The following is a 140,830-nucleotide window of genomic DNA, read 5'->3' on the forward strand; positions in this document are numbered from 1 at the left end:
ATCTACCAGTTCCTTCCCTGTTCATCGAGTGACGTCGAGTCGGCATGACGGATTCAGAACTCACAAAGTGGCACTTACCTCGGTGGTTATTTGCTTTCGATCAGGGTTGTCCAGTCTTCTCCAGAATGGGCCAGTGTGGTTGCAGGTTGTCATTCTAACCAAGCAGAAGCCACACTTTAGTCTATTGAAAGCCAAGATCAGCGGATCCAACAATTGGAATCAGGTGTGGCTCCTGCTAGATTGGAACGAAAAGCTGAAGATTGGACAACGCTGCTTGAGACCAATCAGCATATAGACATATTTGCTTATTAAATATAAAACATTGACTATATAGATGGCTGATTGCGGAAAATGTACACCTCTCATCACAGTTTGCATGCTAGCTTGTCGCTAACAAAAGACAGACACGGAGAGACGGCATTTTCTAACATTTTCGCCCCTGTTCACGGGTCAAACGTGCCCTGTTGGATAATGCTGTTTACAAACAGCAAAGAAGCACTAAGAATTCAAGTGGGAAGCAGAAAGAGTTGTGGGAGGCCTGCAGAGAAGCCTATGGCACATTCTGTTGACCCATTTACTTTCAGGTAGGTGTTTCCTTCCTTTTGTGCCAACTACCATAAAGTAGCTCCAGAAGCTGATAGTTACAATCCGTGCATTGGCCAGGAATCAAACGCAGGTCAACTACTTGGAAGGCAGCTATGCTCACCTCTAAACCACCAATGCCACGCTAGGCAATTCAACTCTGCTGAACAAAAGTTTAAGTATGTGCTCTTCTCATCAGCAGACCATAGGAGCCACAAGAGCCGAAGCGCAGCTCTGTCATGGTTTCTGTAGTGTGGTGGTTATCACGTTTGCCTAACACTCATCACCGTAAGAACAGGTCCTCCAGGAACAGCCGGAAAGCGACACCTTGGACAGAGCAGATTTCCTTCTTTTGTGCTTTTGTAGCAAAGCAGTTAACATTTGCTTACAAAATGAAAGGGAGTCTCTGGTTTTCCACAGAAAGTGGAAGCCTGGCTCTTTCGTTGCTCAATAAGACTCTGTGCGTGACTGGAAAATTTTCCCTAAAGTACTGGTCGCCAAGTTCACCTATCAGCAAGAGGTCTACGCCCGAAAAAGGCTGGGAGCGGTTTCCCTTCCATTGAGCTTTTGTAGCAAGGCAGATAACAGCTGCTTGCAAAATCACGGGCAGTCTCTGCTTTTCCACTGAATGTGGAAGCCTGGCTCTTTCCTTCATCAAGAAGACAAGAGTACTGATGCGCTTGACACGAGGTTGCGACTTGTAATTCCCCACCTCCAAGCGGGAAAACGCAAAGCAAACGCACCCTCAACTTGAAATCGCCATTCGTCAACAGTGGGAAGTCTTCTCATCTACCAGTTCCTTCCCTGTTCATCGAGTGACGTCGAGTCGGCATGACGGATTCAGAACTCACAAAGTGGCACTTACCTCGGTGGTTATTTGCTTTCGATCAGGGTTGTCCAGTCTTCTCCAGAATGGGCCAGTGTGGTTGCAGGTTGTCATTCTAACCAAGCAGAAGCCACACTTTAGTCTATTGAAAGCCAAGATCAGCGGATCCAACAATTGGAATCAGGTGTGGCTCCTGCTAGATTGGAACGAAAAGCTGAAGATTGGACAACGCTGCTTGAGACCAATCAGCATATAGACATATTTGCTTATTAAATATAAAACATTGACTATATAGATGGCTGACTGCGGAAAATGTACACCTCTCATCACAGTTTGCATGCTAGCTTGTCGCTAACAAAAGACAGTCACGGAGAGACGGCATTTTCTAACATTTTCGCCCCTGTTCACGGGTCAAACGTGCCCTGTTGGATAATGCTGTGTTTACAAACAGCAAAGAAGCACTAAGAATTCAAGTGGGAAGCAGAAAGAGTTGTGGGAGGCCTGCAGAGAAGCCTATGGCACATTCTGTTGACCCATTTACTTTCAGGTAGGTGTTTCCTTCCTTTTGTGCCAACTACCATAAAGTAGCTCCAGAAGCTCCTAGTTACAATCCGTGCATTGGCCAGGAATCAAACGCAGGTCAACTGCTTGGAAGGCAGCTATGCTCACCTCTATACCACCAATGCCACCCTAGGCAGTTCAACTCTGCTGAACAAAAGTTTAAGTATGTGCTCTTCTCATCAGCAGCCCATAGACAAGAGCCAAAGCGCAACTCTGTCATGGTTTCTGTAGTGTGGTGGTTATCACGTTTGCCTGACACTCATCACCGTAAGATCAGGTCCTCCAGGAAAAGCTGGAAAGCTACACCTTGGACAGAGCAGATTTCCATCTTTTGTGCTTTTTTAGCAAAGCAGTTAACATTTGCTTACAAAATGAAAGGGAGTCTCTGGTTTTCAACAGAAAGTGGAAGCCTGGCTCTTTCGTTGCTCAATAAGACTCTGTGCGTGACTGGAAAATTTTCCCTAAAGTACTGGTCGCCAAGTTCACCTATCAGCAAGAGGTCTACGCCCGAAAAAGGCTGGGAGCGGTTTCCCTTCCATTGAGCTTTTGTAGCAAGGCAGATAACAGCTGCTTGCAAAATCACGGGCAGTCTCTGCTTTTCCACTGAATGTGGAAGCCTGGCTCTTTCCTTCATCAAGAAGACAAGAGTACTGATGCGCTTGACACGAGGTTGCGACTTGTAATTCCCCACCTCCAAGCGGGAAAACGCAAAGCAAACGCACCCTCAACTTGAAATCGCCATTCGTCAACAGTGGGAAGTCTTCTCATCTACCAGTTCCTTCCCTGTTCATCGAGTGACGTCGAGTCGGCATGACGGATTCAGAACTCACAAAGTGGCACTTACCTCGGTGGTTATTTGCTTTCGATCAGGGTTGTCCAGTCTTCTCCAGAATGGGCCAGTGTGGTTGCAGGTTGTCATTCTAACCAAGCAGAAGCCACACTTTAGTCTATTGAAAGCCAAGATCAGCGGATCCAACAATTGGAATCAGGTGTGGCTCCTGCTAGATTGGAACGAAAAGCTGAAGATTGGACAACGCTGCTTGAGACCAATCAGCATATAGACATATTTGCTTATTAAATATAAAACATTGACTATATAGATGGCTGACTGCGGAAAATGTACACCTCTCATCACAGTTTGCATGCTAGCTTGTCGCTAACAAAAGACAGTCACGGAGAGACGGCATTTTCTAACATTTTCGCCCCTGTTCACGGGTCAAACGTGCCCTGTTGGATAATGCTGTGTTTACAAACAGCAAAGAAGCACTAAGAATTCAAGTGGGAAGCAGAAAGAGTTGTGGGAGGCCTGCAGAGAAGCCTATGGCACATTCTGTTGACCCATTTACTTTCAGGTAGGTGTTTCCTTCCTTTTGTGCCAACTACCATAAAGTAGCTCCAGAAGCTCCTAGTTACAATCCGTGCATTGGCCAGGAATCAAACGCAGGTCAACTGCTTGGAAGGCAGCTATGCTCACCTCTATACCACCAATGCCACGCTAGGCAATTCAACTCTGCTGAACAAAAGTTTAAGTATGTGCTCTTCTCATCAGCAGACCATAGGCAAGAGCCGAAGCGCAGCTCTGTCATGGTTTCTGTAGTGTGGTGGTTATCACGTTTGCCTAACACTCATCACCGTAAGATCAGGTCCTCCAGGAACAGCCGGAAAGCGACACCTTGGACAGAGCAGATTTCCTTCTTTTGCGCTTTTGTAGCAAAGCAGTTAACATTTGCTTACAAAAAGAAAGGGAGTCTCTGGTTTTCCACAGAAAGTGGAAGCCTGGCTCTTTCGTTGCTCAATAAGACTCTGTGCGTGACTGGAAAATTTTCCCTAAAGTACTGGTCGCCAAGTTCACCTATCAGCAAGAGGTCTACGCCCGAAAAAGGCTGGGAGCGGTTTCCCTTCCATTGAGCTTTTGTAGCAAGGCAGATAACAGCTGCTTGCAAAATCACGGGCAGTCTCTGCTTTTCCACTGAATGTGGAAGCCTGGCTCTTTCCTTCATCAAGAATACAAGAGTACTGATGCGCTTGACACGAGGTTGCGACATGTAATTCCCCACCTCCAAGCGGGAAAACGCAAAGCAAACGCACCCTCAACTTGAAATCGCCATTCGTCAACAGTGGGAAGTCTTCTCATCTACCAGTTCCTTCCCTGTTCATCGAGTGACGTCGAGTCGGCATGACGGATTCAGAACTCACAAAGTGGCACTTACCTCGGTGGTTATTTGCTTTCGATCAGGGTTGTCCAGTCTTCTCCAGAATGGGCCAGTGTGGTTGCAGGTTGTCATTCTAACCAAGCAGAAGCCACACTTTAGTCTATTGAAAGCCAAGATCAGCGGATCCAACAATTGGAATCAGGTGTGGCTCCTGCTAGATTGGAACGAAAAGCTGAAGATTGGACAACGCTGCTTGAGACCAATCAGCATATAGACATATTTGCTTATTAAATATAAAACATTGACTATATAGATGGCTGATTGCGGAAAATGTACACCTCTCATCACAGTTTGCATGCTAGCTTGTCGCTAACAAAAGACAGACACGGAGAGACGGCATTTTCTAACATTTTCGCCCCTGTTCACGGGTCAAACGTGCCCTGTTGGATAATGCTGTGTTTACAAACAGCAAAGAAGCACTAAGAATTCAAGTGGGAAGCAGAAAGAGTTGTGGGAGGCCTGCAGAGAAGCCTATGGCACATTCTGTTGACCCATTTACTTTCAGGTAGGTGTTTCCTTCCTTTTGTGCCAACTACCATAAAGTAGCTCCAGAAGCTGATAGTTACAATCCGTGCATTGGCCAGGAATCAAACGCAGGTCAACTACTTGGAAGGCAGCTATGCTCACCTCTAAACCACCAATGCCACGCTAGGCAATTCAACTCTGCTGAACAAAAGTTTAAGTATGTGCTCTTCTCATCAGCAGCCCATAGACAAGAGCCAAAGCGCAACTCTGTCATGGTTTCTGTAGTGTGGTGGTTATCACGTTTGCCTGACACTCATCACCGTAAGATCAGGTCCTCCAGGAAAAGCTGGAAAGCTACACCTTGGACAGAGCAGATTTCCATCTTTTGTGCTTTTTTAGCAAAGCAGTTAACATTTGCTTACAAAATGAAAGGGAGTCTCTGGTTTTCAACAGAAAGTGGAAGCCTGGCTCTTTCGTTGCTCAATAAGACTCTGTGCGTGACTGGAAAATTTTCCCTAAAGTACTGGTCGCCAAGTTCACCTATCAGCAAGAGGTCTACGCCCGAAAAAGGCTGGGAGCGGTTTCCCTTCCATTGAGCTTTTGTAGCAAGGCAGATAACAGCTGCTTGCAAAATCACGGGCAGTCTCTGCTTTTCCACTGAATGTGGAAGCCTGGCTCTTTCCTTCATCAAGAAGACAAGAGTACTGATGCGCTTGACACGAGGTTGCGACTTGTAATTCCCCACCTCCAAGCGGGAAAACGCAAAGCAAACGCACCCTCAACTTGAAATCGCCATTCGTCAACAGTGGGAAGTCTTCTCATCTACCAGTTCCTTCCCTGTTCATCGAGTGACGTCGAGTCGGCATGACGGATTCAGAACTCACAAAGTGGCACTTACCTCGGTGGTTATTTGCTTTCGATCAGGGTTGTCCAGTCTTCTCCAGAATGGGCCAGTGTGGTTGCAGGTTGTCATTCTAACCAAGCAGAAGCCACACTTTAGTCTATTGAAAGCCAAGATCAGCGGATCCAACAATTGGAATCAGGTGTGGCTCCTGCTAGATTGGAACGAAAAGCTGAAGATTGGACAACGCTGCTTGAGACCAATCAGCATATAGACATATTTGCTTATTAAATATAAAACATTGACTATATAGATGGCTGACTGCGGAAAATGTACACCTCTCATCACAGTTTGCATGCTAGCTTGTCGCTAACAAAAGACAGTCACGGAGAGACGGCATTTTCTAACATTTTCGCCCCTGTTCACGGGTCAAACGTGCCCTGTTGGATAATGCTGTGTTTACAAACAGCAAAGAAGCACTAAGAATTCAAGTGGGAAGCAGAAAGAGTTGTGGGAGGCCTGCAGAGAAGCCTATGGCACATTCTGTTGACCCATTTACTTTCAGGTAGGTGTTTCCTTCCTTTTGTGCCAACTACCATAAAGTAGCTCCAGAAGCTCCTAGTTACAATCCGTGCATTGGCCAGGAATCAAACGCAGGTCAACTGCTTGGAAGGCAGCTATGCTCACCTCTATACCACCAATGCCACGCTAGGCAATTCAACTCTGCTGAACAAAAGTTTAAGTATGTGCTCTTCTCATCAGCAGACCATAGGCAAGAGCCGAAGCGTAGCTCTGTCATGGTTTCTGTAGTGTGGTGGTTATCACGTTTGCCTAACACTCATCACCGTAAGATCAGGTCCTCCAGGAACAGCCGGAAAGCGACACCTTGGACAGAGCAGATTTCCTTCTTTTGTGCTTTTGTAGCAAAGCAGTTAACATTTGCTTACAAAAAGAAAGGGAGTCTCTGGTTTTCCACAGAAAGTGGAAGCCTGGCTCTTTCGTTGCTCAATAAGACTCTGTGCGTGACTTGAAAATTTTCCCTAAAGTACTGGTCGCCAAGTTCACCTATCAGCAAGAGGTCTACGCCCGAAAAAGGCTGGGAGCGGTTTCCCTTCCATTGAGCTTTTGTAGCAAGGCAGATAACAGCTGCTTGCAAAATCACGGGCAGTCTCTGCTTTTCCACTGAATGTGGAAGCCTGGCTCTTTCCTTCATCAAGAATACAAGAGTACTGATGCGCTTGACACGAGGTTGCGACATGTAATTCCCCACCTCCAAGCGGGAAAACGCAAAGCAAACGCACCCTCAACTTGAAATCGCCATTCGTCAACAGTGGGAAGTCTTCTCATCTACCAGTTCCTTCCCTGTTCATCGAGTGACGTCGAGTCGGCATGACGGATTCAGAACTCACAAAGTGGCACTTACCTCGGTGGTTATTTGCTTTCGATCAGGGTTGTCCAGTCTTCTCCAGAATGGGCCAGTGTGGTTGCAGGTTGTCATTCTAACCAAGCAGAAGCCACACTTTAGTCTATTGAAAGCCAAGATCAGCGGATCCAACAATTGGAATCAGGTGTGGCTCCTGCTAGATTGGAACGAAAAGCTGAAGATTGGACAACGCTGCTTGAGACCAATCAGCATATAGACATATTTGCTTATTAAATATAAAACATTGACTATATAGATGGCTGATTGCGGAAAATGTACACCTCTCATCACAGTTTGCATGCTAGCTTGTCGCTAACAAAAGACAGACACGGAGAGACGGCATTTTCTAACATTTTCGCCCCTGTTCACGGGTCAAACGTGCCCTGTTGGATAATGCTGTGTTTACAAACAGCAAAGAAGCACTAAGAATTCAAGTGGGAAGCAGAAAGAGTTGTGGGAGGCCTGCAGAGAAGCCTATGGCACATTCTGTTGACCCATTTACTTTCAGGTAGGTGATTCCTTCCTTTTGTGCCAACTACCATAAAGTAGCTCCAGAAGCTCCTAGTTACAATCCGTGCATTGGCCAGGAATCAAACGCAGGTCAACTACTTGGAAGGCAGCTATGCTCACCTCTATACCACCAATGCCATGCTAGGCAATTCAACTCTGCTGAACAAAAGTTTAAGTATGTGCTCTTCTCATCAGCAGACCATAGGAGCCACAAGAGCCGAAGCGCAGCTCTGTCATGGTTTCTGTAGTGTGGTGGTTATCACGTTTGCCTAACACTCATCACCGTAAGAACAGGTCCTCCAGGAACAGCCGGAAAGCGACACCTTGGACAGAGCAGATTTCCTTCTTTTGTGCTTTTGTAGCAAAGCAGTTAACATTTGCTTACAAAATGAAAGGGAGTCTCTGGTTTTCCACAGAAAGTGGAAGCCTGGCTCTTTCGTTGCTCAATAAGACTCTGTGCGTGACTGGAAAATTTTCCCTAAAGTACTGCTCGCCAAGTTCACCTATCAGCAAGAGGTCTACGCCCGAAAAAGGCTGGGAGCGGTTTCCCTTCCATTGAGCTTTTGTAGCAAGGCAGATAACAGCTGCTTGCAAAATCACGGGCAGTCTCTGCTTTTCCACTGAATGTGGAAGCCTGGCTCTTTCCTTCATCAAGAAGACAAGAGTACTGATGCGCTTGACACGAGGTTGCGACTTGTAATTCCCCACCTCCAAGCGGGAAAACGCAAAGCAAACGCACCCTCAACTTGAAATCGCCATTCGTCAACAGTGGGAAGTCTTCTCATCTACCAGTTCCTTCCCTGTTCATCGAGTGACGTCGAGTCGGCATGACGGATTCAGAACTCACAAAGTGGCACTTACCTCGGTGGTTATTTGCTTTCGATCAGGGTTGTCCAGTCTTCTCCAGAATGGGCCAGTGTGGTTGCAGGTTGTCATTCTAACCAAGCAGAAGCCACACTTTAGTCTATTGAAAGCCAAGATCAGCGGATCCAACAATTGGAATCAGGTGTGGCTCCTGCTAGATTGGAACGAAAAGCTGAAGATTGGACAACGCTGCTTGAGACCAATCAGCATATAGACATATTTGCTTATTAAATATAAAACATTGACTATATAGATGGCTGACTGCGGAAAATGTACACCTCTCATCACAGTTTGCATGCTAGCTTGTCGCTAACAAAAGACAGTCACGGAGAGACGGCATTTTCTAACATTTTCGCCCCTGTTCACGGGTCAAACGTGCCCTGTTGGATAATGCTGTGTTTACAAACAGCAAAGAAGCACTAAGAATTCAAGTGGGAAGCAGAAAGAGTTGTGGGAGGCCTGCAGAGAAGCCTATGGCACATTCTGTTGACCCATTTACTTTCAGGTAGGTGTTTCCTTCCTTTTGTGCCAACTACCATAAAGTACCTCCAGAAGCTCCTAGTTACAATCCGTGCATTGGCCAGGAATCAAACGCAGGTCAACTGCTTGGAAGGCAGCTATGCTCACCTCTATACCACCAATGCCACGCTAGGCAATTCAACTCTGCTGAACAAAAGTTTAAGTATGTGCTCTTCTCATCAGCAGACCATAGGCAAGAGCCGAAGCGTAGCTCTGTCATGGTTTCTGTAGTGTGGTGGTTATCACGTTTGCCTAACACTCATCACCGTAAGATCAGATCCTCCAGGAACAGCCGGAAAGCGACACCTTGGACAGAGCAGATTTCCTTCTTTTGTGCTTTTGTAGCAAAGCAGTTAACATTTGCTTACAAAAAGAAAGGGAGTCTCTGGTTTTCCACAGAAAGTGGAAGCCTGGCTCTTTCGTTGCTCAATAAGACTCTGTGCGTGACTGGAAAATTTTCCCTAAAGTACTGGTCGCCAAGTTCACCTATCAGCAAGAGGTCTACGCCCGAAAAAGGCTGGGAGCGGTTTCCCTTCCATTGAGCTTTTGTAGCAAGGCAGATAACAGCTGCTTGCAAAATCACGGGCAGTCTCTGCTTTTCCACTGAATGTGGAAGCCTGGCTCTTTCCTTCATCAAGAATACAAGAGTACTGATGCGCTTGACACGAGGTTGCGACATGTAATTCCCCACCTCCAAGCGGGAAAACGCAAAGCAAACGCACCCTCAACTTGAAATCGCCATTCGTCAACAGTGGGAAGTCTTCTCATCTACCAGTTCCTTCCCTGTTCATCGAGTGACGTCGAGTCGGCATGACGGATTCAGAACTCACAAAGTGGCACTTACCTCGGTGGTTATTTGCTTTCGATCAGGGTTGTCCAGTCTTCTCCAGAATGGGCCAGTGTGGTTGCAGGTTGTCATTCTAACCAAGCAGAAGCCACACTTTAGTCTATTGAAAGCCAAGATCAGCGGATCCAACAATTGGAATCAGGTGTGGCTCCTGCTAGATTGGAACGAAAAGCTGAAGATTGGACAACGCTGCTTGAGACCAATCAGCATATAGACATATTTGCTTATTAAATATAAAACATTGACTATATAGATGGCTGATTGCGGAAAATGTACACCTCTCATCACAGTTTGCATGCTAGCTTGTCGCTAACAAAAGACAGACACGGAGAGACGGCATTTTCTAACATTTTCGCCCCTGTTCACGGGTCAAACGTGCCCTGTTGGATAATGCTGTGTTTACAAACAGCAAAGAAGCACTAAGAATTCAAGTGGGAAGCAGAAAGAGTTGTGGGAGGCCTGCAGAGAAGCCTATGGCACATTCTGTTGACCCATTTACTTTCAGGTAGGTGTTTCCTTCCTTTTGTGCCAACTACCATAAAGTAGCTCCAGAAGCTCCTAGTTACAATCCGTGCATTGGCCAGGAATCAAACGCAGGTCAACTGCTTGGAAGGCAGCTATGCTCACCTCTATACCACCAATGCCACGCTAGGCAATTCAACTCTGCTGAACAAAAGTTTAAGTATGTGCTCTTCTCATCAGCAGACCATAGGCAAGAGCCGAAGCGCAGCTCTGTCATGGTTTCTGTAGTGTGGTGGTTATCACGTTTGCCTAACACTCATCACCGTAAGATCAGGTCCTCCAGGAACAGCCGGAAAGCGACACCTTGGACAGAGCAGATTTCCTTCTTTTGCGCTTTTGTAGCAAAGCAGTTAACATTTGCTTACAAAAAGAAAGGGAGTCTCTGGTTTTCCACAGAAAGTGGAAGCCTGGCTCTTTCGTTGCTCAATAAGACTCTGTGCGTGACTGGAAAATTTTCCCTAAAGTACTGGTCGCCAAGTTCACCTATCAGCAAGAGGTCTACGCCCGAAAAAGGCTGGGAGCGGTTTCCCTTCCATTGAGCTTTTGTAGCAAGGCAGATAACAGCTGCTTGCAAAATCACGGGCAGTCTCTGCTTTTCCACTGAATGTGGAAGCCTGGCTCTTTCCTTCATCAAGAATACAAGAGTACTGATGCGCTTGACACGAGGTTGCGACATGTAATTCCCCACCTCCAAGCGGGAAAACGCAAAGCAAAGCACCCTCAACTTGAAATCGCCATTCGTCAACAGTGGGAAGTCTTCTCATCTACCAGTTCCTTCCCTGTTCATCGAGTGACGTCGAGTCGGCATGACGGATTCAGAACTCACAAAGTGGCACTTACCTCGGTGGTTATTTGCTTTCGATCAGGGTTGTCCAGTCTTCTCCAGAATGGGCCAGTGTGGTTGCAGGTTGTCATTCTAACCAAGCAGAAGCCACACTTTAGTCTATTGAAAGCCAAGATCAGCGGATCCAACAATTGGAATCAGGTGTGGCTCCTGCTAGATTGGAACGAAAAGCTGAAGATTGGACAACGCTGCTTGAGACCAATCAGCATATAGACATATTTGCTTATTAAATATAAAACATTGACTATATAGATGGCTGATTGCGGAAAATGTACACCTCTCATCACAGTTTGCATGCTAGCTTGTCGCTAACAAAAGACAGACACGGAGAGACGGCATTTTCTAACATTTTCGCCCCTGTTCACGGGTCAAACGTGCCCTGTTGGATAATGCTGTGTTTACAAACAGCAAAGAAGCACTAAGAATTCAAGTGGGAAGCAGAAAGAGTTGTGGGAGGCCTGCAGAGAAGCCTATGGCACATTCTGTTGACCCATTTACTTTCAGGTAGGTGTTTCCTTCCTTTTGTGCCAACTACCATAAAGTAGCTCCAGAAGCTGATAGTTACAATCCGTGCATTGGCCAGGAATCAAACGCAGGTCAACTACTTGGAAGGCAGCTATGCTCACCTCTAAACCACCAATGCCACGCTAGGCAATTCAACTCTGCTGAACAAAAGTTTAAGTATGTGCTCTTCTCATCAGCAGACCATAGGCAAGAGCCGAAGCGCAGCTCTGTCATGCTTTCTGTAGTGTGGTGGTTATCACGTTTGCCTAACACTCATCACCGTAAGAACAGGTCCTCCAGGAACAGCCGGAAAGCGACACCTTGGACAGAGCAGATTTCCTTCTTTTGTGCTTTTGTAGCAAAGCAGTTAACATTTGCTTACAAAATGAAAGGGAGTCTCTGGTTTTCCACAGAAAGTGGAAGCCTGGCTCTTTCGTTGCTCAATAAGACTCTGTGCGTGACTGGAAAATTTTCCCTAAAGTACTGGTCGCCAAGTTCACCTATCAGCAAGAGGTCTACGCCCGAAAAAGGCTGGGAGCGGTTTCCCTTCCATTGAGCTTTTGTAGCAAGGCAGATAACAGCTGCTTGCAAAATCACGGGCAGTCTCTGCTTTTCCACTGAATGTGGAAGCCTGGCTCTTTCCTTCATCAAGAAGACAAGAGTACTGATGCGCTTGACACGAGGTTGCGACTTGTAATTCCCCACCTCCAAGCGGGAAAACGCAAAGCAAACGCACCCTCAACTTGAAATCGCCATTCGTCAACAGTGGGAAGTCTTCTCATCTACCAGTTCCTTCCCTGTTCATCGAGTGACGTCGAGTCGGCATGACGGATTCAGAACTCACAAAGTGGCACTTACCTCGGTGGTTATTTGCTTTCGATCAGGGTTGTCCAGTCTTCTCCAGAATGGGCCAGTGTGGTTGCAGGTTGTCATTCTAACCAAGCAGAAGCCACACTTTAGTCTATTGAAAGCCAAGATCAGCGGATCCAACAATTGGAATCAGGTGTGGCTCCTGCTAGATTGGAACGAAAAGCTGAAGATTGGACAACGCTGCTTGAGACCAATCAGCATATAGACATATTTGCTTATTAAATATAAAACATTGACTATATAGATGGCTGATTGCGGAAAATGTACACCTCTCATCACAGTTTGCATGCTAGCTTGTCGCTAACAAAAGACAGACACGGAGAGACGGCATTTTCTAACATTTTCGCCCCTGTTCACGGGTCAAACGTGCCCTGTTGGATAATGCTGTGTTTACAAACAGCAAAGAAGCACTAAGAATTCAAGTGGGAAGCAGAAAGAGTTGTGGGAGGCCTGCAGAGAAGCCTATGGCACATTCTGTTGACCCATTTACTTTCAGGTAGGTGTTTCCTTCCTTTTGTGCCAACTACCATAAAGTAGCTCCAGAAGCTGATAGTTACAATCCGTGCATTGGCCAGGAATCAAACGCAGGTCAACTACTTGGAAGGCAGCTATGCTCACCTCTAAACCACCAATGCCACGCTAGGCAATTCAACTCTGCTGAACAAAAGTTTAAGTATGTGCTCTTCTCATCAGCAGACCATAGGCAAGAGCCGAAGCGCAGCTCTGTCATGGTTTCTGTAGTGTGGTGGTTATCACGTTTGCCTAACACTCATCACCGTAAGAACAGGTCCTCCAGGAACAGCCGGAAAGCGACACCTTGGACAGAGCAGATTTCCTTCTTTTGTGCTTTTGTAGCAAAGCAGTTAACATTTGCTTACAAAATGAAAGGGAGTCTCTGGTTTTCCACAGAAAGTGGAAGCCTGGCTCTTTCGTTGCTCAATAAGACTCTGTGCATGACTGGAAAATTTTCCCTAAAGTACTGGTCGCCAAGTTCACCTATCAGCAAGAGGTCTACGCCTGAAAAAGGCTGGGAGCGGTTTCCCTTCCATTGAGCTTTTGTAGCAAGGCAGATAACAGCTGCTTGCAAAATCACGGGCAGTCTCTGCTTTTCCACTGAATGTGGAAGCCTGGCTCTTTCCTTCATCAAGAAGACAAGAGTACTGATGCGCTTGACACGAGGTTGCGACATGTAATTCCCCACCTCCAAGCGGGAAAACGCAAAGCAAACGCACCCTCAACTTGAAATCGCCATTCGTCAACAGTGGGAAGTCTTCTCATCTACCAGTTCCTTCCCTGTTCATCGAGTGACGTCGAGTCGGCATGACGGATTCAGAACTCACAAAGTGGCACTTACCTCGGTGGTTATTTGCTTTCGATCAGGGTTGTCCAGTCTTCTCCAGAATGGGCCAGTGTGGTTGCAGGTTGTCATTCTAACCAAGCAGAAGCCACACTTTAGTCTATTGAAAGCCAAGATCAGCGGATCCAACAATTGGAATCAGGTGTGGCTCCTGCTAGATTGGAACGAAAAGCTGAAGATTGGACAACGCTGCTTGAGACCAATCAGCATATAGACATATTTGCTTATTAAATATAAAACATTGACTATATAGATGGCTGATTGCGGAAAATGTACACCTCTCATCACAGTTTGCATGCTAGCTTGTCGCTAACAAAAGACAGACACGGAGAGACGGCATTTTCTAACATTTTCGCCCCTGTTCACGGGTCAAACGTGCCCTGTTGGATAATGCTGTTTACAAACAGCAAAGAAGCACTAAGAATTCAAGTGGGAAGCAGAAAGAGTTGTGGGAGGCCTGCAGAGAAGCCTATGGCACATTCTGTTGACCCATTTACTTTCAGGTAGGTGATTCCTTCCTTTTGTGCCAACTACCATAAAGCAGCTCCAGAGGCTCCGAGTTAGAATCCGTGCATTGGCCGGGAATCGAACCCAGGTCAACTGCTTGGAAGGCAGCTATGCTCACCTCTATACCACCAATGCCATGCTAGGCAATTCAACTCTGCTGAACAAAAGTTTAAGTATGTGCTCTTCTCATCAGCAGACCATAGGCAAGAGCCGAAGCGCAGCTCTGTCATGGTTTCTGTAGTGTGGTGGTTATCACGTTTGCCTAACACTCATCACCGTAAGAACAGGTCCTCCAGGAACAGCCGGAAAGCGACACCTTGGACAGAGCAGATTTCCTTCTTTTGTGCTTTTGTAGCAAAGCAGTTAACATTTGCTTACAAAATGAAAGGGAGTCTCTGGTTTTCCACAGAAAGTGGAAGCCTGGCTCTTTCGTTGCTCAATAAGACTCTGTGCGTGACTGGAAAATTTTCCCTAAAGTACTGGTCGCCAAGTTCACCTATCAGCAAGAGGTCTACGCCCGAAAAAGGCTGGGAGCGGTTTCCCTTCCATTGAGCTTTTGTAGCAAGGCAGATAACAGCTGCTTGCAAAATCACGGGCAGTCTCTGCTTTTCCACTGAATGTGGAAGCCTGGCTCTTTCCTTCATCAAGAAGACAAGAGTACTGATGCGCTTGACACGAGGTTGCGACATGTAATTCCCCACCTCCAAGCGGGAAAACGCAAAGCAAACGCACCCTCAACTTGAAATCGCCATTCGTCAACAGTGGGAAGTCTTCTCATCTACCAGTTCCTTCCCTGTTCATCGAGTGACGTCGAGTCGGCATGACGGATTCAGAACTCACAAAGTGGCACTTACCTCGGTGGTTATTTGCTTTCGATCAGGGTTGTCCAGTCTTCTCCAGAATGGGCCAGTGTGGTTGCAGGTTGTCATTCTAACCAAGCAGAAGCCACACTTTAGTCTATTGAAAGCCAAGATCAGCGGATCCAACAATTGGAATCAGGTGTGGCTCCTGCTAGATTGGAACGAAAAGCTGAAGATTGGACAACGCTGCTTGAGACCAATCAGCATATAGACATATTTGCTTATTAAATATAAAACATTGACTATATAGATGGCTGACTGCGGAAAATGTACACCTCTCGTCACAGTTTGCATGCTAGCTTGTCGCTAACAAAAGACAGTCACGGAGAGACGGCATTTTCTAACATTTTCGCCCCTGTTCACGGGTCAAACGTGCCCTGTTGGATAATGCTGTGTTTACAAACAGCAAAGAAGCACTAAGAATTCAAGTGGGAAGCAGAAAGAGTTGTGGGAGGCCTGCAGAGAAGCCTATGGCACATTCTGTTGACCCATTTACTTTCAGGTAGGTGTTTCCTTCCTTTTGTGCCAACTACCATAAAGTAGCTCCAGAAGCTCCTAGTTACAATCCGTGCATTGGCCAAGAATCAAACGCAGGTCAACTGCTTGGAAGGCAGCTATGCTCACCTCTATACCACCAATGCCACCCTAGGCAGTTCAACTCTGCTGAACAAAAGTTTAAGTATGTGCTCTTCTCATCAGCAGCCCATAGACAAGAGCCAAAGCACAACTCTGTCATGGTTTCTGTAGTGTGGTGGTTATCACGTTTGCCTGACACTCATCACCGTAAGATCAGGTCCTCCAGGAAAAGCTGGAAAGCTACACCTTGGACAGAGCAGATTTCCATCTTTTGTGCTTTTTTAGCAAAGCAGTTAACATTTGCTTACAAAATGAAAGGGAGTCTCTGGTTTTCAACAGAAAGTGGAAGCCTGGCTCTTTCGTTGCTCAATAAGACTCTGTGCGTGACTGGAAAATTTTCCCTAAAGTACTGGTCGCCAAGTTCACCTATCAGCAAGAGGTCTACGCCCGAAAAAGGCTGGGAGCGGTTTCCCTTCCATTGAGCTTTTGTAGCAAGGCAGATAACAGCTGCTTGCAAAATCACGGGCAGTCTCTGCTTTTCCACTGAATGTGGAAGCCTGGCTCTTTCCTTCATCAAGAAGACAAGAGTACTGATGCGCTTGACACGAGGTTGCGACTTGTAATTCCCCACCTCCAAGCGGGAAAACGCAAAGCAAACGCACCCTCAACTTGAAATCGCCATTCGTCAACAGTGGGAAGTCTTCTCATCTACCAGTTCCTTCCCTGTTCATCGAGTGACGTCGAGTCGGCATGACGGATTCAGAACTCACAAAGTGGCACTTACCTCGGTGGTTATTTGCTTTCGATCAGGGTTGTCCAGTCTTCTCCAGAATGGGCCAGTGTGGTTGCAGGTTGTCATTCTAACCAAGCAGAAGCCACACTTTAGTCTATTGAAAGCCAAGATCAGCGGATCCAACAATTGGAATCAGGTGTGGCTCCTGCTAGATTGGAACGAAAAGCTGAAGATTGGACAACGCTGCTTGAGACCAATCAGCATATAGACATATTTGCTTATTAAATATAAAACATTGACTATATAGATGGCTGACTGCGGAAAATGTACACCTCTCATCACAGTTTGCATGCTAGCTTGTCGCTAACAAAAGACAGTCACGGAGAGACGGCATTTTCTAACATTTTCGCCCTTGTTCACGGGTCAAACGTGCCCTGTTGGATAATGCTGTGTTTACAAACAGCAAAGAAGCACTAAGAATTCAAGTGGGAAGCAGAAAGAGTTGTGGGAGGCCTGCAGAGAAGCCTATGGCACATTCTGTTGACCCATTTACTTTCAGGTAGGTGTTTCCTTCCTTTTGTGCCAACTACCATAAAGTAGCTCCAGAAGCTCCTAGTTACAATCCGTGCATTGGCCAGGAATCAAACGCAGGTCAACTGCTTGGAAGGCAGCTATGCTCACCTCTATACCACCAATGCCACGCTAGGCAATTCAACTCTGCTGAACAAAAGTTTAAGTATGTGCTCTTCTCATCAGCAGACCATAGGCAAGAGCCGAAGCGTAGCTCTGTCATGGTTTCTGTAGTGTGGTGGTTATCACGTTTGCCTAACACTCATCACCGTAAGATCAGGTCCTCCAGGAACAGCCGGAAAGCGACACCTTGGACAGAGCAGATTTCCTTCTTTTGTGCTTTTGTAGCAAAGCAGTTAACATTTGCTTACAAAAAGAAAGGGAGTCTCTGGTTTTCCACAGAAAGTGGAAGCCTGGCTCTTTCGTTGCTCAATAAGACTCTGTGCGTGACTGGAAAATTTTCCCTAAAGTACTGGTCGCCAAGTTCACCTATCAGCAAGAGGTCTACGCCCGAAAAAGGCTGGGAGCGGTTTCCCTTCCATTGAGCTTTTGTAGCAAGGCAGATAACAGCTGCTTGCAAAATCACGGGCAGTCTCTGCTTTTCCACTGAATGTGGAAGCCTGGCTCTTTCCTTCATCAAGAAGACAAGAGTACTGATGCGCTTGACACGAGGTTGCGACTTGTAATTCCCCACCTCCAAGCGGGAAAACGCAAAGCAAACGCACCCTCAACTTGAAATCGCCATTCGTCAACAGTGGGAAGTCTTCTCATCTACCAGTTCCTTCCCTGTTCATCGAGTGACGTCGAGTCGGCATGACGGATTCAGAACTCACAAAGTGGCACTTACCTCGGTGGTTATTTGCTTTCGATCAGGGTTGTCCAGTCTTCTCCAGAATGGGCCAGTGTGGTTGCAGGTTGTCATTCTAACCAAGCAGAAGCCACACTTTAGTCTATTGAAAGCCAAGATCAGCGGATCCAACAATTGGAATCAGGTGTGGCTCCTGCTAGATTGGAACGAAAAGCTGAAGATTGGACAACGCTGCTTGAGACCAATCAGCATATAGACATATTTGCTTATTAAATATAAAACATTGACTATATAGATGGCTGATTGCGGAAAATGTACACCTCTCATCACAGTTTGCATGCTAGCTTGTCGCTAACAAAAGACAGACACGGAGAGACGGCATTTTCTAACATTTTCGCCCCTGTTCACGGGTCAAACGTGCCCTGTTGGATAATGCTGTGTTTACAAACAGCAAAGAAGCACTAAGAATTCAAGTGGGAAGCAGAAAGAGTTGTGGGAGGCCTGCAGAGAAGCCTATGGCACATTCTGTTGACCCATTTACTTTCAGGTAGGTGTTTCCTTCCTTTTGTGCCAACTACCATAAAGTAGCTCCAGAAGCTGATAGTTACAATCCGTGCATTGGCCAGGAATCAAACGCAGGTCAACTACTTGGAAGGCAGCTATGCTCACCTCTAAACCACCAATGCCACGCTAGGCAATTCAACTCTGCTGAACAAAAGTTTAAGTATGTGCTCTTCTCATCAGCAGACCATAGGCAAGAGCCGAAGCGCAGCTCTGTCATGGTTTCTGTAGTGTGGTGGTTATCACGTTTGCCTAACACTCATCACCGTAAGAACAGGTCCTCCAGGAACAGCCGGAAAGCGACACCTTGGACAGAGCAGATTTCCTTCTTTTGTGCTTTTGTAGCAAAGCAGTTAACATTTGCTTACAAAATGAAAGGGAGTCTCTGGTTTTCCACAGAAAGTGGAAGCCTGGCTCTTTCGTTGCTCAATAAGACTCTGTGCGTGACTGGAAAATTTTCCCTAAAGTACTGGTCGCCAAGTTCACCTATCAGCAAGAGGTCTACGCCCGAAAAAGGCTGGGAGCGGTTTCCCTTCCATTGAGCTTTTGTAGCAAGGCAGATAACAGCTGCTTGCAAAATCACGGGCAGTCTCTGCTTTTCCACTGAATGTGGAAGCCTGGCTCTTTCCTTCATCAAGAAGACAAGAGTACTGATGCGCTTGACACGAGGTTGCGACATGTAATTCCCCACCTCCAAGCGGGAAAACGCAAAGCAAACGCACCCTCAACTTGAAATCGCCATTCGTCAACAGTGGGAAGTCTTCTCATCTACCAGTTCCTTCCCTGTTCATCGAGTGACGTCGAGTCGGCATGACGGATTCAGAACTCACAAAGTGGCACTTACCTCGGTGGTTATTTGCTTTCGATCAGGGTTGTCCAGTCTTCTCCAGAATGGGCCAGTGTGGTTGCAGGTTGTCATTCTAACCAAGCAGAAGCCACACTTTAGTCTATTGAAAGCCAAGCTCAGCGGATCCAACAATTGGAATCAGGTGTGGCTCCTGCTAGATTGGAACGAAAAGCTGAAGATTGGACAACGCTGCTTGAGACCAATCAGCATATAGACATATTTGCTTATTAAATATAAAACATTGACTATATAGATGGCTGATTGCGGAAAATGTACACCTCTCATCACAGTTTGCATGCTAGCTTGTCGCTAACAAAAGACAGACACGGAGAGACGGCATTTTCTAACATTTTCGCCCCTGTTCACGGGTCAAACGTGCCCTGTTGGATAATGCTGTTTACAAACAGCAAAGAAGCACTAAGAATTCAAGTGGGAAGCAGAAAGAGTTGTGGGAGGCCTGCAGAGAAGCCTATGGCACATTCTGTTGACCCATTTACTTTCAGGTAGGTGATTCCTTCCTTTTGTGCCAACTACCATAAAGCAGCTCCAGAGGCTCCGAGTTAGAATCCGTGCATTGGCCGGGAATCGAACCCGGGTCAACTGCTTGGAAGGCAGCTATGCTCACCTCTATACCACCAATGCCATGCTAGGCAATTCAACTCTGCTGAACAAAAGTTTAAGTATGTGCTCTTCTCATCAGCAGCCCATAGACAAGAGCCAAAGCGCAACTCTGTCATGGTTTCTGTAGTGTGGTGGTTATCACGTTTGCCTAACACTCATCACCGTAAGATCAGGTCCTCCAGGAAAAGCCGGAAAGCTACACCTTGGACAGAGCAGATTTCCATCTTTTGTGCTTTTTTAGCAAAGCAGTTAACATTTGCTTACAAAATGAAAGGGAGTCTCTGGTTTTCCACAGAAAGTGGAAGCCTGGCTCTTTCGTTGCTCAATAAGACTCTGTGCGTGACTGGAAAATTTTCCCTAAAGTACTGGTCGCCAAGTTCACCTATCAGCAAGAGGTCTACGCCCGAAAAAGGCTGGGAGCGGTTTCCCTTCCATTGAGCTTTTGTAGCAAGGCAGATAACAGCTGCTTGCAAAATCACGGGCAGTCTCTGCTTTTCCACTGAATGTGGAAGCCTGGCTCTTTCCTTCATCAAGAAGACAAGAGTACTGATGCGCTTGACACGAGGTTGCGACTTGTAATTCCCCACCTCCAAGCGGGAAAACGCAAAGCAAACGCACCCTCAACTTGAAATCGCCATTCGTCAACAGTGGGAAGTCTTCTCATCTACCAGTTCCTTCCCTGTTCATCGAGTGACGTCGAGTCGGCATGACGGATTCAGAACTCACAAAGTGGCACTTACCTCGGTGGTTATTTGCTTTCGATCAGGGTTGTCCAGTCTTCTCCAGAATGGGCCAGTGTGGTTGCAGGTTGTCATTCTAACCAAGCAGAAGCCACACTTTAGTCTATTGAAAGCCAAGATCAGCGGATCCAACAATTGGAATCAGGTGTGGCTCCTGCTAGATTGGAACGAAAAGCTGAAGATTGGACAACGCTGCTTGAGACCAATCAGCATATAGACATATTTGCTTATTAAATATAAAACATTGACTATATAGATGGCTGATTGCGGAAAATGTACACCTCTCATCACAGTTTGCATGCTAGCTTGTCGCTAACAAAAGACAGACACGGAGAGACGGCATTTTCTAACATTTTCGCCCCTGTTCACGGGTCAAACGTGCCCTGTTGGATAATGCTGTTTACAAACAGCAAAGAAGCACTAAGAATTCAAGTGGGAAGCAGAAAGAGTTGTGGGAGGCCTGCAGAGAAGCCTATGGCACATTCTGTTGACCCATTTACTTTCAGGTAGGTGATTCCTTCCTTTTGTGCCAACTACCATAAAGCAGCTCCAGAGGCTCCGAGTTAGAATCCGTGCATTGGCCGGGAATCGAACCCGGGTCAACTGCTTGGAAGGCAGCTATGCTCACCTCTATACCACCAATGCCATGCTAGGCAATTCAACTCTGCTGAACAAAAGTTTAAGTATGTGCTCTTCTCATCAGCAGCCCATAGACAAGAGCCAAAGCGCAACTCTGTCATGGTTTCTGTAGTGTGGTGGTTATCACGTTTGCCTAACACTCATCACCGTAAGATCAGGTCCTCCAGGAAAAGCTGGAAAGCTACACCTTGGACAGAGCAGATTTCCATCTTTTGTGCTTTTTTAGCAAAGCAGTTAACATTTGCTTACAAAATGAAAGGGAGTCTCTGGTTTTCCACAGAAAGTGGAAGCCTGGCTCTTTCGTTGCTCAATAAGACTCTGTGCGTGACTGGAAAATTTTCCCTAAAGTACTGGTCGCCAAGTTCACCTATCAGCAAGAGGTCTACGCCCGAAAAAGGCTGGGAGCGGTTTCCCTTCCATTGAGCTTTTGTAGCAAGGCAGATAACAGCTGCTTGCAAAATCACGGGCAGTCTCTGCTTTTCCACTGAATGTGGAAGCCTGGCTCTTTCCTTCATCAAGAAGACAAGAGTACTGATGCGCTTGACACGAGGTTGCGACTTGTAATTCCCCACCTCCAAGCGGGAAAACGCAAAGCAAACGCACCCTCAACTTGAAATCGCCATTCGTCAACAGTGGGAAGTCTTCTCATCTACCAGTTCCTTCCCTGTTCATCGAGTGACGTCGAGTCGGCATGACGGATTCAGAACTCACAAAGTGGCACTTACCTCGGTGGTTATTTGCTTTCGATCAGGGTTGTCCAGTCTTCTCCAGAATGGGCCAGTGTGGTTGCAGGTTGTCATTCTAACCAAGCAGAAGCCACACTTTAGTCTATTGAAAGCCAAGATCAGCGGATCCAACAATTGGAATCAGGTGTGGCTCCTGCTAGATTGGAACGAAAAGCTGAAGATTGGACAACGCTGCTTGAGACCAATCAGCATATAGACATATTTGCTTATTAAATATAAAACATTGACTATATAGATGGCTGATTGCGGAAAATGTACACCTCTCATCACAGTTTGCATGCTAGCTTGTCGCTAACAAAAGACAGACACGGAGAGACGGCATTTTCTAACATTTTCGCCCCTGTTCACGGGTCAAAGGTGCCCTGTTGGATAATGCTGTGTTTACAAACAGCAAAGAAGCACTAAGAATTCAAGTGGGAAGCAGAAAGAGTTGTGGGAGGCCTGCAGAGAAGCCTATGGCACATTCTGTTGACCCATTTACTTTCAGGTAGGTGTTTCCTTCCTTTTGTGCCAACTACCATAAAGTAGCTCCAGAAGCTGATAGTTACAATCCGTGCATTGGCCAGGAATCAAACGCAGGTCAACTACTTGGAAGGCAGCTATGCTCACCTCTAAACCACCAATGCCACGCTAGGCAATTCAACTATGCTGAACAAAAGTTTAAGTATGTGCTCTTCTCATCAGCAGACCATAGGCAAGAGCCGAAGCGCAGCTCTGTCATGGTTTCTGTAGTGTGGTGGTTATCACGTTTGCCTAACACTCATCACCATAAGAACAGGTCCTCCAGGAACAGCCGGAAAGCGACACCTTGGACAGAGCAGATTTCCTTCTTTTGTGCTTTTGTAGCAAAGCAGTTAACATTTGCTTACAAAATGAAAGGGAGTCTCTGGTTTTCCACAGAAAGTGGAAGCCTGGCTCTTTCGTTGCTCAATAAGACTCTGTGCGTGACTGGAAAATTTTCCCTAAAGTACTGGTCGCCAAGTTCACCTATCAGCAAGAGGTCTACGCCCGAAAAAGGCTGGGAGCGGTTTCCCTTCCATTGAGCTTTTGTAGCAAGGCAGATAACAGCTGCTTGCAAAATCACGGGCAGTCTCTGCTTTTCCACTGAATGTGGAAGCCTGGCTCTTTCCTTCATCAAGAAGACAAGAGTACTGATGCGCTTGACACGAGGTTGCGACTTGTAATTCCCCACCTCCAAGCGGGAAAACGCAAAGCAAACGCACCCTCAACTTGAAATCGCCATTCGTCAACAGTGGGAAGTCTTCTCATCTACCAGTTCCTTCCCTGTTCATCGAGTGACGTCGAGTCGGCATGACGGATTCAGAACTCACAAAGTGGCACTTACCTCGGTGGTTATTTGCTTTCGATCAGGGTTGTCCAGTCTTCTCCAGAATGGGCCAGTGTGGTTGCAGGTTGTCATTCTAACCAAGCAGAAGCCACACTTTAGTCTATTGAAAGCCAAGATCAGCGGATCCAACAATTGGAATCAGGTGTGGCTCCTGCTAGATTGGAACGAAAAGCTGAAGATTGGACAACGCTGCTTGAGACCAATCAGCATATAGACATATTTGCTTATTAAATATAAAACATTGACTATATAGATGGCTGATTGCGGAAAATGTACACCTCTCATCACAGTTTGCATGCTAGCTTGTCGCTAACAAAAGACAGTCACGGAGAGACGGCATTTTCTAACATTTTCGCCCCTGTTCACGGGTCAAACGTGCCCTGTTGGATAAAGCTGTGTTTACAAACAGCAAAGAAGCACTAAGAATTCAAGTGGGAAGCAGAAAGAGTTGTGGGAGGCCTGCAGAGAAGCCCATGGCACATTCTGTTGACCCATTTACTTTCAGGTAGGTGTTTCCTTCCTTTTGTGCCAACTACCATAAAGTAGCTCCAGAAGCTCCTAGTTACAATCCGTGCATTGGCCAGGAATCAAACGCAGGTCAACTGCTTGGAAGGCAGCTATGCTCACCTCTATACCACCAATGCCACGCTAGGCAATTCAACTCTGCTGAACAAAAGTTTAAGTATGTGCTCTTCTCATCAGCAGACCATAGGCAAGAGCCGAAGCGTAGCTCTGTCATGGTTTCTGTAGTGTGGTGGTTATCACGTTTGCCTAACACTCATCACCGTAAGATCAGGTCCTCCAGGAACAGCCGGAAAGCGACACCTTGGACAGAGCAGATTTCCTTCTTTTGTGCTTTTGTAGCAAAGCAGTTAACATTTGCTTACAAAAAGAAAGGGAGTCTCTGGTTTTCCACAGAAAGTGGAAGCCTGGCTCTTTCGTTGCTCAATAAGACTCTGTGCGTGACTGGAAAATTTTCCCTAAAGTACTGGTCGCCAAGTTCACCTATCAGCAAGAGGTCTACGCCCGAAAAAGGCTGGGAGCGGTTTCCCTTCCATTGAGCTTTTGTAGCAAGGCAGATAACAGCTGCTTGCAAAATCACGGGCAGTCTCTGCTTTTCCACTGAATGTGGAAGCCTGGCTCTTTCCTTCATCAAGAATACAAGAGTACTGATGCGCTTGACACGAGGTTGCGACTTGTAATTCCCCACCTCCAAGCGGGAAAACGCAAAGCAAACGCACCCTCAACTTGAAATCGCCATTCGTCAACAGTGGGAAGTCTTCTCATCTACCAGTTCCTTCCCTGTTCATCGAGTGACGTCGAGTCGGCATGACGGATTCAGAACTCACAAAGTGGCACTTACCTCGGTGGTTATTTGCTTTCGATCAGGGTTGTCCAGTCTTCTCCAGAATGGGCCAGTGTGGTTGCAGGTTGTCATTCTAACCAAGCAGAAGCCACACTTTAGTCTATTGAAAGCCAAGATCAGCGGATCCAACAATTGGAATCAGGTGTGGCTCCTGCTAGATTGGAACGAAAAGCTGAAGATTGGACAACGCTGCTTGAGACCAATCAGCATATAGACATATTTGCTTATTAAATATAAAACATTGACTATATAGATGGCTGATTGCGGAAAATGTACACCTCTCATCACAGTTTGCATGCTAGCTTGTCGCTAACAAAAGACAGACACGGAGAGACGGCATTTTCTAACATTTTCGCCCCTGTTCACGGGTCAAACGTGCCCTGTTGGATAATGCTGTGTTTACAAACAGCAAAGAAGCACTAAGAATTCAAGTGGGAAGCAGAAAGAGTTGTGGGAGGCCTGCAGAGAAGCCTATGGCACATTCTGTTGACCCATTTACTTTCAGGTAGGTGATTCCTTCCTTTTGTGCCAACTACCATAAAGCAGCTCCAGAGGCTCCGAGTTAGAATCCGTGCATTGGCCAGGAATCGAACCCGGGTCAACTGCTTGGAAGGCAGCTATGCTCACCTCTATACCACCAATGCCATGCTAGGCAATTCAACTCTGCTGAACAAAAGTTTAAGTATGTGCTCTTCTCATCAGCAGCCCATAGACAAGAGCCAAAGCGCAACTCTGTCATGGTTTCTGTAGTGTGGTGGTTATCACGTTTGCCTAACACTCATCACCGTAAGATCAGGTCCTCCAGGAAAAGCTGGAAAGCTACACCTTGGACAGAGCAGATTTCCATCTTTTGTGCTTTTTTAGCAAAGCAGTTAACATTTGCTTACAAAATGAAAGGGAGTCTCTGGTTTTCCACAGAAAGTGGAAGCCTGGCTCTTTCGTTGCTCAATAAGACTCTGTGCGTGACTGGAAAATTTTCCCTAAAGTACTGGTCGCCAAGTTCACCTATCAGCAAGAGGTCTACGCCCGAAAAAGGCTGGGAGCGGTTTCCCTTCCATTGAGCTTTTGTAGCAAGGCAGATAACAGCTGCTTGCAAAATCACGGGCAGTCTCTGCTTTTCCACTGAATGTGGAAGCCTGGCTCTTTCCTTCATCAAGAAGACAAGAGTACTGATGCGCTTGACACGAGGTTGCGACTTGTAATTCCCCACCTCCAAGCGGGAAAACGCAAAGCAAACGCACCCTCAACTTGAAATCGCCATTCGTCAACAGTGGGAAGTCTTCTCATCTACCAGTTCCTTCCCTGTTCATCGAGTGACGTCGAGTCGGCATGACGGATTCAGAACTCACAAAGTGGCACTTACCTCGGTGGTTATTTGCTTTCGATCAGGGTTGTCCAGTCTTCTCCAGAATGGGCCAGTGTGGTTGCAGGTTGTCATTCTAACCAAGCAGAAGCCACACTTTAGTCTATTGAAAGCCAAGATCAGCGGATCCAACAATTGGAATCAGGTGTGGCTCCTGCTAGATTGGAACGAAAAGCTGAAGATTGGACAACGCTGCTTGAGACCAATCAGCATATAGACATATTTGCTTATTAAATATAAAACATTGACTATATAGATGGCTGATTGCGGAAAATGTACACCTCTCATCACAGTTTGCATGCTAGCTTGTCGCTAACAAAAGACAGACACGGAGAGACGGCATTTTCTAACATTTTCGCCCCTGTTCACGGGTCAAACGTGCCCTGTTGGATAATGCTGTTTACAAACAGCAAAGAAGCACTAAGAATTCAAGTGGGAAGCAGAAAGAGTTGTGGGAGGCCTGCAGAGAAGCCTATGGCACATTCTGTTGACCCATTTACTTTCAGGTAGGTGATTCCTTCCTTTTGTGCCAACTACCATAAAGCAGCTCCAGAGGCTCCGAGTTAGAATCCGTGCATTGGCCGGGAATCGAACCCGGGTCAACTGCTTGGAAGGCAGCTATGCTCACCTCTATACCACCAATGCCATGCTAGGCAATTCAACTCTGCTGAACAAAAGTTTAAGTATGTGCTCTTCTCATCAGCAGCCCATAGACAAGAGCCAAAGCGCAACTCTGTCATGGTTTCTGTAGTGTGGTGGTTATCACGTTTGCCTAACACTCATCACCGTAAGATCAGGTCCTCCAGGAAAAGCTGGAAAGCTACACCTTGGACAGAGCAGATTTCCATCTTTTGTGCTTTTTTAGCAAAGCAGTTAACATTTGCTTACAAAATGAAAGGGAGTCTCTGGTTTTCCACAGAAAGTGGAAGCCTGGCTCTTTCGTTGCTCAATAAGACTCTGTGCGTGACTGGAAAATTTTCCCTAAAGTACTGGTCGCCAAGTTCACCTATCAGCAAGAGGTCTACGCCCGAAAAAGGCTGGGAGCGGTTTCCCTTCCATTGAGCTTTTGTAGCAAGGCAGATAACAGCTGCTTGCAAAATCACGGGCAGTCTCTGCTTTTCCACTGAATGTGGAAGCCTGGCTCTTTCCTTCATCAAGAAGACAAGAGTACTGATGCGCTTGACACGAGGTTGCGACTTGTAATTCCCCACCTCCAAGCGGGAAAACGCAAAGCAAACGCACCCTCAACTTGAAATCGCCATTCGTCAACAGTGGGAAGTCTTCTCATCTACCAGTTCCTTCCCTGTTCATCGAGTGACGTCGAGTCGGCATGACGGATTCAGAACTCACAAAGTGGCACTTACCTCGGTGGTTATTTGCTTTCGATCAGGGTTGTCCAGTCTTCTCCAGAATGGGCCAGTGTGGTTGCAGGTTGTCATTCTAACCAAGCAGAAGCCACACTTTAGTCTATTGAAAGCCAAGATCAGCGGATCCAACAATTGGAATCAGGTGTGGCTCCTGCTAGATTGGAACGAAAAGCTGAAGATTGGACAACGCTGCTTGAGACCAATCAGCATATAGACATATTTGCTTATTAAATATAAAACATTGACTATATAGATGGCTGATTGCGGAAAATGTACACCTCTCATCACAGTTTGCATGCTAGCTTGTCGCTAACAAAAGACAGACACGGAGAGACGGCATTTTCTAACATTTTCGCCCCTGTTCACGGGTCAAAGGTGCCCTGTTGGATAATGCTGTGTTTACAAACAGCAAAGAAGCACTAAGAATTCAAGTGGGAAGCAGAAAGAGTTGTGGGAGGCCTGCAGAGAAGCCTATGGCACATTCTGTTGACCCATTTACTTTCAGGTAGGTGTTTCCTTCCTTTTGTGCCAACTACCATAAAGTAGCTCCAGAAGCTGATAGTTACAATCCGTGCATTGGCCAGGAATCAAACGCAGGTCAACTACTTGGAAGGCAGCTATGCTCACCTCTAAACCACCAATGCCACGCTAGGCAATTCAACTATGCTGAACAAAAGTTTAAGTATGTGCTCTTCTCATCAGCAGACCATAGGCAAGAGCCGAAGCGCAGCTCTGTCATGGTTTCTGTAGTGTGGTGGTTATCACGTTTGCCTAACACTCATCACCGTAAGAACAGGTCCTCCAGGAACAGCCGGAAAGCGACACCTTGGACAGAGCAGATTTCCTTCTTTTGTGCTTTTGTAGCAAAGCAGTTAACATTTGCTTACAAAATGAAAGGGAGTCTCTGGTTTTCCACAGAAAGTGGAAGCCTGGCTCTTTCGTTGCTCAATAAGACTCTGTGCGTGACTGGAAAATTTTCCCTAAAGTACTGGTCGCCAAGTTCACCTATCAGCAAGAGGTCTACGCCCGAAAAAGGCTGGGAGCGGTTTCCCTTCCATTGAGCTTTTGTAGCAAGGCAGATAACAGCTGCTTGCAAAATCACGGGCAGTCTCTGCTTTTCCACTGAATGTGGAAGCCTGGCTCTTTCCTTCATCAAGAAGACAAGAGTACTGATGCGCTTGACACGAGGTTGCGACTTGTAATTCCCCACCTCCAAGCGGGAAAACGCAAAGCAAACGCACCCTCAACTTGAAATCGCCATTCGTCAACAGTGGGAAGTCTTCTCATCTACCAGTTCCTTCCCTGTTCATCGAGTGACGTCGAGTCGGCATGACGGATTCAGAACTCACAAAGTGGCACTTACCTCGGTGGTTATTTGCTTTCGATCAGGGTTGTCCAGTCTTCTCCAGAATGGGCCAGTGTGGTTGCAGGTTGTCATTCTAACCAAGCAGAAGCCACACTTTAGTCTATTGAAAGCCAAGATCAGCGGATCCAACAATTGGAATCAGGTGTGGCTCCTGCTAGATTGGAACGAAAAGCTGAAGATTGGACAACGCTGCTTGAGACCAATCAGCATATAGACATATTTGCTTATTAAATATAAAACATTGACTATATAGATGGCTGATTGCGGAAAATGTACACCTCTCATCACAGTTTGCATGCTAGCTTGTCGCTAACAAAAGACAGTCACGGAGAGACGGCATTTTCTAACATTTTCGCCCCTGTTCACGGGTCAAACGTGCCCTGTTGGATAATGCTGTGTTTACAAACAGCAAAGAAGCACTAAGAATTCAAGTGGGAAGCAGAAAGAGTTGTGGGAGGCCTGCAGAGAAGCCCATGGCACATTCTGTTGACCCATTTACTTTCAGGTAGGTGTTTCCTTCCTTTTGTGCCAACTACCATAAAGTAGCTCCAGAAGCTCCTAGTTACAATCCGTGCATTGGCCAGGAATCAAACGCAGGTCAACTGCTTGGAAGGCAGCTATGCTCACCTCTATACCACCAATGCCACGCTAGGCAATTCAACTCTGCTGAACAAATGTTTAAGTATGTGCTCTTCTCATCAGCAGCCCATAGACAAGAGCCGAAGCGCAGCTCTGTCATGGTTTCTGTAGTGTGGTGGTTATCACGTTTGCCTAACACTCATCACCGTAAGATCAGGTCCTCCAGGAAAAGCTGGAAAGCTACACCTTGGACAGAGCAGATTTCCATCTTTTGTGCTTTTTTAGCAAAGCAGTTAACATTTGCTTACAAAATGAAAGGGAGTCTCTGGTTTTCCACAGAAAGTGGAAGCCTGGCTCTTTCGTTGCTCAATAAGACTCTGTGCGTGACTGGAAAATTTTCCCTAAAGTACTGGTCGCCAAGTTCACCTATCAGCAAGAGGTCTACGCCCGAAAAAGGCTGGGAGCGGTTTCCCTTCCATTGAGCTTTTGTAGCAAGGCAGATAACAGCTGCTTGCAAAATCACGGGCAGTCTCTGCTTTTCCACTGAATGTGGAAGCCTGGCTCTTTCCTTCATCAAGAAGACAAGAGTACTGATGCGCTTGACACGAGGTTGCGACTTGTAATTCCCCACCTCCAAGCGGGAAAACGCAAAGCAAACGCACCCTCAACTTGAAATCGCCATTCGTCAACAGTGGGAAGTCTTCTCATCTACGGGTTCCTTCCCTGTTCATCGAGTGACGTCGAGTCGGCATGACGGATTCAGAACTCACAAAGTGGCACTTACCTCGGTGGTTATTTGCTTTCGATCAGGGTTGTCCAGTCTTCTCCAGAATGGGCCAGTGTGGTTGCAGGTTGTCATTCTAACCAAGCAGAAGCCACACTTTAGTCTATTGAAAGCCAAGATCAGCGGATCCAACAATTGGAATCAGGTGTGGCTCCTGCTAGATTGGAACGAAAAGCTGAAGATTGGACAACGCTGCTTGAGACCAATCAGCATATAGACATATTTGCTTATTAAATATAAAACATTGACTATATAGATGGCTGATTGCGGAAAATGTACACCTCTCATCACAGTTTGCATGCTAGCTTGTCGCTAACAAAAGACAGTCACGGAGAGACGGCATTTTCTAACATTTTCGCCCCTGTTCACGGGTCAAACGTGCCCTGTTGGATAATGCTGTGTTTACAAACAGCAAAGAAGCACTAAGAATTCAAGTGGGAAGCAGAAAGAGTTGTGGGAGGCCTGCAGAGAAGCCCATGGCACATTCTGTTGACCCATTTACTTTCAGGTAGGTGTTTCCTTCCTTTTGTGCCAACTACCATAAAGTAGCTCCAGAAGCTCCTAGTTACAATCCGTGCATTGGCCAGGAATCAAACGCAGGTCAACTGCTTGGAAGGCAGCTATGCTCACCTCTATACCACCAATGCCACGCTAGGCAATTCAACTCTGCTGAACAAAAGTTTAAGTATGTGCTCTTCTCATCAGCAGACCATAGGCAAGAGCCGAAGCGTAGCTCTGTCATGGTTTCTGTAGTGTGGTGGTTATCACGTTTGCCTAACACTCATCACCGTAAGATCAGGTCCTCCAGGAACAGCCGGAAAGCGACACCTTGGACAGAGCAGATTTCCTTCTTTTGTGCTTTTGTAGCAAAGCAGTTAACATTTGCTTACAAAAAGAAAGGGAGTCTCTGGTTTTCCACAGAAAGTGGAAGCCTGGCTCTTTCGTTGCTCAATAAGACTCTGTGCGTGACTGGAAAATTTTCCCTAAAGTACTGGTCGCCAAGTTCACCTATCAGCAAGAGGTCTACGCCCGAAAAAGGCTGGGAGCGGTTTCCCTTCCATTGAGCTTTTGTAGCAAGGCAGATAACAGCTGCTTGCAAAATCACGGGCAGTCTCTGCTTTTCCACTGAATGTGGAAGCCTGGCTCTTTCCTTCATCAAGAAGACAAGAGTACTGATGCGCTTGACACGAGGTTGCGACTTGTAATTCCCCACCTCCAAGCGGGAAAACGCAAAGCAAACGCACCCTCAACTTGAAATCGCCATTCGTCAACAGTGGGAAGTCTTCTCATCTACCAGTTCCTTCCCTGTTCATCGAGTGACGTCGAGTCGGCATGACGGATTCAGAACTCACAAAGTGGCACTTACCTCGGTGGTTATTTGCTTTCGATCAGGGTTGTCCAGTCTTCTCCAGAATGGGCCAGTGTGGTTGCAGGTTGTCATTCTAACCAAGCAGAAGCCACACTTTAGTCTATTGAAAGCCAAGATCAGCGGATCCAACAATTGGAATCAGGTGTGGCTCCTGCTAGATTGGAACGAAAAGCTGAAGATTGGACAACGCTGCTTGAGACCAATCAGCATATAGACATATTTGCTTATTAAATATAAAACATTGACTATATAGATGGCTGATTGCGGAAAATGTACACCTCTCATCACAGTTTGCATGCTAGCTTGTCGCTAACAAAAGACAGACACGGAGAGACGGCATTTTCTAACATTTTCGCCCCTGTTCACGGGTCAAACGTGCCCTGTTGGATAATGCTGTTTACAAACAGCAAAGAAGCACTAAGAATTCAAGTGGGAAGCAGAAAGAGTTGTGGGAGGCCTGCAGAGAAGCCTATGGCACATTCTGTTGACCCATTTACTTTCAGGTAGGTGATTCCTTCCTTTTGTGCCAACTACCATAAAGCAGCTCCAGAGGCTCCGAGTTAGAATCCGTGCATTGGCCGGGAATCGAACCCGGGTCAACTGCTTGGAAGGCAGCTATGCTCACCTCTATACCACCAATGCCATGCTAGGCAATTCAACTCTGCTGAACAAAAGTTTAAGTATGTGCTCTTCTCATCAGCAGCCCATAGACAAGAGCCAAAGCGCAACTCTGTCATGGTTTCTGTAGTGTGGTGGTTATCACGTTTGCCTAACACTCATCACCGTAAGATCAGGTCCTCCAGGAAAAGCTGGAAAGCTACACCTTGGACAGAGCAGATTTCCATCTTTTGTGCTTTTGTAGCAAAGCAGTTAACATTTGCTTACAAAATGAAAGGGAGTCTCTGGTTTTCCACAGAAAGTGGAAGCCTGGCTCTTTCGTTGCTCAATAAGACTCTGTGCGTGACTGGAAAATTTTCCCTAAAGTACTGGTCGCCAAGTTCACCTATCAGCAAGAGGTCTACGCCCAAAAAAGGCTGGGAGCGGTTTCCCTTCCATTGAGCTTTTGTAGCAAGGCAGATAACAGCTGCTTGCAAAATCACAGGCAGTCTCTGCTTTTCCACTGAATGTGGAAGCCTGGCTCTTTCCTTCATCAAGAAGACAAGAGTAATGATGCGCTTGACTCGAGGTTGCGACTTGTAATTCCCCACCTCCAAGCGGGAAAACGCAAAGCAAACGTACCCTCAACCTGAAATTGCCATTCCTCAACCGTGGGAAGTCTTCTCATCTCCCGGTTCCTTCCCTGTTCATCGAGTGACGTCGAGCCGGCATGACGGATTCAGAACTCACAAAGTGGCACTTACCTCGGTGGTTATTTGCTTTAGATCAGGGTTGTCCAGTCTTCTCCAGAATGGGCCAGTGTGGTTGCAGGTTGTCATTCTAACCAAGCAGAAGCCACACTTTAGTCTATTGAAAGCCAAGATCAGCGGAGCCAACAATTGGAATCAGGTGTGGCTCCTGCTAGATTGGAACCAAAAGCTGAAGATTGGACAACGCTGCTTAAGACCAATCAGCATATAGACATATTTGCTTATTAAATATAAAACATTGACTATATAGATGGCTGATCGCGGAAAATGGACACCTCTCATCACAGTTTGCATGCTAGCTTGTCGCTAACAAGAGACAGACACGGAGAGACCGCATGTTCTCACCTTTTCGCCCCTGTTCACGGGTCAAACGTGCCCTGTTGCATAATGACGTGTTTACAAACAGCAAAGAGAGCACTAAGAACTCAAGTGGGAAGCAGAAAGAGTCGTAGGAGGCCTGCAGAGAAGCCTATGGCACATTCTGTTGACCAACTCATTCTCAGGTAGGTGATTCCTTCCTTTTGTGCCAACTACCATAAAGTACCTGGAGAAGCTCCAAGCCGTGGACGGGCCAAGAATTGGAGCCGGGTCAACTGCTTGGACTGGAGCTATGCTCACCACTATACCACCAATGCCACGCTGCACCATTCAGCTCTGGTGAACAAAGTGTACGTATGTGCACCACCAAAGTGCCACCGCACCGTGGTTTCTGTAGTGTAGTGGTTATCACGTTTGCCTCACATGCAAAAGGTCCCTGGTTCGAGACCGGGCAGAAACAAGCTAGAAATTCTGAACTTTGCTTTAATGACTGAGCGGTTGTCATCACTGTAGGATCAGGTCCTCTAGGAACAGCCAGAAAGGGAGACCTCCTTTACAGAGGAGATTTCCTTCTTTTGTAGCAAAGCAGTTAATATTTGCTTACCAAATGAAAGGGAGTCTCTGGTTTTCCCCAGAAAGTGGAAGCCTGGCTCTTTCGTTGCTCAACAAGACTCTGTGCGTGACTGGAAAATTTTCCGTAAAGTACTGCTCGCCGAGTTCACCTCGAGAGGTCTGCAAGAGGTCTGCGGCCGAAAAAGGCTGGGAGCGGTTTCCCTTCCATTGAGCTTTTGTAGCAAGGCAGATAACAGTTGCTTGCAAAATCACGGGCAGTCTCTGCTTTTCCACTGAATGTGGAAGCCTGGCTCTTTCCTTCATCAAGAAGACAAGAGTAATGATGCGCTTGACTCGAGGTTGCGACTTGTAATTCCCCACCCCCAAGCGGGAAAACGCAAAGCAAACGTACCCTCAACCTGAAATTGCCATTCCTCAACCGTGGGAAGTCTTCTCATCTCCGGGTTCCTTCCCTGTTCATCGAGTGACGTCGAGCCGGCATGACGGATTCAGAACTCACAAAGTGGCACTTACCTCGGTGGTTATTTGCTTTAGATCAGGGTTGTCCAGTCTTCTCCAGAATGGGCCAGTGTGGTTGCAGGTTGTCATTCTAACCAAGCAGAAGCCACACTTTACTCTATTGAAAGCCAAGATCAGCGGAGCCAACAATTGGAATCAGGTGTGGCTCCTGCTAGATTGGAACCAAAAGCTGAAGATTGGACAACGCTGCTTAAGACCAATCAGCATATAGACATATTTGCTTATTAAATATAAAACATTGACTATATAGATGGCTGATCGCGGAAAATGTACACCTCTCATCACAGTTTGCATGCTAGCTTGTCGCTAACAAGAGACAGACACGGAGAGACCGCATGTTCTCACCTTTTCGCCCCTGTTCACGGGTCAAACGTGCCCTGTTGCATAATGACGTGTTTACAAACAGCAAAGAGAGCACTAAGAACTCAAGTGGGAAGCAGAAAGAGTCGTAGGAGGCCTGCAGAGAAGCCCATGGCACATTCTGTTGACCAACTCATTCTCAGGTAGGTGATTCCTTCCTTTTGTGCCAACTACCATAAAGTACCTGGAGAAACTCCAAGCCGTGGACGGGCCAAGAATTGAAGCCGGGTCAACTGCTTGGACTGGAGCTATGCTCACCACTATACCACCAATGCCACGCTGCACCATTCAGCTCTGGTGAACAAAGTGTACGTATGTGCACCACCAAAGTGCCACCGCACCGTGGTTTCTGTAGTGTAGTGGTTATCACGTTTGCCTCACACGCAAAAGGTCCCTGGTTCGAGACTGGGCAGAAACAAGCTAGAAATTCTGAACTTTGCTTTAATGACTGAGCGGTTGTCATCACTGTAGGATCAGGTCCTCTAGGAACAGCCAGAAAGCGAGACCTCCTTTACAGAGGAGATTTCCTTCTTTTGTAGCAAAGCAGTTAATATTTGCTTACCAAATGAAAGGGAGTCTCTGGTTTTCCCCAGAAAGTGGAAGCCTGGCTCTTTCGTTGCTCAACAAGACTCTGTGCGTGACTGGAAAATTTTCCGTAAAGTACTGCTCGCCGAGTTCACCTCGAGAGGTCTGCAAGAGGTCTGCGGCCGAAAAAGGCTGGGAGCGGTTTCCCTTCCATTGAGCTTTTGTAGCAAGGCAGATAACAGTTGCTTGCAAAATCACGGGCAGTCTCTGCTTTTCCACTGAATGTGGAAGCCTGGCTCTTTCCTTCATCAAGAAGACAAGAGTAATGATGCGCTTGACTCGAGGTTGCGACTTGTAATTCCCCACCCCCAAGCGGGAAAACGCAAAGCAAACGTACCCTCAACGTGAAATTGCCATTCCTCAACCGTGGGAAGTCTTCTCATCTCCGGGTTCCTTCCCTGTTCATCGAGTGACGTCGAGCCGGCATGACGGATTCAGAACTCACAAAGTGGCACTTACCTCAGTGGTTATTTGCTTTAGATCAGGGTTGTCCAGTCTTCTCCAGAATGGGCCAGTGTGGTTGCAGGTTGTCATTCTAACCAAGCAGAAGCCACACTTTAGTCTATTGAAAGCCAAGATCAGCAGAGCCAACAATTGGAATCAGGTGTGGCTCCTGCTAGATTGGAACCAAAAGCTGAAGATTGGACAACGCTGCTTAAGACCAATCAGCATATAGACATATTTGCTTATAAAATATAAAACATTGACTATATAGATGGCTGATCGCGGAAAATGGACACCTCTCATCACAGTTTGCATGCTAGCTTGTCGCTAACAAGAGACAGACACGGAGAGACCGCATGTTCTCACCTTTTCGCCCCTGTTCACGGGTCAAACGTGCCCTGTTGCATAATGACGTGTTTACAGACAGCAAAGAGAGCACTAAGAACTCAAGTGGGAAGCAGAAAGAGTCGTAGGAGGCCTGCAGAGAAGCCTATGGCACATTCTGTTGACCAACTCATTCTCAGGTAGGTGATTCCTTCCTTTTGTGCCAACTACCATAAAGTACCTGGAGAAGCTCCAAGCTACAACCCGTGGACGGGCCAAGAATTGGAGCCGGGTCAACTGCTTGGACTGGAGCTATGCTCACCACTATACCACCAATGCCACGCTGCACCATTCAGCTCTGGTGAACAAAGTGTACGTATGTGCACCACCAAAGTGCCACCGTACCGTGGTTTCTGTAGTGTAGTGGTTATCACGTTTGCCTCACACGCAAAAGGTCCCTGGTTTGAGACCGGGCAGAAACAAGCTAGAAATTCTGAACTTTGCTTTAATGACTGAGCGGTTGTCATCACTGTAGGATCAGGTCCTCTAGGAACAGCCAGAAAGCGAGACCTCCTTTATAGAGGAGATTTCCTTCTTTTGTAGCAAAGCAGTTAATATTTGCTTACCAAATGAAAGGGAGTCTCTGGTTTTCCCCAGAAAGTGGAAGCCTGGCTCTTTCGTTGCTCAACAAGACTCTGTGCGTGACTGGAAAATTTTCCGTAAAGTACTGCTCGCCGAGTTCACCTCGAGAGGTCTGCAAGAGGTCTGCGGCCGAAACAGGCTGGGAGCGGTTTCCCTTCCATTGAGCTTTTGTAGCAAGGCAGATAACAGTTGCTTGCAAAATCACGGGCAGTCTCTGCTTTTCCACTGAATGTGGAAGCCTGGCTCTTTCCTTCATCAAGAAGACAAGAGTAATGATGCGCTTGACTCGAGGTTGCGACTTGTAATTCCCCACCCCCAAGCGGGAAAACGCAAAGCAAACGTACCCTCAACCTGAAATTGCCATTCCTCAACCGTGGGAAGTCTTCTCATCTCCGGGTTCCTTCCCTGTTCATCGAGTGACGTCGAGCCCGCATGACGGATTCAGAACTCACAAAGTGGCACTTACCTCGGTGGTTATTTGCTTTAGATCAGGGTTGTCCAGTCTTCTCCAGAATGGGCCAGTGTGGTTGCAGGTTGTCATTCTAACCAAGCAGAAGCCACACTTTAGTCTATTGAAAGCCAAGATCAGCGGAGCCAACAATTGGAATCAGGTGTGGCTCCTGCTAGATTGGAACCAAAAGCTGAAGATTGGACAACGCTGCTTAAGACCAATCAGCATATAGACATATTTGCTTATAAAATATAAAACATTGACTATATAGATGGCTGATCGCGGAAAATGTACACCTCTCATCACAGTTTGCATGCTAGCTTGTCGCTAACAAGAGACAGACACGGAGAGACCGCATGTTCTCACCTTTTCGCCCCTGTTCACGGGTCAAACGTGCCCTGTTGCATAATGACGTGTTTACAAACAGCAAAGAGAGCACTAAGAACTCAAGTGGGAAGCAGAAAGAGTCGTAGGAGGCCTGCAGAGAAGCCCATGGCACGTTCTGTTGACCAACTCATTCTCAGGCAGGTGATTCCTTCCTTATCCGCCAACTACCATGAAATACCACGAGACGCTCCAAGTTACAATCGGTGCATTGGCCGGGAATCGAACCCAGGTCAACTGGGAGCGGTTTCCCTTCCATTGAGCTTTTGTAGCAAGGCAGATAACAGCTGCTTGCAAAATCACAGGCAGTCTCTGCTTTTCCACTGAATGTGGAAGCCTGGCTCTTTCCTTCATCAAGAAGACAAGAGTAATGATGCGCTTGACTCGAGGTTGCAACTTGTAATTCCCCACCCCCAAGCGGGAAAACGCAAAGCAAACGTACCCTCAACCTGAAATTGCCATTCCTCAACCGTGGGAAGTCTTCTCATCTCCCGGTTCCTTCCCTGTTCATCGAGTGACGTCGAGCCGGCATGACGGATTCAGAACTCACAAAGTGGCACTTACCTCGGTGGTTATTTGCTTTAGATCAGGGTTGTCCAGTCTTCTCCAGAATGGGCCAGTGTGGTTGCAGGTTGTCATTCTAACCAAGCAGAAGCCACACTTTAGTCTACTGAAAGCCAAGATCAGCGGAGCCAACAATTGGAATCAGGTGTGGCTCCTGCTAGATTGGAACCAAAAGCTGAAGATTGGACAACGCTGCTTAAGACCAATCAGCATATAGACATATTTGCTTATTAAATATAAAACATTGACTATATAGATGGCTGATCGCGGAAAATGGACACCTCTCATCACAGTTTGCATGCTAGCTTGTCGCTAACAAGAGACAGACACGGAGAGACCGCATGTTCTCACCTTTTCGCCCCTGTTCACGGGTCAAACGTGCCCTGTTGCATAATGACGTGTTTACAAACAGCAAAGAGAGCACTAAGAACTCAAGTGGGAAGCAGAAAGAGTCGTAGGAGGCCTGCAGAGAAGCCCATGGCACATTCTGTTGACCAACTCATTCTCAGGCAGGTGATTCCTTCCTTATCCGCCAACTACCATGAAATACCACGAGACGCTCCAAGTTACAATCGGTGCATTGGCCGGGAATCGAACCCAGGTCAACTGGGAGCGGTTTCCCTTCCATTGAGCTTTTGTAGCAAGGCAGATAACAGTTGCTTGCAAAATCACGGGCAGTCTCTGCTTTTCCACTGAATGTGGAAGCCTGGCTCTTTCCTTCATCAAGAAGACAAGAGTAATGATGCGCTTGACTCTAGGTTGCAACTTGTAATTCCCCACCTCCAAGCGGGAAAACGCAAAGCAAACGTACCCTCAACCTGAAATTGCCATTCCTCAACCGTGGGAAGTCTTCTCATCTCCCGGTTCCTTCCCTGTTCATCGAGTGACGTCGAGCCGGCATGACGGATTCAGAACTCACAAAGTGGCACTTACCTCGGTGGTTATTTGCTTTAGATCAGGGTTGTCCAGTCTTCTCCAGAATGGGCCAGTGTGGTTGCAGGTTGTCATTCTAACCAAGCAGAAGCCACACTTTAGTCTATTGAAAGCCAAGATCAGCGGAGCCAACAATTGGAATCAGGTGTGGCTCCTGCTAGATTGGAACCAAAAGCTGAAGATTGGACAACGCTGCTTAAGACCAATCAGCATATAGACATATTTGCTTATTAAATATAAAACATTGACTATATAGATGGCTGATCGCGGAAAATGGACACCTCTCATCACAGTTTGCATGCTAGCTTGTCGCTAACAAGAGACAGACACGGAGAGACCGCATGTTCTCACCTTTTCGCCCCTGTTCACGGGTCAAACGTGCCCTGTTGCATAATGACGTGTTTACAAACAGCAAAGAGAGCACTAAGAACTCAAGTGGGAAGCAGAAAGAGTCGTAGGAGGCCTGCAGAGAAGCCTATGGCACATTCTGTTGACCAACTCATTCTCAGGTAGGTGATTCCTTCCTTTTGTGCCAACTACCATAAAGTACCTGGAGAAGCTCCAAGCTGTGGACGGGCCAAGAATTGAAGCCGGGTCAACTGCTTGGACTGGAGCTATGCTCACCACTATACCACCAATGCCACGCTGCACCATTCAGCGCTGGTGAACAAAGTGTACGTATGTGCACCACCAAAGTGCCACCGCACCGTGGTTTCTGTAGTGTAGTGGTTATCACGTTTGCCTCACACGCAAAAGGTCCCTGGTTCGAGACCGGGCAGAAACAAGCTAGAAATTCTGAACTTTGCTTTAATGACTGAGCGGTTGTCATCACTGTAGGATCAGGTCCTCTAGGAACAGCCAGAAAGCGAGACCTCCTTTACAGAGGAGATTTCCTTCTTTTGTAGCAAAGCAGTTAATATTTGCTTACCAAATGAAAGGGAGTCTCTGGTTTTCCCCAGAAAGTGGAAGCCTGGCTCTTTCGTTGCTCAACAAGACTCTGTGCGTGACTGGAAAATTTTCCGTAAAGTACTGCTCGCCGAGTTCACCTCGAGAGGTCTGCAAGAGGTCTGCGGCCGAAAAAGGCTGGGAGCGGTTTCCCTTCCATTGAGCTTTTGTAGCAAGGCAGATAACAGTTGCTTGCAAAATCACGGGCAGTCTCTGCTTTTCCACTGAATGTGGAAGCCTGGCTCTTTCCTTCATCAAGAAGACAAGAGTAATGATGCGCTTGACTCGAGGTTGCGACTTGTAATTCCCCACCCCCAAGCGGGAAAACGCAAAGCAAACGTACCCTCAACCTGAAATTGCCATTCCTCAACCGTGGGAAGTCTTCTCATCTCCGGGTTCCTTCCCTGTTCATCGAGTGACGTCGAGCCGGCATGACGGATTCAGAACTCACAAAGTGGCACTTACCTCGGTGGTTATTTGCTTTAGATCAGGGTTGTCCAGTCTTCTCCAGAATGGGCCAGTGTGGTTGCAGGTTGTCATTCTAACCAAGCAGAAGCCACACTTTAGTCTATTGAAAGCCAAGATCAGCGGAGCCAACAATTGGAATCAGGTGTGGCTCCTGCTAGATTGGAACCAAAAGCTGAAGATTGGACAACGCTGCTTAAGACCAATCAGCATATAGACATATTTGCTTATAAAATATAAAACATTGACTATATAGATGGCTGATCGCGGAAAATGTACACCTCTCATCACAGTTTGCATGCTAGCTTGTCGCTAACAAGAGACAGACACGGAGAGACCGCATGTTCTCACCTTTTCGCCCCTGTTCACGGGTCAAACGTGCCCTGTTGCATAATGACGTGTTTACAAACAGCAAAGAGAGCACTAAGAACTCAAGTGGGAAGCAGAAAGAGTCGTAGGAGGCCTGCAGAGAAGCCCATGGCACATTCTGTTGACCAACTCATTCTCAGGCAGGTGATTCCTTCCTTATCCGCCAACTACCATGAAATACCACGAGACGCTCCAAGTTACAATCGGTGCATTGGCCGGGAATCGAACCCAGGTCAACTGGGAGCGGTTTCCCTTCCATTGAGCTTTTGTAGCAAGGCAGATAACAGTTGCTTGCAAAATCACGGGCAGTCTCTGCTTTTCCACTGAATGTGGAAGCCTGGCTCTTTCCTTCATCAAGAAGACAAGAGTAATGATGCGCTTGACTCGAGGTTGCGACTTGTAATTCCCCACCTCCAAGCGGGAAAACGCAAAGCAAACGTACCCTCAACCTGAAATTGCCATTCCTCAACCGTGGGAAGTCTTCTCATCTCCCGGTTCCTTCCCTGTTCATCGAGTGACGTCGAGCCGGCATGACGGATTCAGAACTCACAAAGTGGCACTTACCTCGGTGGTTATTTGCTTTAGATCAGGGTTGTCCAGTCTTCTCCAGAATGGGCCAGTGTGGTTGCAGGTTGTCATTCTAACCAAGCAGAAGCCACACTTTAGTCTATTGAAAGCCAAGATCAGCGGAGCCAACAATTGGAATCAGGTGTGGCTCCTGCTAGATTGGAACCAAAAGCTGAAGATTGGACAACGCTGCTTAAGACCAATCAGCATATAGACATATTTGCTTATTAAATATAAAACATTGACTATATAGATGGCTGATCGCGGAAAATGGACACCTCTCATCACAGTTTGCATGCTAGCTTGTCGCTAACAAGAGACAGACACGGAGAGACCGCATGTTCTCACCTTTTCGCCCCTGTTCACGGGTCAAACGTGCCCTGTTGCATAATGACGTGTTTACAAACAGCAAAGAGAGCACTAAGAACTCAAGTGGGAAGCAGAAAGAGTCGTAGGAGGCCTGCAGAGAAGCCCATGGCACATTCTGTTGACCAACTCATTCTCAGGCAGGTGATTCCTTCCTTATCCGCCAACTACCATGAAATACCACGAGACGCTCCAAGTTACAATCGGTGCATTGGCCGGGAATCGAACCCAGGTCAACTGGGAGCGGTTTCCCTTCCATTGAGCTTTTGTAGCAAGGCAGATAACAGTTGCTTGCAAAATCACGGGCAGTCTCTGCTTTTCCACTGAATGTGGAAGCCTGGCTCTTTCCTTCATCAAGAAGACAAGAGTAATGATGCGCTTGACTCGAGGTTGCGACTTGTAATTCCCCACCCCCAAGCGGGAAAACGCAAAGCAAACGTACCCTCAACCTGAAATTGCCATTCCTCAACCGTGGGAAGTCTTCTCATCTCCGGGTTCCTTCCCTGTTCATCGAGTGACGTCGAGCCCGCATGACGGATTCAGAACTCACAAAGTGGCACTTACCTCGGTGGTTATTTGCTTTAGATCAGGGTTGTCCAGTCTTCTCCAGAATGGGCCAGTGTGGTTGCAGGTTGTCATTCTAACCAAGCAGAAGCCACACTTTAGTCTATTGAAAGCCAAGATCAGCGGAGCCAACAATTGGAATCAGGTGTGGCTCCTGCTAGATTGGAACCAAAAGCTGAAGATTGGACAACGCTGCTTAAGACCAATCAGCATATAGACATATTTGCTTATAAAATATAAAACATTGACTATATAGATGGCTGATCGCGGAAAATGTACACCTCTCATCACAGTTTGCATGCTAGCTTGTCGCTAACAAGAGACAGACACGGAGAGACCGCATGTTCTCACCTTTTCGCCCCTGTTCACGGGTCAAACGTGCCCTGTTGCATAATGACGTGTTTACAAACAGCAAAGAGAGCACTAAGAACTCAAGTGGGAAGCAGAAAGAGTCGTAGGAGGCCTGCAGAGAAGCCCATGGCACATTCTGTTGACCAACTCATTCTCAGGCAGGTGATTCCTTCCTTATCCGCCAACTACCATGAAATACCACGAGACGCTCCAAGTTACAATCGGTGCATTGGCCGGGAATCGAACCCAGGTCAACTGGGAGCGGTTTCCCATCCATTGAGCTTTTGTAGCAAGGCAGATAACAGTTGCTTGCAAAATCACGGGCAGTCTCTGCTTTTCCACTGAATGTGGAAGCCTGGCTCTTTCCTTCATCAAGAAGACAAGAGTAATGATGCGCTTGACTCGAGGTTGCGACTTGTAATTCCCCACCCCCAAGCGGGAAAACGCAAAGCAAACGTACCCTCAACCTGAAATTGCCATTCCTCAACCGTGGGAAGTCTTCTCATCTCCGGGTTCCTTCCCTGTTCATCGAGTGACGTCGAGCCGGCATGACGGATTCAGAACTCACAAAGTGGCACTTACCTCGGTGGTTATTTGCTTTAGATCAGGGTTGTCCAGTCTTCTCCAGAATGGGCCAGTGTGGTTGCAGGTTGTCATTCTAACCAAGCAGAAGCCACACTTTAGTCTATTGAAAGCCAAGATCAGCGGAGCCAACAATTGGAATCAGGTGTGGCTCCTGCTAGATTGGAACCAAAAGCTGAAGATTGGACAACGCTGCTTAAGACCAATCAGCATATAGACATATTTGCTTATAAAATATAAAACATTGACTATATAGATGGCTGATCGCGGAAAATGTACACCTCTCATCACAGTTTGCATGCTAGCTTGTCGCTAACAAGAGACAGACACGGAGAGACCGCATGTTCTCACCTTTTCGCCCCTGTTCACGGGTCAAACGTGCCCTGTTGCATAATGACGTGTTTACAAACAGCAAAGAGAGCACTAAGAACTCAAGTGGGAAGCAGAAAGAGTCGTAGGAGGCCTGCAGAGAAGCCCATGGCACATTCTGTTGACCAACTCATTCTCAGGCAGGTGATTCCTTCCTTATCCGCCAACTACCATGAAATACCACGAGACGCTCCAAGTTACAATCGGTGCATTGGCCGGGAATCGAACCCAGGTCAACTGGGAGCGGTTTCCCATCCATTGAGCTTTTGTAGCAAGGCAGATAACAGTTGCTTGCAAAATCACGGGCAGTCTCTGCTTTTCCACTGAATGTGGAAGCCTGGCTCTTTCCTTCATCAAGAAGACAAGAGTAATGATGCGCTTGACTCGAGGTTGCGACTTGTAATTCCCCACCCCCAAGCGGGAAAACGCAAAGCAAACGTACCCTCAACCTGAAATTGCCATTCCTCAACCGTGGGAAGTCTTCTCATCTCCGGGTTCCTTCCCTGTTCATCGAGTGACGTCGAGCCGGCATGACGGATTCAGAACTCACAAAGTGGCACTTACCTCGGTGGTTATTTGCTTTAGATCAGGGTTGTCCAGTCTTCTCCAGAATGGGCCAGTGTGGTTGCAGGTTGTCATTCTAACCAAGCAGAAGCCACACTTTAGTCTATTGAAAGCCAAGATCAGTGGAGCCAACAATTGGAATCAGGTGTGGCTCCTGCTAGATTGGAACCAAAAGCTGAAGATTGGACAACGCTGCTTAAGACCAATCAGCATATAGACATATTTGCTTATAAAATATAAAACATTGACTATATAGATGGCTGATCGCGGAAAATGTACACCTCTCATCACAGTTTGCATGCTAGCTTGTCGCTAACAAGAGACAGACACGGAGAGACCGCATGTTCTCACCTTTTCGCCCCTGTTCACGGGTCAAACGTTCCCTGTTGCATAATGACGTGTTTACAAACAGCAAAGAGAGCACTAAGAACTCAAGTGGGAAGCAGAAAGAGTCGTAGGAGGCCTGCAGAGAAGCCCATGGCACATTCTGTTGACCAACTCATTCTCAGGCAGGTGATTCCTTCCTTATCCGCCAACTACCATGAAATACCACGAGACGCTCCAAGTTACAATCGGTGCATTGGCCGGGAATCGAACCCAGGTCAACTGGGAGCGGTTTCCCTTCCATTGAGCTTTTGTAGCAAGGCAGATAACAGTTGCTTGCAAAATCACGGGCAGTCTCTGCTTTTCCACTGAATGTGGAAGCCTGGCTCTTTCCTTCATCAAGAAGACAAGAGTAATGATGCGCTTGACTCGAGGTTGCGACTTGTAATTCCCCACCTCCAAGCGGGAAAACGCAAAGCAAACGTACCCTCAACCTGAAATTGCCATTCCTCAACCGTGGGAAGTCTTCTCATCTCCCGGTTCCTTCCCTGTTCATCGAGTGACGTCGAGCCGGCATGACGGATTCAGAACTCACAAAGTGGCACTTACCTCGGTGGTTATTTGCTTTAGATCAGGGTTGTCCAGTCTTCTCCAGAATGGGCCAGTGTGGTTGCAGGTTGTCATTCTAACCAAGCAGAAGCCACACTTTAGTCTATTGAAAGCCAAGATCAGCGGAGCCAACAATTGGAATCAGGTGTGGCTCCTGCTAGATTGGAACCAAAAGCTGAAGATTGGACAACGCTGCTTAAGACCAATCAGCATATAGACATATTTGCTTATTAAATATAAAACATTGACTATATAGATGGCTGATCGCGGAAAATGGACACCTCTCATCACAGTTTGCATGCTAGCTTGTCGCTAACAAGAGACAGACACGGAGAGACCGCATGTTCTCACCTTTTCGCCCCTGTTCACGGGTCAAACGTGCCCTGTTGCATAATGACGTGTTTACAAACAGCAAAGAGAGCACTAAGAACTCAAGTGGGAAGCAGAAAGAGTCGTAGGAGGCCTGCAGAGAAGCCCATGGCACATTCTGTTGACCAACTCATTCTCAGGCAGGTGATTCCTTCCTTATCCGCCAACTACCATGAAATACCACGAGACGCTCCAAGTTACAATCGGTGCATTGGCCGGGAATCGAACCCAGGTCAACTGGGAGCGGTTTCCCTTCCATTGAGCTTTTGTAGCAAGGCAGATAACAGTTGCTTGCAAAATCACGGGCAGTCTCTGCTTTTCCACTGAATGTGGAAGCCTGGCTCTTTCCTTCATCAAGAAGACAAGAGTAATGATGCGCTTGACTCGAGGTTGCGACTTGTAATTCCCCACCCCCAAGCGGGAAAACGCAAAGCAAACGTACCCTCAACCTGAAATTGCCATTCCTCAACCGTGGGAAGTCTTCTCATCTCCGGGTTCCTTCCCTGTTCATCGAGTGACGTCGAGCCCGCATGACGGATTCAGAACTCACAAAGTGGCACTTACCTCGGTGGTTATTTGCTTTAGATCAGGGTTGTCCAGTCTTCTCCAGAATGGGCCAGTGTGGTTGCAGGTTGTCATTCTAACCAAGCAGAAGCCACACTTTAGTCTATTGAAAGCCAAGATCAGCGGAGCCAACAATTGGAATCAGGTGTGGCTCCTGCTAGATTGGAACCAAAAGCTGAAGATTGGACAACGCTGCTTAAGACCAATCAGCATATAGACATATTTGCTTATAAAATATAAAACATTGACTATATAGATGGCTGATCGCGGAAAATGTACACCTCTCATCACAGTTTGCATGCTAGCTTGTCGCTAACAAGAGACAGACACGGAGAGACCGCATGTTCTCACCTTTTCGCCCCTGTTCACGGGTCAAACGTGCCCTGTTGCATAATGACGTGTTTACAAACAGCAAAGAGAGCACTAAGAACTCAAGTGGGAAGCAGAAAGAGTCGTAGGAGGCCTGCAGAGAAGCCCATGGCACATTCTGTTGACCAACTCATTCTCAGGCAGGTGATTCCTTCCTTATCCGCCAACTACCATGAAATACCACGAGACGCTCCAAGTTACAATCGGTGCATTGGCCGGGAATCGAACCCAGGTCAACTGGGAGCGGTTTCCCATCCATTGAGCTTTTGTAGCAAGGCAGATAACAGTTGCTTGCAAAATCACGGGCAGTCTCTGCTTTTCCACTGAATGTGGAAGCCTGGCTCTTTCCTTCATCAAGAAGACAAGAGTAATGATGCGCTTGACTCGAGGTTGCGACTTGTAATTCCCCACCCCCAAGCGGGAAAACGCAAAGCAAACGTACCCTCAACCTGAAATTGCCATTCCTCAACCGTGGGAAGTCTTCTCATCTCCGGGTTCCTTCCCTGTTCATCGAGTGACGTCGAGCCGGCATGACGGATTCAGAACTCACAAAGTGGCACTTACCTCGGTGGTTATTTGCTTTAGATCAGGGTTGTCCAGTCTTCTCCAGAATGGGCCAGTGTGGTTGCAGGTTGTCATTCTAACCAAGCAGAAGCCACACTTTAGTCTATTGAAAGCCAAGATCAGCGGAGCCAACAATTGGAATCAGGTGTGGCTCCTGCTAGATTGGAACCAAAAGCTGAAGATTGGACAACGCTGCTTAAGACCAATCAGCATATAGACATATTTGCTTATTAAATATAAAACATTGACTATATAGATGGCTGATCGCGGAAAATGGACACCTCTCATCACAGTTTGCATGCTAGCTTGTCGCTAACAAGAGACAGACACGGAGAGACCGCATGTTCTCACCTTTTCGCCCCTGTTCACGGGTCAAACGTGCCCTGTTGCATAATGACGTGTTTACAAACAGCAAAGAGAGCACTAAGAACTCAAGTGGGAAGCAGAAAGAGTCGTAGGAGGCCTGCAGAGAAGCCTATGGCACATTCTGTTGACCAACTCATTCTCAGGTAGGTGATTCCTTCCTTTTGTGCCAACTACCATAAAGTACCTGGAGAAGCTCCAAGCCGTGGACGGGCCAAGAATTGAAGCCGGGTCAACTGCTTGGACTGGAGCTATGCTCACCACTATACCACCAATGCCACGCTGCACCATTCAGCGCTGGTGAACAAAGTGTACGTATGTGCACCACCAAAGTGCCACCGCACCGTGGTTTCTGTAGTGTAGTGGTTATCACGTTTGCCTCACACGCAAAAGGTCCCTGGTTCGAGACCGGGCAGAAACAAGCTAGAAATTCTGAACTTTGCTTTAATGACTGAGCGGTTGTCATCACTGTAGGATCAGGTCCTCTAAGAACAGCCAGAAAGCGAGACCTCCTTTACAGAGGAGATTTCCTTCTTTTGTAGCAAAGCAGTTAATATTTGCTTACCAAATGAAAGGGAGTCTCTGGTTTTCCCCAGAAAGTGGAAGCCTGGCTCTTTCGTTGCTCAACAAGACTCTGTGCGTGACTGGAAAATTTTCCGTAAAGTACTGCTCGCCGAGTTCACCTCGAGAGGTCTGCAAGAGGTCTGCGGCCGAAAAAGGCTGGGAGCGGTTTCCCTTCCATTGAGCTTTTGTAGCAAGGCAGATAACAGTTGCTTGCAAAATCACGGGCAGTCTCTGCTTTTCCACTGAATGTGGAAGCCTGGCTCTTTCCTTCATCAAGAAGACAAGAGTAATGATGCGCTTGACTCGAGGTTGCGACTTGTAATTCCCCACCCCCAAGCGGGAAAACGCAAAGCAAACGTACCCTCAACCTGAAATTGCCATTCCTCAACCGTGGGAAGTCTTCTCATCTCCGGGTTCCTTCCCTGTTCATCGAGTGACGTCGAGCCGGCATGACGGATTCAGAACTCACAAAGTGGCACTTACCTCGGTGGTTATTTGCTTTAGATCAGGGTTGTCCAGTCTTCTCCAGAATGGGCCAGTGTGGTTGCAGGTTGTCATTCTAACCAAGCAGAAGCCACACTTTAGTCTATTGAAAGCCAAGATCAGCGGAGCCAACAATTGGAATCAGGTGTGGCTCCTGCTAGATTGGAACCAAAAGCTGAAGATTGGACAACGCTGCTTAAGACCAATCAGCATATAGACATATTTGCTTATAAAATATAAAACATTGACTATATAGATGGCTGATCGCGGAAAATGTACACCTCTCATCACAGTTTGCATGCTAGCTTGTCGCTAACAAGAGACAGACACGGAGAGACCGCATGTTCTCACCTTTTCGCCCCTGTTCACGGGTCAAACGTGCCCTGTTGCATAATGACGTGTTTACAAACAGCAAAGAGAGCACTAAGAACTCAAGTGGGAAGCAGAAAGAGTCGTAGGAGGCCTGCAGAGAAGCCCATGGCACATTCTGTTGACCAACTCATTCTCAGGCAGGTGATTCCTTCCTTATCTGCCAACTACCATGAAATACCACGAGACGCTCCAAGTTACAATCGGTGCATTGGCCGGGAATCGAACCCAGGTCAACTGGGAGCGGTTTCCCTTCCATTGAGCTTTTGTAGCAAGGCAGATAACAGTTGCTTGCAAAATCACGGGCAGTCTCTGCTTTTCCACTGAATGTGGAAGCCTGGCTCTTTCCTTCATCAAGAAGACAAGAGTAATGATGCGCTTGACTCGAGGTTGCAACTTGTAATTCCCCACCTCCAAGCGGGAAAACGCAAAGCAAACGTACCCTCAACCTGAAATTGCCATTCCTCAACCGTGGGAAGTCTTCTCATCTCCCGGTTCCTTCCCTGTTCATCGAGTGACGTCGAGCCGGCATGACGGATTCAGAACTCACAAAGTGGCACTTACCTCGGTGGTTATTTGCTTTAGATCAGGGTTGTCCAGTCTTCTCCAGAATGGGCCAGTGTGGTTGCAGGTTGTCATTCTAACCAAGCAGAAGCCACACTTTAGTCTATTGAAAGCCAAGATCAGCGGAGCCAACAATTGGAATCAGGTGTGGCTCCTGCTAGATTGGAACCAAAAGCTGAAGATTGGACAACGCTGCTTAAGACCAATCAGCATATAGACATATTTGCTTATAAAATATAAAACATTGACTATATAGATGGCTGATCGCGGAAAATGTACACCTCTCATCACAGTTTGCATGCTAGCTTGTCGCTAACAAGAGACAGACACGGAGAGACCGCATGTTCTCACCTTTTCGCCCCTGTTCACGGGTCAAACGTGCCCTGTTGCATAATGACGTGTTTACAAACAGCAAAGAGAGCACTAAGAACTCAAGTGGGAAGCAGAAAGAGTCGTAGGAGGCCTGCAGAGAAGCCTATGGCACATTCTGTTGACCAACTCATTCTCAGGTAGGTGATTCCTTCCTTTTGTGCCAACTACCATAAAGTACCTGGAGAAGCTCCAAGCCGTGGACGGGCCAAGAATTGAAGCCGGGTCAACTGCTTGGACTGGAGCTATGCTCACCACTATACCACCAATGCCACGCTGCACCATTCAGCGCTGGTGAACAAAGTGTACGTATGTGCACCACCAAAGTGCCACCGCACCGTGGTTTCTGTAGTGTAGTGGTTATCACGTTTGCCTCACACGCAAAAGGTCCCTGGTTCGAGACCGGGCAGAAACAAGCTAGAAATTCTGAACTTTGCTTTAATGACTGAGCGGTTGTCATCACTGTAGGATCAGGTCCTCTAGGAACAGCCAGAAAGCGAGACCTCCTTTACAGAGGAGATTTCCTTCTTTTGTAGCAAAGCAGTTAATATTTGCTTACCAAATGAAAGGGAGTCTCTGGTTTTCCCCAGAAAGTGGAAGCCTGGCTCTTTCGTTGCTCAACAAGACTCTGTGCGTGACTGGAAAATTTTCCGTAAAGTACTGCTCGCCGAGTTCACCTCGAGAGGTCTGCAAGAGGTCTGCGGCCGAAAAAGGCTGGGAGCGGTTTCCCTTCCATTGAGCTTTTGTAGCAAGGCAGATAACAGTTGCTTGCAAAATCACGGGCAGTCTCTGCTTTTCCACTGAATGTGGAAGCCTGGCTCTTTCCTTCATCAAGAAGACAAGAGTAATGATGCGCTTGACTCGAGGTTGCGACTTGTAATTCCCCACCCCCAAGCGGGAAAACGCAAAGCAAACGTACCCTCAACCTGAAATTGCCATTCCTCAACCGTGGGAAGTCTTCTCATCTCCCGGTTCCTTCCCTGTTCATCGAGTGACGTCGAGCCGGCATGACGGATTCAGAACTCACAAAGTGGCACTTACCTCGGTGGTTATTTGCTTTAGATCAGGGTTGTCCAGTCTTCTCCAGAATGGGCCAGTGTGGTTGCAGGTTGTCATTCTAACCAAGCAGAAGCCACACTTTAGTCTATTGAAAGCCAAGATCAGCGGAGCCAACAATTGGAATCAGGTGTGGCTCCTGCTAGATTGGAACCAAAAGCTGAAGATTGGACAACGCTGCTTAAGACCAATCAGCATATAGACATATTTGCTTATAAAATATAAAACATTGACTATATAGATGGCTGATCGCGGAAAATGTACACCTCTCATCACAGTTTGCATGCGAGCTTGTCGCTAACAAGAGACAGACACGGAGAGACCGCATGTTCTCACCTTTTCGCCCCTGTTCACGGGTCAAACGTGCCCTGTTGCATAATGACGTGTTAACAAACAGCAAAGAGAGCACTAAGAACTCAAGTGGGAAGCAGAAAGAGTCGTAGGAGGCCTGCAGAGAAGCCTATGGCACATTCTGTTGACCAACTCATTCTCAGGCAGGTGATTCCTTCCTTATCCGCCAACTACCATGAAATACCACGAGACGCTCCAAGTTACAATCGGTGCATTGGCCGGGAATCGAACCCAGGTCAACTGGGAGCGGTTTCCCTTCCATTGAGCTTTTGTAGCAAGGCAGATAACAGTTGCTTGCAAAATCACGGGCAGTCTCTGCTTTTCCACTGAATGTGGAAGCCTGGCTCTTTCCTTCATCAAGAAGACAAGAGTAATGATGCGCTTGACTCGAGGTTGCGACTTGTAATTCCCCACCTCCAAGCGGGAAAACGCAAAGCAAACGTACCCTCAACCTGAAATTGCCATTCCTCAACCGTGGGAAGTCTTCTCATCTCCGGGTTCCTTCCCTGTTCATCGAGTGACGTCGAGCCGGCATGACGGATTCAGAACTCACAAAGTGGCACTTACCTCGGTGGTTATTTGCTTTAGATCAGGGTTGTCCAGTCTTCTCCAGAATGGGCCAGTGTGGTTGCAGGTTGTCATTCTAACCAAGCAGAAGCCACACTTTAGTCTATTGAAAGCCAAGATCAGCGGAGCCAACAATTGGAATCAGGTGTGGCTCCTGCTAGATTGGAACCAAAAGCTGAAGATTGGACAACGCTGCTTAAGACCAATCAGCATATAGACATATTTGCTTATAAAATATAAAACATTGACTATATAGATGGCTGATCGCGGAAAATGTACACCTCTCATCACAGTTTGCATGCTAGCTTGTCGCTAACAAGAGACAGACACGGAGAGACCGCATGTTCTCACCTTTTCGCCCCTGTTCACGGGTCAAACGTGCCCTGTTGCATAATGACGTGTTTACAAACAGCAAAGAGAGCACTAAGAACTCAAGTGGGAAGCAGAAAGAGTCGTAGGAGGCCTGCAGAGAAGCCCATGGCACATTCTGTTGACCAACTCATTCTCAGGCAGGTGATTCCTTCCTTATCCGCCAACTACCATGAAATACCACGAGACGCTCCAAGTTACAATCGGTGCATTGGCCGGGAATCGAACCCAGGTCAACTGGGAGCGGTTTCCCTTCCATTGAGCTTTTGTAGCAAGGCAGATAACAGCTGCTTGCAAAATCACAGGCAGTCTCTGCTTTTCCACTGAATGTGGAAGCCTGGCTCTTTCCTTCATCAAGAAGACAAGAGTAATGATGCGCTTGACTCGAGGTTGCGACTTGTAATTCCCCACCTCCAAGCGGGAAAACGCAAAGCAAACGTACCCTCAACCTGAAATTGCCATTCCTCAACCGTGGGAAGTCTTCTCATCTCCCGGTTCCTTCCCTGTTCATCGAGTGACGTCGAGCCGGCATGACGGATTCAGAACTCACAAAGTGGCACTTACCTCTGTGGTTATTTGCTTTAGATCAGGGTTGTCCAGTCTTCTCCAGAATGGGCCAGTGTGGTTGCAGGTTGTCATTGTAACCAAGCAGAAGCCACACTTTAGTCTATTGAAAGCCAAGATCAGCGGAGCCAACAATTGGAATCAGGTGTGGCTCCTGCTAGATTGGAACCAAAAGCTGAAGATTGGACAACGCTGCTTAAGACCAATCAGCATATAGACATATTTGCTTATTAAATATAAAACATTGACTATATAGATGGCTGATCGCGGAAAATGTACACCTCTCATCACAGTTTGCATGCTAGCTTGTCGCTAACAAGAGACAGACACGGAGAGACCGCATGTTCTCACCTTTTCGCCCCTGTTCACGGGTCAAACGTGCCCTGTTGCATAATGACGTGTTTACAAACAGCAAAGAGAGCACTAAGAACTCAAGTGGGAAGCAGAAAGAGTCGTAGGAGGCCTGCAGAGAAGCCTATGGCACATTCTGTTGACCAACTCATTCTCAGGTAGGTGATTCCTTCCTTTTGTGCCAACTACCATAAAGTACCTGGAGAAGCTCCAAGCCGTGGACGGGCCAAGAATTGGAGCCGGGTCAACTGCTTGGACTGGAGCTATGCTCACCACTATACCACCAATGCCATGCTGCACCATTCAGCTCTGGTGAACAAAGTGTACGTATGTGCACCACCAAAGTGCCACCGCACCGTGGTTTCTGTAGTGTAGTGGTTATCACGTTTGCCTCACACGCAAAAGGTCCCTGGTTCGAGACCGGGCAGAAACAAGCTAGAAATTCTGAACTTTGCTTTAATGACTGAGCGGTTGTCATCACTGTAGGATCAGGTCCTCTAGGAACAGCCAGAAAGCGAGACCTCCTTTACAGAGGAGATTTCCTTCTTTTGTAGCAAAGCAGTTAATATTTGCTTACCAAATGAAAGGGAGTCTCTGGTTTTCCCCAGAAAGTGGAAGCCTGGCTCTTTCGTTGCTCAACAAGACTCTGTGCGTGACTGGAAAATTTTCCGTAAAGTACTGCTCGCCGAGTTCACCTCGAGAGGTCTGCAAGAGGTCTGCGGCCGAAAAAGGCTGGGAGCGGTTTCCCTTCCATTGAGCTTTTGTAGCAAGGCAGATAACAGTTGCTTGCAAAATCACGGGCAGTCTCTGCTTTTCCACTGAATGTGGAAGCCTGGCTCTTTCCTTCATCAAGAAGACAAGAGTAATGATGCGCTTGACTCGAGGTTGCGACTTGTAATTCCCCACCCCCAAGCGGGAAAACGCAAAGCAAACGTACCCTCAACCTGAAATTGCCATTCCTCAACCGTGGGAAGTCTTCTCATCTCCGGGTTCCTTCCCTGTTCATCGAGTGACGTCGAGCCGGCATGACGGATTCAGAACTCACAAAGTGGCACTTACCTCGGTGGTTATTTGCTTTAGATCAGGGTTGTCCAGTCTTCTCCAGAATGGGCCAGTGTGGTTGCAGGTTGTCATTCTAACCAAGCAGAAGCCACACTTTAGTCTATTGAAAGCCAAGATCAGCGGAGCCAACAATTGGAATCAGGTGTGGCTCCTGCTAGATTGGAACCAAAAGCTGAAGATTGGACAACGCTGCTTAAGACCAATCAGCATATAGACATATTTGCTTATAAAATATAAAACATTGACTATATAGATGGCTGATCGCGGAAAATGTACACCTCTCATCACAGTTTGCATGCTAGCTTGTCGCTAACAAGAGACAGACACGGAGAGACCGCATGTTCTCACCTTTTCGCCCCTGTTCACGGGTCAAACGTGCCCTGTTGCATAATGACGTGTTTACAAACAGCAAAGAGAGCACTAAGAACTCAAGTGGGAAGTAGAAAGAGTCGTAGGAGGCCTGCAGAGAAGCCTATGGCACATTCTGTTGACCAACTCATTCTCAGGTAGGTGATTCCTTCCTTTTGTGCCAACTACCATAAAGTACCTGGAGAAGCTCCAAGCCGTGGACGGGCCAAGAATTGGAGCCGGGTCAACTGCTTGGACTGGAGCTATGCTCACCACTATACCACCAATGCCACGCTGCACCATTCAGCTCTGGTGAACAAAGTGTACGTATGTGCACCACCAAAGTGCCACCGCACCGTGGTTTCTGTAGTGTAGTGGTTATCACGTTTGCCTCACACGCAAAAGGTCCCTGGTTTGAGACCGGGCAGAAACAAGCTAGAAATTCTGAACTTTGCTTTAATGACTGAGCGGTTGTCATCACTGTAGGATCAGGTCCTCTAGGAACAGCCAGAAAGCGAGACCTCCTTTACAGAGGAGATTTCCTTCTTTTGTAGCAAAGCAGTTAATATTTGCTTACCAAATGAAAGGGAGTCTCTGGTTTTCCCCAGAAAGTGGAAGCCTGGCTCTTTCGTTGCTCAACAAGACTCTGTGCGTGACTGGAAAATTTTCCGTAAAGTACTGCTCGCCGAGTTCACCTCGAGAGGTCTGCAAGAGGTCTGCGGCCGAAAAAGGCTGGGAGCGGTTTCCCTTCCATTGAGCTTTTGTAGCAAGGCAGATAACAGTTGCTTGCAAAATCACGGGCAGTCTCTGCTTTTCCACTGAATGTGGAAGCCTGGCTCTTTCCTTCATCAAGAAGACAAGAGTAATGATGCGCTTGACTCGAGGTTGCGACTTGTAATTCCCCACCCCCAAGCGGGAAAACGCAAAGCAAACGTACCCTCAACCTGAAATTGCCATTCCTCAACCGTGGGAAGTCTTCTCATCTCCGGGTTCCTTCCCAGTTCATCGAGTGACGTCGAGCCGGCATGACGGATTCAGAACTCACAAAGTGGCACTTACCTCGGTGGTTATTTGCTTTAGATCAGGGTTGTCCAGTCTTCTCCAGAATGGGCCAGTGTGGTTGCAGGTTGTCATTCTAACCAAGCAGAAGCCACACTTTAGTCTATTGAAAGCCAAGATCAGCGGAGCCAACAATTGGAATCAGGTGTGGCTCCTGCTAGATTGGAACCAAAAGCTGAAGATTGGACAACGCTGCTTAAGACCAATCAGCATATAGACATATTTGCTTATAAAATATAAAACATTGACTATATAGATGGCTGATCGCGGAAAATGTACACCTCTCATCACAGTTTGCATGCTAGCTTGTCGCTAACAAGAGACAGACACGGAGAGACTGCATGTTCTCACCTTTTCGCCCCTGTTCACGGGTCAAACGTGCCCTGTTGCATAATGACGTGTTTACAAACAGCAAAGAGAGCACTAAGAACTCAAGTGGGATGCAGAAAGAGTCGTAGGAGGCCTGCAGAGAAGCCCATGGCACATTCTGTTGACCAACTCATTCTCAGGCAGGTGATTCCTTCCTTATCCGCCAACTACCATGAAATACCACGAGACGCTCCAAGTTACAATCGGTGCATTGGCCGGGAATCGAACCCAGGTCAACTGGGAGCGGTTTCCCTTCCATTGAGCTTTTGTAGCAAGGCAGATAACAGCTGCTTGCAAAATCACAGGCAGTCTCTGCTTTTCCACTGAATGTGGAAGCCTGGCTCTTTCCTTCATCAAGAAGACAAGAGTAATGATGCGCTTGACTCGAGGTTGCGACTTGTAATTCCCCACCTCCAAGCGGGAAAACGCAAAGCAAACGTACCCTCAACCTGAAATTGCCATTCCTCAACCGTGGGAAGTCTTCTCATCTCCCGGTTCCTTCCCTGTTCATCGAGTGACGTCGAGCCGGCATGACGGATTCAGAACTCACAAAGTGGCACTTACCTCTGTGGTTATTTGCTTTAGATCAGGGTTGTCCAGTCTTCTCCAGAATGGGCCAGTGTGGTTGCAGGTTGTCATTGTAACCAAGCAGAAGCCACACTTTAGTCTATTGAAAGCCAAGATCAGCGGAGCCAACAATTGGAATCAGGTGTGGCTCCTGCTAGATTGGAACCAAAAGCTGAAGATTGGACAACGCTGCTTAAGACCAATCAGCATATAGACATATTTGCTTATTAAATATAAAACATTGACTATATAGATGGCTGATCGCGGAAAATGTACACCTCTCATCACAGTTTGCATGCTAGCTTGTCGCTAACAAGAGACAGACACGGAGAGACCGCATGTTCTCACCTTTTCGCCCCTGTTCACGGGTCAAACGTGCCCTGTTGCATAATGACGTGTTTACAAACAGCAAAGAGAGCACTAAGAACTCAAGTGGGAAGTAGAAAGAGTCGTAGGAGGCCTGCAGAGAAGCCTATGGCACATTCTGTTGACCAACTCATTCTCAGGTAGGTGATTCCTTCCTTTTGTGCCAACTACCATAAAGAACCTGGAGAAGCTCCAAGCCGTGGACGGGCCAAGAATTGGAGCCGGGTCAACTGCTTGGACTGGAGCTATGCTCACCACTATACCACCAATGCCACGCTGCACCATTCAGCTCTGGTGAACAAAGTGTACGTATGTGCACCACCAAAGTGCCACCGCACCGTGGTTTCTGTAGTGTAGTGGTTATCACGTTTGCCTCACACGCAAAAGGTCCCTGGTTCGAGACCGGGCAGAAACAAGCTAGAAATTCTGAACTTTGCTTTAATGACTGAGCGGTTGTCATCACTGTAGGATCAGGTCCTCTAGGAACAGCCAGAAAGCGAGACCTCCTTTACAGAGGAGATTTCCTTCTTTTGTAGCAAAGCAGTTAATATTTGCTTACCAAATGAAAGGGAGTCTCTGGTTTTCCCCAGAAAGTGGAAGCCTGGCTCTTTCGTTGCTCAACAAGACTCTGTGCGTGACTGGAAAATTTTCCGTAAAGTACTGCTCGCCGAGTTCACCTCGAGAGGTCTGCAAGAGGTCTGCGGCCGAAAAAGGCTGGGAGCGGTTTCCCTTCCATTGAGCTTTTGTAGCAAGGCAGATAACAGTTGCTTGCAAAATCACGGGCAGTCTCTGCTTTTCCACTGAATGTGGAAGCCTGGCTCTTTCCTTCATCAAGAAGACAAGAGTAATGATGCGCTTGACTCGAGGTTGCGACTTGTAATTCCCCACCCCCAAGCGGGAAAACGCAAAGCAAACGTACCCTCAACCTGAAATTGCCATTCCTCAACCGTGGGAAGTCTTCTCATCTCCGGGTTCCTTCCCTGTTCATCGAGTGACGTCGAGCCGGCATGACGGATTCAGAACTCACAAAGTGGCACTTACCTCGGTGGTTATTTGCTTTAGATCAGGGTTGTCCAGTCTTCTCCAGAATGGGCCAGTGTGGTTGCAGGTTGTCATTCTAACCAAGCAGAAGCCACACTTTAGTCTATTGAAAGCCAAGATCAGCGGAGCCAACAATTGGAATCAGGTGTGGCTCCTGCTAGATTGGAACCAAAAGCTGAAGATTGGACAACGCTGCTTAAGACCAATCAGCATATAGACATATTTGCTTATAAAATATAAAACATTGACTATATAGATGGCTGATCGCGGAAAATGTACACCTCTCATCACAGTTTGCATGCTAGCTTGTCGCTAACAAGAGACAGACACGGAGAGACTGCATGTTCTCACCTTTTCGCCCCTGTTCACGGGTCAAACGTGCCCTGTTGCATAATGACGTGTTTACAAACAGCAAAGAGAGCACTAAGAACTCAAGTGGGATGCAGAAAGAGTCGTAGGAGGCCTGCAGAGAAGCCCATGGCACATTCTGTTGACCAACTCATTCTCAGGCAGGTGATTCCTTCCTTATCCGCCAACTACCATGAAATACCACGAGACGCTCCAAGTTACAATCGGTGCATTGGCCGGGAATCGAACCCAGGTCAACTGGGAGCGGTTTCCCTTCCATTGAGCTTTTGTAGCAAGGCAGATAACAGCTGCTTGCAAAATCACAGGCAGTCTCTGCTTTTCCACTGAATGTGGAAGCCTGGCTCTTTCCTTCATCAAGAAGACAAGAGTAATGATGCGCTTGACTCGAGGTTGCGACTTGTAATTCCCCACCTCCAAGCGGGAAAACGCAAAGCAAACGTACCCTCAACCTGAAATTGCCATTCCTCAACCGTGGGAAGTCTTCTCATCTCCCGGTTCCTTCCCTGTTCATCGAGTGACGTCGAGCCGGCATGACGGATTCAGAACTCACAAAGTGGCACTTACCTCTGTGGTTATTTGCTTTAGATCAGGGTTGTCCAGTCTTCTCCAGAATGGGCCAGTGTGGTTGCAGGTTGTCATTGTAACCAAGCAGAAGCCACACTTTAGTCTATTGAAAGCCAAGATCAGCGGAGCCAACAATTGGAATCAGGTGTGGCTCCTGCTAGATTGGAACCAAAAGCTGAAGATTGGACAACGCTGCTTAAGACCAATCAGCATATAGACATATTTGCTTATTAAATATAAAACATTGACTATATAGATGGCTGATCGCGGAAAATGTACACCTCTCATCACAGTTTGCATGCTAGCTTGTCGCTAACAAGAGACAGACACGGAGAGACCGCATGTTCTCACCTTTTCGCCCCTGTTCACGGGTCAAACGTGCCCTGTTGCATAATGACGTGTTTACAAACAGCAAAGAGAGCACTAAGAACTCAAGTGGGAAGTAGAAAGAGTCGTAGGAGGCCTGCAGAGAAGCCTATGGCACATTCTGTTGACCAACTCATTCTCAGGTAGGTGATTCCTTCCTTTTGTGCCAACTACCATAAAGAACCTGGAGAAGCTCCAAGCCGTGGACGGGCCAAGAATTGGAGCCGGGTCAACTGCTTGGACTGGAGCTATGCTCACCACTATACCACCAATGCCACGCTGCACCATTCAGCTCTGGTGAACAAAGTGTACGTATGTGCACCACCAAAGTGCCACCGCACCGTGGTTTCTGTAGTGTAGTGGTTATCACGTTTGCCTCACACGCAAAAGGTCCCTGGTTCGAGACCGGGCAGAAACAAGCTAGAAATTCTGAACTTTGCTTTAATGACTGAGCGGTTGTCATCACTGTAGGATCAGGTCCTCTAGGAACAGCCAGAAAGCGAGACCTCCTTTACAGAGGAGATTTCCTTCTTTTGTAGCAAAGCAGTTAATATTTGCTTACCAAATGAAAGGGAGTCTCTGGTTTTCCCCAGAAAGTGGAAGCCTGGCTCTTTCGTTGCTCAACAAGACTCTGTGCGTGACTGGAAAATTTTCCGTAAAGTACTGCTCGCCGAGTTCACCTCGAGAGGTCTGCAAGAGGTCTGCGGCCGAAAAAGGCTGGGAGCGGTTTCCCTTCCATTGAGCTTTTGTAGCAAGGCAGATAACAGTTGCTTGCAAAATCACGGGCAGTCTCTGCTTTTCCACTGAATGTGGAAGCCTGGCTCTTTCCTTCATCAAGAAGACAAGAGTAATGATGCGCTTGACTCGAGGTTGCGACTTGTAATTCCCCACCCCCAAGCGGGAAAACGCAAAGCAAACGTACCCTCAACCTGAAATTGCCATTCCTCAACCGTGGGAAGTCTTCTCATCTCCGGGTTCCTTCCCTGTTCATCGAGTGACGTCGAGCCGGCATGACGGATTCAGAACTCACAAAGTGGCACTTACCTCGGTGGTTATTTGCTTTAGATCAGGGTTGTCCAGTCTTCTCCAGAATGGGCCAGTGTGGTTGCAGGTTGTCATTCTAACCAAGCAGAAGCCACACTTTAGTCTATTGAAAGCCAAGATCAGCGGAGCCAACAATTGGAATCAGGTGTGGCTCCTGCTAGATTGGAACCAAAAGCTGAAGATTGGACAACGCTGCTTAAGACCAATCAGCATATAGACATATTTGCTTATAAAATATAAAACATTGACTATATAGATGGCTGATCGCGGAAAATGTACACCTCTCATCACAGTTTGCATGCTAGCTTGTCGCTAACAAGAGACAGACACGGAGAGACTGCATGTTCTCACCTTTTCGCCCCTGTTCACGGGTCAAACGTGCCCTGTTGCATAATGACGTGTTTACAAACAGCAAAGAGAGCACTAAGAACTCAAGTGGGATGCAGAAAGAGTCGTAGGAGGCCTGCAGAGAAGCCCATGGCACATTCTGTTGACCAACTCATTCTCAGGCAGGTGATTCCTTCCTTATCCGCCAACTACCATGAAATACCACAAGACGCTCCAAGTTACAATCGGTGCATTGGCCGGGAATCGAACCCAGGTCAACTGGGAGCGGTTTCCCTTCCATTGAGCTTTTGTAGCAAGGCAGATAACAGCTGCTTGCAAAATCACAGGCAGTCTCTGCTTTTCCACTGAATGTGGAAGCCTGGCTCTTTCCTTCATCAAGAAGACAAGAGTAATGATGCGCTTGACTCGAGGTTGCGACTTGTAATTCCCCACCTCCAAGCGGGAAAACGCAAAGCAAACGTACCCTCAACCTGAAATTGCCATTCCTCAACCGTGGGAAGTCTTCTCATCTCCCGGTTCCTTCCCTGTTCATCGAGTGACGTCGAGCCGGCATGACGGATTCAGAACTCACAAAGTGGCACTTACCTCGGTGGTTATTTGCTTTAGATCAGGGTTGTCCAGTCTTCTCCAGAATGGGCCAGTGTGGTTGCAGGTTGTCATTCTAACCAAGCAGAAGCCACACTTTAGTCTATTGAAAGCCAAGATCAGCGGAGCCAACAATTGGAATCAGGTGTGGCTCCTGCTAGATTGGAACCAAAAGCTGAAGATTGGACAACGCTGCTTAAGACCAATCAGCATATAGACATATTTGCTTATTAAATATAAAACATTGACTATATAGATGGCTGATCGCGGAAAATGTACACCTCTCATCACAGTTTGCATGCTAGCTTGTCGCTAACAAGAGACAGACACGGAGAGACCGCATGTTCTCACCTTTTCGCCCCTGTTCACGGGTCAAACGTGCCCTGTTGCATAATGACGTGTTTACAAACAGCAAAGAGAGCACTAAGAACTCAAGTGGGAAGTAGAAAGAGTCGTAGGAGGCCTGCAGAGAAGCCTATGGCACATTCTGTTGACCAACTCATTCTCAGGTAGGTGATTCCTTCCTTTTGTGCCAACTACCATAAAGTACCTGGAGAAGCTCCAAGCCGTGGACGGGCCAAGAATTGGAGCCGGGTCAACTGCTTGGACTGGAGCTATGCTCACCACTATACCACCAATGCCACGCTGCACCATTCAGCTCTGGTGAACAAAGTGTACGTATGTGCACCACCAAAGTGCCACCGCACCGTGGTTTCTGTAGTGTAGTGGTTATCACGTTTGCCTCACACGCAAAAGGTCCCTGGTTCGAGACCGGGCAGAAACAAGCTAGAAATTCTGAACTTTGCTTTAATGACTGAGCGGTTGTCATCACTGTAGGATCAGGTCCTCTAGGAACAGCCAGAAAGCGAGACCTCCTTTACAGAGGAGATTTCCTTCTTTTGTAGCAAAGCAGTTAATATTTGCTTACCAAATGAAAGGGAGTCTCTGGTTTTCCCCAGAAAGTGGAAGCCTGGCTCTTTCGTTGCTCAACAAGACTCTGTGCGTGACTGGAAAATTTTCCGTAAAGTACTGCTCGCCGAGTTCACCTCGAGAGGTCTGCAAGAGGTCTGCGGCCGAAAAAGGCTGGGAGCGGTTTCCCTTCCATTGAGCTTTTGTAGCAAGGCAGATAACAGTTGCTTGCAAAATCACGGGCAGTCTCTGCTTTTCCACTGAATGTGGAAGCCTGGCTCTTTCCTTCATCAAGAAGACAAGAGTAATGATGCGCTTGACTCGAGGTTGCGACTTGTAATTCCCCACCCCCAAGCGGGAAAACGCAAAGCAAACGTACCCTCAACCTGAAATTGCCATTCCTCAACCGTGGGAAGTCTTCTCATCTCCGGGTTCCTTCCCAGTTCATCGAGTGACGTCGAGCCGGCATGACGGATTCAGAACTCACAAAGTGGCACTTACCTCGGTGGTTATTTGCTTTAGATCAGGGTTGTCCAGTCTTCTCCAGAATGGGCCAGTGTGGTTGCAGGTTGTCATTCTAACCAAGCAGAAGCCACACTTTAGTCTATTGAAAGCCAAGATCAGCGGAGCCAACAATTGGAATCAGGTGTGGCTCCTGCTAGATTGGAACCAAAAGCTGAAGATTGGACAACGCTGCTTAAGACCAATCAGCATATAGACATATTTGCTTATAAAATATAAAACATTGACTATATAGATGGCTGATCGCGGAAAATGTACACCTCTCATCACAGTTTGCATGCTAGCTTGTCGCTAACAAGAGATAGACACGGAGAGACTGCATGTTCTCACCTTTTCGCCCCTGTTCACGGGTCAAACGTGCCCTGTTGCATAATGACGTGTTTACAAACAGCAAAGAGAGCACTAAGAACTCAAGTGGGATGCAGAAAGAGTCGTAGGAGGCCTGCAGAGAAGCCCATGGCACATTCTGTTGACCAACTCATTCTCAGGCAGGTGATTCCTTCCTTATCCTCCAACTACCATGAAATACCACGAGACGCTCCAAGTTACAATCGGTGCATTGGCCGGGAATCGAACCCAGGTCAACTGGGAGCGGTTTCCCTTCCATTGAGCTTTTGTAGCAAGGCAGATAACAGCTGCTTGCAAAATCACAGGCAGTCTCTGCTTTTCCACTGAATGTGGAAGCCTGGCTCTTTCCTTCATCAAGAAGACAAGAGTAATGATGCGCTTGACTCGAGGTTGCGACTTGTAATTCCCCACCTCCAAGCGGGAAAACGCAAAGCAAACGTACCCTCAACCTGAAATTGCCATTCCTCAACCGTGGGAAGTCTTCTCATCTCCCGGTTCCTTCCCTGTTCATCGAGTGACGTCGAGCCGGCATGACGGATTCAGAACTCACAAAGTGGCACTTACCTCTGTGGTTATTTGCTTTAGATCAGGGTTGTCCAGTCTTCTCCAGAATGGGCCAGTGTGGTTGCAGGTTGTCATTGTAACCAAGCAGAAGCCACACTTTAGTCTATTGAAAGCCAAGATCAGCGGAGCCAACAATTGGAATCAGGTGTGGCTCCTGCTAGATTGGAACCAAAAGCTGAAGATTGGACAACGCTGCTTAAGACCAATCAGCATATAGACATATTTGCTTATTAAATATAAAACATTGACTATATAGATGGCTGATCGCGGAAAATGTACACCTCTCATCACAGTTTGCATGCTAGCTTGTCGCTAACAAGAGACAGACACGGAGAGACCGCATGTTCTCACCTTTTCGCCCCTGTTCACGGGTCAAACGTGCCCTGTTGCATAATGACGTGTTTACAAACAGCAAAGAGAGCACTAAGAACTCAAGTGGGAAGTAGAAAGAGTCGTAGGAGGCCTGCAGAGAAGCCTATGGCACATTCTGTTGACCAACTCATTCTCAGGTAGGTGATTCCTTCCTTTTGTGCCAACTACCATAAAGTACCTGGAGAAGCTCCAAGCCGTGGACGGGCCAAGAATTGGAGCCGGGTCAACTGCTTGGACTGGAGCTATGCTCACCACTATACCACCAATGCCACGCTGCACCGTTCAGCTCCTGTGAACAAAGTGTACGTATGTGCACCACCAAAGTGCCACCGCACCGTGGTTTCTGTAGTGTAGTGGTTATCACGTTTGCCTCACACGCAAAAGGTCCCTGGTTCGAGACCGGGCAGAAACAAGCTAGAAATTCTGAACTTTGCTTTAATGACTGAGCGGTTGTCATCACTGTAGGATCAGGTCCTCTAGGAACAGCCAGAAAGCGAGACCTCCTTTACAGAGGAGATTTCCTTCTTTTGTAGCAAAGCAGTTAATATTTGCTTACCAAATGAAAGGGAGTCTCTGGTTTTCCCCAGAAAGTGGAAGCCTGGCTCTTTCGTTGCTCAACAAGACTCTGTGCGTGACTGGAAAATTTTCCGTAAAGTACTGCTCGCCGAGTTCACCTCGAGAGGTCTGCAAGAGGTCTGCGGCCGAAAAAGGCTGGGAGCGGTTTCCCTTCCATTGAGCTTTTGTAGCAAGGCAGATAACAGTTGCTTGCAAAATCACGGGCAGTCTCTGCTTTTCCACTGAATGTGGAAGCCTGGCTCTTTCCTTCATCAAGAAGACAAGAGTAATGATGCGCTTGACTCGAGGTTGCGACTTGTAATTCCCCACCCCCAAGCGGGAAAACGCAAAGCAAACGTACCCTCAACCTGAAATTGCCATTCCTCAACCGTGGGAAGTCTTCTCATCTCCGGGTTCCTTCCCTGTTCATCGAGTGACGTCGAGCCGGCATGACGGATTCAGAACTCACAAAGTGGCACTTACCTCGGTGGTTATTTGCTTTAGATCAGGGTTGTCCAGTCTTCTCCAGAATGGGCCAGTGTGGTTGCAGGTTGTCATTCTAACCAAGCAGAAGCCACACTTTAGTCTATTGAAAGCCAAGATCAGCGGAGCCAACAATTGGAATCAGGTGTGGCTCCTGCTAGATTGGAACCAAAAGCTGAAGATTGGACAACGCTGCTTAAGACCAATCAGCATATAGACATATTTGCTTATTAAATATAAAACATTGACTACATAGATGGCTGATCGCGGAAAATGTACACCTCTCATCACAGTTTGCATGCTAGCTTGTCGCTAACAAGAGACAGACACGGAGAGACCGCATGTTCTCACCTTTTCGCCCCTGTTCACGGGTCAAACGTGCCCTGTTGCATAATGACGTGTTTACAAACAGCAAAGAGAGCACTAAGAACTCAAGTGGGAAGCAGAAAGAGTCGTAGGAGGCCTGCAGAGAAGCCTATGGCACATTCTGTTGACCAACTCATTCTCAGGTAGGTGATTCCTTCCTTTTGTGCCAACTACCATAAAGTACCTGGAGAAGCTCCAAGCTACAACCCGTGGACGGGCCAAGAATTGGAGCCGGGTCAACTGCTTGGACTGGAGCTATGCTCACCACTATACCACCAATGCCACGCTGCACCATTCAGCTCTGGTGAACAAAGTGTACGTATGTGCACCACCAAAGTGCCACCGCACTGTGGTTTCTGTAGTGTAGTGGTTATCACGTTTGCCTCACCCGCAAAAGGTCCCTGGTTCGAGACCGGGCAGAAACAAGCTAGAAATTCTGAACTTTGCTTTAATGACTGAGCGGTTGTCATCACTGTAGGATCAGGTCCTCTAGGAACAGCCAGAAAGCGAGACCTCCTTTACAGAGGAGATTTCCTTCTTTTGTAGCAAAGCAGTTAATATTTGCTTACCAAATGAAAGGGAGTCTCTGGTTTTCCCCAGAAAGTGGAAGCCTGGCTCTTTCGTTGCTCAACAAGACTCTGTGCGTGACTGGAAAATTTTCCGTAAAGTACTGCTCGCCGAGTTCACCTCGAGAGGTCTGCAAGAGGTCTGCGGCCGAAAAAGGCTGGGAGCGGTTTCCCTTCCATTGAGCTTTTGTAGCAAGGCAGATAACAGTTGCTTGCAAAATCACGGGCAGTCTCTGCTTTTCCACTGAATGTGGAAGCCTGGCTCTTTCCTTCATCAAGAAGACAAGAGTAATGATGCGCTTGACTCGAGGTTGCGACTTGTAATTCCCCACCTCCAAGCGGGAAAACGCAAAGCAAACGTACCCTCAACCTGAAATTGCCATTCCTCAACCGTGGGAAGTCTTCTCATCTCCGGGTTCCTTCCCAGTTCATCGAGTGACGTCGAGCCGGCATGACGGATTCAGAACTCACAAAGTGGCACTTACCTCGGTGGTTATTTGCTTTAGATCAGGGTTGTCCAGTCTTCTCCAGAATGGGCCAGTGTGGTTGCAGGTTGTCATTCTAACCAAGCAGAAGCCACACTTTAGTCTATTGAAAGCCAAGATCAGCGGAGCCAACAATTGGAATCAGGTGTGGCTCCTGCTAGATTGGAACCAAAAGCTGAAGATTGGACAACGCTGCTTAAGACCAATCAGCATATAGACATATTTGCTTATTAAATATAAAACATTGACTATATAGATGGCTGATCGCGGAAAATGTACACCTCTCATCACAGTTTGCATGCTAGCTTGTCGCTAACAAGAGACAGACACGGAGAGACCGCATGTTCTCACCTTTTCGCCCCTGTTCACGGGTCAAACGTGCCCTGTTGCATAATGACGTGTTTACAAACAGCAAAGAGAGCACTAAGAACTCAAGTGGGAAGCAGAAAGAGTCGTAGGAGGCCTGCAGAGAAGCCTATGGCACATTCTGTTGACCAACTCATTCTCAGGCAGGTGATTCCTTCCTTTTGTGCCAACTACCATAAAGTACCTGGAGAAGCTCCAAGCTACAACCCGTGGACGGGCCAAGAATTGGAGCCGGGTCAACTGCTTGGACTGGAGCTATGCTCACCACTATACCACCAATGCCACGCTGCACCATTCAGCTCTGGTGAACAAAGTGTACGTATGTGCACCACCAAAGTGCCACCGCACTGTGGTTTCTGTAGTGTAGTGGTTATCACGTTTGCCTCACCCGCAAAAGGTCCCTGGTTCGAGACCGGGCAGAAACAAGCTAGAAATTCTGAACTTTGCTTTAATGACTGAGCGGTTGTCATCACTGTAGGATCAGGTCCTCTAGGAACAGCCAGAAAGCGAGACCTCCTTTACAGAGGAGATTTCCTTCTTTTGTAGCAAAGCAGTTAATATTTGCTTACCAAATGAAAGGGAGTCTCTGGTTTTCCCCAGAAAGTGGAAGCCTGGCTCTTTCGTTGCTCAACAAGACTCTGTGCGTGACTGGAAAATTTTCCGTAAAGTACTGCTCGCCGAGTTCACCTCGAGAGGTCTGCAAGAGGTCTGCGGCCGAAAAAGGCTGGGAGCGGTTTCCTTTCCATTGAGCTTTTGTAGCAAGGCAGATAACAGTTGCTTGCAAAATCACGGGCAGTCTCTGCTTTTCCACTGAATGTGGAAGCCTGGCTCTTTCCTTCATCAAGAAGACAAGAGTAATGATGCGCTTGACTCGAGGTTGCGACTTGTAATTCCCCACCTCCAAGCGGGAAAACGCAAAGCAAACGTACCCTCAACCTGAAATTGCCATTCCTCAACCGTGGGAAGTCTTCTCATCTCCGGGTTCCTTCCCAGTTCATCGAGTGACGTCGAGCCGGCATGACGGATTCAGAACTCACAAAGTGGCACTTACCTCGGTGGTTATTTGCTTTAGATCAGGGTTGTCCAGTCTTCTCCAGAATGGGCCAGTGTGGTTGCAGGTTGTCATTCTAACCAAGCAGAAGCCACACTTTAGTCTATTGAAAGCCAAGATCAGCGGAGCCAACAATTGGAATCAGGTGTGGCTCCTGCTAGATTGGAACCAAAAGCTGAAGATTGGACAACGCTGCTTAAGACCAATCAGCATATAGACATATTTGCTTATAAAATATAAAACATTGACTATATAGATGGCTGATCGCGGAAAATGTACACCTCTCATCACAGTTTGCATGCTAGCTTGTCGCTAACAAGAGACAGACACGGAGAGACCGCATGTTCTCACCTTTTCGCCCCTGTTCACGGGTCAAACGTGCCCTGTTGCATAATGACGTGTTTACAAACAGCAAAGAGAGCACTAAGAACTCAAGTGGGAAGCAGAAAGAGTCGTAGGAGGCCTGCAGAGAAGCCCATGGCACATTCTGTTGACCAACTCATTCTCAGGCAGGTGATTCCTTCCTTATCCGCCAACTACCATGAAATACCACGAGACGCTCCAAGTTACAATCGGTGCATTGGCCGGGAATCGAACCCAGGTCAACTGGGAGCGGTTTCCCTTCTATTGAGCTTTTGTAGCAAGGCAGATAACAGTTGCTTGCAAAATCACGGGCAGTCTCTGCTTTTCCACTGAATGTGGAAGCCTGGCTCTTTCCTTCATCAAGAAGACAAGAGTAATGATGCGCTTGACTCGAGGTTGCGACTTGTAATTCCCCACCTCCAAGCGGGAAAACGCAAAGCAAACGTACCCTCAACCTGAAATTGCCATTCCTCAACCGTGGGAAGTCTTCTCATCTCCCGGTTCCTTCCCTGTTCATCGAGTGACGTCGAGCCGGCATGACGGATTCAGAACTCACAAAGTGGCACTTACCTCGGTGGTTATTTGCTTTAGATCAGGGTTGTCCAGTCTTCTCCAGAATGGGCCAGTGTGGTTGCAGGTTGTCATTCTAACCAAGCAGAAGCCACACTTTAGTCTATTGAAAGCCAAGATCAGCGGAGCCAACAATTGGAATCAGGTGTGGCTCCTGCTAGATTGGAACCAAAAGCTGAAGATTGGACAACGCTGCTTAAGACCAATCAGCATATAGACATATTTGCTTATTAAATATAAAACATTGACTATATAGATGGCTGATCGCGGAAAATGGACACCTCTCATCACAGTTTGCATGCTAGCTTGTCGCTAACAAGAGACAGACACGGAGAGACCGCATGTTCTCACCTTTTCGCCCCTGTTCACGGGTCAAACGTGCCCTGTTGCATAATGACGTGTTTACAAACAGCAAAGAGAGCACTAAGAACTCAAGTGGGAAGCAGAAAGAGTCGTAGGAGGCCTGCAGAGAAGCCTATGGCACATTCTGTTGACCAACTCATTCTCAGGTAGGTGATTCCTTCCTTTTGTGCCAACTACCATAAAGTACCTGGAGAAGCTCCAAGCCGTGGACGGGCCAAGAATTGGAGCCGGGTCAACTGCTTGGACTGGAGCTATGCTCACCACTATACCACCAATGCCACGCTGCACCATTCAGCTCTGGTGAACAAAGTGTACGTATGTGCACCACCAAAGTGCCACCGCACCGTGGTTTCTGTAGTGTGGTGGTTATCACGTTTGCCTCACACGCAAAAGGTCCCTGGTTCGAGACCGGGTAGAAACAAGCTAGAAATTCTGAACTTTGCTTTAATGACTGAGCGGTTGTCATCACTGTAGGATCAGGTCCTCTAGGAACAGCCAGAAAGCGAGACCTCCTTTACAGAGGAGATTTCCTTCTTTTGTAGCAAAGCAGTTAATATTTGCTTACCAAATGAAAGGGAGTCTCTGGTTTTCCCCAGAAAGTGGAAGCCTGGCTCTTTCGTTGCTCAACAAGACTCTGTGCGTGACTGGAAAATTTTCCGTAAAGTACTGCTCGCCGAGTTCACCTCGAGAGGTCTGCAAGAGGTCTGCGGCCGAAAAAGGCTGGGAGCGGTTTCCCTTCCATTGAGCTTTTGTAGCAAGGCAGATAACAGTTGCTTGCAAAATCACGGGCAGTCTCTGCTTTTCCACTGAATGTGGAAGCCTGGCTCTTTCCTTCATCAAGAAGACAAGAGTAATGATGCGCTTGACTCGAGGTTGCGACTTGTAATTCCCCACCTCCAAGCGGGAAAACGCAAAGCAAACGTACCCTCAACCTGAAATTGCCATTCCTCAACCGTGGGAAGTCTTCTCATCTCCGGGTTCCTTCCCTGTTCATCGAGTGACGTCGAGCCGGCATGACGGATTCAGAACTCACAAAGTGGCACTTACCTCGGTGGTTATTTGCTTTAGATCAGGGTTGTCCAGTCTTCTCCAGAATGGGCCAGTGTGGTTGCAGGTTGTCATTCTAACCAAGCAGAAGCCACACTTTAGTCTATTGAAAGCCAAGATCAGCGGAGCCAACAATTGGAATCAGGTGTGGCTCCTGCTAGATTGGAACCAAAAGCTGAAGATTGGACAACGCTGCTTAAGACCAATCAGCATATAGACATATTTGCTTATTAAATATAAAACATTGACTATATAGATGGCTGATCGCGGAAAATGGACACCTCTCATGACAGTTTGCATGCTAGCTTGTCGCTAACAAGAGACAGACACGGAGAGACCGCATGTTCTCACCTTTTCGCCCCTGTTCACGGGTCAAACGTGCCCTGTTGCATAATGACGTGTTTACAAACAGCAAAGAGAGCACTAAGAACTCAAGTGGGAAGCAGAAAGAGTCGTAGGAGGCCTGCAGAGAAGCCTATGGCACATTCTGTTGACCAAGTCATTCTCAGGTAGGTGATTCCTTCCTTTTGTGCCAACTACCATAAAGTACCTGGAGAAGCTCCAAGCCGTGGACGGGCCAAGAATTGGAGCCGGGTCAACTGCTTGGACTGGAGCTATGCTCACCACTATACCACCAATGCCACGCTGCACCATTCAGCTCTGGTGAACAAAGTGTACGTATGTGCACCACCAAAGTGCCACCGCACCGTGGTTTCTGTAGTGTAGTGGTTATCACGTTTGCCTCACACGCAAAAGGTCCCTGGTTCGAGACCGGGCAGAAACAAGCTAGAAATTCTGAACTTTGCTTTAATGACTGAGCGGTTGTCATCACTGTAGGATCAGGTCCTCTAGGAACAGCCAGAAAGCGAGACCTCCTTTACAGAGGAGATTTCCTTCTTTTGTAGCAAAGCAGTTAATATTTGCTTACCAAATGAAAGGGAGTCTCTGGTTTTCCCCAGAAAGTGGAAGCCTGGCTCTTTCGTTGCTCAACAAGACTCTGTGCGTGACTGGAAAATTTTCCGTAAAGTACTGCTCGCCGAGTTCACCTCGAGAGGTCTGCAAGAGGTCTGCGGCCGAAAAAGGCTGGGAGCGGTTTCCCTTCCATTGAGCTTTTGTAGCAAGGCAGATAACAGTTGCTTGCAAAATCACGGGCAGTCTCTGCTTTTCCACTGAATGTGGAAGCCTGGCTCTTTCCTTCATCAAGAAGACAAGAGTAATGATGCGCTTGACTCGAGGTTGCGACTTGTAATTCCCCACCCCCAAGCGGGAAAACGCAAAGCAAACGTACCCTCAACCTGAAATTGCCATTCCTCAACCGTGGGAAGTCTTCTCATCTCCGGGTTCCTTCCCTGTTCATCGAGTGACGTCGAGCCGGCATGACGGATTCAGAACTCACAAAGTGGCACTTACCTCAGTGGTTATTTGCTTTAGATCAGGGTTGTCCAGTCTTCTCCAGAATGGGCCAGTGTGGTTGCAGGTTGTCATTCTAACCAAGCAGAAGCCACACTTTAGTCTATTGAAAGCCAAGATCAGCGGAGCCAACAATTGGAATCAGGTGTGGCTCCTGCTAGATTGGAACCAAAAGCTGAAGATTGGACAACGCTGCTTAAGACCAATCAGCATATAGACATATTTGCTTATAAAATATAAAACATTGACTATATAGATGGCTGATCGCGGAAAATGTACACCTCTCATCACAGTTTGCATGCTAGCTTGTCGCTAACAAGAGACAGACACGGAGAGACCGCATGTTCTCACCTTTTCGCCCCTGTTCACGGGTCAAACGTGCCCTGTTGCATAATGACGTGTTTACAAACAGCAAAGAGAGCACTAAGAACTCAAGTGGGAAGCAGAAAGAGTCGTAGGAGGCCTGCAGAGAAGCCCATGGCACATTCTGTTGACCAACTCATTCTCAGGCAGGTGATTCCTTCCTTATCCGCCAACTACCATGAAATACCACGAGACGCTCCAAGTTACAATCGGTGCATTGGCCGGGAATCGAACCCAGGTCAACTGGGAGCGGTTTCCCTTCCATTGAGCTTTTGTAGCAAGGCAGATAACAGTTGCTTGCAAAATCACGGGCAGTCTCTGCTTTTCCACTGAATGTGGAAGCCTGGCTCTTTCCTTCATCAAGAAGACAAGAGTAATGATGCGCTTGACTCGAGGTTGCAACTTGTAATTCCCCACCTCCAAGCGGGAAAACGCAAAGCAAACGTACCCTCAACCTGAAATTGCCATTCCTCAACCGTGGGAAGTCTTCTCATCTCCCGGTTCCTTCCCTGTTCATCGAGTGACGTCGAGCCGGCATGACGGATTCAGAACTCACAAAGTGGCACTTACCTCGGTGGTTATTTGCTTTAGATCAGGGTTGTCCAGTCTTCTCCAGAATGGGCCAGTGTGGTTGCAGGTTGTCATTGTAACCAAGCAGAAGCCACACTTTAGTCTATTGAAAGCCAAGATCAGCGGAGCCAACAATTGGAATCAGGTGTGGCTCCTGCTAGATTGGAACCAAAAGCTGAAGATTGGACAACGCTGCTTAAGACCAATCAGCATATAGACATATTTGCTTATTAAATATAAAACATTGACTATATAGATGGCTGATCGCGGAAAATGGACACCTCTCATCACAGTTTGCATGCTAGCTTGTCGCTAACAAGAGACAGACACGGAGAGACCGCATGTTCTCACCTTTTCGCCCCTGTTCACGGGTCAAACGTGCCCTGTTGCATAATGACGTGTTTACAAACAGCAAAGAGAGCACTAAGAACTCAAGTGGGAAGCAGAAAGAGTCGTAGGAGGCCTGCAGAGAAGCCTATGGCACATTCTGTTGACCAAGTCATTCTCAGGTAGGTGATTCCTTCCTTTTGTGCCAACTACCATAAAGTACCTGGAGAAGCTCCAAGCCGTGGACGGGCCAAGAATTGGAGCCGGGTCAACTGCTTGGACTGGAGCTATGCTCACCACTATACCACCAATGCCACGCTGCACCATTCAGCTCTGGTGAACAAAGTGTACGTATGTGCACCACCAAAGTGCCACCGCACCGTGGTTTCTGTAGTGTGGTGGTTATCACGTTTGCCTCACACGCAAAAGGTCCCTGGTTCGAGACCGGGCAGAAACAAGCTAGAAATTCTGAACTTTGCTTTAATGACTGAGCGGTTGTCATCACTGTAGGATCAGGTCCTCTAGGAACAGCCAGAAAGCGAGACCTCCTTTACAGAGGAGATTTCCTTCTTTTGTAGCAAAGCAGTTAATATTTGCTTACCAAATGAAAGGGAGTCTCTGGTTTTCCCCAGAAAGTGGAAGCCTGGCTCTTTCGTTGCTCAACAAGACTCTGTGCGTGACTGGAAAATTTTCCGTAAAGTACTGCTCGCCGAGTTCACCTCGAGAGGTCTGCAAGAGGTCTGCGGCCGAAAAAGGCTGGGAGCGGTTTCCCTTCCATTGAGCTTTTGTAGCAAGGCAGATAACAGTTGCTTGCAAAATCACGGGCAGTCTCTGCTTTTCCACTGAATGTGGAAGCCTGGCTCTTTCCTTCATCAAGAAGACAAGAGTAATGATGCGCTTGACTCGAGGTTGCGACTTGTAATTCCCCACCCCCAAGCGGGAAAACGCAAAGCAAACGTACCCTCAACCTGAAATTGCCATTCCTCAACCGTGGGAAGTCTTCTCATCTCCGGGTTCCTTCCCTGTTCATCGAGTGACGTCGAGCCGGCATGACGGATTCAGAACTCACAAAGTGGCACTTACCTCAGTGGTTATTTGCTTTAGATCAGGGTTGTCCAGTCTTCTCCAGAATGGGCCAGTGTGGTTGCAGGTTGTCATTCTAACCAAGCAGAAGCCACACTTTAGTCTATTGAAAGCCAAGATCAGCGGAGCCAACAATTGGAATCAGGTGTGGCTCCTGCTAGATTGGAACCAAAAGCTGAAGATTGGACAACGCTGCTTAAGACCAATCAGCATATAGACATATTTGCTTATAAAATATAAAACATTGACTATATAGATGGCTGATCGCGGAAAATGTACACCTCTCATCACAGTTTGCATGCTAGCTTGTCGCTAACAAGAGACAGACACGGAGAGACCGCATGTTCTCACCTTTTCGCCCCTGTTCACGGGTCAAACGTGCCCTGTTGCATAATGATGTGTTTACAAACAGCAAAGAGAGCACTAAGAACTCAAGTGGGAAGCAGAAAGAGTCGTAGGAGGCCTGCAGAGAAGCCTATGGCACATTCTGTTGACCAACTCATTCTCAGGTAGGTGATTCCTTCCTTTTGTGCCAACTACCATAAAGTACCTGGAGAAGCTCCAAGCCGTGGACGGGCCAAGAATTGAAGCCGGGTCAACTGCTTGGACTGGAGCTATGCTCACCACTATACCACCAATGCCACGCTGCACCATTCAGCTCTGGTGAACAAAGTGTACGTATGTGCACCACCAAAGTGCCACCGCACCGTGGTTTCTGTAGTGTGGTGGTTATCACGTTTGCCTCACACGCAAAAGGTCCCTGGTTCGAGACCGGGCAGAAACAAGCTAGAAATTCTGAACTTTGCTTTAATGACTGAGCGGTTGTCATCACTGTAGGATCAGGTCCTCTAGGAACAGCCAGAAAGCGAGACCTCCTTTACAGAGGAGATTTCCTTCTTTTGTAGCAAAGCAGTTAATATTTGCTTACCAAATGAAAGGGAGTCTCTGGTTTTCCCCAGAAAGTGGAAGCCTGGCTCTTTCGTTGCTCAACAAGACTCTGTGCGTGACTGGAAAATTTTCCGTAAAGTACTGCTCGCCGAGTTCACCTCGAGAGGTCTGCAAGAGGTCTGCGGCCGAAAAAGGCTGGGAGCGGTTTCCCTTCCATTGAGCTTTTGTAGCAAGGCAGATAACAGTTGCTTGCAAAATCACGGGCAGTCTCTGCTTTTCCACTGAATGTGGAAGCCTGGCTCTTTCCTTCATCAAGAAGACAAGAGTAATGATGCGCTTGACTCGAGGTTGCGACTTGTAATTCCCCACCCCCAAGCGGGAAAACGCAAAGCAAACGTACCCTCAACCTGAAATTGCCATTCCTCAACCGTGGGAAGTCTTCTCATCTCCGGGTTCCTTCCCTGTTCATCGAGTGACGTCGAGCCGGCATGACGGATTCAGAACTCACAAAGTGGCACTTACCTCAGTGGTTATTTGCTTTAGATCAGGGTTGTCCAGTCTTCTCCAGAATGGGCCAGTGTGGTTGCAGGTTGTCATTCTAACCAAGCAGAAGCCACACTTTAGTCTATTGAAAGCCAAGATCAGCGGAGCCAACAATTGGAATCAGGTGTGGCTCCTGCTAGATTGGAACCAAAAGCTGAAGATTGGACAACGCTGCTTAAGACCAATCAGCATATAGACATATTTGCTTATAAAATATAAAACATTGACTATATAGATGGCTGATCGCGGAAAATGTACACCTCTCATCACAGTTTGCATGCTAGCTTGTCGCTAACAAGAGACAGACACGGAGAGACCGCATGTTCTCACCTTTTCGCCCCTGTTCACGGGTCAAACGTGCCCTGTTGCATAATGATGTGTTTACAAACAGCAAAGAGAGCACTAAGAACTCAAGTGGGAAGCAGAAAGAGTCGTAGGAGGCCTGCAGAGAAGCCTATGGCACATTCTGTTGACCAACTCATTCTCAGGTAGGTGATTCCTTCCTTTTGTGCCAACTACCATAAAGTACCTGGAGAAGCTCCAAGCCGTGGACGGGCCAAGAATTGAAGCCGGGTCAACTGCTTGGACTGGAGCTATGCTCACCACTATACCACCAATGCCACGCTGCACCATTCAGCTCTGGTGAACAAAGTGTACGTATGTGCACCACCAAAGTGCCACCGCACCGTGGTTTCTGTAGTGTAGTGGTTATCACGTTTGCCTCACACGCAAAAGGTCCCTGGTTCGAGACCGGGCAGAAACAAGCTAGAAATTCTGAACTTTGCTTTAATGACTGAGCGGTTGTCATCACTGTAGAATCAGGTCCTCTAGGAACAGCCAGAAAGCGAGACCTCCTTTACAGAGGAGATTTCCTTCTTTTGTAGCAAAGCAGTTAATATTTGCTTACCAAATGAAAGGGAGTCTCTGGTTTTCCCCAGAAAGTGGAAGCCTGGCTCTTTCGTTGCTCAACAAGACTCTGTGCGTGACTGGAAAATTTTCCGTAAAGTACTGCTCGCCGAGTTCACCTCGAGAGGTCTGCAAGAGGTCTGCGGCCGAAAAAGGCTGGGAGCGGTTTCCCTTCCATTGAGCTTTTGTAGCAAGGCAGATAACAGTTGCTTGCAAAATCACGGGCAGTCTCTGCTTTTCCACTGAATGTGGAAGCCTGGCTCTTTCCTTCATCAAGAAGACAAGAGTAATGATGCGCTTGACTCGAGGTTGCGACTTGTAATTCCCCACCCCCAAGCGGGAAAACGCAAAGCAAACGTACCCTCAACGTGAAATTGCCATTCCTCAACCGTGGGAAGTCTTCTCATCTCCGGGTTCCTTCCCTGTTCATCGAGTGACGTCGAGCCGGCATGACGGATTCAGAACTCACAAAGTGGCACTTACCTCAGTGGTTATTTGCTTTAGATCAGGGTTGTCCAGTCTTCTCCAGAATGGGCCAGTGTGGTTGCAGGTTGTCATTCTAACCAAGCAGAAGCCACACTTTAGTCTATTGAAAGCCAAGATCAGCGGAGCCAACAATTGGAATCAGGTGTGGCTCCTGCTAGATTGGAACCAAAAGCTGAAGATTGGACAACGCTGCTTAAGACCAATCAGCATATAGACATATTTGCTTATAAAATATAAAACATTGACTATATAGATGGCTGATCGCGGAAAATGTACACCTCTCATCACAGTTTGCATGCTAGCTTGTCGCTAACAAGAGACAGACACGGAGAGACCGCATGTTCTCACCTTTTCGCCCCTGTTCACGGGTCAAACGTGCCCTGTTGCATAATGACGTGTTTACAAACAGCAAAGAGAGCACTAAGAACTCAAGTGGGAAGCAGAAAGAGTCGTAGGAGGCCTGCAGAGAAGCCCATGGCACATTCTGTTGACCAACTCATTCTCAGGCAGGTGATTCCTTCCTTATCCGCCAACTACCATGAAATACCACGAGACGCTCCAAGTTACAATCGCTGCATTGGCCGGGAATCGAACCCAGGTCAACTGGGAGCGGTTTCCCTTCCATTGAGCTTTTGTAGCAAGGCAGATAACAGTTGCTTGCAAAATCACGGGCAGTCTCTGCTTTTCCACTGAATGTGGAAGCCTGGCTCTTTCCTTCATCAAGAAGACAAGAGTAATGATGCGCTTGACTCGAGGTTGCAACTTGTAATTCCCCACCTCCAAGCGGGAAAACGCAAAGCAAACGTACCCTCAACCTGAAATTGCCATTCCTCAACCGTGGGAAGTCTTCTCATCTCCCGGTTCCTTCCCTGTTCATCGAGTGACGTCGAGCCGGCATGACGGATTCAGAACTCACAAAGTGGCACTTACCTCGGTGGTTATTTGCTTTAGATCAGGGTTGTCCAGTCTTCTCCAGAATGGGCCAGTGTGGTTGCAGGTTGTCATTGTAACCAAGCAGAAGCCACACTTTAGTCTATTGAAAGCCAAGATCAGCGGAGCCAACAATTGGAATCAGGTGTGGCTCCTGCTAGATTGGAACCAAAAGCTGAAGATTGGACAACGCTGCTTAAGACCAATCAGCATATAGACATATTTGCTTATTAAATATAAAACATTGACTATATAGATGGCTGATCGCGGAAAATGGACACCTCTCATCACAGTTTGCATGCTAGCTTGTCGCTAACAAGAGACAGACACGGAGAGACCGCATGTTCTCACCTTTTCGCCCCTGTTCACGGGTCAAACGTGCCCTGTTGCATAATGACGTGTTTACAAACAGCAAAGAGAGCACTAAGAACTCAAGTGGGAAGCAGAAAGAGTCGTAGGAGGCCTGCAGAGAAGCCTATGGCACATTCTGTTGACCAACTCATTCTCAGGTAGGTGATTCCTTCCTTTTGTGCCAACTACCATAAAGTACCTGGAGAAGCTCCAAGCCGTGGACGGGCCAAGAATTGGAGCCGGGTCAACTGCTTGGACTGGAGCTATGCTCACCACTATACCACCAATGCCACGCTGCACCATTCAGCTCTGGTGAACAAAGTGTACGTATGTGCACCACCAAAGTGCCACCGCACCGTGGTTTCTGTAGTGTAGTGGTTATCACGTTTGCCTCACACGCAAAAGGTCCCTGGTTCGAGACCGGGCAGAAACAAGCTAGAAATTCTGAACTTTGCTTTAATGACTGAGCGGTTGTCATCACTGTAGGATCAGGTCCTCTAGGAACAGCCAGAAAGCGAGACCTCCTTTACAGAGGAGATTTCCTTCTTTTGTAGCAAAGCAGTTAATATTTGCTTACCAAATGAAAGGGAGTCTCTGGTTTTCCCCAGAAAGTGGAAGCCTGGCTCTTTCGTTGCTCAACAAGACTCTGTGCGTGACTGGAAAATTTTCCGTAAAGTACTGCTCGCCGAGTTCACCTCGAGAGGTCTGCAAGAGGTCTGCGGCCGAAAAAGGCTGGGAGCGGTTTCCCTTCCATTGAGCTTTTGTAGCAAGGCAGATAACAGTTGCTTGCAAAATCACGGGCAGTCTCTGCTTTTCCACTGAATGTGGAAGCCTGGCTCTTTCCTTCATCAAGAAGACAAGAGTAATGATGCGCTTGACTCGAGGTTGCGACTTGTAATTCCCCACCCCCAAGCGGGAAAACGCAAAGCAAACGTACCCTCAACGTGAAATTGCCATTCCTCAACCGTGGGAAGTCTTCTCATCTCCGGGTTCCTTCCCTGTTCATCGAGTGACGTCGAGCCGGCATGACGGATTCAGAACTCACAAAGTGGCACTTACCTCAGTGGTTATTTGCTTTAGATCAGGGTTGTCCAGTCTTCTCCAGAATGGGCCAGTGTGGTTGCAGGTTGTCATTCTAACCAAGCAGAAGCCACACTTTAGTCTATTGAAAGCCAAGATCAGCGGAGCCAACAATTGGAATCAGGTGTGGCTCCTGCTAGATTGGAACCAAAAGCTGAAGATTGGACAACGCTGCTTAAGACCAATCAGCATATAGACATATTTGCTTATAAAATATAAAACATTGACTATATAGATGGCTGATCGCGGAAAATGTACACCTCTCATCACAGTTTGCATGCTAGCTTGTCGCTAACAAGAGACAGACACGGAGAGACCGCATGTTCTCACCTTTTCGCCCCTGTTCACGGGTCAAACGTGCCCTGTTGCATAATGACGTGTTTACAAACAGCAAAGAGAGCACTAAGAACTCAAGTGGGAAGCAGAAAGAGTCGTAGGAGGCCTGCAGAGAAGCCCATGGCACATTCTGTTGACCAACTCATTCTCAGGCAGGTGATTCCTTCCTTATCCGCCAACTACCATGAAATACCACGAGACGCTCCAAGTTACAATCGGTGCATTGGCCGGGAATCGAACCCAGGTCAACTGGGAGCGGTTTCCCTTCCATTGAGCTTTTGTAGCAAGGCAGATAACAGTTGCTTGCAAAATCACGGGCAGTCTCTGCTTTTCCACTGAATGTGGAAGCCTGGCTCTTTCCTTCATCAAGAAGACAAGAGTAATGATGCGCTTGACTCGAGGTTGCAACTTGTAATTCCCCACCTCCAAGCGGGAAAACGCAAAGCAAACGTACCCTCAACCTGAAATTGCCATTCCTCAACCGTGGGAAGTCTTCTCATCTCCCGGTTCCTTCCCTGTTCATCGAGTGACGTCGAGCCGGCATGACGGATTCAGAACTCACAAAGTGGCACTTACCTCGGTGGTTATTTGCTTTAGATCAGGGTTGTCCAGTCTTCTCCAGAATGGGCCAGTGTGGTTGCAGGTTGTCATTGTAACCAAGCAGAAGCCACACTTTAGTCTATTGAAAGCCAAGATCAGCGGAGCCAACAATTGGAATCAGGTGTGGCTCCTGCTAGATTGGAACCAAAAGCTGAAGATTGGACAACGCTGCTTAAGACCAATCAGCATATAGACATATTTGCTTATTAAATATAAAACATTGACTATATAGATGGCTGATCGCGGAAAATGGACACCTCTCATCACAGTTTGCATGCTAGCTTGTCGCTAACAAGAGACAGACACGGAGAGACCGCATGTTCTCACCTTTTCGCCCCTGTTCACGGGTCAAACGTGCCCTGTTGCATAATGACGTGTTTACAAACAGCAAAGAGAGCACTAAGAACTCAAGTGGGAAGCAGAAAGAGTCGTAGGAGGCCTGCAGAGAAGCCTATGGCACATTCTGTTGACCAACTCATTCTCAGGTAGGTGATTCCTTCCTTTTGTGCCAACTACCATAAAGTACCTGGAGAAGCTCCAAGCCGTGGACGGGCCAAGAATTGGAGCCGGGTCAACTGCTTGGACTGGAGCTATGCTCACCACTATACCACCAATGCCACGCTGCACCATTCAGCTCTGGTGAACAAAGTGTACGTATGTGCACCACCAAAGTGCCACCGCACCGTGGTTTCTGTAGTGTGGTGGTTATCACGTTTGCCTCACACGCAAAAGGTCCCTGGTTCGAGACCGGGCAGAAACAAGCTAGAAATTCTGAACTTTGCTTTAATGACTGAGCGGTTGTCATCACTGTAGGATCAGGTCCTCTAGGAACAGCCAGAAAGCGAGACCTCCTTTACAGAGGAGATTTCCTTCTTTTGTAGCAAAGCAGTTAATATTTGCTTACCAAATGAAAGGGAGTCTCTGGTTTTCCCCAGAAAGTGGAAGCCTGGCTCTTTCGTTGCTCAACAAGACTCTGTGCGTGACTGGAAAATTTTCCGTAAAGTACTGCTCGCCGAGTTCACCTCGAGAGGTCTGCAAGAGGTCTGCGGCCGAAAAAGGCTGGGAGCGGTTTCCCTTCCATTGAGCTTTTGTAGCAAGGCAGATAACAGTTGCTTGCAAAATCACGGGCAGTCTCTGCTTTTCCACTGAATGTGGAAGCCTGGCTCTTTCCTTCATCAAGAAGACAAGAGTAATGATGCGCTTGACTCGAGGTTGCGACTTGTAATTCCCCACCCCCAAGCGGGAAAACGCAAAGCAAACGTACCCTCAACGTGAAATTGCCATTCCTCAACCGTGGGAAGTCTTCTCATCTCCGGGTTCCTTCCCTGTTCATCGAGTGACGTCGAGCCGGCATGACGGATTCAGAACTCACAAAGTGGCACTTACCTCAGTGGTTATTTGCTTTAGATCAGGGTTGTCCAGTCTTCTCCAGAATGGGCCAGTGTGGTTGCAGGTTGTCATTCTAACCAAGCAGAAGCCACACTTTAGTCTATTGAAAGCCAAGATCAGCGGAGCCAACAATTGGAATCAGGTGTGGCTCCTGCTAGATTGGAACCAAAAGCTGAAGATTGGACAACGCTGCTTAAGACCAATCAGCATATAGACATATTTGCTTATAAAATATAAAACATTGACTATATAGATGGCTGATCGCGGAAAATGTACACCTCTCATCACAGTTTGCATGCTAGCTTGTCGCTAACAAGAGACAGACACGGAGAGACCGCATGTTCTCACCTTTTCGCCCCTGTTCACGGGTCAAACGTGCCCTGTTGCATAATGACGTGTTTACAAACAGCAAAGAGAGCACTAAGAACTCAAGTGGGAAGCAGAAAGAGTCGTAGGAGGCCTGCAGAGAAGCCCATGGCACATTCTGTTGACCAACTCATTCTCAGGCAGGTGATTCCTTCCTTATCCGCCAACTACCATGAAATACCACGAGACGCTCCAAGTTACAATCGGTGCATTGGCCGGGAATCGAACCCAGGTCAACTGGGAGCGGTTTCCCTTCCATTGAGCTTTTGTAGCAAGGCAGATAACAGTTGCTTGCAAAATCACGGGCAGTCTCTGCTTTTCCACTGAATGTGGAAGCCTGGCTCTTTCCTTCATCAAGAAGACAAGAGTAATGATGCGCTTGACTCGAGGTTGCAACTTGTAATTCCCCACCTCCAAGCGGGAAAACGCAAAGCAAACGTACCCTCAACCTGAAATTGCCATTCCTCAACCGTGGGAAGTCTTCTCATCTCCCGGTTCCTTCCCTGTTCATCGAGTGACGTCGAGCCGGCATGACGGATTCAGAACTCACAAAGTGGCACTTACCTCGGTGGTTATTTGCTTTAGATCAGGGTTGTCCAGTCTTCTCCAGAATGGGCCAGTGTGGTTGCAGGTTGTCATTCTAACCAAGCAGAAGCCACACTTTAGTCTATTGAAAGCCAAGATCAGCGGAGCCAACAATTGGAATCAGGTGTGGCTCCTGCTAGATTGGAACCAAAAGCTGAAGATTGGACAACGCTGCTTAAGACCAATCAGCATATAGACATATTTGCTTATTAAATATAAAACATTGACTATATAGATGGCTGATCGCGGAAAATGGACACCTCTCATCACAGTTTGCATGCTAGCTTGTCGCTAACAAGAGACAGACACGGAGAGACCGCATGTTCTCACCTTTTCGCCCCTGTTCACGGGTCAAACGTGCCCTGTTGCATAATGACGTGTTTACAAACAGCAAAGAGAGCACTAAGAACTCAAGTGGGAAGCAGAAAGAGTCGTAGGAGGCCTGCAGAGAAGCCTATGGCACATTCTGTTGACCAACTCATTCTCAGGTAGGTGATTCCTTCCTTTTGTGCCAACTACCATAAAGTACCTGGAGAAGCTCCAAGCCATGGACGGGCCAAGAATTGGAGCCGGGTCAACTGCTTGGACTGGAGCTATGCTCACCACTATACCACCAATGCCACGCTGCACCATTCAGCTCTGGTGAACAAAGTGTATGTATGTGCACCACCAAAGTGCCACCGCACCGTGGTTTCTGTAGTGTGGTGGTTATCACGTTTGCCTCACACGCAAAAGGTCCCTGGTTCGAGACCGGGCAGAAACAAGCTAGAAATTCTGAACTTTGCTTTAATGACTGAGCGGTTGTCATCACTGTAGGATCAGGTCCTCTAGGAACAGCCAGAAAGCGAGACCTCCTTTACAGAGGAGATTTCCTTCTTTTGTAGCAAAGCAGTTAATATTTGCTTACCAAATGAAAGGGAGTCTCTGGTTTTCCCCAGAAAGTGGAAGCCTGGCTCTTTCGTTGCTCAACAAGACTCTGTGCGTGACTGGAAAATTTTCCGTAAAGTACTGCTCGCCGAGTTCACCTCGAGAGGTCTGCAAGAGGTCTGCGGCCGAAAAAGGCTGGGAGCGGTTTCCCTTCCATTGAGCTTTTGTAGCAAGGCAGATAACAGTTGCTTGCAAAATCACGGGCAGTCTCTGCTTTTCCACTGAATGTGGAAGCCTGGCTCTTTCCTTCATCAAGAAGACAAGAGTAATGATGCGCTTGACTCGAGGTTGCGACTTGTAATTCCCCACCCCCAAGCGGGAAAACGCAAAGCAAACGTACCCTCAACCTGAAATTGCCATTCCTCAACCGTGGGAAGTCTTCTCATCTCCGGGTTCCTTCCCTGTTCATCGAGTGACGTCGAGCCGGCATGACGGATTCAGAACTCACAAAGTGGCACTTACCTCGGTGGTTATTTGCTTTAGATCAGGGTTGTCCAGTCTTCTCCAGAATGGGCCAGTGTGGTTGCAGGTTGTCATTCTAACCAAGCAGAAGCCACACTTTAGTCTATTGAAAGCCAAGATCAGCGGAGCCAACAATTGGAATCAGGTGTGGCTCCTGCTAGATTGGAACCAAAAGCTGAAGATTGGACAACGCTGCTTAAGACCAATCAGCATATAGACATATTTGCTTATAAAATATAAAACATTGACTATATAGATGGCTGATCGCGGAAAATGTACACCTCTCATCACAGTTTGCATGCTAGCTTGTCGCTAACAAGAGACAGACACGGAGAGACCGCATGTTCTCACCTTTTCGCCCCTGTTCACGGGTCAAACGTGCCCTGTTGCATAATGACGTGTTTACAAACAGCAAAGAGAGCACTAAGAACTCAAGTGGGAAGCAGAAAGAGTCGTAGGAGGCCTGCAGAGAAGCCCATGGCACATTCTGTTGACCAACTCATTCTCAGGCAGGTGATTCCTTCCTTATCCGCCAACTACCATGAAATACCACGAGACGCTCCAAGTTACAATCGGTGCATTGGCCGGGAATCGAACCCAGGTCAACTGGGAGCGGTTTCCCTTCCATTGAGCTTTTGTAGCAAGGCAGATAACAGTTGCTTGCAAAATCACGGGCAGTCTCTGCTTTTCCACTGAATGTGGAAGCCTGGCTCTTTCCTTCATCAAGAAGACAAGAGTAATGATGCGCTTGACTCGAGGTTGCGACTTGTAATTCCCCACCTCCAAGCGGGAAAACGCAAAGCAAACGTACCCTCAACCTGAAATTGCCATTCCTCAACCGTGGGAAGTCTTCTCATCTCCCGGTTCCTTCCCTGTTCATCGAGTGACGTCGAGCCGGCATGACGGATTCAGAACTCACAAAGTGGCACTTACACTGGTGGTTATTTGCTTTAGATCAGGGTTGTCCAGTCTTCTCCAGAATGGGCCAGTGTGGTTGCAGGTTGTCATTCTAACCAAGCAGAAGCCACACTTTAGTCTATTGAAAGCCAAGATCAGCGGAGCCAACAATTGGAATCAGGTGTGGCTCCTGCTAGATTGGAACCAAAAGCTGAAGATTGGACAACGCTGCTTAAGACCAATCAGCATATAGACATATTTGCTTATTAAATATAAAACATTGACTATATAGATGGCTGATCGCGGAAAATGGACACCTCTCATGACAGTTTGCATGCTAGCTTGTCGCTAACAAGAGACAGACACGGAGAGACCGCATGTTCTCACCTTTTCGCCCCTGTTCACGGGTCAAACGTGCCCTGTTGCATAATGACGTGTTTACAAACAGCAAAGAGAGCACTAAGAACTCAAGTGGGAAGCAGAAAGAGTCGTAGGAGGCCTGCAGAGAAGCCTATGGCACATTCTGTTGACCAACTCATTCTCAGGTAGGTGATTCCTTCCTTTTGTGCCAACTACCATAAAGTACCTGGAGAAGCTCCATGCCGTGGACGGGCCAAGAATTGAAGCCGGGTCAACTGCTTGGACTGGAGCTATGCTCACCACTATACCACCAATGCCACGCTGCACCATTCAGCTCTGGTGAACAAAGTGTACGTATGTGCACCACCAAAGTGCCACCGCACCGTGGTTTCTGTAGTGTAGTGGTTATCACGTCTGCCTCACACGCAAAAGGTCCCTGGTTCGAGACCGGGCAGAAACAAGCTAGAAATTCTGAACTTTGCTTTAATGACTGAGCGGTTGTCATCACTGTAGGATCAGGTCCTCTAGGAACAGCCAGAAAGCGAGACCTCCTTTACAGAGGAGATTTCCTTCTTTTGTAGCAAAGCAGTTAATATTTGCTTACCAAATGAAAGGGAGTCTCTGGTTTTCCCCAGAAAGTGGAAGCCTGGCTCTTTCGTTGCTCAACAAGACTCTGTGCGTGACTGGAAAATTTTCCGTAAAGTACTGCTCGCCGAGTTCACCTCGAGAGGTCTGCAAGAGGTCTGCGGCCGAAAAAGGCTGGGAGCGGTTTCCCTTCCATTGAGCTTTTGTAGCAAGGCAGATAACAGTTGCTTGCAAAATCACGGGCAGTCTCTGCTTTTCCACTGAATGTGGAAGCCTGGCTCTTTCCTTCATCAAGAAGACAAGAGTAATGATGCGCTTGACTCGAGGTTGCGACTTGTAATTCCCCACCCCCAAGCGGGAAAACGCAAAGCAAACGTACCCTCAACGTGAAATTGCCATTCCTCAACCGTGGGAAGTCTTCTCATCTCCGGGTTCCTTCCCTGTTCATCGAGTGACGTCGAGCCGGCATGACGGATTCAGAACTCACAAAGTGGCACTTACCTCAGTGGTTATTTGCTTTAGATCAGGGTTGTCCAGTCTTCTCCAGAATGGGCCAGTGTGGTTGCAGGTTGTCATTCTAACCAAGCAGAAGCCACACTTTAGTCTATTGAAAGCCAAGATCAGCGGAGCCAACAATTGGAATCAGGTGTGGCTCCTGCTAGATTGGAACCAAAAGCTGAAGATTGGACAACGCTGCTTAAGACCAATCAGCATATAGACATATTTGCTTATAAAATATAAAACATTGACTATATAGATGGCTGATCGCGGAAAATGTACACCTCTCATCACAGTTTGCATGCTAGCTTGTCGCTAACAAGAGACAGACACGGAGAGACCGCATGTTCTCACCTTTTCGCCCCTGTTCACGGGTCAAACGTGCCCTGTTGCATAATGACGTGTTTACAAACAGCAAAGAGAGCACTAAGAACTCAAGTGGGAAGTAGAAAGAGTCGTAGGAGGCCTGCAGAGAAGCCTATGGCACATTCTGTTGACCAACTCATTCTCAGGTAGGTGATTCCTTCCTTTTGTGCCAACTACCATAAAGTACCTGGAGAAGCTCCAAGCCGTGGACGGGCCAAGAATTGGAGCCGGGTCAACTGCTTGGACTGGAGCTATGCTCACCACTATACCACCAATGCCACGCTGCACCATTCAGCTCTGGTGAACAAAGTGTACGTATGTGCACCACCAAAGTGCCACCGCACCATGGTTTCTGTAGTGTAGTGGTTATCACGTTTGCCTCACACGCAAAAGGTCCCTGGTTCGAGACCGGGCAGAAACAAGCTAGAAATTCTGAACTTTGCTTTAATGACTGAGCGGTTGTCATCACTGTAGGATCAGGTCCTCTAGGAACAGCCAGAAAGCGAGACCTCCTTTACAGAGGAGATTTCCTTCTTTTGTAGCAAAGCAGTTAATATTTGCTTACCAAATGAAAGGGAGTCTCTGGTTTTCCCCAGAAAGTGGAAGCCTGGCTCTTTCGTTGCTCAACAAGACTCTGTGCGTGACTGGAAAATTTTCCGTAAAGTACTGCTCGCCGAGTTCACCTCGAGAGGTCTGCAAGAGGTCTGCGGCCGAAAAAGGCTGGGAGCGGTTTCCCTTCCATTGAGCTTTTGTAGCAAGGCAGATAACAGTTGCTTGCAAAATCACGGGCAGTCTCTGCTTTTCCACTGAATGTGGAAGCCTGGCTCTTTCCTTCATCAAGAAGACAAGAGTAATGATGCGCTTGACTCGAGGTTGCGACTTGTAATTCCCCACCCCCAAGCGGGAAAACGCAAAGCAAACGTACCCTCAACCTGAAATTGCCATTCCTCAACCGTGGGAAGTCTTCTCATCTCCGGGTTCCTTCCCTGTTCATCGAGTGACGTCGAGCCGGCATGACGGATTCAGAACTCACAAAGTGGCACTTACCTCGGTGGTTATTTGCTTTAGATCAGGGTTGTCCAGTCTTCTCCAGAATGGGCCAGTGTGGTTGCAGGTTGTCATTCTAACCAAGCAGAAGCCACACTTTAGTCTATTGAAAGCCAAGATCAGCGGAGCCAACAATTGGAATCAGGTGTGGCTCCTGCTAGATTGGAACCAAAAGCTGAAGATTGGACAACGCTGCTTAAGACCAATCAGCATATAGACATATTTGCTTATAAAATATAAAACATTGACTATATAGATGGCTGATCGCGGAAAATGTACACCTCTCATCACAGTTTGCATGCTAGCTTGTCGCTAACAAGAGACAGACACGGAGAGACCGCATGTTCTCACCTTTTCGCCCCTGTTCACGGGTCAAACGTGCCCTGTTGCATAATGACGTGTTTACAAACAGCAAAGAGAGCACTAAGAACTCAAGTGGGAAGCAGAAAGAGTCGTAGGAGGCCTGCAGAGAAGCCCATGGCACATTCTGTTGACCAACTCATTCTCAGGCAGGTGATTCCTTCCTTATCCGCCAACTACCATGAAATACCACGAGACGCTCCAAGTTACAATCGGTGCATTGGCCGGGAATCGAACCCAGGTCAACTGGGAGCGGTTTCCCTTCCATTGAGCTTTTGTAGCAAGGCAGATAACAGTTGCTTGCAAAATCACGGGCAGTCTCTGCTTTTCCACTGAATGTGGAAGCCTGGCTCTTTCCTTCATCAAGAAGACAAGAGTAATGATGCGCTTGACTCGAGGTTGCGACTTGTAATTCCCCACCCCCAAGCGGGAAAACGCAAAGCAAACGTACCCTCAACCTGAAATTGCCATTCCTCAACCGTGGGAAGTCTTCTCATCTCCGGGTTCCTTCCCTGTTCATCGAGTGACGTCGAGCCGGCATGACGGATTCAGAACTCACAAAGTGGCACTTACCTCGGTGGTTATTTGCTTTAGATCAGGGTTGTCCAGTCTTCTCCAGAATGGGCCAGTGTGGTTGCAGGTTGTCATTCTAACCAAGCAGAAGCCACACTTTAGTCTATTGAAAGCCAAGATCAGCGGAGCCAACAATTGGAATCAGGTGTGGCTCCTGCTAGATTGGAACCAAAAGCTGAAGATTGGACAACGCTGCTTAAGACCAATCAGCATATAGACATATTTGCTTATAAAATATAAAACATTGACTATATAGATGGCTGATCGCGGAAAATGTACACCTCTCATCACAGTTTGCATGCTAGCTTGTCGCTAACAAGAGACAGACACGGAGAGACCGCATGTTCTCACCTTTTCGCCCCTGTTCACGGGTCAAACGTGCCCTGTTGCATAATGACGTGTTTACAAACAGCAAAGAGAGCACTAAGAACTCAAGTGGGAAGCAGAAAGAGTCGTAGGAGGCCTGCAGAGAAGCCCATGGCACATTCTGTTGACCAACTCATTCTCAGGCAGGTGATTCCTTCCTTATCCGCCAACTACCATGAAATACCACGAGACGCTCCAAGTTACAATCGGTGCATTGGCCGGGAATCGAACCCAGGTCAACTGGGAGCGGTTTCCCTTCCATTGAGCTTTTGTAGCAAGGCAGATAACAGTTGCTTGCAAAATCACGGGCAGTCTCTGCTTTTCCACTGAATGTGGAAGCCTGGCTCTTTCCTTCATCAAGAAGACAAGAGTAATGATGCGCTTGACTCGAGGTTGCGACTTGTAATTCCCCACCTCCAAGCGGGAAAACGCAAAGCAAACGTACCCTCAACCTGAAATTGCCATTCCTCAACCGTGGGAAGTCTTCTCATCTCCCGGTTCCTTCCCTGTTCATCGAGTGACGTCGAGCCGGCATGACGGATTCAGAACTCACAAAGTGGCACTTACACTGGTGGTTATTTGCTTTAGATCAGGGTTGTCCAGTCTTCTCCAGAATGGGCCAGTGTGGTTGCAGGTTGTCATTCTAACCAAGCAGAAGCCACACTTTAGTCTATTGAAAGCCAAGATCAGCGGAGCCAACAATTGGAATCAGGTGTGGCTCCTGCTAGATTGGAACCAAAAGCTGAAGATTGGACAACGCTGCTTAAGACCAATCAGCATATAGACATATTTGCTTATTAAATATAAAACATTGACTATATAGATGGCTGATCGCGGAAAATGGACACCTCTCATGACAGTTTGCATGCTAGCTTGTCGCTAACAAGAGACAGACACGGAGAGACCGCATGTTCTCACCTTTTCGCCCCTGTTCACGGGTCAAACGTGCCCTGTTGCATAATGACGTGTTTACAAACAGCAAAGAGAGCACTAAGAACTCAAGTGGGAAGCAGAAAGAGTCGTAGGAGGCCTGCAGAGAAGCCTATGGCACATTCTGTTGACCAACTCATTCTCAGGTAGGTGATTCCTTCCTTTTGTGCCAACTACCATAAAGTACCTGGAGAAGCTCCATGCCGTGGACGGGCCAAGAATTGAAGCCGGGTCAACTGCTTGGACTGGAGCTATGCTCACCACTATACCACCAATGCCACGCTGCACCATTCAGCTCTGGTGAACAAAGTGTACGTATGTGCACCACCAAAGTGCCACCGCACCGTGGTTTCTGTAGTGTAGTGGTTATCACGTTTGCCTCACACGCAAAAGGTCCCTGGTTCGAGACCGGGCAGAAACAAGCTAGAAATTCTGAACTTTGCTTTAATGACTGAGCGGTTGTCATCACTGTAGGATCAGGTCCTCTAGGAACAGCCAGAAAGCGAGACCTCCTTTACAGAGGAGATTTCCTTCTTTTGTAGCAAAGCAGTTAATATTTGCTTACCAAATGAAAGGGAGTCTCTGGTTTTCCCCAGAAAGTGGAAGCCTGGCTCTTTCGTTGCTCAACAAGACTCTGTGCGTGACTGGAAAATTTTCCGTAAAGTACTGCTCGCCGAGTTCACCTCGAGAGGTCTGCAAGAGGTCTGCGGCCGAAAAAGGCTGGGAGCGGTTTCCCTTCCATTGAGCTTTTGTAGCAAGGCAGATAACAGTTGCTTGCAAAATCACGGGCAGTCTCTGCTTTTCCACTGAATGTGGAAGCCTGGCTCTTTCCTTCATCAAGAAGACAAGAGTAATGATGCGCTTGACTCGAGGTTGCGACTTGTAATTCCCCACCCCCAAGCGGGAAAACGCAAAGCAAACGTACCCTCAACGTGAAATTGCCATTCCTCAACCGTGGGAAGTCTTCTCATCTCCGGGTTCCTTCCCTGTTCATCGAGTGACGTCGAGCCGGCATGACGGATTCAGAACTCACAAAGTGGCACTTACCTCAGTGGTTATTTGCTTTAGATCAGGGTTGTCCAGTCTTCTCCAGAATGGGCCAGTGTGGTTGCAGGTTGTCATTCTAACCAAGCAGAAGCCACACTTTAGTCTATTGAAAGCCAAGATCAGCGGAGCCAACAATTGGAATCAGGTGTGGCTCCTGCTAGATTGGAACCAAAAGCTGAAGATTGGACAACGCTGCTTAAGACCAATCAGCATATAGACATATTTGCTTATAAAATATAAAACATTGACTATATAGATGGCTGATCGCGGAAAATGTACACCTCTCATCACAGTTTGCATGCTAGCTTGTCGCTAACAAGAGACAGACACGGAGAGACCGCATGTTCTCACCTTTTCGCCCCTGTTCACGGGTCAAACGTGCCCTGTTGCATAATGACGTGTTTACAAACAGCAAAGAGAGCACTAAGAACTCAAGTGGGAAGTAGAAAGAGTCGTAGGAGGCCTGCAGAGAAGCCTATGGCACATTCTGTTGACCAACTCATTCTCAGGTAGGTGATTCCTTCCTTTTGTGCCAACTACCATAAAGTACCTGGAGAAGCTCCAAGCCGTGGACGGGCCAAGAATTGGAGCCGGGTCAACTGCTTGGACTGGAGCTATGCTCACCACTATACCACCAATGCCACGCTGCACCATTCAGCTCTGGTGAACAAAGTGTACGTATGTGCACCACCAAAGTGCCACCGCACCATGGTTTCTGTAGTGTAGTGGTTATCACGTTTGCCTCACACGCAAAAGGTCCCTGGTTCGAGACCGGGCAGAAACAAGCTAGAAATTCTGAACTTTGCTTTAATGACTGAGCGGTTGTCATCACTGTAGGATCAGGTCCTCTAGGAACAGCCAGAAAGCGAGACCTCCTTTACAGAGGAGATTTCCTTCTTTTGTAGCAAAGCAGTTAATATTTGCTTACCAAATGAAAGGGAGTCTCTGGTTTTCCCCAGAAAGTGGAAGCCTGGCTCTTTCGTTGCTCAACAAGACTCTGTGCGTGACTGGAAAATTTTCCGTAAAGTACTGCTCGCCGAGTTCACCTCGAGAGGTCTGCAAGAGGTCTGCGGCCGAAAAAGGCTGGGAGCGGTTTCCCTTCCATTGAGCTTTTGTAGCAAGGCAGATAACAGTTGCTTGCAAAATCACGGGCAGTCTCTGCTTTTCCACTGAATGTGGAAGCCTGGCTCTTTCCTTCATCAAGAAGACAAGAGTAATGATGCGCTTGACTCGAGGTTGCGACTTGTAATTCCCCACCCCCAAGCGGGAAAACGCAAAGCAAACGTACCCTCAACCTGAAATTGCCATTCCTCAACCGTGGGAAGTCTTCTCATCTCCGGGTTCCTTCCCTGTTCATCGAGTGACGTCGAGCCGGCATGACGGATTCAGAACTCACAAAGTGGCACTTACCTCGGTGGTTATTTGCTTTAGATCAGGGTTGTCCAGTCTTCTCCAGAATGGGCCAGTGTGGTTGCAGGTTGTCATTCTAACCAAGCAGAAGCCACACTTTAGTCTATTGAAAGCCAAGATCAGCGGAGCCAACAATTGGAATCAGGTGTGGCTCCTGCTAGATTGGAACCAAAAGCTGAAGATTGGACAACGCTGCTTAAGACCAATCAGCATATAGACATATTTGCTTATAAAATATAAAACATTGACTATATAGATGGCTGATCGCGGAAAATGTACACCTCTCATCACAGTTTGCATGCTAGCTTGTCGCTAACAAGAGACAGACACGGAGAGACCGCATGTTCTCACCTTTTCGCCCCTGTTCACGGGTCAAACGTGCCCTGTTGCATAATGACGTGTTTACAAACAGCAAAGAGAGCACTAAGAACTCAAGTGGGAAGCAGAAAGAGTCGTAGGAGGCCTGCAGAGAAGCCCATGGCACATTCTGTTGACCAACTCATTCTCAGGCAGGTGATTCCTTCCTTATCCGCCAACTACCATGAAATACCACGAGACGCTCCAAGTTACAATCGGTGCATTGGCCGGGAATCGAACCCAGGTCAACTGGGAGCGGTTTCCCTTCCATTGAGCTTTTGTAGCAAGGCAGATAACAGTTGCTTGCAAAATCACGGGCAGTCTCTGCTTTTCCACTGAATGTGGAAGCCTGGCTCTTTCCTTCATCAAGAAGACAAGAGTAATGATGCGCTTGACTCGAGGTTGCGACTTGTAATTCCCCACCCCCAAGCGGGAAAACGCAAAGCAAACGTACCCTCAACCTGAAATTGCCATTCCTCAACCGTGGGAAGTCTTCTCATCTCCGGGTTCCTTCCCTGTTCATCGAGTGACGTCGAGCCGGCATGACGGATTCAGAACTCACAAAGTGGCACTTACCTCGGTGGTTATTTGCTTTAGATCAGGGTTGTCCAGTCTTCTCCAGAATGGGCCAGTGTGGTTGCAGGTTGTCATTCTAACCAAGCAGAAGCCACACTTTAGTCTATTGAAAGCCAAGATCAGCGGAGCCAACAATTGGAATCAGGTGTGGCTCCTGCTAGATTGGAACCAAAAGCTGAAGATTGGACAACGCTGCTTAAGACCAATCAGCATATAGACATATTTGCTTATAAAATATAAAACATTGACTATATAGATGGCTGATCGCGGAAAATGTACACCTCTCATCACAGTTTGCATGCTAGCTTGTCGCTAACAAGAGACAGACACGGAGAGACCGCATGTTCTCACCTTTTCGCCCCTGTTCACGGGTCAAACGTGCCCTGTTGCATAATGACGTGTTTACAAACAGCAAAGAGAGCACTAAGAACTCAAGTGGGAAGCAGAAAGAGTCGTAGGAGGCCTGCAGAGAAGCCCATGGCACATTCTGTTGACCAACTCATTCTCAGGCAGGTGATTCCTTCCTTATCCGCCAACTACCATGAAATACCACGAGACGCTCCAAGTTACAATCGGTGCATTGGCCGGGAATCGAACCCAGGTCAACTGGGAGCGGTTTCCCTTCCATTGAGCTTTTGTAGCAAGGCAGATAACAGTTGCTTGCAAAATCACGGGCAGTCTCTGCTTTTCCACTGAATGTGGAAGCCTGGCTCTTTCCTTCATCAAGAAGACAAGAGTAATGATGCGCTTGACTCGAGGTTGCGACTTGTAATTCCCCACCCCCAAGCGGGAAAACGCAAAGCAAACGTACCCTCAACCTGAAATTGCCATTCCTCAACCGTGGGAAGTCTTCTCATCTCCGGGTTCCTTCCCTGTTCATCGAGTGACGTCGAGCCGGCATGACGGATTCAGAACTCACAAAGTGGCACTTACCTCGGTGGTTATTTGCTTTAGATCAGGGTTGTCCAGTCTTCTCCAGAATGGGCCAGTGTGGTTGCAGGTTGTCATTCTAACCAAGCAGAAGCCACACTTTAGTCTATTGAAAGCCAAGATCAGCGGAGCCAACAATTGGAATCAGGTGTGGCTCCTGCTAGATTGGAACCAAAAGCTGAAGATTGGACAACGCTGCTTAAGACCAATCAGCATATAGACATATTTGCTTATAAAATATAAAACATTGACTATATAGATGGCTGATCGCGGAAAATGTACACCTCTCATCACAGTTTGCATGCTAGCTTGTCGCTAACAAGAGACAGACACGGAGAGACCGCATGTTCTCACCTTTTCGCCCCTGTTCACGGGTCAAACGTGCCCTGTTGCATAATGACGTGTTTACAAACAGCAAAGAGAGCACTACGAACTCAAGTGGGAAGCAGAAAGAGTCGTAGGAGGCCTGCAGAGAAGCCCATGGCACATTCTGTTGACCAACTCATTCTCAGGCAGGTGATTCCTTCCTTATCCGCCAACTACCATGAAATACCACGAGACGCTCCAAGTTACAATCGGTGCATTGGCCGGGAATCGAACCCAGGTCAACTGGGAGCGGTTTCCCTTCCATTGAGCTTTTGTAGCAAGGCAGATAACAGTTGCTTGCAAAATCACGGGCAGTCTCTGCTTTTCCACTGAATGTGGAAGCCTGGCTCTTTCCTTCATCAAGAAGACAAGAGTAATGATGCGCTTGACTCGAGGTTGCGACTTGTAATTCCCCACCCCCAAGCGGGAAAACGCAAAGCAAACGTACCCTCAACCTGAAATTGCCATTCCTCAACCGTGGGAAGTCTTCTCATCTCCGGGTTCCTTCCCTGTTCATCGAGTGACGTCGAGCCGGCATGACGGATTCAGAACTCACAAAGTGGCACTTACCTCGGTGGTTATTTGCTTTAGATCAGGGTTGTCCAGTCTTCTCCAGAATGGGCCAGTGTGGTTGCAGGTTGTCATTCTAACCAAGCAGAAGCCACACTTTAGTCTATTGAAAGCCAAGATCAGCGGAGCCAACAATTGGAATCAGGTGTGGCTCCTGCTAGATTGGAACCAAAAGCTGAAGATTGGACAACGCTGCTTAAGACCAATCAGCATATAGACATATTTGCTTATAAAATATAAAACATTGACTATATAGATGGCTGATCGCGGAAAATGTACACCTCTCATCACAGTTTGCATGCTAGCTTGTCGCTAACAAGAGACAGACACGGAGAGACCGCATGTTCTCACCTTTTCGCCCCTGTTCACGGGTCAAACGTGCCCTGTTGCATAATGACGTGTTTACAAACAGCAAAGAGAGCACTAAGAACTCAAGTGGGAAGCAGAAAGAGTCGTAGGAGGCCTGCAGAGAAGCCCATGGCACATTCTGTTGACCAACTCATTCTCAGGCAGGTGATTCCTTCCTTATCCGCCAACTACCATGAAATACCACGAGACGCTCCAAGTTACAATCGGTGCATTGGCCGGGAATCGAACCCAGGTCAACTGGGAGCGGTTTCCCTTCCATTGAGCTTTTGTAGCAAGGCAGATAACAGTTGCTTGCAAAATCACGGGCAGTCTCTGCTTTTCCACTGAATGTGGAAGCCTGGCTCTTTCCTTCATCAAGAAGACAAGAGTAATGATGCGCTTGACTCGAGGTTGCGACTTGTAATTCCCCACCTCCAAGCGGGAAAACGCAAAGCAAACGTACCCTCAACCTGAAATTGCCATTCCTCAACCGTGGGAAGTCTTCTCATCTCCCGGTTCCTTCCCTGTTCATCGAGTGACGTCGAGCCGGCATGACGGATTCAGAACTCACAAAGTGGCACTTACCTCGGTGGTTATTTGCTTTAGATCAGGGTTGTCCAGTCTTCTCCAGAATGGGCCAGTGTGGTTGCAGGTTGTCATTCTAACCAAGCAGAAGCCACACTTTAGTCTATTGAAAGCCAAGATCAGCGGAGCCAACAATTGGAATCAGGTGTGGCTCCTGCTAGATTGGAACCAAAAGCTGAAGATTGGACAACGCTGCTTAAGACCAATCAGCATATAGACATATTTGCTTATTAAATATAAAACATTGACTATATAGATGGCTGATCGCGGAAAATGTACACCTCTCATCACAGTTTGCATGCTAGCTTGTCGCTAACAAGAGACAGACACGGAGAGACCGCATGTTCTCACCTTTTCGCCCCTGTTCACGGGTCAAACGTGCCCTGTTGCATAATGACGTGTTTACAAACAGCAAAGAGAGCACTAAGAACTCAAGTGGGAAGTAGAAAGAGTCGTAGGAGGCCTGCAGAGAAGCCTATGGCACATTCTGTTGACCAACTCATTCTCAGGTAGGTGATTCCTTCCTTTTGTGCCAACTACCATAAAGTACCTGGAGAAGCTCCAAGCCGTGGACGGGCCAAGAATTGGAGCCGGGTCAACTGCTTGGACTGGAGCTATGCTCACCACTATACCACCAATGCCACGCTGCACCATTCAGCTCTGGTGAACAAAGTGTACGTATGTGCACCACCAACGTGCCACCGCACCGTGGTTTCTGTAGTGTAGTGGTTATCACGTTTGCCTCACACGCAAAAGGTCCCTGGTTCGAGACCGGGCAGAAACAAGCTAGAAATTCTGAACTTTGCTTTAATGACTGAGCGGTTGTCATCACTGTAGGATCAGGTCCTCTAGGAACAGCCAGAAAGCGAGACCTCCTTTACAGAGGAGATTTCCTTCTTTTGTAGCAAAGCAGTTAATATTTGCTTACCAAATGAAAGGGAGTCTCTGGTTTTCCCCAGAAAGTGGAAGCCTGGCTCTTTCGTTGCTCAACAAGACTCTGTGCGTGACTGGAAAATTTTCCGTAAAGTACTGCTCGCCGAGTTCACCTCGAGAGGTCTGCAAGAGGTCTGCGGCCGAAAAAGGCTGGGAGCGGTTTCCCTTCCATTGAGCTTTTGTAGCAAGGCAGATAACAGTTGCTTGCAAAATCACGGGCAGTCTCTGCTTTTCCACTGAATGTGGAAGCCTGGCTCTTTCCTTCATCAAGAAGACAAGAGTAATGATGCGCTTGACTCGAGGTTGCGACTTGTAATTCCCCACCCCCAAGCGGGAAAACGCAAAGCAAACGTACCCTCAACCTGAAATTGCCATTCCTCAACCGTGGGAAGTCTTCTCATCTCCGGGTTCCTTCCCTGTTCATCGAGTGACGTCGAGCCGGCATGACGGATTCAGAACTCACAAAGTGGCACTTACCTCGGTGGTTATTTGCTTTAGATCAGGGTTGTCCAGTCTTCTCCAGAATGGGCCAGTGTGGTTGCAGGTTGTCATTCTAACCAAGCAGAAGCCACACTTTAGTCTATTGAAAGCCAAGATCAGCGGAGCCAACAATTGGAATCAGGTGTGGCTCCTGCTAGATTGGAACCAAAAGCTGAAGATTGGACAACGCTGCTTAAGACCAATCAGCATATAGACATATTTGCTTATAAAATATAAAACATTGACTATATAGATGGCTGATCGCGGAAAATGTACACCTCTCATCACAGTTTGCATGCTAGCTTGTCGCTAACAAGAGACAGACACGGAGAGACCGCATGTTCTCACCTTTTCGCCCCTGTTCACGGGTCAAACGTGCCCTGTTGCATAATGACGTGTTTACAAACAGCAAAGAGAGCACTAAGAACTCAAGTGGGAAGCAGAAAGAGTCGTAGGAGGCCTGCAGAGAAGCCCATGGCACATTCTGTTGACCAACTCATTCTCAGGCAGGTGATTCCTTCCTTATCCGCCAACTACCATGAAATACCACGAGACGCTCCAAGTTACAATCGGTGCATTGGCCGGGAATCGAACCCAGGTCAACTGGGAGCGGTTTCCTTTCCATTGAGCTTTTGTAGCAAGGCAGATAACAGTTGCTTGCAAAATCACGGGCAGTCTCTGCTTTTCCACTGAATGTGGAAGCCTGGCTCTTTCCTTCATCAAGAAGACAAGAGTAATGATGCGCTTGACTCGAGGTTGCGACTTGTAATTCCCCACCTCCAAGCGGGAAAACGCAAAGCAAACGTACCCTCAACCTGAAATTGCCATTCCTCAACCGTGGGAAGTCTTCTCATCTCCCGGTTCCTTCCCTGTTCATCGAGTGACGTCGAGCCGGCATGACGGATTCAGAACTCACAAAGTGGCACTTACCTCGGTGGTTATTTGCTTTAGATCAGGGTTGTCCAGTCTTCTCCAGAATGGGCCAGTGTGGTTGCAGGTTGTCATTCTAACCAAGCAGAAGCCACACTTTAGTCTATTGAAAGCCAAGATCAGCGGAGCCAACAATTGGAATCAGGTGTGGCTCCTGCTAGATTGGAACCAAAAGCTGAAGATTGGACAACGCTGCTTAAGACCAATCAGCATATAGACATATTTGCTTATAAAATATAAAACATTGACTATATAGATGGCTGATGGCGGAAAATGTACACCTCTCATCACAGTTTGCATGCTAGCTTGTCGCTAACAAGAGACAGACACGGAGAGACCGCATGTTCTCACCTTTTCGCCCCTGTTCACGGGTCAAACGTGCCCTGTTGCATAATGACGTGTTTACAAACAGCAAAGAGAGCACTAAGAACTCAAGTGGGAAGCAGAAAGAGTCGTAGGAGGCCTGCAGAGAAGCCTATGGCACATTCTGTTGACCAACTCATTCTCAGGTAGGTGATTCCTTCCTTTTGTGCCAACTACCATAAAGTACCTGGAGAAGCTCCAAGCCGTGGACGGGCCAAGAATTGGAGCCGGGTCAACTGCTTGGACTGGAGCTATGCTCACCACTATACCACCAATGCCACGCTGCACCATTCAGCTCTGGTGAACAAAGTGTACGTATGTGCACCACCAAAGTGCCACCGCACCGTGGTTTCTGTAGTGTAGTGGTTATCACGTTTGCCTCACACGCAAAAGGTCCCTGGTTCGAGACCGGGCAGAAACAAGCTAGAAATTCTGAACTTTGCTTTAATGACTGAGCGGTTGTCATCACTGTAGGATCAGGTCCTCTAGGAACAGCCAGAAAGCGAGACCTCCTTTACAGAGGAGATTTCCTTCTTTTGTAGCAAAGCAGTTAATATTTGCTTACCAAATGAAAGGGAGTCTCTGGTTTTCCCCAGAAAGTGGAAGCCTGGCTCTTTCGTTGCTCAACAAGACTCTGTGCGTGACTGGAAAATTTTCCGTAAAGTACTGCTCGCCGAGTTCACCTCGAGAGGTCTGCAAGAGGTCTGCGGCCGAAAAAGGCTGGGAGCGGTTTCCCTTCCATTGAGCTTTTGTAGCAAGGCAGATAACAGTTGCTTGCAAAATCACGGGCAGTCTCTGCTTTTCCACTGAATGTGGAAGCCTGGCTCTTTCCTTCATCAAGAAGACAAGAGTAATGATGCGCTTGACTCGAGGTTGCGACTTGTAATTCCCCACCCCCAAGCGGGAAAACGCAAAGCAAACGTACCCTCAACCTGAAATTGCCATTCCTCAACCGTGGGAAGTCTTCTCATCTCCGGGTTCCTTCCCTGTTCATCGAGTGACGTCGAGCCGGCATGACGGATTCAGAACTCACAAAGTGGCACTTACCTCGGTGGTTATTTGCTTTAGATCAGGGTTGTCCAGTCTTCTCCAGAATGGGCCAGTGTGGTTGCAGGTTGTCATTCTAACCAAGCAGAAGCCACACTTTAGTCTATTGAAAGCCAAGATCAGCGGAGCCAACAATTGGAATCAGGTGTGGCTCCTGCTAGATTGGAACCAAAAGCTGAAGATTGGACAACGCTGCTTAAGACCAATCAGCATATAGACATATTTGCTTATAAAATATAAAACATTGACTATATAGATGGCTGATCGCGGAAAATGTACACCTCTCATCACAGTTTGCATGCTAGCTTGTCGCTAACAAGAGACAGACACGGAGAGACCGCATGTTCTCACCTTTTCGCCCCTGTTCACGGGTCAAACGTGCCCTGTTGCATAATGACGTGTTTACAAACAGCAAAGAGAGCACTAAGAACTCAAGTGGGAAGCAGAAAGAGTCGTAGGAGGCCTGCAGAGAAGCCCATGGCACATTCTGTTGACCAACTCATTCTCAGGCAGGTGATTCCTTCCTTATCCGCCAACTACCATGAAATACCACGAGACGCTCCAAGTTACAATCGGTGCATTGGCCGGGAATCGAACCCAGGTCAACTGGGAGCGGTTTCCCTTCCATTGAGCTTTTGTAGCAAGGCAGATAACAGTTGCTTGCAAAATCACGGGCAGTCTCTGCTTTTCCACTGAATGTGGAAGCCTGGCTCTTTCCTTCATCAAGAAGACAAGAGTAATGATGCGCTTGACTCGAGGTTGCGACTTGTAATTCCCCACCCCCAAGCGGGAAAACGCAAAGCAAACGTACCCTCAACCTGAAATTGCCATTCCTCAACCGTGGGAAGTCTTCTCATCTCCGGGTTCCTTCCCTGTTCATCGAGTGACGTCGAGCCGGCATGACGGATTCAGAACTCACAAAGTGGCACTTACCTCGGTGGTTATTTGCTTTAGATCAGGGTTGTCCAGTCTTCTCCAGAATGGGCCAGTGTGGTTGCAGGTTGTCATTCTAACCAAGCAGAAGCCACACTTTAGTCTATTGAAAGCCAAGATCAGCGGAGCCAACAATTGGAATCAGGTGTGGCTCCTGCTAGATTGGAACCAAAAGCTGAAGATTGGACAACGCTGCTTAAGACCAATCAGCATATAGACATATTTGCTTATAAAATATAAAACATTGACTATATAGATGGCTGATCGCGGAAAATGTACACCTCTCATCACAGTTTGCATGCTAGCTTGTCGCTAACAAGAGACAGACACGGAGAGACCGCATGTTCTCACCTTTTCGCCCCTGTTCACGGGTCAAACGTGCCCTGTTGCATAATGACGTGTTTACAAACAGCAAAGAGAGCACTAAGAACTCAAGTGGGAAGCAGAAAGAGTCGTAGGAGGCCTGCAGAGAAGCCCATGGCACGTTCTGTTGACCAACTCATTCTCAGGCAGGTGATTCCTTCCTTATCCGCCAACTACCATGAAATACCACGAGACGCTCCAAGTTACAATCGGTGCATTGGCCGGGAATCGAACCCAGGTCAACTGGGAGCGGTTTCCCTTCCATTGAGCTTTTGTAGCAAGGCAGATAACAGTTGCTTGCAAAATCACGGGCAGTCTCTGCTTTTCCACTGAATGTGGAAGCCTGGCTCTTTCCTTCATCAAGAAGACAAGAGTAATGATGCGTTTGACTCGAGGTTGCGACTTGTAATTCCCCACCTCCAAGCGGGAAAACGCAAAGCAAACGTACCCTCAACCTGAAATTGCCATTCCTCAACCGTGGGAAGTCTTCTCATCTCCCGGTTCCTTCCCTGTTCATCGAGTGACGTCGAGCCGGCATGACGGATTCAGAACTCACAAAGTGGCACTTACCTCGGTGGTTATTTGCTTTAGATCAGGGTTGTCCAGTCTTCTCCAGAATGGGCCAGTGTGGTTGCAGGTTGTCATTCTAACCAAGCAGAAGCCACACTTTAGTCTATTGAAAGCCAAGATCAGCGGAGCCAACAATTGGAATCAGGTGTGGCTCCTGCTAGATTGGAACCAAAAGCTGAAGATTGGACAACGCTGCTTAAGACCAATCAGCATATAGACATATTTGCTTATTAAATATAAAACATTGACTATATAGATGGCTGATCGCGGAAAATGGACACCTCTCATCACAGTTTGCATGCTAGCTTGTCGCTAACAAGAGACAGACACGGAGAGACCGCATGTTCTCACCTTTTCGCCCCTGTTCACGGGTCAAACGTGCCCTGTTGCATAATGACGTGTTTACAAACAGCAAAGAGAGCACTAAGAACTCAAGTGGGAAGCAGAAAGAGTCGTAGGAGGCCTGCAGAGAAGCCTATGGCACATTCTGTTGACCAACTCATTCTCAGGTAGGTGATTCCTTCCTTTTGTGCCAACTACCATAAAGTACCTGGAGAAGCTCCAAGCCGTGGACGGGCCAAGAATTGAAGCCGGGTCAACTGCTTGGACTGGAGCTATGCTCACCACTATACCACCAATGCCACGCTGCACCATTCAGCTCTGGTGAACAAAGTGTACGTATGTGCACCACCAAAGTGCCACCGCACCGTGGTTTCTGTAGTGTAGTGGTTATCACGTTTGCCTCACACGCAAAAGGTCCCTGGTCCGAGACCGGGCAGAAACAAGCTAGAAATTCTGAACTTTGCTTTAATGACTGAGCGGTTGTCATCACTGTAGAATCAGGTCCTCTAGGAACAGCCAGAAAGCGAGACCTCCTTTACAGAGGAGATTTCCTTCTTTTGTAGCAAAGCAGTTAATATTTGCTTACCAAATGAAAGGGAGTCTCTGGTTTTCCCCAGAAAGTGGAAGCCTGGCTCTTTCGTTGCTCAACAAGACTCTGTGCGTGACTGGAAAATTTTCCGTAAAGTACTGCTCGCCGAGTTCACCTCGAGAGGTCTGCAAGAGGTCTGCGGCCGAAAAAGGCTGGGAGCGGTTTCCCTTCCATTGAGCTTTTGTAGCAAGGCAGATAACAGTTGCTTGCAAAATCACGGGCAGTCTCTGCTTTTCCACTGAATGTGGAAGCCTGGCTCTTTCCTTCATCAAGAAGACAAGAGTAATGATGCGCTTGACTCGAGGTTGCGACTTGTAATTCCCCACCCCCAAGCGGGAAAACGCAAAGCAAACGTACCCTCAACCTGAAATTGCCATTCCTCAACCGTGGGAAGTCTTCTCATCTCCGGGTTCCTTCCCTGTTCATCGAGTGACGTCGAGCCGGCATGACGGATTCAGAACTCACAAAGTGGCACTTACCTCGGTGGTTATTTGCTTTAGATCAGGGTTGTCCAGTCTTCTCCAGAATGGGCCAGTGTGGTTGCAGGTTGTCATTCTAACCAAGCAGAAGCCACACTTTAGTCTATTGAAAGCCAAGATCAGCGGAGCCAACAATTGGAATCAGGTGTGGCTCCTGCTAGATTGGAACCAAAAGCTGAAGATTGGACAACGCTGCTTAAGACCAATCAGCATATAGACATATTTGCTTATAAAATATAAAACATTGACTATATAGATGGCTGATCGCGGAAAATGTACACCTCTCATCACAGTTTGCATGCTAGCTTGTCGCTAACAAGAGACAGACACGGAGAGACCGCATGTTCTCACCTTTTCGCCCCTGTTCACGGGTCAAACGTGCCCTGTTGCATAATGACGTGTTTACAAACAGCAAAGAGAGCACTAAGAACTCAAGTGGGAAGCAGAAAGAGTCGTAGGAGGCCTGCAGAGAAGCCCATGGCACATTCTGTTGACCAACTCATTCTCAGGCAGGTGATTCCTTCCTTATCCGCCAACTACCATGAAATACCACGAGACGCTCCAAGTTACAATCGGTGCATTGGCCGGGAATCGAACCCAGGTCAACTGGGAGCGGTTTCCTTTCCATTGAGCTTTTGTAGCAAGGCAGATAACAGTTGCTTGCAAAATCACGGGCAGTCTCTGCTTTTCCACTGAATGTGGAAGCCTGGCTCTTTCCTTCATCAAGAAGACAAGAGTAATGATGCGCTTGACTCGAGGTTGCGACTTGTAATTCCCCACCTCCAAGCGGGAAAACGCAAAGCAAACGTACCCTCAACCTGAAATTGCCATTCCTCAACCGTGGGAAGTCTTCTCATCTCCCGGTTCCTTCCCTGTTCATCGAGTGACGTCGAGCCGGCATGACGGATTCAGAACTCACAAAGTGGCACTTACCTCGGTGGTTATTTGCTTTAGATCAGGGTTGTCCAGTCTTCTCCAGAATGGGCCAGTGTGGTTGCAGGTTGTCATTCTAACCAAGCAGAAGCCACACTTTAGTCTATTGAAAGCCAAGATCAGCGGAGCCAACAATTGGAATCAGGTGTGGCTCCTGCTAGATTGGAACCAAAAGCTGAAGATTGGACAACGCTGCTTAAGACCAATCAGCATATAGACATATTTGCTTATAAAATATAAAACATTGACTATATAGATGGCTGATGGCGGAAAATGTACACCTCTCATCACAGTTTGCATGCTAGCTTGTCGCTAACAAGAGACAGACACGGAGAGACCGCATGTTCTCACCTTTTCGCCCCTGTTCACGGGTCAAACGTGCCCTGTTGCATAATGACGTGTTTACAAACAGCAAAGAGAGCACTAAGAACTCAAGTGGGAAGCAGAAAGAGTCGTAGGAGGCCTGCAGAGAAGCCTATGGCACATTCTGTTGACCAACTCATTCTCAGGTAGGTGATTCCTTCCTTTTGTGCCAACTACCATAAAGTACCTGGAGAAGCTCCAAGCCGTGGACGGGCCAAGAATTGGAGCCGGGTCAACTGCTTGGACTGGAGCTATGCTCACCACTATACCACCAATGCCACGCTGCACCATTCAGCTCTGGTGAACAAAGTGTACGTATGTGCACCACCAAAGTGCCACCGCACCGTGGTTTCTGTAGTGTAGTGGTTATCACGTTTGCCTCACACGCAAAAGGTCCCTGGTTCGAGACCGGGCAGAAACAAGCTAGAAATTCTGAACTTTGCTTTAATGACTGAGCGGTTGTCATCACTGTAGGATCAGGTCCTCTAGGAACAGCCAGAAAGCGAGACCTCCTTTACAGAGGAGATTTCCTTCTTTTGTAGCAAAGCAGTTAATATTTGCTTACCAAATGAAAGGGAGTCTCTGGTTTTCCCCAGAAAGTGGAAGCCTGGCTCTTTCGTTGCTCAACAAGACTCTGTGCGTGACTGGAAAATTTTCCGTAAAGTACTGCTCGCCGAGTTCACCTCGAGAGGTCTGCAAGAGGTCTGCGGCCGAAAAAGGCTGGGAGCGGTTTCCCTTCCATTGAGCTTTTGTAGCAAGGCAGATAACAGTTGCTTGCAAAATCACGGGCAGTCTCTGCTTTTCCACTGAATGTGGAAGCCTGGCTCTTTCCTTCATCAAGAAGACAAGAGTAATGATGCGCTTGACTCGAGGTTGCGACTTGTAATTCCCCACCCCCAAGCGGGAAAACGCAAAGCAAACGTACCCTCAACCTGAAATTGCCATTCCTCAACCGTGGGAAGTCTTCTCATCTCCGGGTTCCTTCCCTGTTCATCGAGTGACGTCGAGCCGGCATGACGGATTCAGAACTCACAAAGTGGCACTTACCTCGGTGGTTATTTGCTTTAGATCAGGGTTGTCCAGTCTTCTCCAGAATGGGCCAGTGTGGTTGCAGGTTGTCATTCTAACCAAGCAGAAGCCACACTTTAGTCTATTGAAAGCCAAGATCAGCGGAGCCAACAATTGGAATCAGGTGTGGCTCCTGCTAGATTGGAACCAAAAGCTGAAGATTGGACAACGCTGCTTAAGACCAATCAGCATATAGACATATTTGCTTATAAAATATAAAACATTGACTATATAGATGGCTGATCGCGGAAAATGTACACCTCTCATCACAGTTTGCATGCTAGCTTGTCGCTAACAAGAGACAGACACGGAGAGACCGCATGTTCTCACCTTTTCGCCCCTGTTCACGGGTCAAACGTGCCCTGTTGCATAATGACGTGTTTACAAACAGCAAAGAGAGCACTAAGAACTCAAGTGGGAAGCAGAAAGAGTCGTAGGAGGCCTGCAGAGAAGCCCATGGCACATTCTGTTGACCAACTCATTCTCAGGCAGGTGATTCCTTCCTTATCCGCCAACTACCATGAAATACCACGAGACGCTCCAAGTTACAATCGGTGCATTGGCCGGGAATCGAACCCAGGTCAACTGGGAGCGGTTTCCCTTCCATTGAGCTTTTGTAGCAAGGCAGATAACAGTTGCTTGCAAAATCACGGGCAGTCTCTGCTTTTCCACTGAATGTGGAAGCCTGGCTCTTTCCTTCATCAAGAAGACAAGAGTAATGATGCGCTTGACTCGAGGTTGCGACTTGTAATTCCCCACCCCCAAGCGGGAAAACGCAAAGCAAACGTACCCTCAACCTGAAATTGCCATTCCTCAACCGTGGGAAGTCTTCTCATCTCCGGGTTCCTTCCCTGTTCATCGAGTGACGTCGAGCCGGCATGACGGATTCAGAACTCACAAAGTGGCACTTACACTGGTGGTTATTTGCTTTAGATCAGGGTTGTCCAGTCTTCTCCAGAATGGGCCAGTGTGGTTGCAGGTTGTCATTCTAACCAAGCAGAAGCCACACTTTAGTCTATTGAAAGCCAAGATCAGCGGAGCCAACAATTGGAATCAGGTGTGGCTCCTGCTAGATTGGAACCAAAAGCTGAAGATTGGACAACGCTGCTTAAGACCAATCAGCATATAGACATATTTGCTTATTAAATATAAAACATTGACTATATAGATGGCTGATCGCGGAAAATGTACACCTCTCATCACAGTTTGCATGCTAGCTTGTCGCTAACAAGAGACAGACACGGAGAGACCGCATGTTCTCACCTTTTCGCCCCTGTTCACGGGTCAAACGTGCCCTGTTGCATAATGACGTGTTTACAAACAGCAAAGAGAGCACTAAGAACTCAAGTGGGAAGCAGAAAGAGTCGTAGGAGGCCTGCAGAGAAGCCCATGGCACATTCTGTTGACCAACTCATTCTCAGGCAGGTGATTCCTTCCTTATCCGCCAACTACCATGAAATACCACGAGACGCTCCAAGTTACAATCGGTGCATTGGCCGGGAATCGAACCCAGGTCAACTGGGAGCGGTTTCCCTTCCATTGAGCTTTTGTAGCAAGGCAGATAACAGTTGCTTGCAAAATCACGGGCAGTCTCTGCTTTTCCACTGAATGTGGAAGCCTGGCTCTTTCCTTCATCAAGAAGACAAGAGTAATGATGCGCTTGACTCGAGGTTGCGACTTGTAATTCCCCACCCCCAAGCGGGAAAACGCAAAGCAAACGTACCCTCAACCTGAAATTGCCATTCCTCAACCGTGGGAAGTCTTCTCATCTCCGGGTTCCTTCCCTGTTCATCGAGTGACGTCGAGCCGGCATGACGGATTCAGAACCCACAAAGTGGCACTTACCTCGGTGGTTATTTGCTTTAGATCAGGGTTGTCCAGTCTTCTCCAGAATGGGCCAGTGTGGTTGCAGGTTGTCATTCTAACCAAGCAGAAGCCACACTTTAGTCCATTGAAAGCCAAGATCAGCGGAGCCAACAATTGGAATCAGGTGTGGCTCCTGCTAGATTGGAACCAAAAGCTGAAGATTGGACAACGCTGCTTAAGACCAATCAGCATATAGACATATTTGCTTATAAAATATAAAACATTGACTATATAGATGGCTGATCGCGGAAAATGTACACCTCTCATCACAGTTTGCATGCTAGCTTGTCGCTAACAAGAGACAGACACGGAGAGACCGCATGTTCTCACCTTTTCGCCCCTGTTCACGGGTCAAACGTGCCCTGTTGCATAATGACGTGTTTACAAACAGCAAAGAGAGCACTAAGAACTCAAGTGGGAAGCAGAAAGAGTCGTAGGAGGCCTGCAGAGAAGCCCATGGCACATTCTGTTGACCAACTCATTCTCAGGCAGGTGATTCCTTCCTTATCCGCCAACTACCATGAAATACCACGAGACGCTCCAAGTTACAATCGGTGCATTGGCCGGGAATCGAACCCAGGTCAACTGGGAGCGGTTTCCCTTCCATTGAGCTTTTGTAGCAAGGCAGATAACAGTTGCTTGCAAAATCACGGGCAGTCTCTGCTTTTCCACTGAATGTGGAAGCCTGGCTCTTTCCTTCATCAAGAAGACAAGAGTAATGATGCGTTTGACTCGAGGTTGCGACTTGTAATTCCCCACCCCCAAGCGGGAAAACGCAAAGCAAACGTACCCTCAACCTGAAATTGCCATTCCTCAACCGTGGGAAGTCTTCTCATCTCCCGGTTCCTTCCCTGTTCATCGAGTGACGTCGAGCCGGCATGACGGATTCAGAACTCACAAAGTGGCACTTACCTCGGTGGTTATTTGCTTTAGATCAGGGTTGTCCAGTCTTCTCCAGAATGGGCCAGTGTGGTTGCAGGTTGTCATTCTAACCAAGCAGAAGCCACACTTTAGTCCATTGAAAGCCAAGATCAGCGGAGCCAACAATTGGAATCAGGTGTGGCTCCTGCTAGATTGGAACCAAAAGCTGAAGATTGGACAACGCTGCTTAAGACCAATCAGCATATAGACATATTTGCTTATAAAATATAAAACATTGACTATATAGATGGCTGATGGCGGAAAATGTACACCTCTCATCACAGTTTGCATGCTAGCTTGTCGCTAACAAGAGACAGACACGGAGAGACCGCATGTTCTCACCTTTTCGCCCCTGTTCACGGGTCAAACGTGCCCTGTTGCATAATGACGTGTTTACAAACAGCAAAGAGAGCACTAAGAACTCAAGTGGGAAGCAGAAAGAGTCGTAGGAGGCCTGCAGAGAAGCCCATGGCACATTCTGTTGACCAACTCATTCTCAGGCAGGTGATTCCTTCCTTATCCGCCAACTACCATGAAATACCACGAGACGCTCCAAGTTACAATCGGTGCATTGGCCGGGAATCGAACCCAGGTCAACTGGGAGCGGTTTCCCTTCCATTGAGCTTTTGTAGCAAGGCAGATAACAGTTGCTTGCAAAATCACGGGCAGTCTCTGCTTTTCCACTGAATGTGGAAGCCTGGCTCTTTCCTTCATCAAGAAGACAAGAGTAATGATGCGTTTGACTCGAGGTTGCGACTTGTAATTCCCCACCTCCAAGCGGGAAAACGCAAAGCAAACGTACCCTCAACCTGAAATTGCCATTCCTCAACCGTGGGAAGTCTTCTCATCTCCCGGTTCCTTCCCTGTTCATCGAGTGACGTCGAGCCGGCATGACGGATTCAGAACTCACAAAGTGGCACTTACCTCGGTGGTTATTTGCTTTAGATCAGGGTTGTCCAGTCTTCTCCAGAATGGGCCAGTGTGGTTGCAGGTTGTCATTCTAACCAAGCAGAAGCCACACTTTAGTCTATTGAAAGCCAAGATCAGCGGAGCCAACAATTGGAATCAGGTGTGGCTCCTGCTAGATTGGAACCAAAAGCTGAAGATTGGACAACGCTGCTTAAGACCAATCAGCATATAGACATATTTGCTTATTAAATATAAAACATTGACTATATAGATGGCTGATCGCGGAAAATGGACACCTCTCATCACAGTTTGCATGCTAGCTTGTCGCTAACAAGAGACAGACACGGAGAGACCGCATGTTCTCACCTTTTCGCCCCTGTTCACGGGTCAAACGTGCCCTGTTGCATAATGACGTGTTTACAAACAGCAAAGAGAGCACTAAGAACTCAAGTGGGAAGCAGAAAGAGTCGTAGGAGGCCTGCAGAGAAGCCTATGGCACATTCTGTTGACCAACTCATTCTCAGGTAGGTGATTCCTTCCTTTTGTGCCAACTACCATAAAGTACCTGGAGAAGCTCCAAGCCGTGGACGGGCCAAGAATTGAAGCCGGGTCAACTGCTTGGACTGGAGCTATGCTCACCACTATACCACCAATGCCACGCTGCACCATTCAGCTCTGGTGAACAAAGTGTACGTATGTGCACCACCAAAGTGCCACCGCACCGTGGTTTCTGTAGTGTAGTGGTTATCACGTTTGCCTCACACGCAAAAGGTCCCTGGTTCGAGACCGGGCAGAAACAAGCTAGAAATTCTGAACTTTGCTTTAATGACTGAGCGGTTGTCATCACTGTAGAATCAGGTCCTCTAGGAACAGCCAGAAAGCGAGACCTCCTTTACAGAGGAGATTTCCTTCTTTTGTAGCAAAGCAGTTAATATTTGCTTACCAAATGAAAGGGAGTCTCTGGTTTTCCCCAGAAAGTGGAAGCCTGGCTCTTTCGTTGCTCAACAAGACTCTGTGCGTGACTGGAAAATTTTCCGTAAAGTACTGCTCGCCGAGTTCACCTCGAGAGGTCTGCAAGAGGTCTGCGGCCGAAAAAGGCTGGGAGCGGTTTCCCTTCCATTGAGCTTTTGTAGCAAGGCAGATAACAGTTGCTTGCAAAATCACGGGCAGTCTCTGCTTTTCCACTGAATGTGGAAGCCTGGCTCTTTCCTTCATCAAGAAGACAAGAGTAATGATGCGCTTGACTCGAGGTTGCAACTTGTAATTCCCCACCCCCAAGCGGGAAAACGCAAAGCAAACGTACCCTCAACGTGAAATTGCCATTCTTCAACCGTGGGAAGTCTTCTCATCTCCGGGTTCCTTCCCTGTTCATCGAGTGACGTCGAGCCGGCATGACGGATTCAGAACTCACAAAGTGGCACTTACCTCAGTGGTTATTTGCTTTAGATCAGGGTTGTCCAGTCTTCTCCAGAATGGGCCAGTGTGGTTGCAGGTTGTCATTCTAACCAAGCAGAAGCCACACTTTAGTCTATTGAAAGCCAAGATCAGCGGAGCCAACAATTGGAATCAGGTGTGGCTCCTGCTAGATTGGAACCAAAAGCTGAAGATTGGACAACGCTGCTTAAGACCAATCAGCATATAGACATATTTGCTTATAAAATATAAAACATTGACTATATAGATGGCTGATCGCGGAAAATGTACACCTCTCATCACAGTTTGCATGCTAGCTTGTCGCTAACAAGAGACAGACACGGAGAGACCGCATGTTCTCACCTTTTCGCCCCTGTTCACGGGTCAAACGTGCCCTGTTGCATAATGACGTGTTTACAAACAGCAAAGAGAGCACTAAGAACTCAAGTGGGAAGCAGAAAGAGTCGTAGGAGGCCTGCAGAGAAGCCCATGGCACATTCTGTTGACCAACTCATTCTCAGGCAGGTGATTCCTTCCTTATCCGCCAACTACCATGAAATACCACGAGACGCTCCAAGTTACAATCGGTGCATTGGCCGGGAATCGAACCCAGGTCAACTGGGAGCGGTTTCCCTTCCATTGAGCTTTTGTAGCAAGGCAGATAACAGTTGCTTGCAAAATCACGGGCAGTCTCTGCTTTTCCACTGAATGTGGAAGCCTGGCTCTTTCCTTCATCAAGAAGACAAGAGTAATGATGCGCTTGACTCGAGGTTGCGACTTGTAATTCCCCACCCCCAAGCGGGAAAACGCAAAGCAAACGTACCCTCAACCTGAAATTGCCATTCCTCAACCGTGGGAAGTCTTCTCATCTCCGGGTTCCTTCCCTGTTCATCGAGTGACGTCGAGCCGGCATGACGGATTCAGAACCCACAAAGTGGCACTTACCTCGGTGGTTATTTGCTTTAGATCAGGGTTGTCCAGTCTTCTCCAGAATGGGCCAGTGTGGTTGCAGGTTGTCATTCTAACCAAGCAGAAGCCACACTTTAGTCCATTGAAAGCCAAGATCAGCGGAGCCAACAATTGGAATCAGGTGTGGCTCCTGCTAGATTGGAACCAAAAGCTGAAGATTGGACAACGCTGCTTAAGACCAATCAGCATATAGACATATTTGCTTATAAAATATAAAACATTGACTATATAGATGGCTGATCGCGGAAAATGTACACCTCTCATCACAGTTTGCATGCTAGCTTGTCGCTAACAAGAGACAGACACGGAGAGACCGCATGTTCTCACCTTTTCGCCCCTGTTCACGGGTCAAACGTGCCCTGTTGCATAATGACGTGTTTACAAACAGCAAAGAGAGCACTAAGAACTCAAGTGGGAAGCAGAAAGAGTCGTAGGAGGCCTGCAGAGAAGCCCATGGCACATTCTGTTGACCAACTCATTCTCAGGCAGGTGATTCCTTCCTTATCCGCCAACTACCATGAAATACCACGAGACGCTCCAAGTTACAATCGGTGCATTGGCCGGGAATCGAACCCAGGTCAACTGGGAGCGGTTTCCCTTCCATTGAGCTTTTGTAGCAAGGCAGATAACAGTTGCTTGCAAAATCACGGGCAGTCTCTGCTTTTCCACTGAATGTGGAAGCCTGGCTCTTTCCTTCATCAAGAAGACAAGAGTAATGATGCGTTTGACTCGAGGTTGCGACTTGTAATTCCCCACCCCCAAGCGGGAAAACGCAAAGCAAACGTACCCTCAACCTGAAATTGCCATTCCTCAACCGTGGGAAGTCTTCTCATCTCCCGGTTCCTTCCCTGTTCATCGAGTGACGTCGAGCCGGCATGACGGATTCAGAACTCACAAAGTGGCACTTACCTCGGTGGTTATTTGCTTTAGATCAGGGTTGTCCAGTCTTCTCCAGAATGGGCCAGTGTGGTTGCAGGTTGTCATTCTAACCAAGCAGAAGCCACACTTTAGTCCATTGAAAGCCAAGATCAGCGGAGCCAACAATTGGAATCAGGTGTGGCTCCTGCTAGATTGGAACCAAAAGCTGAAGATTGGACAACGCTGCTTAAGACCAATCAGCATATAGACATATTTGCTTATAAAATATAAAACATTGACTATATAGATGGCTGATGGCGGAAAATGTACACCTCTCATCACAGTTTGCATGCTAGCTTGTCGCTAACAAGAGACAGACACGGAGAGACCGCATGTTCTCACCTTTTCGCCCCTGTTCACGGGTCAAACGTGCCCTGTTGCATAATGACGTGTTTACAAACAGCAAAGAGAGCACTAAGAACTCAAGTGGGAAGCAGAAAGAGTCGTAGGAGGCCTGCAGAGAAGCCCATGGCACATTCTGTTGACCAACTCATTCTCAGGCAGGTGATTCCTTCCTTATCCGCCAACTACCATGAAATACCACGAGACGCTCCAAGTTACAATCGGTGCATTGGCCGGGAATCGAACCCAGGTCAACTGGGAGCGGTTTCCCTTCCATTGAGCTTTTGTAGCAAGGCAGATAACAGTTGCTTGCAAAATCACGGGCAGTCTCTGCTTTTCCACTGAATGTGGAAGCCTGGCTCTTTCCTTCATCAAGAAGACAAGAGTAATGATGCGTTTGACTCGAGGTTGCGACTTGTAATTCCCCACCTCCAAGCGGGAAAACGCAAAGCAAACGTACCCTCAACCTGAAATTGCCATTCCTCAACCGTGGGAAGTCTTCTCATCTCCCGGTTCCTTCCCTGTTCATCGAGTGACGTCGAGCCGGCATGACGGATTCAGAACTCACAAAGTGGCACTTACCTCGGTGGTTATTTGCTTTAGATCAGGGTTGTCCAGTCTTCTCCAGAATGGGCCAGTGTGGTTGCAGGTTGTCATTCTAACCAAGCAGAAGCCACACTTTAGTCTATTGAAAGCCAAGATCAGCGGAGCCAACAATTGGAATCAGGTGTGGCTCCTGCTAGATTGGAACCAAAAGCTGAAGATTGGACAACGCTGCTTAAGACCAATCAGCATATAGACATATTTGCTTATTAAATATAAAACATTGACTATATAGATGGCTGATCGCGGAAAATGGACACCTTTCATCACAGTTTGCATGCTAGCTTGTCGCTAACAAGAGACAGACACGGAGAGACCGCATGTTCTCACCTTTTCGCCCCTGTTCACGGGTCAAACGTGCCCTGTTGCATAATGACGTGTTTACAAACAGCAAAGAGAGCACTAAGAACTCAAGTGGGAAGCAGAAAGAGTCGTAGGAGGCCTGCAGAGAAGCCTATGGCACATTCTGTTGACCAACTCATTCTCAGGTAGGTGATTCCTTCCTTTTGTGCCAACTACCATAAAGTACCTGGAGAAGCTCCAAGCCGTGGACGGGCCAAGAATTGAAGCCGGGTCAACTGCTTGGACTGGAGCTATGCTCACCACTATACCACCAATGCCACGCTGCACCATTCAGCTCTGGTGAACAAAGTGTACGTATGTGCACCACCAAAGTGCCACCGCACCGTGGTTTCTGTAGTGTAGTGGTTATCACGTTTGCCTCACACGCAAAAGGTCCCTGGTTCGAGACCGGGCAGAAACAAGCTAGAAATTCTGAACTTTGCTTTAATGACTGAGCGGTTGTCATCACTGTAGAATCAGGTCCTCTAGGAACAGCCAGAAAGCGAGACCTCCTTTACAGAGGAGATTTCCTTCTTTTGTAGCAAAGCAGTTAATATTTGCTTACCAAATGAAAGGGAGTCTCTGGTTTTCCCCAGAAAGTGGAAGCCTGGCTCTTTCGTTGCTCAACAAGACTCTGTGCGTGACTGGAAAATTTTCCGTAAAGTACTGCTCGCCGAGTTCACCTCGAGAGGTCTGCAAGAGGTCTGCGGCCGAAAAAGGCTGGGAGCGGTTTCCCTTCCATTGAGCTTTTGTAGCAAGGCAGATAACAGTTGCTTGCAAAATCACGGGCAGTCTCTGCTTTTCCACTGAATGTGGAAGCCTGGCTCTTTCCTTCATCAAGAAGACAAGAGTAATGATGCGCTTGACTCGAGGTTGCGACTTGTAATTCCCCACCCCCAAGCGGGAAAACGCAAAGCAAACGTACCCTCAACCTGAAATTGCCATTCCTCAACCGTGGGAAGTCTTCTCATCTCCGGGTTCCTTCCCTGTTCATCGAGTGACGTCGAGCCGGCATGACGGATTCAGAACCCACAAAGTGGCACTTACCTCGGTGGTTATTTGCTTTAGATCAGGGTTGTCCAGTCTTCTCCAGAATGGGCCAGTGTGGTTGCAGGTTGTCATTCTAACCAAGCAGAAGCCACACTTTAGTCCATTGAAAGCCAAGATCAGCGGAGCCAACAATTGGAATCAGGTGTGGCTCCTGCTAGATTGGAACCAAAAGCTGAAGATTGGACAACGCTGCTTAAGACCAATCAGCATATAGACATATTTGCTTATAAAATATAAAACATTGACTATATAGATGGCTGATCGCGGAAAATGTACACCTCTCATCACAGTTTGCATGCTAGCTTGTCGCTAACAAGAGACAGACACGGAGAGACCGCATGTTCTCACCTTTTCGCCCCTGTTCACGGGTCAAACGTGCCCTGTTGCATAATGACGTGTTTACAAACAGCAAAGAGAGCACTAAGAACTCAAGTGGGAAGCAGAAAGAGTCGTAGGAGGCCTGCAGAGAAGCCCATGGCACATTCTGTTGACCAACTCATTCTCAGGCAGGTGATTCCTTCCTTATCCGCCAACTACCATGAAATACCACGAGACGCTCCAAGTTACAATCGGTGCATTGGCCGGGAATCGAACCCAGGTCAACTGGGAGCGGTTTCCCTTCCATTGAGCTTTTGTAGCAAGGCAGATAACAGTTGCTTGCAAAATCACGGGCAGTCTCTGCTTTTCCACTGAATGTGGAAGCCTGGCTCTTTCCTTCATCAAGAAGACAAGAGTAATGATGCGTTTGACTCGAGGTTGCGACTTGTAATTCCCCACCCCCAAGCGGGAAAACGCAAAGCAAACGTACCCTCAACCTGAAATTGCCATTCCTCAACCGTGGGAAGTCTTCTCATCTCCCGGTTCCTTCCCTGTTCATCGAGTGACGTCGAGCCGGCATGACGGATTCAGAACTCACAAAGTGGCACTTACCTCGGTGGTTATTTGCTTTAGATCAGGGTTGTCCAGTCTTCTCCAGAATGGGCCAGTGTGGTTGCAGGTTGTCATTCTAACCAAGCAGAAGCCACACTTTAGTCCATTGAAAGCCAAGATCAGCGGAGCCAACAATTGGAATCAGGTGTGGCTCCTGCTAGATTGGAACCAAAAGCTGAAGATTGGACAACGCTGCTTAAGACCAATCAGCATATAGACATATTTGCTTATAAAATATAAAACATTGACTATATAGATGGCTGATGGCGGAAAATGTACACCTCTCATCACAGTTTGCATGCTAGCTTGTCGCTAACAAGAGACAGACACGGAGAGACCGCATGTTCTCACCTTTTCGCCCCTGTTCACGGGTCAAACGTGCCCTGTTGCATAATGACGTGTTTACAAACAGCAAAGAGAGCACTAAGAACTCAAGTGGGAAGCAGAAAGAGTCGTAGGAGGCCTGCAGAGAAGCCCATGGCACATTCTGTTGACCAACTCATTCTCAGGCAGGTGATTCCTTCCTTATCCGCCAACTACCATGAAATACCACGAGACGCTCCAAGTTACAATCGGTGCATTGGCCGGGAATCGAACCCAGGTCAACTGGGAGCGGTTTCCCTTCCATTGAGCTTTTGTAGCAAGGCAGATAACAGTTGCTTGCAAAATCACGGGCAGTCTCTGCTTTTCCACTGAATGTGGAAGCCTGGCTCTTTCCTTCATCAAGAAGACAAGAGTAATGATGCGTTTGACTCGAGGTTGCGACTTGTAATTCCCCACCTCCAAGCGGGAAAACGCAAAGCAAACGTACCCTCAACCTGAAATTGCCATTCCTCAACCGTGGGAAGTCTTCTCATCTCCCGGTTCCTTCCCTGTTCATCGAGTGACGTCGAGCCGGCATGACGGATTCAGAACTCACAAAGTGGCACTTACCTCGGTGGTTATTTGCTTTAGATCAGGGTTGTCCAGTCTTCTCCAGAATGGGCCAGTGTGGTTGCAGGTTGTCATTCTAACCAAGCAGAAGCCACACTTTAGTCTATTGAAAGCCAAGATCAGCGGAGCCAACAATTGGAATCAGGTGTGGCTCCTGCTAGATTGGAACCAAAAGCTGAAGATTGGACAACGCTGCTTAAGACCAATCAGCATATAGACATATTTGCTTATAAAATATAAAACATTGACTATATAGATGGCTGATCGCGGAAAATGTACACCTCTCATCACAGTTTGCATGCTAGCTTGTCGCTAACAAGAGACAGACACGGAGAGACCGCATGTTCTCACCTTTTCGCCCCTGTTCACGGGTCAAACGTGCCCTGTTGCATAATGACGTGTTTACAAACAGCAAAGAGAGCACTAAGAACTCAAGTGGGAAGCAGAAAGAGTCGTAGGAGGCCTGCAGAGAAGCCCATGGCACATTCTGTTGACCAACTCATTCTCAGGCAGGTGATTCCTTCCTTATCCGCCAACTACCATGAAATACCACGAGACGCTCCAAGTTACAATCGGTGCATTGGCCGGGAATCGAACCCAGGTCAACTGGGAGCGGTTTCCCTTCCATTGAGCTTTTGTAGCAAGGCAGATAACAGTTGCTTGCAAAATCACGGGCAGTCTCTGCTTTTCCACTGAATGTGGAAGCCTGGCTCTTTCCTTCATCAAGAAGACAAGAGTAATGATGCGTTTGACTCGAGGTTGCGACTTGTAATTCCCCACCCCCAAGCGGGAAAACGCAAAGCAAACGTACCCTCAACCTGAAATTGCCATTCCTCAACCGTGGGAAGTCTTCTCATCTCCCGGTTCCTTCCCTGTTCATCGAGTGACGTCGAGCCGGCATGACGGATTCAGAACTCACAAAGTGGCACTTACCTCGGTGGTTATTTGCTTTAGATCAGGGTTGTCCAGTCTTCTCCAGAATGGGCCAGTGTGGTTGCAGGTTGTCATTCTAACCAAGCAGAAGCCACACTTTAGTCCATTGAAAGCCAAGATCAGCGGAGCCAACAATTGGAATCAGGTGTGGCTCCTGCTAGATTGGAACCAAAAGCTGAAGATTGGACAACGCTGCTTAAGACCAATCAGCATATAGACATATTTGCTTATAAAATATAAAACATTGACTATATAGATGGCTGATGGCGGAAAATGTACACCTCTCATCACAGTTTGCATGCTAGCTTGTCGCTAACAAGAGACAGACACGGAGAGACCGCATGTTCTCACCTTTTCGCCCCTGTTCACGGGTCAAACGTGCCCTGTTGCATAATGACGTGTTTACAAACAGCAAAGAGAGCACTAAGAACTCAAGTGGGAAGCAGAAAGAGTCGTAGGAGGCCTGCAGAGAAGCCCATGGCACATTCTGTTGACCAACTCATTCTCAGGCAGGTGATTCCTTCCTTATCCGCCAACTACCATGAAATACCACGAGACGCTCCAAGTTACAATCGGTGCATTGGCCGGGAATCGAACCCAGGTCAACTGGGAGCGGTTTCCCTTCCATTGAGCTTTTGTAGCAAGGCAGATAACAGTTGCTTGCAAAATCACGGGCAGTCTCTGCTTTTCCACTGAATGTGGAAGCCTGGCTCTTTCCTTCATCAAGAAGACAAGAGTAATGATGCGCTTGACTCGAGGTTGCGACTTGTAATTCCCCACCCCCAAGCGGGAAAACGCAAAGCAAACGTACCCTCAACCTGAAATTGCCATTCCTCAACCGTGGGAAGTCTTCTCATCTCCCGGTTCCTTCCCTGTTCATCGAGTGACGTCGAGCTGGCATGACGGATTCAGAACTCACAAAGTGGCACTTACCTCGGTGGTTATTTGCTTTAGATCAGGGTTGTCCAGTCTTCTCCAGAATGGGCCAGTGTGGTTGCAGGTTGTCATTCTAACCAAGCAGAAGCCACACTTTAGTCTATTGAAAGCCAAGATCAGCGGAGCCAACAATTGGAATCAGGTGTGGCTCCTGCTAGATTGGAACCAAAAGCTGAAGATTGGACAACGCTGCTTAAGACCAATCAGCATATAGACATATTTGCTTATTAAATATAAAACATTGACTATATAGATGGCTGATCGCGGAAAATGGACACCTCTCATCACAGTTTGCATGCTAGCTTGTCGCTAACAAGAGACAGACACGGAGAGACCGCATGTTCTCACCTTTTCGCCCCTGTTCACGGGTCAAACGTGCCCTGTTGCATAATGACGTGTTTACAAACAGCAAAGAGAGCACTAAGAACTCAAGTGGGAAGCAGAAAGAGTCGTAGGAGGCCTGCAGAGAAGCCCATGGCACATTCTGTTGACCAACTCATTCTCAGGCAGGTGATTCCTTCCTTATCCGCCAACTACCATGAAATACCACGAGACGCTCCAAGTTACAATCGGTGCATTGGCCGGGAATCGAACCCAGGTCAACTGGGAGCGGTTTCCCTTCCATTGAGCTTTTGTAGCAAGGCAGATAACAGTTGCTTGCAAAATCACGGGCAGTCTCTGCTTTTCCACTGAATGTGGAAGCCTGGCTCTTTCCTTCATCAAGAAGACAAGAGTAATGATGCGCTTGACTCGAGGTTGCGACTTGTAATTCCCCACCCCCAAGCGGGAAAACGCAAAGCAAACGTACCCTCAACCTGAAATTGCCATTCCTCAACCGTGGGAAGTCTTCTCATCTCCCGGTTCCTTCCCTGTTCATCGAGTGACGTCGAGCTGGCATGACGGATTCAGAACTCACAAAGTGGCACTTACCTCGGTGGTTATTTGCTTTAGATCAGGGTTGTCCAGTCTTCTCCAGAATGGGCCAGTGTGGTTGCAGGTTGTCATTCTAACCAAGCAGAAGCCACACTTTAGTCTATTGAAAGCCAAGATCAGCGGAGCCAACAATTGGAATCAGGTGTGGCTCCTGCTAGATTGGAACCAAAAGCTGAAGATTGGACAACGCTGCTTAAGACCAATCAGCATATAGACATATTTGCTTATTAAATATAAAACATTGACTATATAGATGGCTGATCGCGGAAAATGGACACCTCTCATCACAGTTTGCATGCTAGCTTGTCGCTAACAAGAGACAGACACGGAGAGACCGCATGTTCTCACCTTTTCGCCCCTGTTCACGGGTCAAACGTGCCCTGTTGCATAATGACGTGTTTACAAACAGCAAAGAGAGCACTAAGAACTCAAGTGGGAAGCAGAAAGAGTCGTAGGAGGCCTGCAGAGAAGCCTATGGCACATTCTGTTGACCAACTCATTCTCAGGTAGGTGATTCCTTCCTTTTGTGCCAACTACCATAAAGTACCTGGAGAAGCTCCAAGCCGTGGACGGGCCAAGAATTGGAGCCGGGTCAACTGCTTGGACTGGAGCTATGCTCACCACTATACCACCAATGCCACGCTGCACCATTCAGCTCTGGTGAACAAAGTGTACATATGTGCACCACCAAAGTGCCACCACACTGTGGTTTCTGTAGTGTAGTGGTTATCACGTTTGCCTCACACGCAAAAGGTCCCTGGTTTGAGACCGGGCAGAAACAAGCTAGAAATTCTGAACTTTGCTTTAATGACTGAGCGGTTGTCATCACTGTAGGATCAGGTCCTCTAGGAACAGCCAGAAAGCGAGACCTCCTTTACAGAGGAGATTTCCTTCTTTTGTAGCAAAGCAGTTAATATTTGCTTACCAAATGAAAGGGAGTCTCTGGTTTTCCCCAGAAAGTGGAAGCCTGGCTCTTTCGTTGCTCAACAAGACTCTGTGCGTGACTGGAAAATTTTCCGTAAAGTACTGCTCGCCGAGTTCACCTCGAGAGGTCTGCAAGAGGTCTGCGCCCGAAAAAGCCTATGGCACATTCTGTTGACCAACTCATTCTCAGGTAGGTGATTCCTTCCTTTTGTGCCAACTACCATAAAGTACCTGGAGAAGCTCCAAGCTACAACCCGTGGACGGGCCAAGAATTGAAGCCGGGTCAACTGCTTGGACTGGAGCTATGCTCACCACTATACCACCAATGCCACGCTGCACCATTCAGCTCTGGTGAACAAAAGTGTACGTATGTGCACTTCTCATCAGAAGACCATAGGCAACAGCCAAAAGGCCGCCCCATCGTGATTGATTCGAGGGGTAGGGGTAGACATAGCCAGGGAATAAGAGAAACAATACAGAGCAGCAAGTAGTTACACAGACTCCTGAATGTTCTCAATAACCATTCATTTCATATAAACATCAACCAGAAAAACTGAAAATATATGTACACACTGTATTTCACAATAATTAACAATGGTCAAGTCCATCAATAACGCAAATGTCCAAGTCTGTTAAGTTCAGTACCCCAACTAAACTTTCTAAATCTTACGGTTCGGTCCCCATTTGGGCGCCACTCTGTAGCGTGGTACCTTATGGGGTTTGGACGCCAGACAGTTCAAATTAACCGTCACTTATAACTGATAATTTGGACATCACTCAGAAGAAAAAACAAGGCTACTCTATTCTTACAAAATAAGATTATTATTATTTATGCAATAAAAAATAAGAAAATACAGATCGTTTCAGTCATAGAAACCGAAATAATGAAAACCAAAATGTTCCCCTACGTGGGATTAATAAACGCACCCATAAGGAAACAAGGCTCTATTCATAAAAGAAAATTTTCACACACAAAAGGCAGGAAAAAAAACATTTAACCCCAAAATAATTCTTAACCAAAACAAAAAAGTTGTTCACTTTAAAAGCTGCCCTTCAATGGTGATTTAGGAGTCCAGTAGTTTGTGAACCCGAAAGCATGGGAAACCGGCAGTCAGATTCCGCTTAACACTCGGAGTACTTTACAGACAGTAACATCCAACGATTTAAACATACTGGTTCTCCACAAAAGTATTAAAGAAAGGATCTCAAACCCGTGATGTGACTCCGAACCCTCAAAACTCCGCTCACTCGTTTATTCACCTTGGCAGAATATTCCCGAAGTGTTCGCCAGCCTCCTGAATCAATATCCACAAGGTTATAATCCACAGTAAGAGCATTAGCATGGTCCTTGGCAAACGCACACCATCAGCTCCGCCATTCCCACCTGGCTCTCATTTCCGCGTCCCGCTTTCTCTCACCTAGTCACCTGTTCTTTTTATTGCTTCCTAAGACCCCACCCTTCTCTTCATCTCTTTTTTTTACTTCCGTTAATTAAAACACCACGGAATGGAACAGACTCCGCTTCTGCGTCACTAAATGGTAAATGGCGCACTTATATCCAAAGTGCTTTACACTGTGTCTCATTTACCCATTCACACACCAGTGGTAGCAGAGCTGCCATGCAAGGCGCTAACTTCCTATCGGGAGCAACTTGGGGTTCAGTGTCTTGCCCAAGGACACTTCGGCATATGGAGATATGCTGGCCGGGAATCGAACGGCCAACCCTACGATTAGTGGACAACCCGCTCTACCACCTGATCCACAGCCACCCCTGGCACTGCGCAGCTATCTGTTACAAATGAATGGGAAAATATCCTTGGCATCCCTGCAATTCAAGGATGTTGTAATTGGTAAGTTGTGATGTCAAAAGTATCTGTACCAAGTTGATACTAAAATTTTAAAAAGAATGATACGATAAGTTTTTTTTCAGTACCGGCAGTACCAAGTATTCTTCCGCTTTCTGATTGACTTTCTTTTGTAGGTATTAATTAACCGTGATTTCCACTCAGCCATCTTACTGGAATTTGTGTAGGTTAGGAATAAGACTGAGGATGGAGTTGTACAGTTTTGTAGTGTGTATCATTTGTAAATATTAACTTCTTTACCATAGCCATGCTGAGGGAGGTGTTGACTAAATTTGAGATGGTGCTGGACCAACAAACCAATGAGATTGCTTCAACTACAGGTGTTCCAGGTGCAGTCTTTGGAAATTTATGAAGATTTACTGCCCTGCAAGATCTTCCTCAACTGCGTAGTCTAGAGCAAAGGATGCAACAGAGCCCAGATTGCAAGCAAAAACTGGTGAGAATTTTTTCTTTTTTTGTTAACAATTGCTTGCACAATTACACAGCTACTGAGAGTGTTTGTTTTCTCAAGGTGACACACTCGTACTCAAAGCACAACATTCAACACCACTTTGATATGAGGGAACAGTTTTGACCTAATCTTTGGTAGAGGAGCAAAACATGGAAAGCACACAGGGCAGGGTACCTGCAGGAGTAGTGAGAAGCACTGACACAGTTGACAAGGCAATACATGCTTATTAATTATTTATATTTTATATTATATTATTGTTTTAAAAATCATCGGTTTCGGGTAAACTGGTTGGCGCTTATTGACAGGGCGGATGTGCTCGACTGCACCTGGCGCATATTGAAGAGGGTGATTGCTAACTCCCTGGCAAAGAACCTCAATTGGAGGGGAGTCAATGGAAAGACTTCACTGGCCACCAGTGCAGCCTCTCCAACTTGGAGAGGTCATGATTGGTAAGTATATCTGTTTACATACAGAATTAGCTGTCTCTCTCAGATGATATGTAAGGGGTAATCCACCGCTAGATGTGCATTAAACGATTTTAGTGCATGATGTGAAGGAAAAGAACCACTCCTTCAAATCGTCTCGTAGCCATGGATTACCCCGCTTATACCATGTTCTTTCCACAATTAATAACGTTAAAGCTGTCATTGATTTTAGAAGCACAAACTTTGATTAGAAGTTTAAAATGACAGTTAATTTCTATTAGTTAGGTCGTTAGATCTGGAATCTTGCCCAATATAAATCAGACACAGAGATAAACATTACATTTATTTGAATGAATTGACAGATATCTATCAGAGACAGAGAGATTAAGCATGTATGAATTTCCTGCATCATGTGCCTCTCAGCAGTCAGTCAGTGCGTTTACATGGACAACAATAATCCACTGTTAACCCGATTAAGACGATACTTTGATTAAGAAACTACCATGTAAACAGCAATTTTTAATTACCTTAATCTGATTAAAGTCAAGTTACTCGAAGTAAGCACTAATCGAATTGACATGTCGAGTACTCCTGTTTTCCTGGAGGGACGTCGGACGGCGTGGCGCGGTGACGTAATGACGCGGGCTGTTAATCTAATTATGTTCTATAACATGTAAAATGGGAACATGACAGGAGTATTCTAAAAGCGACTCATGTAAACACCTTAATCACGTTATTATCTTACTCAGAGTAAGGTCAATAATTAGATTACTGCTGTCCATGTAAACATAGTCAGTGTTGCGCAGCAGTAGTGTAGTAAAACTGAGAGTTGAATTACTTCACAAACAGTGATGGTAACACCTCATTGCTGAGAAATATAATGTAACTTTTCACCAGCAAAGCTATATTTTTTTTTTTGTTAAAGTTGCAGACAGCGCCGGCAAGAAGTGTCTGTGTGTACGAATGTGTGTTCACGAATGTCTCTGTATGCTCGAGTGTCTGTGCGTGTGTGTGTGTTTGTGTGTGCATGTAGGCTGCACGTTGATTTAGAAATGCTCACAGTGATCAAACTGACTGGAACTACCTGTGCAATAAACGGTTATAATGCACACCTTCCAGCCAATCAGAATCCGATATTCACACTGACCATGGTATAAACGTAATTAATGCTTAAGATTCATAATAACCTTACGATATGTATTGCTTTCTTCCAATGTTCATAGAAACCTCTTCACGTCTAAAGCTGCAGAGATGGAGGTTGAGGGGACCATGAAGAGGTGGCTCCAGCTGGCATCAGCTCAAGAGTGCGGGCGCAAGAGAAGACTTTTGAAAACTTTTGAAAAAAGAAGGTATTTAGAGTGTTTTAACTGTGGTGTCTTTGTTAATTTGTTAAAATGTTCATATTATCAAAAAATTATTCAGAAAAATCCTCCAGGTCCTTCACATACTTTGCTTTTCCTGCATATTTTAGCCATTTTCAGTAGAGGTTATATGATGTTCCAATCCATCTTTTCACACTGAGGACAACCGAAGGACTCGTACACGACGATTCCAAAAGGTGCAAACATCCACTGATGCTCAAGAAGGTAACAGCATGCATTAAGAGCCTGGCTGTAAACGTTGTAAACAGGATGATCATGTAAATTTTTTTGTCTTCTGGGATACTTCTTCTATGCTGTATTAACCATCTTTCTGTAATAAACCTTTTTCACCTCAGAGGACGAGTCTGCAAGTGTTGTCTAATTTCCACGACACAACTCAGTTTTTACATTTTTTTATTTTATTTTTAAGAAAAATTATTAAAATTTAATAGCCTTTTGACTGTATGAGGCACCGGTAAATGAGAAAAAACATAGTACTACTTTCATAAAATGTCATGTGCAGCTTGATGCTAATTATAGTAATGTATAGTCTTGAACAGTAAACTCTCAAGTGTCATTGTCATGTCACAGCAAACCAGCGACTCCGTTTCCCAGAATGCACCTCAGACTACAAACATGGCAAACACAAACTACCACTCCAAACCAACACAGCGACATTGTTAACCTTCTCCAGAATACTAATCAGACAAACCTGTTACCAGTGAACCCACTACATTAGAGAAGGAAATACTGGATGTGAAGTGTACTAGTGCTAGTGTGTGTGAATAGACTATCAGTTTAGATACTGACCCTGAACACTACTAACAAGAGAGAGAGAGAGAGAGAGAGAGAGAGGAGCAGTGAACCATTGACATCATGTACAGAGTTAGCATGAAGGTGTGATTGACAGTTTTTAGAAATCACTTCCTAATCCTATGCTAAAATGAATACTACTAGGCTACTACTCTTCTAATAATAATAATAATAATAAGGAGAAGAAGAAAGATAGATTAAAGGGTGAGGAGTAAAATCAATATAAAGTGGGGCTGTTTCGTCTTCAGCAAGAATACCTAGTGCTAATAAGTAATTTGTCAACAACATTGTATATATCTAGTGCCTGGTAATCAACCTCCTCACCTGGTGAGAAGACAGTCCACTCATCCTCACATTTCACACAGTATGGATAATAATGATAACAAAAGGAAGTAAAGCTAAATGAATGTTTTAACTGAGAGCAATACTTTGTACCCATATTTCCAATTGTATAGTAGATTGCACACAGTTTTTGCTTGTTACGTTTAGACCCGAGGGGATTGCAAACTTCAAAAGCACCATCGTCATTATAACATTCTTCCTCAACTTCCTCAAGCAGATGGTGAGGATCATCAGCCATAGTCCATTGTAACACAGTGTGTTTATGCTTTTGGAAAATATGACATCTAAACGACTCATACTTTGAAAAGGTCCTCTGACAGTCATTAAGACCACAAGTTATTGAAAAATTTGCCTCATGTGCATGAATGAGACCAATGTGCTGGATTCATTTGACAATCATTCTCCGAGAGCATTTAGGACAACAGAATAGGCGAGGCATTTTAGGCATATTACTGTAAGAGGTTGATTACTCTGGTAACTGGAGTAGGTAGAGGCTTGTCACCATCCACAGTAAGTTTCAATACATATTTCTGAAGAGAAATCAGAGTGTTCTTCAAATGAGATGGATATGTTGAACTGAAGACAAAATAAGCACAAAATGAAGCAAGAGCCCTTTCATCCACACCGCTAGCCCAGCAGATCTCTATCCCATCGACTTTGATGACTGCAGTGACTCTTCTTGTAAACACAGTTTTGCAGTCAGTGACTTCTGGTATTTGCAGCGGTAACAGCAGACTTTCTATGCCAGCGACCCGCCTTCGAGCCTCAGCTTCATTAACTGTTTTTTTTAAGTATTGGGGTTTTTTTCACTGTAGAAGTTCACTACAACTGTAGAAGTTGTAGAATAAATTCCCCATGAATAACACTGACTGGAGCACATGCCAATTAGAAAGATTCAGGTGATGGACTATTAGCAAGTTATTGTCATTCATTTGTATAAATCCAACAATTATTATGTTTTTCACTATTTAGCTGTCTTTTTACTTTAAGGATCTAATAAATTGCATATATGAAATGATTTTATTTACAAGTATCATGTTTGTGATTTTAGGTTATTCGTCATTTAGTACAGCTTCTGACCATTAAATCAAAACAGACCTGTGATTTGATGACATAATGCTTATTTATTTAGAAACAGAAGTACCTAAATACAAACATGCTAAATACTTTATATTTTTATATATAAATAACCAGGTGAAAAAGAAGACAACCTTCCAATTGTGAAACTGGTTATTAAAGCCCTTAATTAAGGGTATTGTCCATGCAGTGTGCACAGATGTCCTTCTCATCTAGGGATAAAATGTTCCGCTGGCCCTTTAAGAAGCAGGAACGTGAGTTCCCGTTCTGCCCAGGAGTATCGCGGGAGTTCACCTGCGAGCAGCGCGATTTACAACGCGATGCAGGTGCTTCTTATGAAGTGTGAGAATCGGGAAGTTCTTGTGCATGAAGCAAGACTTTAAGTTTAAAATCACAATGGAACCACTGAGCAGTGAGACTAAGTATACTCGTCAGGCTTACATCTGAAGACCAAACATCTGTTGTGAAGTTCATCGCGGAGTGGTTATGAAGAAGCTCGTGAATATGATCCGTCATACGGTTGTATAACTCCGGTAAGCAGACGAATGTGAAATGACGCTGACTCGGTAAAGTGTAGCGAGACTCAAGGTGTTTTACCAGTCGCTGAAATCCCATGTCCTTCTTTACAGAGCATGGTTGATCATCAAGCGCCATAAACTCCAATACTTTCTGAGTAATTTCTAGAGTTTTTGTGCTGTCAGATTATCAGATGTTTTTAAATTATCGATAGATGAAAAATAACCTTTCGGTATCGGCCGATACATCGGTGCATCTCTAGTTAAAACCAAGAATATAATGGGTAATTGCATATTTCATTTTAATTGACCCCCCCCCCCTTTTTTTTTTTACTGAAGCAGCCTTATATGGTCTTGCATGTGTACAAATATTATATTTGTATGTGTATGTTGCATTTCCTACTGTCGATAAGGAAAGGGAAAAGGAGACAGACTCATTCTTGGTTGTACGAAACCACACTGTAACTTCAATTCAGTTCCATTTTATTTGTATAGCGCTTTTTACAATGGATGTTGTCTCAAAGCAGCTTTACAGAAACATATAAACACGGGATACAGATTTTAAATTAGCGAATTTATCCCAGTTGAGCAAGCCGGTGGTGAAAAACTCCAAGATGTTAAGAGGAAGAAACCTTGAGAGACCCCTGGTATAACTAGAAAATGTTGAAAAATTGAAAGTCCCAGGTGTCCCAAGGGTTCCTGTATAAGGCTGTCCTTAAACTTTTCCTGTATAAGGCTGTCCTTAAACTTTTCTGAAGTGCAAGTTTCTTCTAAGTCCCAGGTATCCCAGGGGCCTAATACCTAACAACCTAATGCTTAACTATTCAGAAACAGAAGTAAGTAAATACAAAATGCTACTTTCAATTTTAACTCGGACAGCGTGCTTTCAGTTGGACGACCCCATTTATTTTTTGATGAGCTTCAGAAAGGTATGTATGTGTGTGTGTGTGTGTGTGTGTATATATATATATATATATATATATATATATATATATATATATATATATATATATATATATATATAATATATGATTAGACTAGTTTTATTCACAAGTGTCATCTGTGATTTTTATTCGCTATGTAGAACATTTAGATCAAGCACTGTCTAGAAATAGGTGTATTAATTTTCTCACAAAAGTCATGTTGACCAGTTTTGCCTTGTTTTACCTCTCTTGCAACTTCAATCATTGGGCACCAGACTGGAGGCAAACAAGACCTTGTCTGTAAACACTACAGCAAAATTAAAGGTTAGTCACTCCTTTAAAGGACAGGAAATTTACAGGATAGGCACTTGACTTTTCCCACAAAAGTTATGTTTTCCTGAATATTTTGAAGAGTCCAAAAGTATATGGACGGTGTTAAGGGTCTGGGTGTTGAGTGGCAGAGCAGCTACATCGTTGCGATCCATTGAAAGTCAGTCTTTTGTTTGGGAGCCCTGGCTACATGGGTAGCCCTCCTGGACCAAGTCCCTCTGGATGTTCCAGGGGGACATGTCAGAAAATAAGAATATTTTGAAAAAAATTTTTTCCCTCTATCATCCAAGGTGCGCCAGGGGCAGAGCGTTTAGACATGAACCCCCGGTATTCAATTGAATTCCATTTTATTTGTATAGCGCTTTTTACAATAGACGTTGTCTCAAAGCAGCTTTACAGAAACATATAAACATGGTATACAGATTTTAAATCTGAGATAGAACCAGCAACAAACAGGTCATTACAAAATTATGGATAGACGGAATGTTAGAAAAAGAGCAGTAAAAAAGGTCAATTTAATGCTCACTTCATTTGGATGTCATTTAAGAGAAAATGATCTTGGTGCTGCAGTGCGAGATGACGAGATAACGTCATCTGATATCCATAATGTTGCTGGTGGCACATATCATTATTTTGGTATTCTTAAAACTTTGTCCAAAACCATGGAAAGAATCTGGTTTTATGTTCTAGAGAAGTATGAATTCAAACTTCAACTGAGCATGGATGGTGTTGGTTCAAATTTAGCCTATTACCCAAAAACATTTAAAATTCAACTTAGAAGCCAATACTCACATCTACCTCTGAGACCAGTTGGAGATAGAAAAAATACACCAGCCGTGAGTGAGAAGAAGCAAGGGTCCAGCTTTATTGTTCCATTCCACCACACGAGATCCACACCGATGAGAATTCTCAGAAGTGATCCCAATATCCTGAGCTTAAGCTCCAGTATTTATACTGTATTTACACACTAGATAACCCATAGGTTTCCAGAAAAGGCCTATTTCACTTACCCATAGAATTGAAACCAGGGGTTTTAATTTATACATAAAATCAGAACCCAGGCATTTCCAACAACCCAGGAAACAAAAACCCAGAGTTTCTAGTTAACTAGGTTGCCAAAAACCAGGATTCTCATTTACCTAGGTTATCAAAAACCAGGATTCTCATTTACCTAGGTTCTCAAAAACCAGGATTCTCAATTCCCTAGGTTAAAAAAATGACGTAGACAAGACGACTAAACAACCGGGAGGGACCTTGGTCTTATCGTTATCTCGAGGGGGGCGGGGGCAGCCACCCTTATAACTGGCTTTCTTCATGGTTCTCTAAAAATTAAGGCTTTCCTTGCGAGACGAGAATCTTCACCATCTGAATCATGAGTAAGTTATATTTTCCTTTTTTTTCCTGTATTTCTCGTTTATAATTTATTTTCATATTTGCACTATATTTCTTAGTTTATATATATTTATACTACTTGAAAAGCGGTTTACTGTACTTCCAACTTCTTAATATCATTACAGTTCTACTGTCCTACATATCCTACTATTCTGTTTTTTATAGAGTTTCTCTATTACTATAAGATATTATTAAAGTTATTCATGTGTGTTTATGTATGTTGTGTCTACTTGCCCGCCCTTGACTGCACGAGTGTGTGTGTGTGTGTGTTTTTAGCACTCCTCAGCTCGTACACTTCTTTTTGACTTTTTTTGACTATTACTGCTCTTAAATTGCTCGTAATTCCAATCTGTCAATGTCCGCCTAATCCCGCTTCTATGTGTCTAGGTGCCCGTTTTTCCTTCTTCTCCCTTATGTTTATTTTATGACATTTTTTATCCACAACATTGGCTTACCACTGTTTAAAAGTTTGTCTTTGTAGTTTTTGGCCCATTATAGGGTTACTGCAGGGTTATACTAAGAAACCAGTTGTCATTGCTCAGTTCTGTGGTAAATCAAAGCCAACATCACGAACTGACTATTTGAAAGATCTAGTCAGTGAACTGCAAGGGTTAAGCAAGGGATTTGCCATAAATGGGAAGCAATTTTCCCTAAAAGTCGCATCTATCCTGTGTGATGCTCCAGCTAGAGCTTTTATAAAGGGAATTAAATCACATACTGGTTATTCAGGTTGTGACAAGTGCATCCAATCTGGTGTGTACATCAACCATAGAATGACCTTTCCTGAGATCAACAGCCCACATAGGACTGATGAGTCTTTTATCAACATGTCTGATGAAGATCATCATACTGAAACATCTCTTTTAAAAGCTGCAGGAATTGGCATGGTATCATGCTTTCCACATGATTACATGCATCTTGTATGTCTTGGTGTTATGTGAAAACTGCTGGACTTATGGCTTGCTTCAGGGCCTTTATGTTGTCATTTGTCTGCTCGTCAAAGTGTTATAATCTGACACACTTGTTAGCTTGAGACGTTATATTCCTGAGGACTTTGCTAGGAAACCCAGGCAATTCTCAGAAAGACTGAGGTGGAAAGCAACAGAATTGCGATAGTTTCTGTTATACACAAGTCCAGTGGTTCTTCTTGATGTGCTGTCAGAACCAGTGTACAGCAATTTTATGTTATCTGTTGCTATCCTTATACTTTCCAATCCACTCTTTGTATAGTTCTTAATGACTTTGCTCACAGTTTGCTAGTGTCATTTGTAAAGCATTTTAGTGAGTTGTATGGTCCTGAATTTGTTAGCTACAATGTACATGGGCTAACCCATCTTTCTGAGGATGTCAAAAAACATGGAAGCCTTGACTTCTTGTCTGGGTTTCTGTTCGAAAACTTCCTGGGATGGATTTAAAAAATGATGAGAACTCCACACCATCTCCTATTACAGGTTATACGGCGACTCTCAGAAATGGACTGTTTCATGGTAACTACTGAACATTTGGATATTAAAATTGAAAAAACAACATGAAAATGGCCCAATTCCACCGGATTTTAATAAAGTTGACCAGTTCCAGGAGGTTGTTCTAGGTAGCACTAGAGTTAATCTATCATGTATGGGAGATAACTGTCAGAATTGGAGGCTGCATTGGTGTAGTAATGAATATTCTTCAATGTCAGGAGAAAGTAAAGTGCTTAAAAGACTTATCTAAATGAAAAGCTTACAGCACCTAGTAGTCCCATTCAGTCTCCCAACCAAGTACTAACCAGGCCCAACTTTGCTTTGCTTCTGAGATCAGGCTTTGTCAGAGTGGTATGGCTGTAAGCAACAGATGTCACCAAATGGGGCCTATTTAAATAGTGTAAGCAAACATCTGACTGACTGATTGACTGATTGACTGATTGACTGATTGATTGATTGATTGGCTTCCCCCAAACCTCTATCCAATCTTCATCCCAAAAGAGGATGTTGTGCAGAGATCATGAAAGCACTTATCCAAATAAAAAGCTTACAGCACCTCGTATTCCCATTCAGTCTCCCAACCAAGTACTAACCAGGCCCAACTTTGCTTTGCTTCCAAGGTCAGATGAGATCAGGCTTTGTTTTATTTATTTATTTATTTATTTATTTATTTATTTATTTTAATTAAAGGTTTTCAAAAATTCCATTAAAAACATATTGCAGCATAAATACTTTTTCACATTAAAATACATCAGAATGTACATTATTTTTTTAACAATAAATCCTAACTTTATAAACATTTATTATTTACATCCAGTGTAATATCAGTTTAAAACACAATCAGTCCTTAAAAAATAAATAACACTTATTTTCCTAATATAATCAAATTACCCTTGTTGTCCTGGCACTTTCCATTGGAAATCATTAAACACCTTACATACTTCTGGCGTAAAAACCTTATAAAATTCATCCATTTTATCTTCTTGTTTAAAATAGAAAAACAAACATTCTATATATTTTTCCACTTTTCTTTTAAAAACACGCTCTACATTCATTACAATTTTTTCTCTTTTTGCCACAACTCTTCTCTCCCATTTGTACTTTTTAACATCACAAGCAGATTGATCAGTTTGTTTTTACACTTTTTATCCACTCCTAACATGACGACTTTATTCCATTCCGTGTCTTTCTCATTTTTTTCCCCTTTCAGATGTTCAATTATTTTCTTACATTTCACATTAAAATCTTTCAACTCTTTGCAGTGTAAAAACAAATGTAAAAACCCTTCATCATTACATACTTTACATATTGCATTTTGCTCCATTCCTATTTTATTCAGTAGGAAGTCTGTAAATATGACTTTTTATGTCTGATAAAATACTCTAGGTTCTCTAATTTCGTTTCTACGATCGTCCCTTTCATGTTATTCCATATACTTTCTTCTTTAAGGTCATTGAATTTCTGTTGCCAGTACTCCTTTACAATAGGTTTTTTAAAAACTCCATCTCTAAAAAGGCTATAAAACATTTTCACTGTACATTCTTTAAAAGCAACCAGGTTTTTCTCCCACCTTCACATAGACCTCTCTTCCTGTTCCCCCCTCTTCCATGCTTTCAATTCTCTTTATCCACTCTTTGGGTATTGCTTTTTTGATGACATCATACTTGTTTATTATTTTTTGTCTGCTAAAATCCTCTTTCTCCTCCTCGATTGCATCTACTGTACACTGTACAGGTAAAAACCCTTCTTTAAATTCATATAAAACATCTCTAACCCTTGTGATTCCCACCTCCCACCATTTCTTAAAAAAAATCTCTTTTCCTTGATTTAAAATGCTGTTGTTTAAGAATAAAGGCTGATTTAAAATGTTCTCTCTGCCTCGGGGTTTAAAATGTACATTGGTTAAAAATTTCCCCCAGGCGCTCATCATTTCCTTATAAAAATCTGGTAACCCTTCCATCATCCAGTTCTTTCTTTTCATCCATAAAATATTATCTCCCAAATTAAAATTCCCACATTTGTTTATAAAATATTCCTTTTTTTTCCCCATGCTGCTTTATTTTCATCATCCATATACTTTTTTTTATTATTTTCACTCTCAAACTGTTTTTTCTTTGCTCAGCAGCCATTAAACCCAAAACCCCCCTTTCCACCGCACCTATTAAAGTATTGTACGCGATACTTGGTGGCTTTCTGTCCCATAAAATTTTTTTTAAAACATTTCTTCAGCCTTCGTTCTGCCCACAACGGCATAGATGACACATGTAAGGTATACCATAACTTAGACACCATCAACACATTTAAGATTAAAACCTTCCCTTTTAAATTAAGAGTCCTCAGTTTCTAAAGATTCAGTCTTCTTTCAATACCTCCTAATATGTCTTCCCACATGGTTTCCCTTGCTTTCTTTTCATCCTTCCCAATTAAAACACCTAAGATCTTTATTTCTTTTGTTTCTTTGAAAGTAAAATGATTTGTTAAATCTGTAACCCCTCCAAATCTCATATACACTGTTTTTTCTTCATTTACCTTACCTCCTGAGCCCTTACAAAACATCTGTACAATTTCCATGACCTTTTTAACACTCTCCATTTCTTTTACTATCACTGTGGTATCATCTGCATATTGAAATATTTTGTCCTTTTCTTTACTTCCTTTAACACCTATTCCTTTTATTTTTTCTTTTTGCTTTATGGCTAGTCCTAGTGGTTCTGATACGAGTGAATATAAAAGAGCTGATAGTGGACATCCTTGTCTTATGGATCTTTTTATTTTAAAACACTGTTAAAAACCCATTACATTTTATTCTCGTTATTGCCCCTCTATATAAAATTTTAATCCATTTAATAAAATTCTTTCCGAAACCAAAACTCTAAAATTCCAAATAAATAATCATGTTCTACCCTGTCAAAAGCTTTTTCAAAATCTAAAGTAATTACATAGCCTTCTTTGTTTTTGAATTTCATGTATCTGATCATATCTTGTATGCTTAATGTTGTCTGCTATGTCTTCCTTTTACCCCGTACACTTGATTTGTTTTTGTTTTAATTATGCTTGGCATTACTTCTTTTAATCTGTTGGCTAAAATTTTTGCTAAAATCTTTAAATCAGTGTTGAGCATTGTAATCGGTCTATAGTTATTTAGGTCTACCCTTTCTCCTTTTCTTTTATATATCAACTTGATCAACCCCATTCCCATTCTTTGGCTCATCTCTCCTTTCTTAAAAACCTCATCATATACTTCTTTCAGGGTGCTAGTTAAAAAATCCTTAAAAACGATATAAAACTCACTCCCCAAACCATCTATCCCTGGACTTTTTTCTATTTAATTCGGTTGTAGCTTTTTCAATCTCTTCCTCTCTTATGTCTTGATCACATTCTTTTTTTTATCTTCCTCTCCTACTTTTGTTTTTATTTGCTTCAATAGTAGTGCTTTTTCTTCTTCTTTTACTCCCTCTGAATTAAATAGCTTTTCATAATATGCTTTTATTTCTTTCAGAATTTCATTTTTTTTTCTACTACTTCTCCATTTTCTCCTTTTATTGTTTCAGCTTTCCCTTTTCTCCTTTCCAGATCGAAAAAAAAATTTGTGCACTTTTCTCCTTCCACCATATACTTTGCTTTGCTTCGCAACCTTGCACCTTGATATTTATTTTTTCCATTTCTTTCAGTTCTTCCTCTATTACTTTTAATTTTTGTATATCTTTTTCTTTCTCATTTAATTCTTTTTCCCATCGTTCCCTTATTTTTCTTTCCTTGTTCTTTTTGCTTTTCTGTATTTGTCTGCAATATTTTATTGTAAATTTTTTCACTGCATACTTCACATTTTCCCACCATATTCTTTTATCTTCCACATACATTCCATTTTCTTTTTCGTTTTCAATGATATCTTTTCAACATATTCTTCATTCTTTAAAACCGCTGTGTTTAAGACCCATACCCCTGGCCCTCTTTTCAATGTACTCCAGTCTATTTGCATAAAAAGTGGCTTATGATCACTTAGAAGGTTTTATAGAAGGGATGAGGTATGAAGAAACAAGCCTATGTTCCTTGTACATAAAACAAAGTCAATTCTTGTTTTGCACATAAAATTCCTGACTATCTGCCTCCTTGAGTATTCTTTTTTTTCTTTTCATTCCTTTCTCTCCATATGTCAATCATGTTATTTTCATCCATCAGTGATTTTAGCTCTTTTCTCCCAGTGTCAGTTTTAAAAACCATTCCTTCAGCCATATCCAATTTACTAAACACTGTATTATAATGGAGGATTTTAATAACTTGATTGTGCTTCTTTAAAAACTCCCTTAAAAACTTAAAATACTCTCTCTTTTCCTGCTCCCCTGTTGGTGCATGTACGTTGACTACCACCACTTTCCTCTCTTCATATTCTATCTCTACCGGCTTACATTTCCCAAATGTGTCCTTATACACTATTTTACATTTTATGTCTCTATCTTTTATTAGAATTGCTACTCCTCTGCCAAACTTATCATCGCCATTGTTATAAAATATTTCCCCATTCCATCTTTTCCTTATTTCACTTATCTACCCATCTCTCCAGTTAGTTTCTTGTAATACAATCACATCTTCCCTTTTACACATTTTTCACTTTTTCAAATTTGTTTACATTTAAAAGTCCTCTTGCATTAAATGTAACAATTCTTAAAACAATAAAACAGAGGAAAACATACATCAAACTCATCTTTTCAGTCAATCCCCTCCAAGTCCTTTAGACCCTCATACCTGTTTTCATGTTTAAGCGCATCCTTTTTAATAACTCTTTTTCTGGCAGCTTCCAAGCTTGGCATTACCTTTATCGATAGTCTTCTTTTCATAGTTTTCACTGTTTTATCCTCCATTTCTTCCCCCTCTTCACTTTCATTTTCAGAACGTTGTTCATTACTCCTTTGTTCTTTTTGTTCTGCTCTGTCCAATGCACTTTCCAAAGTTTCAGTCATGTCTATTTGTGTCCAGATTTCTCCCTCTTGTTCTTTTTGCACGTTCTGTTCGTCGCATTCATCCGTCTGTGCTCCATTTTCTGTGTTTTCTGCTATGTCACTGACCTGTGTTCCTCTGGTTTCTTCTTCTTGCTCCTTCTCGCCGTCTCCTCCATGCCTCTGCCCGTTCATCTGCTCCTCTTCTCCCTCCTCGCTCTCCATCCAGCATTCACACTTTAAAAACTTTCTACAATCCGGGCACTTCACCGTGTTGCAGTCTCTTGCAAAGTGCCCCCTCTCATCACATTTATAGCACTTAAAATTAGAGCAATCCTTCACCACATGATTCGGGCTCATGCACAGACGACAAGTTTTCGCCTGGTGACTGTGCATCACCCAGAAGTACTGCGGTCCTTCTGCCGTTTCCATCTTAGTCTTTTTACAAATCTGGTCCCGTCCTCGATGTTCGTGCCCGGATACATTCTCCTTTTAATTTTTGAGACGGGGATTACTCCCCATCCCCCCAGCTTTTGAACAATGACCTCATCATCCAAATAAACAGGCAGATGCATGAAGGAGACGACATAATCCCTGTTGTGTAGTCTTTTCACTTCACAGTTTATGCCTTTTAATTATCAGTCCGTCCATTAGGTTTTCTATTTCCTCCTCTCTTTCAAGTGTCACCTCATATTCTTTTAGCTGCTTTGGTCTCACCGCTAAGATTTTCCCCTCTCCGATTCTTTCCGCCACCGCTTTAATGATGTCCTCTGCTCTGGCTTCTTCCACATTTCCTAGATCCACAGTCACCGTTGCTTCTTTCATGTACACTCTCTTTTCGACGACTTTCCTTTCCACTTTCTCTTTTCCGTTGCCATATCGTTGTCGTTTATCCGGTCTGTATTCATGTCCACGTCGTGTTTCTCCTGCAATTGCCATATCCGTTGCCTTTAAGTCATCCATTTTTTAAACAAAAACAAACAAACAAAAAACTAAGTTTAACCTCCCCCCAAACAGCCTGTGCTGCTGGGAGGATTAAAACAAACAAACAAAAAAAACAAAACACTGATGAAAATAAACAGGTATTTAAACTCAAACAAAAAATAAACAAAAATTTTGGTGAACCTCTCTCACCTACTGCAGCAAACACACTTCTTCTCTGGTGCAACTCACTAGCGCCGTCGGAGTGGTATGGCCATAAGCAATAGCTGCCTCCAAATGGGGCCTATTTAAATAGTGTAAGCCAACATCTGACTGACTGATTGATTGATTGATTGATTGATTGATTGATTTCCTTCATTTGTACACAAATCTGTCTGACTGTGGATTGGTGGAGTCCAAACACTTCAGATATGGTTTTTTGAACTTTTCCAGCCTGATGAGCATCAACAACTCTTTTTCTGAGATCCTCACAAATTTCCTTTTTTCATACCATGATACACTTCCACAAACATGTGTTGTGAAAATCAGACTTTGATAGATCCCTGTTCTACAAATAAGACACGGTGCTCACTCACACCTGATTGTCATCCCGTTGATTGAAAACACCTGACCCTAATTTCCCCTTCAGACTAACTGCTCATGCAGACGCCAACAATGTCTGCACCATGCACGCTACCTTTACAGAATGCGCTTAAGCAAAGTCTTTGCAAGAAAAATAGGATCCAAACCCACATGGGCTGTGCACAGCGGATTGGCAGTTCGTCCCCTTAACCTCTTGCTGACATAGCTCATGCATATGAAATTACATCCCAGTGTGGAGCAAAAAAGAGGTTTCGGTGCAGGTTCTTTGCCACTGTCGTCTGGACTGCGGAATGCGTTCTGCGTTGACGGACCTCCAGAGACGCAAGAGCCTTACAGCAGCTGTGGCCAAAAAGCATTGAAATACAGCTCACTGTTGCGGAACACGTAGCCACAGTGCTAGCTTTTCACATTTCTCCATCTCTATTGAGGATATTCAGCTGGCCTGCCGTATTCGTGGAGAACGCGCTTAAACGACAACTCCGTCTAATATACACAAAGGCTCTTTTAAGAGTCACTTCACTTCATTCTTGTTGCAATGTAATAATGTATGATACATTACCTTAATCTTTGAAATTTCAATTAACATTAGAAATACATTTCTATTCTCATCGCTGCTCCTACACAGCAAATTGAGCAGAGTTAAATTTTTGGTGTTTATGAACAGAACCAATCTAGCTCTACTTGGAATTGATCTAACTCTGTATGTTGTCTAATCTGTTAGATTTCACACTGTACCATGAAACAGTTGGTGTCAAAATGGAGTGTTATAACTGTTTTCTAGAAATCAACTCTGATAGTGTCACCCCTTTGGTGGAACGCACCATTAGGAGTGACTGATCTAGATCAGACTGAGCGACTTTCCAGTATCGGCAGAAGATCGTCGGTGAGGATGCATCATCTTCAGTCCTGGATTTGTTCCCTCGTTTCCTTGCTGTATCTGGATTGGTAAGAAAATCTTTAGCTTTGGAAGTAGTTTTGAAAAGGAAATTTTCTCTGTAGTTATTAAATGAGTTCACTGGTACAGTAGAGAAAGGAGTTGTTCAGTGATCACCGTAATGCCACCAGGCCGGTCCAAACTGAGAAATTCAACATTGTAATCTTTTATATCCCAAATGTATGCATAAATAACACAGCAGATCTTAATTTTTAGTATTTGACCCTTCATCCATTTTATGTCCGTTATGTTTAAACCTGTATAAACCTTCTTTATAGATCGACCAGGATTTCTCCATGATGTTTGGTGACGAAGTGTCTCAGAAGTTCCTGGCAAAGTGGTCAACATTCTTCAAGCCAAAAATCATTGCAGACTGCAAGACTCTTAAGAATATGGGCTAGCTGCTGTCAGGAACTGAACCTGAATCTGAGGACTACAATGGTCAGTATAAACTGTTTTGTATTTTAAAAATGTTCCAGTCTTTAAAAAAATAATTAAAGGCACTGCCAGAAAAAACAACAGCAGAGGAAATTTTTTGGGTCACATCAGAATATCTTGACCAGGGAGGACTTACATGGGAAAATTGCACAAGTGTTTGTACTGATGGAGCTGCAGCCATGGTCGGGCACACCTAAGGCTTTGTTAGCAGAGTGAAGGAAAGAAACCCAGATCTTATTGTTACACACTGTTTTCTGCACCGTGACCCCTTCGTTGCAAAGACTTTACCAGCAGAACTAGTTCCTGTGTTGGATGATGTGCGCATAGGGAACTTTGTAAAGACACAACCTTTGAAAAGTCGTATATATTTGCATCTTTGTGTGAGGAAATGTGAGCGGAGCATAAAGCCTTATTGCTCCATACGGAGGTCCGATGGTTGTAGCGTGACAAGTTGCTGGCCCGTGTGTATGAGCTGCGGGAGGAACTTAAAGTGTTTCTGACAAATGAGAGGTCTGATTACTCAAATCTGTTTGCAAGTGATGAGTGGTGTGCTGTTGTGGATAAAAATGACATTAAATAAACATGAGGGAGACTTAGTATGAGTAAAAATGTAATTTTATTGGTAATTCACAGGACGGGTGGGTGCGTAGTCTGGAGGAGAGCGAGAGGGGGAAGAAAATGGGGTGCGTCCTGGGGACATGGGGAAATCAGCGAGGGTGAAGTGAACGGACCACTGAGTCCAGTAACGGAGAGAGAAGGGACTGACGACGGGCACCGGCACCTAGACATACAGAAGCAGTTTTAGTCAGAGGTGGATAAATTGGAAAAACACTTTAAAGATCTTTATGGGTTGTTAGTCAAAAAGTCAAAAGAAGTGTACGAGCTGAGGAGTGCTAAAAAACACACACACACACACACACCCTCGTACAGTCAAGGGCGGGCAAGTAGACATAATACACACACACACACAATCTCTCTCACACATACTATTATAACTTTATAAGAATAATAAAAAGGAATATTAAGATATTATAAGGGTAATGTCTTATAATAAAAAGTGTATATATATACTTTTTATAAAAATGCTATTAAGAAGTAGGACGTACAGTAAACCGGTTTTTCAAGCAGCATATATAATAAGAGATATAGAGTAAATCTGAAAATAAAAACTAGAAATACAGGAAAATATAACTTACTCATGATTCAGATGGTGAAGATTCTCGTCTCGAAAGGAAGGCCTTAATTTTAAGAGAACCATGAAGAGAGCCAGTTATAAGGGTGGCTGGGTCAAACTGCCCCCCCCCCCCTCGAGATAACAATAAGACCAAGGTCCCATTAGATTGTTTAGTCTTCTCCACTTTCTATTCTCTGGGTAAATGAAAAACGAAGTTTCTGATGCCCTAGGTAACTGAAAATTCTGGTTTCTGATCCTCTGAGTAACTAGAAACTCAGGGTTTTTATTTTCTGGGTTATTAGAAATGCCTGGGTTCTGATTTTATGTGTAAATTAAAACCCCTGTTTTCAATTCTATGTGTAAGTGAAATAGCCCTTTTCTGGAACATAAGAGTAAGGTAAATGAGCTCTTTTTTTAACCCTATGGGTAGTGAGATCATAGTCTTCTTGAAACATATGGGTTATCTAGTGTGTAAATACAGTATAAATACAGGAGCTTAAGCTCAAGGTATTGGGATCACTTTTGAGAATTCTCATCGGTGTGGATCTTGTGTGGTGGAATGGAACAATAAAGCTGGACCCTTGTTTCTTCTCACTCATGGCTGGTGTATTTTTTCTATCTCCAACTGGGCTCAGAGGTAGATGTGAGTATTGGCTTCTAAGTTGAATTTCAAATGTTTTTGGGTAATAGGCTAAATTTTAGCCAACAGTGCAAAGCTGGCATACCTGGCAGATATATTTCATCATCTGAATGAACCGAACACACGATTGCAAGGCGGAAATGAAAACCTGCTTACAAACATGGATAAAATAAATGGATTCCATTTAAAAGGTGCGCCTCTGGCAAGAACAAGTGCCAACCTTGAGATGTTCCCACTCACAGAGGAACGG

The 140,830-nt window shown here is 46.2% G+C and overlaps 1 long non-coding RNA gene and 34 other non-coding genes across 35 annotated transcripts; 29 read left to right on the forward strand and 6 right to left on the reverse strand.

Annotated features, from left to right (window-relative positions):
• Window positions 1-14,318: 14,318 nt before the first annotated feature.
• On the reverse strand, window positions 14,319-14,390 carry trnag-ucc (transfer RNA glycine (anticodon UCC)). The gene has a single exon. It is a non-coding gene; the product is annotated as a tRNA-Gly (tRNA).
• A 5,390-nt stretch (window positions 14,391-19,780) lies between these two features.
• Window positions 19,781-19,852, reverse strand: trnag-ucc (transfer RNA glycine (anticodon UCC)). The gene has a single exon. It is a non-coding gene; the product is annotated as a tRNA-Gly (tRNA).
• A 1,292-nt stretch (window positions 19,853-21,144) lies between these two features.
• On the reverse strand, window positions 21,145-21,216 carry trnag-ucc (transfer RNA glycine (anticodon UCC)). Its single transcript has one exon. It is a non-coding gene; the product is annotated as a tRNA-Gly (tRNA).
• A 4,026-nt stretch (window positions 21,217-25,242) lies between these two features.
• Window positions 25,243-25,314, reverse strand: trnag-ucc (transfer RNA glycine (anticodon UCC)). The gene has a single exon. It is a non-coding gene; the product is annotated as a tRNA-Gly (tRNA).
• Window positions 25,315-26,606: 1,292 nt separating this feature from the next.
• Window positions 26,607-26,678, reverse strand: trnag-ucc (transfer RNA glycine (anticodon UCC)). Its single transcript has one exon. It is a non-coding gene; the product is annotated as a tRNA-Gly (tRNA).
• Window positions 26,679-32,068: 5,390 nt separating this feature from the next.
• On the reverse strand, window positions 32,069-32,140 carry trnag-ucc (transfer RNA glycine (anticodon UCC)). Its single transcript has one exon. It is a non-coding gene; the product is annotated as a tRNA-Gly (tRNA).
• Window positions 32,141-33,570: 1,430 nt separating this feature from the next.
• trnav-cac (transfer RNA valine (anticodon CAC)) lies at window positions 33,571-33,643 on the forward strand. Its single transcript has one exon. It is a non-coding gene; the product is annotated as a tRNA-Val (tRNA).
• A 2,754-nt stretch (window positions 33,644-36,397) lies between these two features.
• trnav-cac (transfer RNA valine (anticodon CAC)) lies at window positions 36,398-36,470 on the forward strand. The gene has a single exon. It is a non-coding gene; the product is annotated as a tRNA-Val (tRNA).
• Window positions 36,471-39,673: 3,203 nt separating this feature from the next.
• On the forward strand, window positions 39,674-39,746 carry trnav-cac (transfer RNA valine (anticodon CAC)). Its single transcript has one exon. It is a non-coding gene; the product is annotated as a tRNA-Val (tRNA).
• Window positions 39,747-47,614: 7,868 nt separating this feature from the next.
• Window positions 47,615-47,687, forward strand: trnav-cac (transfer RNA valine (anticodon CAC)). The gene has a single exon. It is a non-coding gene; the product is annotated as a tRNA-Val (tRNA).
• A 2,270-nt stretch (window positions 47,688-49,957) lies between these two features.
• trnav-cac (transfer RNA valine (anticodon CAC)) lies at window positions 49,958-50,030 on the forward strand. The gene has a single exon. It is a non-coding gene; the product is annotated as a tRNA-Val (tRNA).
• Window positions 50,031-53,233: 3,203 nt separating this feature from the next.
• trnav-cac (transfer RNA valine (anticodon CAC)) lies at window positions 53,234-53,306 on the forward strand. The gene has a single exon. It is a non-coding gene; the product is annotated as a tRNA-Val (tRNA).
• A 1,337-nt stretch (window positions 53,307-54,643) lies between these two features.
• On the forward strand, window positions 54,644-54,716 carry trnav-cac (transfer RNA valine (anticodon CAC)). Its single transcript has one exon. It is a non-coding gene; the product is annotated as a tRNA-Val (tRNA).
• A 2,270-nt stretch (window positions 54,717-56,986) lies between these two features.
• On the forward strand, window positions 56,987-57,059 carry trnav-cac (transfer RNA valine (anticodon CAC)). Its single transcript has one exon. It is a non-coding gene; the product is annotated as a tRNA-Val (tRNA).
• A 2,270-nt stretch (window positions 57,060-59,329) lies between these two features.
• trnav-cac (transfer RNA valine (anticodon CAC)) lies at window positions 59,330-59,402 on the forward strand. Its single transcript has one exon. It is a non-coding gene; the product is annotated as a tRNA-Val (tRNA).
• A 2,270-nt stretch (window positions 59,403-61,672) lies between these two features.
• On the forward strand, window positions 61,673-61,745 carry trnav-cac (transfer RNA valine (anticodon CAC)). The gene has a single exon. It is a non-coding gene; the product is annotated as a tRNA-Val (tRNA).
• Window positions 61,746-64,015: 2,270 nt separating this feature from the next.
• On the forward strand, window positions 64,016-64,088 carry trnav-cac (transfer RNA valine (anticodon CAC)). The gene has a single exon. It is a non-coding gene; the product is annotated as a tRNA-Val (tRNA).
• A 1,344-nt stretch (window positions 64,089-65,432) lies between these two features.
• trnav-cac (transfer RNA valine (anticodon CAC)) lies at window positions 65,433-65,505 on the forward strand. The gene has a single exon. It is a non-coding gene; the product is annotated as a tRNA-Val (tRNA).
• Window positions 65,506-66,849: 1,344 nt separating this feature from the next.
• trnav-cac (transfer RNA valine (anticodon CAC)) lies at window positions 66,850-66,922 on the forward strand. Its single transcript has one exon. It is a non-coding gene; the product is annotated as a tRNA-Val (tRNA).
• A 3,680-nt stretch (window positions 66,923-70,602) lies between these two features.
• On the forward strand, window positions 70,603-70,675 carry trnav-cac (transfer RNA valine (anticodon CAC)). Its single transcript has one exon. It is a non-coding gene; the product is annotated as a tRNA-Val (tRNA).
• Window positions 70,676-74,355: 3,680 nt separating this feature from the next.
• trnav-cac (transfer RNA valine (anticodon CAC)) lies at window positions 74,356-74,428 on the forward strand. The gene has a single exon. It is a non-coding gene; the product is annotated as a tRNA-Val (tRNA).
• A 1,337-nt stretch (window positions 74,429-75,765) lies between these two features.
• On the forward strand, window positions 75,766-75,838 carry trnav-cac (transfer RNA valine (anticodon CAC)). The gene has a single exon. It is a non-coding gene; the product is annotated as a tRNA-Val (tRNA).
• A 2,270-nt stretch (window positions 75,839-78,108) lies between these two features.
• Window positions 78,109-78,181, forward strand: trnav-cac (transfer RNA valine (anticodon CAC)). Its single transcript has one exon. It is a non-coding gene; the product is annotated as a tRNA-Val (tRNA).
• Window positions 78,182-80,451: 2,270 nt separating this feature from the next.
• trnav-cac (transfer RNA valine (anticodon CAC)) lies at window positions 80,452-80,524 on the forward strand. The gene has a single exon. It is a non-coding gene; the product is annotated as a tRNA-Val (tRNA).
• Window positions 80,525-82,794: 2,270 nt separating this feature from the next.
• On the forward strand, window positions 82,795-82,867 carry trnav-cac (transfer RNA valine (anticodon CAC)). The gene has a single exon. It is a non-coding gene; the product is annotated as a tRNA-Val (tRNA).
• Window positions 82,868-86,547: 3,680 nt separating this feature from the next.
• Window positions 86,548-86,620, forward strand: trnav-cac (transfer RNA valine (anticodon CAC)). The gene has a single exon. It is a non-coding gene; the product is annotated as a tRNA-Val (tRNA).
• A 3,203-nt stretch (window positions 86,621-89,823) lies between these two features.
• Window positions 89,824-89,896, forward strand: trnav-cac (transfer RNA valine (anticodon CAC)). Its single transcript has one exon. It is a non-coding gene; the product is annotated as a tRNA-Val (tRNA).
• Window positions 89,897-91,233: 1,337 nt separating this feature from the next.
• trnav-cac (transfer RNA valine (anticodon CAC)) lies at window positions 91,234-91,306 on the forward strand. Its single transcript has one exon. It is a non-coding gene; the product is annotated as a tRNA-Val (tRNA).
• Window positions 91,307-96,375: 5,069 nt separating this feature from the next.
• trnav-cac (transfer RNA valine (anticodon CAC)) lies at window positions 96,376-96,448 on the forward strand. Its single transcript has one exon. It is a non-coding gene; the product is annotated as a tRNA-Val (tRNA).
• Window positions 96,449-98,718: 2,270 nt separating this feature from the next.
• Window positions 98,719-98,791, forward strand: trnav-cac (transfer RNA valine (anticodon CAC)). The gene has a single exon. It is a non-coding gene; the product is annotated as a tRNA-Val (tRNA).
• Window positions 98,792-104,337: 5,546 nt separating this feature from the next.
• Window positions 104,338-104,410, forward strand: trnav-cac (transfer RNA valine (anticodon CAC)). The gene has a single exon. It is a non-coding gene; the product is annotated as a tRNA-Val (tRNA).
• A 5,069-nt stretch (window positions 104,411-109,479) lies between these two features.
• On the forward strand, window positions 109,480-109,552 carry trnav-cac (transfer RNA valine (anticodon CAC)). The gene has a single exon. It is a non-coding gene; the product is annotated as a tRNA-Val (tRNA).
• A 4,136-nt stretch (window positions 109,553-113,688) lies between these two features.
• On the forward strand, window positions 113,689-113,761 carry trnav-cac (transfer RNA valine (anticodon CAC)). Its single transcript has one exon. It is a non-coding gene; the product is annotated as a tRNA-Val (tRNA).
• Window positions 113,762-119,763: 6,002 nt separating this feature from the next.
• trnav-cac (transfer RNA valine (anticodon CAC)) lies at window positions 119,764-119,836 on the forward strand. Its single transcript has one exon. It is a non-coding gene; the product is annotated as a tRNA-Val (tRNA).
• Window positions 119,837-126,612: 6,776 nt separating this feature from the next.
• Window positions 126,613-140,106, forward strand: LOC128629982 (uncharacterized). Its single transcript, XR_008394196.1, has 3 exons — window positions 126,613-126,846; window positions 138,176-138,339; window positions 138,607-140,106. It is a non-coding gene; the product is annotated as an uncharacterized LOC128629982 (long non-coding RNA).
• Window positions 140,107-140,830: the final 724 nt, after the last annotated feature.

The sequence above is a fragment of the Ictalurus punctatus genome, unplaced genomic scaffold (genome assembly GCF_001660625.3).
Source record: "Ictalurus punctatus breed USDA103 unplaced genomic scaffold, Coco_2.0 Super-Scaffold_100046, whole genome shotgun sequence".
In the NCBI taxonomy this organism is placed as follows: Eukaryota; Metazoa; Chordata; class Actinopteri; order Siluriformes; family Ictaluridae; genus Ictalurus; species Ictalurus punctatus.